Source organism: Anolis sagrei, chromosome 2, assembly GCF_037176765.1.
Source record: "Anolis sagrei isolate rAnoSag1 chromosome 2, rAnoSag1.mat, whole genome shotgun sequence".
Classification (NCBI taxonomy): domain Eukaryota; kingdom Metazoa; phylum Chordata; class Lepidosauria; order Squamata; family Dactyloidae; genus Anolis; species Anolis sagrei.
The window spans coordinates 205821856-205946014 of NC_090022.1; the positions used below are offsets into that span (position 1 = coordinate 205821856).

Genomic DNA, 124159 nt, shown 5'->3' on the forward strand with positions numbered 1-124159 from the left:
AAAGAAACAAAAGACTACAATCCAGGAGAACTGTCCAAAGTTTCAATTCAGAAAGATTACAAATTTTCCTTGTCATGTAATATGGCACTTGTGTTTCTGTCTAGAAGAATTTTGCCCAAGGGCCTAGTTAAAATTAAAGACCATTAGTCAATTTAATTGCAATGGGAGTTATAAGTAGATACAAAGATGACTCCAAGTCATTCCATAGTTCTGTAGATTTCTAAGCTGGGGTTAAGCACACTTGGCATTTCCCTCAACAGACTGTCACATGTCTGGACATTAAGAACTTCCCCTGGTGTTCTTTTCTTGGAGACATGCTGTATCATCCTGCTAATTATCCACAGGATACTAAAGACTTCCAAGTCCTCTTCACTGTAATCCAACTCTGCCTGCCATGTTCCCTGGCATCTCGTATCGTGAACTAAATCCAACTCCAATTTAAAGCTGATAAATTTAGCCGTCAGTGATATCATTGCCAAGGAGGCTGAATGACGCTCTTTTCATTCACAGAACTTCACTGGTTTCACATGATAGAGTCCTGCTCATTCACCACGTTGTTTATTTACAAAAAAAAAAAGATTGCTCACTCACATCCAAGTTCATGAAAATTCAACATGAGCTGAGACCAACACACAGAAATATCCACACAAGTCCATTTGTATCCAATTTGTACAAGCAGCAGGTTCTTCATTGCCCATTAAATAAATTTTAGGAGGTTTTAAAGGGAACAAATGAATTTGCAATATTTCAACTATTTTGATTTTATTTAATCCAAAATATAAAGAAACTGTCTGTTGTAGTAGAGTCTGTTAGCAACACTGCAACTGGTAGTAAGGGTGTCAGCAGAGGGAAAAGGAGTTCCCAAGAGTTAGATGAGGAACAACAGAGGAAGAGGATCCGGGAGATACTTATGTCACCCACTGATGAAGATTCCTTCGAAGGGTTTTCTGAGAGTGAAATGAGTGAGGAGGAGGAAAGAGATACAGTTGATTTTTTTTTTAAAAAAATCAAGTTTGTTATGGCAAATCTAAGAAAAAAAATGAATTTTAGAAGAAGGATGCAACTCTTGTAATAGTTTTCTCTGAAATGATGCATATATCTATCCATTCATTACCTGACTCACAACTTCATATACGCATCATTTCAGACAAAACTATTGCAAGAGTTGCATCCTTCTTCTGAAATCCTTCTTCCAAAACCCCCTAATGTCAAAGGAAAGGCACTAACTGTGGGTTAGGTGAAAAATTCAGTCCAATTTTTTTCTTAGATTTGCCATAACAAAATTGATTAAAAAAAAAAAACATGACTACTGTATTAGGGAAGTGAAATACAGTCATTCAGAAATACACCTCTTCTGGGATCTTAAAAGTCTGATCACAATCCTTGTATATTCACAAGAGAGAGAGAATACAATTTAGTACACCAACCTAGAATACATGCTAGATGGTGACAACATTTAAGCAGCATTACAAATCTTAAACAGTTCATATAGTAGCACAATTTGCCACAGCATTGTGTAAAACAAGGCTTTGTCTTCCCCTTGTAATAACACCTTAATTATTCAAATTTGTTTTGGAATTGGGTGCTATCCAAAACAATGTAATTTCACTCTGCTTTGATCCTGGTGGTGCAGTTGGTTAAACCACTGAGCTACTGAACTTGCTAACCAAAAGGTCACAGGTTTGAATTTGGGCAGTGGCATGAGCTCCTGGGGTTAGCCCCAGCTACTGCCAACCTAGCAGTTCAAAAACATGCGAATATGAGTAGATCCGCTCAGGCACCGCTCAGCGTTCCATGCAGTCATGCCTGCCACATGACCTTGGAGGTGTCTACGGACAATGCTGGCTCTTTGTCTTAGAAATGGAGATGAGCACCAACGTCCATAGTCGGACACGACTGGACTTAATGTCAGGGGAAAACCTTTCCACTAATAAAACAAAGGCTAGAATGCTGGATTTTTAAAAAGCCCTGCTTTCCTCTCAGTTGTACTAAAACTTCCACATTAGAATTAATAACAGAGAAAATAATGTACTTTACATTTAAAAGACTTTAACAAGAAAAGTGCATTTTTAAACTTTGTGGTACATGAGGTTTATTGACTGCTTTACTCATTTTATGGAAATCTTGAGTGGGATCCAATTTTTAAGATACCTGTAGCTGAGGCCCTTTCTGCACTGCCATATAAAATCCAGATTATTTGCTTTGAACTGGATTATATGACAGTGTAGACTCATATAATCCAGTTCAAAGTGGATAATGTGAATTTTTTGCTTTAATAATCTGAATTATATGGTTTTTTGTTCTGGGATCAATGTTCATGGATACTTTGAATGTAGACATTTCCCATTCATCATGATCACCCGCCATTCTATTTTAGTAATTAAAAGAGTTGCAGGAAAACACTCGGCCCAGAGGCAGTGGAGAGCTACTTCCAGCTAGAGAAGACTGCATAGGAATAGATGCACCACTGTTCTGACTCACGTGGGAATAAGGCAATGACATAGAAACACAAGTTCCAAATCAACAGTTATAACAATCCTGTTCAACACTGGCAGTTCAATAAACATCCCAGACCTTTGAAGCACCTACTTTTTGTTGTTTGCTGTTTCAATTAATGTTCCATTTGATATTCTGCCATTTTGCTAGTTTATCCTAATCTACTTTCAGTACTTTTTTGGTTGTCCACTTTGAATGATTTATCAAAATAGAAAACTGGAAAGATTGTAAGTTAAAGTGTGATATTTTGAAAATTCAATATGGGAATGGGGTGGAGTGGTCGTTGATCACATTTTTAAATGCAGCAGTGACCTTATCTAGTCTTGTAGTCTTCAGGCAAACGAAAGGGCTCACTTGGTTCAATTTCGCTATTGGAAATCTTGTATGAGTTACACTTCCAAAGAGGGGTGATTTCTCAGGTCCACGATGTCTCTTCCATCCCAATGGAGTTACTACCTTGACTCATCATGGTCAGCAGTCACTACTCTCTCGTACATGCGCTCCAGAATAAGATGGATACTTGCAAAACCTGGTCTGTCAGAAGGCAGCTTACTCCAACAAAGGCGCATGAGGTTGTAGAGCTCCAAAGGGCAGTTGTCTGGGCAGGACAGGATGTTTCCATCCCTCACATAATAGATGACTTCCTCATGAGCCATCCCATAATATGGCTGCAAGCCAAAGGCAAAGATTTCCCACAGGACCACGCCGTAGGCCCAAACATCAGATTCAGTTGTGTAGCGATTGTAGAAGATAGACTCAGGAGGCATCCATCGTATAGGAATGGCATCGTTCTCATTTGCTTTGTAATAGTCTGCTGAATACATGTTTCTAGAGAGACCAAAATCCGCAATTTTCACCACCATGTCTTCTCCCACCAAACAGTTCCTGGTGGCCAAGTCCCGATGAACAAACTTGCGCTCGGAAAGGTAGGCCATTCCAGCCGCCACCTGTTTGGCAATGTAGAGCTGGTTGGTACAAGACAGGGCAAGCAAGTTAGGGCTGGAAGGTCTGACCCCTAGTTCAAAGTTATTGTCACTTAAGCTACAGAGATTACGTGGTGATCGGTTGCGCAAGTATTCATTAAGGTCTCCGAAGGCCATGTATTCAAACAGCAGGCACATGGGCTTTCCAACAGCACACACTCCTGAAATCAAAAATAGCCATGATGAACAAGCAGGAAGATAGATTTTTATACGATGGAAAAGTTATCCAACATGCGACATTAAATCGGAATTAAATATATACAGTGCTTCTTTTAATATGCAATGTCCCATGATTAACCATTTATGTAAGGGGGGGGGGGGTTCTGACACTAAAACTATGAATTTTGCCCTGCGTTTTTAACAAGGATCTCCTTAAGAGATCTCTGTGTGAAGCCATCTCTAGGACTTATTTGTAGGACAAGTTTACCTGCTACATTCCCAGATGTTGGGAGGGGACACATCTCAGCAGTCTGTTCCTCAATGTACTGATATATATACTCCCCCTAATTTAGGGGGAGGAGCCATCAAGAAGGCTGGAAAGGAAATTCCTAGTCAATATTTGTGCTATCAGATAAAAGACACAGTGAATCCTTGGTGTCTGGTGAGGTTTCGTCCTAGGACCTCTTCTCCAACTCTGTGGATATCAAAATTAATGGATGCTCGTCCCATTGTATCCGATGGCATCCCTTAAGGAAAATGGCAAAATCAATGTTTGTGTTTTTGTAAAAAGAACTGGGGGTGGTAATTTTAAACTGCAGATGGTTGAATTAATGGGTACATATTCTGTGGATATAGAGGGCTGACTGTATTTGGCCCGGTGCCATGACAAACATGTTTACAGTAACTAATAAAAAGTTGCATGCGACTGATAACTAGATCCACAGATTAAACAGCATATTTTATTGGATAGAAGAGGCCAGTCAGTAAGAGGTAGATTAGCCATGTGGGCTTCCTGGATATGTAGCAGAAGGCCATTGCTGCTGCAAAGCTAATTTCACCTGCACCCAAGAGTGTTAGCACAAATGAGAAACCTCGGTAAGTCAGGACTGGGGCATACCACAATTTTGTATTGTTTCGTATGTATTACTGAATCACACAACATTGTTGTTTATTCGTTCAGTTGCTTCTGAATCTTTGTGACCTCATGGACCAGAGCACCCCAGAGCTCCCTGTGGGCCATCGCCACACAAGTAATATCAGAAAAATATACACAAAAATATACCACACAAATAAACCAGGAAAATGGGAGAACACCATTTAACAAATAGTGTTTCCATATTTACACCTTTGCCATTCTTATGAACATTTTTGATAACATTTGGCAGCTTAGGCTGAAGTTTTACGGATGGTCCCTACTGTTGTCTCCTGAATTAAAAGCAGACAACAGTTCACTTTGTGAAAACATCTGTGTTTGGCCAAAAGAGAAACATGTTCACAGAAAAGGCCCATAGGTCAAGTGATGCTCGACAATCCCACACCCCCGCAAGACGAAACTGATGAATCTGTTTGACCTTTCCTAATTTATCCAACATGGTGATAATAAACAAAGAGATCACTCCAACTGAGTGTCCACTTCCCGTTTCCTGCTTGTGCTGCTGTATTATCTGCAGACATTTCAGCCTCAGCAAGTTACTTCAGTCTAGAGGTCTCCTGGAAATACCTCTTTAATTATATTTTCACTGAAATGAACAATGCCTCTGACTAATTGGTTACCATTTGTATTCACATAGGGAGATTTACATCTGCACAGGCGAGCACCTATGAGATGAAGTGAGGGAAAGGAAAGGAATAGCAAATGATATATTGTCTGAGGCTACACCCATGGGATGGAAAAACATGGAGAGATGACAGTTCTGTCTCTTTTGTAAATGCTCCTAAGACCTCCAGACAAATCTGGGTAGGCAGGTAGGTATTTCTGAAGCAACAACAGAACCAAATTTAGTGCTCTGCCTCTGACACTGCAGCAGCACCTGAGTATGCCACTCTAGATTGCTGAAAAAATATTTAAATGAATAATGAAGGTGGTAGAAAATGTTGGGTTTGGTACCTAAAAGCTTGACAATGTTTGGATTATCAAATTCTGCCATGAGAGCTGCTTCTCTCTGGAAGTCGGCCTGCATGTCTGCTGAGGCCTCTTCTTTGAGCATCTTCACTGCCACCATTGTGAATGATTCATAAGGAAGAAGTCCAGGTGCTCTAAGAGAAGAACAGACAGTCAAATCTTCAAAACCCATTTCAGGAAAGGCTCAAGACATGTTACTGTGAAGTGGAGAGTAGCAAATGCCACATTTATTTGAAGCTAATGCTCACTTTTTTGGCTAAATTACATAGGCAAACGTGAGGTGCACATTAGATTTGATGGTGCATTGAATCGCAGAAGTAAACCCACCTACACATCTCTGTCAGGCCAAGACTGGCGAACTCACCAGCCTCAGCCTGATGAATCCCCAACTGACCTCATTCATGTAGGGGCATGGCTTTCCTTGCTTGTTGACCGTTCTGAGGCAGTCAACAGAAGGATCAGCAGTCTAGGAGATATATATGATTCACACACAGAGAGATAAAGTATTATAGATTTGAAAGGGACTCCTAAAGATGGACAATGATATGTTGCATGTTCCAGAGTAGGCAAACCAGACCATCTCCACATCAACACTGTCAAAGAAACATCAAGAAATACTGTTTACCCACAAGCATAAAGACATTACATATATTAGAAACCAGCACTTTCTAATTACTTTATTTTCCAGATCACCAGACTGGCCACAGCAACGCGTGGCAGGGGACCGCTAGTTAGACTATAAATCTTTTTTTTTTGCAAGGCATAACTTCAAAATTGAGGTGCGCATTACAATTAATAGTGCATTGTAATTGAGTAAATATGGTTATAGCTTTCACATCCACGTAAGGTTGACTATACCCAAAGCCACTCATGTTATTTTGGTCCATAAGTCAGGAGAACATACAAAGAGCTCCATGATGCTTATTCTGAGCAGAATAAATCATAATCATAATAAACCATGGGAAAAAATAGATAGGGCCAATTCAGATCAGTTCAAGCTTACCATATATATTTATCTATAAGTCTGTGCCGTGTATATATTGCAATATAACCCATGGGTAAATTGAGGGTTATTCTGCAGAGAGGGGGGTGCACCAATGTTGGCTCAGGAAGGCAACTGCCCTTTGCCCACCATTAACATTTCCAACTTTGTCATTCCAAAGGGCAAGAAGTAGGGTTAGTGCTTCTTTTTATTTCTCCTAGGACAAACTAAGCTCTTGCCTTTCATCATTCTACTCAGAGGAGGAAATGGTTCCTTTTCTTAAAGAGTTAAGATATGGTACTCACACCGACCCATGCTTAAGTTGACTCAGGTTTTTTTTATTGATTTTTTGCCTAAGATTTCTAGTCTTATACATGAGAATGAAGGGTAGCTGAATAAATTATAGTATACTGAGCTACAAACCATAACTTATAGTTAGAATGAGCTATAATACTTCTAGTTTTAATAAATTAATGAACTATAGGTTATTTAACCAAATAGGTTACTTCTATGGTTTGCCTGCTTATATACTGTCTGACCTCCACTGTCTCTCAGTGTGATAGTATACAGAAGGGAATTCTTGCCTTGGGAATGGAGTGACCACACACACTCCTCGCAATCTCTCAGCTGTTTCTTAAATGTCAGGTTGCTTTACTATGCAGTAGCTGGAGGAAGTTCTCGTCTCCAAAGCAAACTTCCAGGTCTCGCAGTGTCTGCTCCAGACATATGGCAGTGTGACAGGTGCACTTGGCTGCAGTGAATGTCACATCATTGTCAAATGCCAGAGAATGGCAAACTGCCCATCTGAAAACAAATCTTCCAGGACAGCTACACAGCTGCAATGCAGGCCCATGTAACTTTGCAACCAAGGGAAACACAATTCCCCATAAATGTTTCAGCTAAAGTTAAATGCCTTTTTGACCTCTGGCTTTTGAGAAACTGTGCACACTTGTGATGGACAGGAGGAAGCTCTTTTAATATGCTCGCTGACCATTTTGTCTTTTGCAAAAGGTACGGTGAGACGGTCAAGATGGGCTTGCCACCGGTAAAGGGTGCTTGCACATAGCAATAAGAGCACAACAAGATCAGAATTAGACCTTTCACTTAATATAGTTTGCTGAGCCAAGAGAAAAGAATTAAATTCTGAAAAACACTCTTAATTCTGCAGTTACAAAATTAACATTCTGCAACTGCAAGTCAAATTTAAATTTAGAGATATGAGACTGAATCTACAACTCAGATTTAAACTAATCCCATTTGCACATGTTCTGCAATAATTTACAAAGCATAATCTGCTATCTCTCTTAATATTTATACATTAAATCATGCCTCATTTTTTCCACTTTTGTTATACCAATGATTCCTACCAAATATAAAATTATATTACCATAAACAGTTATGGTGCCAAGCATGAAAATGCCAACCCATTATCAGTTATTAGACATAACCCACTGAGCTAAAGAAGTGTACATCACAGTGAAGATACCAGCATCTTATTTCTCTTTCTTTCTATCCAAGATAATATATAATTCTTTTCTCTGTTTTTTTAAAGAATCCAGTTTTTTACCATTCAAGACAGTATAAGTAATTTTTAAAATCGTGAATTCATCATATTGATGAAACAAGGTAGTCAATATTTAAATTATTATTGTTCAGTGTAACTTTCCCCACTCCAGGGGTGTATACATTCTAGTCATGTGCATTTGGGACTTACCTTGATCCGTTTCATGTCCCGGCTTTCGGTGGGGCCCCCAAACTGTTTTCATCTGGGCCTCTCGAAATCGGGAGTTTACATATTTGTTTTTTTTTTTTTGTTTTTGGAGCCGAAAGATCAATTTTCTCTCATCCCATTATTCTGAGGGGGACTTCACTTGTAGACCCAAAGTGACCAGGCCTATGGGTGCAGGCTTTGGACCTATGTACCTGGGTCTTGCAAGGCCTACAGCCGAGCACTGAGTAAGGAGTGTTACTTACTATGTGCTCGGCTGTAGGCCAAGCCAGGCCCCAGGCAATCGAGCTGAAAAGCAGACTTGGAGCCGATACCCATTCTTGCCTGCCTTTTGTATTGATTGCATTTCAATTTCATGCCATCTGAATGGACGGAACAAAATGAATCAAACAAATGGGATGAATTTCGGGCCCATGACAAATACGTTCTTGATTTCATACAGTTCTCTTACAATTTGCAGTAGTAGTTAATGACTCCCATGTCAGGGAGGGGGTACATTCACTTCAAGTTTTAGTTCAAATTTCAATATTTATGACTTCCTGAAGACTACACAATGTTTGTAGACAGAGCAAATAGCTACATATTTACCTTTAAAATTATACCATGAACACAAACAAATACGTTAAGGTGTTATTTCTCCCTGGACTCTCTGCCACTTAATTCATTTCATTATGTCCACTTTATTAATATTTATTTTTCTAACACTGATGCTTCATTTAAGCATAAAATACCAGGAGACTGCTATGCTTCATGGCTTAACGATCCATTCACCTTGCTTGGAAAACTCGTCCAAAAGCCCCTTCTCCAATATCTCTCACATATTCAATGTTGTTTCGTGGGTACTCCAGACTGAATAATTTTGGATTCAAAAGTAAAGGCATGCGCTGATACATGGGATTTGGATGCAACCTGTCCAATAAGAGCTCAGATGGTAGTGTGGTCAGGGCTGGTGGGACTGATTCCCTGAAAAGAAAGAAAGGTATACAGCAGCATGTCATAACAGCAGGTAATTTTGAAATAGTAACCTAATAGGATCCTATGTTAAAAAAAACAAATATAGTAATAATAGGGCATGATGACTGTGTTATAAAGAGTAGCCACATGAGTTCTATATTAAGTTATTTATATTCCAGAAGTTTAGAAAAGCAACTATGCATGTTGGGAGACAAAGATTAACTCCCTTTTTATGATTATTGAAAAGTAATTGTATCCTCAAATCTCCACGTGGAGTGGCCGCATTTCTAAATTTTTAAACTCGCCTGTATATAACCAAAGTATGGCTATATACAAAGGCACCTCCCATTTGCTTCAAAAAAGATCAGCTATGTGACTTGCTTGAGTAACATTCCTATAAATAGTTATTATGAGGTATAAAGGAGTAACCACAACAAACAGCCCTTAAAATACACAGCTCTACTGCAGTTGAACCTTGGCTGTTTCTCATAGCAGGCCATTAAAGCTTGCTCAGAGTATTCAGTAAATGCAGTATATAAATATTCCCTCCTCCCCATTGGAGTCTTTGTTGTTACCACAGCTTTCCAAACTGTACATCAGGACATTAGTGTCGGCTGTAAGTATGTTGTACACATGTAGCAAGAAGTTTTTTAAAAAAATTCAGAAATGCAGGCTAGTATCTTACAAATCAAGTAGGAGGCCCTGCTCCTATCTGAGCATCATGCTAAAACTAGTTTGCTGTATCATGAACTTGCCCAACTTTCCCTCTACCTCCTTCTCTTCTTTTAGAGTTGACACACTTCAAACAAACCATAAGTGTAATCTCAGCCTGGACAAATATAATAAGTTGTGGTCAACTCAAAATAGAAGTAAAGTTTCTGAACAGTTCCTCGTGGAACCAGCAGAAGAATGTTAGGAGAGTATGCAGGGCAAGTTTCTTTTATATCAAGCAAAACTTGATTTAGCATTTTGCTCTCCTTATCTTTGAACACATATTTCAATCAATGGTTAAGGTTAAGGTTAACTCTGGTGGTTGGATCACACCATCTTTGGAGGAGGGGAAGGGAGTGGGTAATTGTCTAGCTTGTCTAGGCTAAATGCAGCTAGACACAAAGGTTTTGAAATCTTAGAGATATTAGATGTTTCTCATAATTTACATACTGTGATAGCAATCCCATATTTTTGGCTTGATTGTGATTCATTCATTATTTATGCTAACCACTTTTTTCAGGGTGTAAATTGTTGTACACATTTATAGTATGGCCCTGCACATTTCTACATGGAAAGTAAGCCCCACAGACCTTAACCAAAGCTTTAGTATAGAAATAAATAAATGTCCCTTAGAAGTCTTTAAGAGTCATCCAAATAATGTATAGAATGCAACCTTACTAACTAATGAAACTAAGGAATTCATCCTAAGCTATGCAGCTAAGCAGACTGCTTGGGCTAATTCTTGACTCAATAAATCCTATTTTTACACCTTTAAGAGACTTCCTTCAGGGTTAGGCTTGGGAAGTAGTTATTGGAGAGTGTCAAAATATAAAGGCAAGATACCTTCATGTTTCAGTAATGCTTGTGAAATTGTTGACACTCAAAACAGTGAGAAAGGAAGTTGGACCATTATCTGGTCCCAAGAAGGAGCCCATAAGGCTCAATGTAGAAAATCAGCACCTAGGAGATTTCCAAGAATGCAACCGTCTCCAGAAAGATCAAGGATCACAAAAGACCCCCATTCAGATTATTCCAGTATTGAGAATCTTAAAAGGCGAAGGCCTGCACCTAGGACTACTTGTTATCTCATAGAATTTGTATGTTGGTAAACCAAGCTCTGTGACTGTAGGGCTCATGAATGTTCTAGCTCATTACTGGAACTAGGTTTGAAGAGCTTTTAGTTTGAGTTTCTCCAGCATCTTGAGCATGCCTGGTGCTTCCACCATTAGTAGTTATGATCCCTCAGTCTCTGAGTCCAATTAATAGACAAGACACTGTCTATGGTACTACCACATATTAAAATATTAAATATTTTATTTAATATTTGATATTAAAACTTGGAGTATGTCAAGGTATGACATGGTTTTAACATCAGACTGGCTCCCTCCCTGATGGTATTCCGCAGGAAATTAAAGATCTGACTGTTCGAGAAGGTGTTCGAACAAGAAGTGCAATAATTGGTAATGACGACAGGAATGGAACAACGGAAAATGATCCTGGATTGTGGTTTGGACGATGAGACGACGAGGAATAGTTTTTTGTAGAAATGGTGTTACTGTTTGTTGTATAATGTTGTGAATTGTTTTTATTGTGCTTTGAATACTGTTGCTTTCATGTTGTACACCGCTGTGAGTCGCCCTCGGGCTGAGAACAGCGGTCTATAAATTAAGTAAATAAATAAATAAATAAATAAATAGCTATGATATTCAATAATATTTGTGAACCAGTATTAACTCATCATGGAGCAAAGTCACACTAAGGAATTTATAGCGCTAAGTAGAAATTTAGTGGTAGTGGTAATCTTTTATGATTTTTTGAGGTCACCATCATGACTGAGATAACAAGTGTGCTGTATCCCTTTTCCATCCTTCAATATAAACTGAAAATCTAGACTGCAATAGAGCAGCATATGCTACAGTCTAACTATTAGTGGCTTCTATGAGATTTATTTCTGAGTAAATATGCTGGATCTCACCTTGTTTTGTTCTTCCATTGCTTGCGCCTACGGCAACAAATCAAAACAGTAATAGCAAGTATAATCAGCATTGCAAAGCTACAAATGATGGAGATGATGACAGTCATTGAGTAGGTTGGGGAGAAAGAGGAAGGGTAATACGGCACAAGTAAACTTGGTGTTGTTGCTTCTAACAAAGGTTCTGAAAAAGAAACAAGAGTGCCTTAGATTTTAGAGGGAAATTAACGTGATGTTGCCATGCAAAGATGTGGTGTGGGTGTAGAAATAATACATCAGACTTGGATGTATTAAGATCCTTTCAATGTTGATTATATTATAAAGAAAGACAGGATAGCATTCTCAAACCCATGAATCTTAAGACAGATGATGGAAAAACTTATCTACTGAGGGAAGATTGTGGGTCAGCCCTCCCTCACAAGGATTCCCCAAGGACATTGGTAAATGTCTGCAGTTCCCATAGACACACCAGTTTCTGAAAGTAGAAATCTGTTTGAAGGAAATTGTCAGAGGGATTATTAACAAACAAAAGAAAATCTAAGCATTCTGATCTCCTGTCAGCTATCAATTCTTGTTATAATGCAGCTTGATCCCTGCATACATTTTGACACATAGATTTGGTTCTTTTTTCAAGGTGGTGTGAATTTCCTCCTTGAGTATGAAGTTTATTGGAGATTTTTCATTAAAATTTATTCTGACGACAAGAGAAATTCGACAGTGGAACATTCTGTCTTGGAGCATGGTGGAGGTTTTTAAGTGAGGGCTGGATAGACATCTGTCAGGAGTGCTTTGATTTTGTATTGCTGCATAGCAGAATGGGTTTATCCTCCCTTGCAAACCTGCCACTCTCCAAATACATCATCTCTCTCTTTCCCATGGAGCAGAGCATGGCGGGTAGTACAGACTCTTTAGGTCTGCCACACTTTGAGCATTATTAGACTGAGTATTTTATAGGAATATTCTGCTGATGTGGTCCCAAAGTTGTAAATTAATGATAGACTTCTTCCATCCTGGCTCCATCTCAGTTTCCTGGCCGGATGTTGACTCTTCTTGATTGGTGTTGACAAATACAAGGCTTGTGTTGAGTTCCTTCTTAACATAAGGAATGTTGCAAACATTTCTGTCATCACTGTTCCAGTTCTCATCAGAGTTTACTTTTCATTTCTCATTAGCAACTTCTAATTAGTACGTAGTTAGTCATTGCAGGCCTGGGTCTTTTACTGGTGCTTCCAAAATGATTAGCTCCATACATCCTTCCATTCTTCCATTTATTCCCACGCATCATATTAAATCCACATCTGCACATTAAATTTTTGTGACATTATCAGTGTGATAAGGCTACAAGTCAATTTGTTTTTCATGTAACTCATTGAAACAAAAGTATTGCTAGTTAACAATTTTTGAATTCTAATATTTAGCAGACTGGAACAAAGTTATGGTCACTGTATGCTACTTGCGCCTATGACATGCTTTCAACATTTTTTTACTTATTTAACTTATTTCCAAGGTACCAGTACTCTAAAAATAGCAATATTATTGTGGCCATGCAGTAATAAAGGTTCTCAAGTTTCCAGCCTATTGGACTAGATCCACTGTGTAATAAAGACCATGCCAAAACAGCACCTATAAATGATATATTACACTATCTTACCATCTCCACAATGAGGCACATTGCAGTATTCCCATTTTACAGATGCATCTTTTGTATAACACCATGGTTGTTCATTTACACCTCCTGGATTACGGCAATAGTTTGCTGCATTTGAGAGCTCTGGGAAAGCCTGAGGGGTTTTTCTGTGTGAATGAGGCACCTGGCAACAGGAAATAATAGTACAATTAGTTTCCTACTACAGTGTTTCTAAAAGTAATAGAGAATGAAATGAGAACTTTTTAATATCCTGCTCTCATAATGTGAGAAACCCAGTTTCAACTTTCCTGCTCATTTGACATCAGGAAGCATCAAAGATAAAGATTGTAATTTTGAGATCCCTCCTCCCCCCTCCCCCCCAATCTGCATACAAACTTGAAAGCAACAAAAACATAGCTTGATCTTCCCAATGTTCCCCTTTCTACTTGTCTGGAAGCTATTCTTGACCACTTGCTTCCAGAAGTGCATGGATTTTAAATCCTGCTTTATATAGGTTCCTTCCTCCCCTTTGAAATGTGCTTCCTCACCTGCTCGCTCCACTTCTGACAAGGAATGCCGGAGGCTGTGACATTGACAGAACCTTCGTAGGTTAACCCATTGCCTTTGTAACATGTTGCTGAAAAGGAAAGGTAAGACACGACAGTAAAATTCACGCAATCCATTCCATATGGCTGTACAGATCACATTTCCTCCAACAATATTGAAAGGCTGAAGAGCTTTCCTTCAGTTGGGGTGACCATACAATGGCAGGGGATTCAAATGGGGAGACTCAGTTCATGATGAGGGTGATAGGATGACTTTTGGCAGGTTAAATTAACCACATAATCTCATTCATGAGGTTGTTTGTGAACTACTTCAACATTTAACATTTTAAAAACACATCTCCGGGGCTTTGCTCCCTTCTCAGGGTCTGCCTATTTGACCATAAAAGGTAAAGGTAAAGGTTTTCCACTTGTATCTGACTCTAGGGGGATTGGTGCTCATCTCCATTTCTAAGCCCAAGAGCCAGCATTGTCCGTAGGCACCTCCAAGGTCATGTGGCCGGCATGAGTCCCTTCGGGAAGATGCTATAGTCAGCCCCTCCATATCCATGGATTTTGTTTCCACGAATTCTGCCATCCACAGCTTGAAGATATATATTGTTTTAAAAATTACCTCAAGCCTTTGATTTTGACATGTTATATAAGGGAGGCAAGTTTAGTACATCTGTGTATATATTATGGAACTTGTGCATTCATGGGGGTCCTGAAACCAACCCCTAGTGGATTTTAAAGCCCCACTGTCTGATGTCTGCATGGTATTTTCTACAAGGAGATTGAGACTCTGCATTCACAAATAATGTTAAAACGTATTTTAGTGTGAAATGCATGAACCCTATGAGCCTGAATTTGCCTCTCCTACTATTGCTATTGATGCAAAAAAAAGCATTTCCTTCATATTTCAACTGAATAAGTTTATAATTATGCCTAGACAAATATTAGTGTTCTAACCATGGTTTGTCAAAACAAGACCATTTCGAATCCATAGTTAATTATCTGGTATGGTGTTGATAAATTATAGTTTTATCACCAAATGCATTCTTGTTTTGTACATAACAGTGGCAATTAAAATCAGAAGCAAATGTTTTTAATTTCCTTCCCATAAATGTGCTGGAGAAGGAGAGGGAAGACAGGAGTTCACAATGCTAAGCTTTCTGCTTATTACAATTATACAGAAGCACAAGTCCTATTATACACAACGGCAAAGGAAAATGGTGTCCCTTGTCTAAAGTGACAATTGGAAGATTTGTTTTTGGGATTTTTATTTGAATTTTTCAAACCTTGGAGGCTTGAATTTGTGGGTATACAATCCATTGACATGGCAGGATGACTGTACCAGTCTTATGTTCTAGTGAAGTCCAGATCCTGAAAATAACTACTTACTTGTTACATCTTCCTTTTTAAGATCTGAAAAAGACAGAAGCAAAATGTAATCAGTGGAGATTGCGATGATTAGGACGAGGGTGGTGGTGGTGGTGGTGATGATGTGAAAGATGATTTTATTCATTTATACCCCACTTTTTCCCCTACAATGGGGCTGAAGATGGATTATTGCAATCCATACAGATCAAAAGCAGATAAAAACATTGGCCATCCAAGCCCCTCTAATAATAATAATAATAATAATAATAATTGTTATTATTATTATTATTATTATTATTATTATTATTTACTTATACCCCATCACCATCTCCCACAAAACATAAAAGCAAAAACAATCCATAAAACAATACACATTAAAGTGGGAGCATCATAAAAAACAACAACCAAGATAAAACACACTAAACATAACAGAACAAAACAGATTGCATTGGCGATAGTGTGAAAATTGCAAAATCAGGGAACAATAACCAAGGTGTGAATATAGAATCACTCAGTTTTTAGCCAAGTGAAGCAAAAACATGTGAAAACCAAGCAAAAACTAAGAAAATCAACAGAGGAAACTAGCAACACAAGATGCTTAATTGTTAGGTACCTTATTAGTTTAAAGTGGTTTTTTTTATTATTTAAACATTCATCACTTCAGCACCTTGAGGCACGTCTCCTGTTTCTTCTGCTAACTTTTCAGCTTGCTAGGACAGCAGTCCCTTCCATTCCAGAAATAATTTGCAGGGGATTCCAGTTTAGCCCCATACTATACAAAATGTCACCTGCTAATTTCTGTCTTCTTTAGTTATGAAAGGACCTAGAGCACTGAACAGATTAAGGTTTCTGCTCCTTATGGTTTTGATCCAAACACACTCATGTGCATGATTAAATTTTGAAATTTCACAGGAATTAATAGTGTGCCGACTTCTCATTCAGAGCAGATGCCTATAAATATGTCATGAACTCAAGTGCAACTGCTGTGCATTTTCTTGCCCCTGCCTAATCTAAGGGGAACTTAAAGTTCTGCTGTACAAGCCTTTTAATCGTCCACTTACCTAGATGTGGAATCCATGTGCAGGCCTTAGGATTCTGATGTAAGCTGGGGAGTCTGTTGCACTCTGGCAGGGTAAGCAACATTAGCCCCGGTTTGTAGATGCCTCTGCGGGCGTTTTCTTCCATCGAAAGCCATTCCTTAAAGCAGTACAGATCCTTTACAGCAAGGCAATGCTCTCTACATTGTTTTACAAACAACAGTGGAATGCACAAGTCAGTGGTGTGATAACAAGATTGTGGTAACAATGGTAAATGAAAATGACTCTTCCTTAACTGTGTTTTCGAAGGCTTTCATGGCCAGAATCACTGGGTTGCTGTGAGTTTTCTGAGCTGTACAGCCATGTTCCAGAAGTATTATCTCCTGAAGTTTCATCCACATCTATGGCAGGCATCCTCAGCGGTTGAGGGGTCTGTAGACCTCTAAGGATGCCTGCCAAAGATGTAGGTGAAATGTCAGGAGAGAATGCTTCTGGAACATCTTCCCTAACTGTTTTGAGGCTTGAATTTAAAATTAATTTATACAGGATATGTGCTGCTATCATTGAAAATAATTGTGTTCTGTGCTATATACACACACACACACACACACACATGCTGGAACAATGATTCTCCCAATCTAAACAAAACAGCCAATATGTCATTGTGATTTGAATGTTGGACAAGGACTTGTGGAGACCAGGTTTCATCTCCCCACTCAGCCATGGAAATTGAACAAATCACATTTTGACTTTAAAGAAGGCAAAAGTAAACTTTTGAGGAATAAATTGTGCCAAGAAACTGCTAGGTGAGGATCGCCACATGTGGTAATCAAACCACCAGATGCAAATCTCATGGCAGTGATGATTTGGGAGGTTAATAAAAGAGAATTGCTTCTACGTCTTTTCTACATGGCCACTATTGGCTAGAGAACAGCTAGCTACATGTTGATGAGGAAGAATTACAAAAGGATATCTGCTGTGTTCCATTAATCACAAATATAAGCACATTGCTTTCTTATCAAAACATGCAAACACTCTTAATCTTCTTTATTCCGGGAGCTCAGAGTCAGATGGAAAGAATGAACTGCACGGTCCTATCTATCTTATCTTCCCCTCCCCTTTCACAACCATGAAAGACAAGATAAATGCTTTTATAAACAGTACAGAAATCCACACTTCTTACTTGTACTAACAGGTGGTAGTTGCATTGGCTGTTTGACCCCAAACAAGCTTTCGTCAGAGTAGGAAACCTATCTTGGAATGGATTTGGTGAGGCTTAACTTTTTGAGAATGACCTATGAGTCAATTAACCAAATGCGCAATAGGTTCCATATAACTGAAGAAAAACTGTTACCAAAAGCATGCTGACCAAAGCTTGTGACATCTTATGAGGTTTGGGGAGTTCTGCAACACCTAAGAAAATAGTTGTATGTCCATATATTTTAAAAATAAGTCTCTAATCCCATGCAAGCCTTTGGATATTGTTATAAACAAAACACAAAGCCACACTTCGTACTTGTATTAATAAATGGTGGCAGCAATGACTGGTTGGGCCCATATAATTTTAGCTAGGGTGGAATAAATTTGGCAAATTTGCAGTTTTGAAAATTACGTATACATCAGTTTGGCGGTATAGGATGAAAAGAGCAAATAGTTACTGGCCCAGATCCAAACAACTGAAAAATTGTTTCCTTGTTTCCAAAAGCCAGAAGAAGAACGCCCAGCACATCAATAATATGGCGTTAGGATTGGGTGGGAGGAATCTTCTGCATCCAGGGAAACATTTTTTTAAGTCTTTGGGTTCCTTAGGGAGCAACTATTATTACTAACGCTATGTATTTTGATTTTGTTTTTCGTGTGAGGACTGACTTGAGAAACAGCAAATCTCTTCTGGTGTGAGAGAATAGGCTGCCTGCAAGGATGTTGCCCAGGGGATGCCCAGATGTTTTTGATGTTTTACCATCCTTGTGGGAGGCTTCTCTCATGTCCCCACATGGGGAGCTGGAGCTGACAGAGGGAGCTCATCCACACTCTCCCCAGATTCGAACCTCCAACCTGTCAGTCTTCAGTCCTGCCAGCACAAGGATTTAACGCATTGCGTCACTGGGGGCTCCATGTATTTTGATGCCCACATTTTGTAACATAGGATCATATGATGGGAGGACCATTATACTGAAAAAGACACAATTCGACATTATTCTTGTTGTCTCCCCATGATGATCACAGATTTGGGGGAAATTCCTCCTATGCCATATTTAGTCTACCCTTTTTCCAGTATGGAGGGAAATTATCAAAAGCAGATCAAAGATCAGATGTATTTGCTTTGCTCACATGTGTTACCTGCAAACAGGTTTGGGAGCAGGTCCACTCCTGGAGGGGTTGCATTCCTGGAAGATGTAGTGACAGAGCAGTGATTCAGCAGCAGGGCGGCATAAAGGACTCACGGTTTTGAGCTCAGTCAGTGCTGTGCGGACAAGCAGTTCCTGTGTTTCCTCCGGGTCTCCATAGGAAGCGTTGAAGAAAACAAATGCATCATTTGCTAACAGAGCTCTACACACCTCTCCACGGTATGTGCTGCAGTAGCCTGCATCACCTTTGTAAAGTCTGCTGGTGGGAGAGACAACAGAATTTCTGTGGATGGATGAAATGTGCCAACAAAAGCAAACAAGTGGTTATTTAAACATTTTATTTGCAATCTGGAAGTCACTTCAGAATAGAAAGAACACATGGAGGGAGTAAACAAAAGCTGTGCTCACTGCCTTGCCCCAATATCACCACATTCAGTAGATCCACCCTGAGACCTTTCCATATTTGACAGACAGCTTGAAGAGGGGGGTCAGTGTGGCTGGAGGACCAGTGTTTTAAGATCCATTTTCCACTGGACTCACTGGCCACAACGTTGGAAATCTCACAGGAGATCTGAATGATCTTTGTCAATAATGTGAAGGTTTCCTGCACTGGATAAGACCTTTTCAAACCTTGTTTATCAGATGCAAGCTGGATCATTATAAAATATGTCTACAGAATGGCAGAAACTTCAAATACAAATGGGTTTGGTGACTACAAACATTTACTTATTTCTTGCATGCCATAGAACTCATTTTCCAGTAAGTCCATAAAATGTACTGCCCTTCAATACAAATACAAAATGCTGGTTCTTACCTTTAAAGTCCTAAATGGCTTGGGTCCAGACTATTTGACAAACTACATTTCCCACTACAGACCAACTCAGACACTGCAGTCATTGGAGGAGGGGCCCCTCTTGGTCCCACCAAGCATGGCTGGAAGGAACGAGAGAAAGGGCCTTTTCCGTGGCTGCCCCCCACCTCTGGAACTCCCTTCCTAAGGAGTTAAAGATGACCCCCCTCCCTCCCCACTTTCAAGAAACAGCTTGAAAGCACACTGGCTTATGAGAAGGTAGATGGTAATACTACCACTATACCTTTGATTAATAGCTACCATCCATATCCGTGCCCTGTTTGCCCCGCCAGCTCAATAGATACCTTGAGCAATGATCAATCTATTTGCCCCCAAGGGACAGGGAAATTGATGCCTCCGTTTGATGTTTTGTCTTATGTCTCATATAACAAGTTGTGTTTTTTATTTAATTTTAGTTGTTAAGTCATAATTTGTTTGTATATGTCGGGTTACTAAATTTCATTACTATGGATGTATTGTTGTTGTATTCGGGCATTTAATGTTTGCCTTTTATGTTTGGAATCCGCCCTGAGTCCCCCCGGGGAGATAGGGCAGAATATAAATAAAGTATTATTATTATTATTATTATTATTATTATTATTCAAGCATTTTTACTAGCCCGCTTACCCATACATAGTGATGAAAATTATTCCTGGAACTTGGTCTAATAATTCAAAAGTTCACAAAAAAAATTCAGCTTCATTTTATGAAATTACTCACACAAAAAAGCAATTCACACCTCTATTTCCAAGCCTAATTTGGATTCTGCTGCCAGTGAAAGCCCTGGTAAGCATCAACTGCACACTTCTAGTGGCCTCTGCCTTGCTGTATTATTTTAGCTCTATATAAAAATGCGGGCAGACAAGACAAGGCCATCTTTGCTGTTCATTCTTTGACAGTTTACACAAAGGTCACGGAGTTCAGTTTACATCAGCCCTAAATATTTGGAAATGCCAGCTGAGCTATCTTCACATTTGTGAAAATGTCTTTCCCTTTAAGATTCATCATTAATCCATTTGCCTGAAGGAAAATGCACAGCCTGCTATTGACAAAATGTCTCAAAAGCTTTTCCCAGAACTCAACATGTACAAATGCATTCCAGCTGTGGAGCTGTAGGAACGCTTCTTGCTTGCTTGCCTTTTTGTGCATCCCAGCGTTGGATTAAGATTTACATCTATATTTCTGCTTCTTTTGGTATACAAACAGAGCGGGATGTTTTTCACTTATATCCTAAAGAAAAGGAAGCCATTCTTCATGACGGCAACATGATAGCGGTGCAGTGCCCCCGGGGGAAATAGTAGATGAGCCAAAAGTGAGATTGCTTTTTCTGAAGGCTTCTGCAATCCTGCTTCATGAATGATATATACACTGCCTGTGGCTTTCTCAACTATTATGTGTCATTCTGCCAAGGGCTGGTTTCCTAATCAATGCTGCAGGTGGGAACTACAACAAAATATAAAAGTATCCTCCAAGATTTCAGGAGCTCTTACTCCTGAAGTTTTGAATTGGAGGACTTGAGGACTTTGCTTGCAGTCAGGCATGTAGCCAGGGGGGGGGGGGGCTTGAGGGGCTTCACCCCCCCCCCCCCGAAATTCTCATGGTGGTTCGCGAAAAGGCCTTACTGGTGCATTATTTATGTTATGTTTATTCATATCATGATCTGATCACCATACTCAATATATCCCATATGCATGGGGGTATTGGGGTAATGATACAAAAGGTTTGCTAGGCTAGACCCTCTTTCACTCAGACTCAGCCCCCCCCCGAAACTCAGGCCCCCCCAACCCCCCGCCTGAAAAACATTCAGCCCCCTCCCCCCCCCCCCCAAATCGAAATTCTGGCTATGGGCCTGCTTGCAGTATTGTTTTATTTACTGCATGCATATCCGGTCTTCCTCCCATCATTGGATTCACAACTTTAGGTGGTTCTCGGGTGATTTCCTTTCCAGGCACTGACCAAACAGATGTGTTCAGCAAAGTTATTGTATCATATGTATTCACATCCTGACCCAGGACCAGTTGCAAACTGTTGTACAACTTGGGCTGTAAATCGTTGCTTGCTGTGCTCTTGCATGCAAGGACAAGAAACTGCAAAAATAGAACCACTATGTTGCTGTGAGTTTTCCAGGCTGTATGGTCATGTTCCAGAAGCGTTCTCTCCTGACGTTTTGTCCACATCTATGGCAGGCATCCTCAGAGGTTGAGGGGTCGGTTGGAAAGTAGGCAAGTGAGGTTTATATATCTGTGGGTGGGAGAAAAAAAAATCTTGTCTGCTTGAGGCAAGTGTGAATGTTGCAAATGGCCACCAATCACTATATTGGCAAAAGAGCAAAATGTTCTGATATGTCACGTGGACCTTTAAGAATGAGAAAAATTGGATGGTTTATTTGCATTTTTTTTCTTCTACCAACCCATCTCTCTGTGTCTGCTCTGTATATATGCATGTTTTTTACTTCACAAAGGCCAAAGAGATTAGCTTTACATAGAGATATATGAAACATTATATTATGAAACATTTTGGGGGGGGGGGGGAATGTTTATTGTCTTGGTTTTGCTCTAGAGGTGAGAAGTCTCACAGCACTCTATAAATTCTTCACATGACATCTTACTACGAATGAATAATTTCACCAGTTTCTTCACATTCCTGTTGTTATTGCTATTGGGGCCATGGTAGCATAGTGGGTTAAACCACTAGCTGTGGAAAAACTGCTGACTGGAAGGTTGGCAGCTCAAAGCCTTGGGTTGGGGTGAGCTCCTGCTGTTAACTCTAGTTTCTGCCTATCTAACAGTTTGAAAACATGTCATGTGCGTAGATCAATAGGTACCGCCTCAGTGCGAAGGTGAAAGGTGCTCATAAATCCATGCTGGCAACAGAACTCTTGGTTGCTTTTTGGATATTTGCAGAATATTTTCAAGCTGTTGATGGTTGAATCCATGGATGCAGAATCCATTGATATGTAGAATAAGATTGTATTTAGCAGTGGCTACTCGTCACTCATATGATCTGCTTTCAGCCATTCAACATACAGAACCAGCTTACAAACATATGTATCTATTCTAAAACACAAACTCCATGATATCCATCTAAATATTCTTACCTCCATTCTAAATGTAGTCACAAGGTCCATCCGAACAAAGCAATAGGCATGGGAAGTGAAGAAAAAAAGAGAAGCAAAAATGGTTAGTTCTGTTTGTGTTATATTTTTAGAAAATTTTAAAATTCAACTAAAGCTTATAGGATTTATGTAGGTGTTTTCCTTTGGTGTTTCTAGAGCAAGGGTTAATGAATAGCACACCATGCTTCCAGTCAAAATAGTGCACCCGGGATACTTCCAGGAACACTATTAGCCAGAAACAAGGTGCACACACCCAGTGGCCACTGGTGGTTCCCACATCAATTAATCTTCTCCAGCATTGAGTCTTGGCAAGCCGTTTTTCAGATAAGGCTATGCACCTTGGATTGCTCATTTAAATCCAATGTGGTGAATCTGGCAGGTAGCATGGGAATTTTAAGTGGCAATAGGCCTTGTGGCATGCCAAAAAAACTAGGGGAATATGACCTCCAGAAAATCAACAATTGTGATACACATAAAGTCCTCCATATTTGCTGGGGTGGGGATGCAAGGCATAAATAATAGAAACACTTCTTAAATCTGAGAGAACACTTTTCAAGGAATCTCTAGTTCCCCCAATGTGATTCTGTAATCACATTTCGTCTGACATTGACCATACAGTCACCCTGGCTGACCTACAAATACCTAAAGAAATGTTCTCTTTAGGGATATCTAGGGACCTCATAACATTGAGGTCCAATTTGTGGGTGATAGTGGGAAGATTTGCCATGCAGTGTGGTGAATCTGGCAGGTAGCAGAGGAACCCGTCACCCTGTGCCCCGTGCTCCGCACTGCCCACATGCCCACACCATCCCCTTACTCATCCCATGGTGGGGGGAGCTTAACCGTCCAGTTGCCATGATCTCTGGGAAGCGTGCTATCACACTGCCAGGATGCTGGAAGGATGGAGGCCCACCAGAAGTAGCTGTGCTTTGTCTCATGGCATCCGGCAAGCTCTGTCCTCCCTGAATCCTCCAAGCATCCTAGACTAGAACACTAAAAATCACCAATGCAAAGAGGTCCTTTGTCTATGGTCAAATTCCAGATAAGTCATGCTGGAATACCTAGAGATTCCTAAAGAAAACTTATCAGTCACAACTAAAAATAATCAAATCTGCCAAAGTGAAACCCTCTAATATGCAGGTTCAACAATATTGTGCATTCTTTAGACTAGTGGCTAAAGAGGAATACAGAAGTTAGTCTTTTCTGTTTTGAACGTCACATGGTATCATTACACTTCATTATGTTGTGGCCCTGTAGAGTAAAGGTGGAAACCTTTCCTTATTTTGGGGTTGGGCATTTTTCAATCACTTCCACGTTTTGGGACTTTTTTGTTGAAAATATCACTATTCCTTTTCTTTAAGTGCAAAATACAACATTTTTGTGCAAAAAAGAAAAACAAAACCAACACAAAAGAATGCAGAGAGTTGGGTTGAAATAACTAGCAATTTCTCTGACAAACCAGAACAAAAAAAAAATCATACAACAGCTGATCATTTTTTCAATAAGTTCTTCTCAAGGACAAGACAGCTTACAAAAAAATGTATATCCTCACTGGAGAGTACAGAATTTCTGGATGCATTCTCTATGTGTTCCTTTGAGATCAACCCCCCAATACCCACCCTTGCTTGTAAGTAATACTCAAGATGTTGATAGCTCACTGAAGTATTTCCGCAGAATTTCTTGATGATATTAATATAGTGCTCCGTCAGGGTTACTTCCTGCTTCTGGATGAGTTTACAGCATGCTCTTGGCACAGTGTAATCAAGGCAGCAGCAAATATGTCAAAATTATAGCTGTGCCAACCTCTGAAGTGTAATAATGTAGAAGAAAATAGCCAGGAACAAGGTGCACTCCTAGGTCAAATTTATCCCCCTGTAAATTTCAAGGCAGCCAACCCTTTTGAAGATACCTCTATGTGTGAGAGGGAAAGCTTGGGCTGGACTTAAATGTCATTTAATCCTCCACAACCAGCCTTGTTTTCTAACACATACCTGACACATTGATTGTAGCCGCAGCTTTTGCAGTGCCATAAGTCTCGCTGTGCTTATTGGTAGCTATACAAGTGAACAGACCGGGCCGGGTGACATAGACCTGAAGTCTAGAATCAATCACTCTGTCTTTTACTGTTTCTACAATAGATCCTGCTGAGACCTGAAAACAAAGAGACATTAGGAATGAACATGGCTTAGAAATATCATTGTATATACTTATTGCATGTATAAATCTAGATATTTTAGTCAATAAAAATTGACTCCCAAAGCTTGGGTTGACTTATTCACAGATCAGTGTACCTTAAGTCATATTTTTAAAGGAACCATCAGTAAGTAAGGTAAAGGTAAAGGTTTTCCTCTGACATTAAGTCCCATCATGCCCGACTCTAGGGGTTGGTGCTCATCTCCATTTCTAAGCCGAAGAGCCAGCGTTGTCCATAGACACCTCCAAGGTCATGTGGCTGGTATGACTGCATGGAGTGTCGTTACCTTCCCGCCAGAGTGGTACCTATTGATCTACTCACATTTGCATGTTTTTGAACTGCTAGGTTGGCAGAAGCTGGGGCTAACAACAGGAGCTCACACATTCCCTGGATTCGAACCTGCGACCTTTCATGCAACAAGCTTAACCCACTGTGCCACTGGGGGTGAAAAGAATGGTGGCAGAGGAGAGCTTAGGCTATTCTGGAAGTACCTCTACTCTTTTCTGTTTCTGCGTTTTATCAATGCCTGGGTGGGGAAATGGCAGTGGTCAGGAATAGCTGGCAGCTGATGTGGCATTGTTGCATTCCCATTTCTGCAAATATACACTTATTTATCTACAAATCACGTAAAAATGCATAAGGTTGGCCTCAAAACCTGTTCTTGACATATACATGAGTATATACGGTACATGTAGAAAGTAACTGGGCTGCAGTTTTACTGCCAAAGTAAATGCACTAAGTTGGCATTAGCGTAACAGACTTAAAGACAAGTTGCTATTTTCCCATTTCTTAGATGCAGCTATTTTCTTTATATAAATGCTACACCACAGAAGAATTAAGGTTATTCTTATTAAGTGATCATTGTGATGTGCATACACTAATTCGATGTAACTAGTTCTAATATATTGCTGAGTTATTAGCTGAGTTATTAACTGCTTCCAGGCTCTGCAGGTTTAAAGAACTGAGGGCACTTCCAGACAGTACCTATAATTCAGATGAGAACAGATCAAAAGGGGGGGGGGATGATGTTTGTGCTAAATGCACACTCAATCACAGCAATGGAGGGAAAACCCAATTCAAAAAGGTTCTCTTTTATCCCAGTTCCAGGTGAAAAAAGTTGATTTTCCCATGACTATGTGACCTGCAGTCATGTAAAGTTTGGGATTTCACTCTTTACCCCCTGTGGAGACTGTTTCCTGGTCTATGCTGGTTTTTAAAAGCCCAAAACAGCCAATCAGCTGTTTGGGCTCCCATAGAGACATAGCTGATTTCCGGCTGGTTTCAAGAGAGGAGAAGAACCATTAGAGGTATCTGAAAGTGTTTCTTTTAAACTTTGTAAAAATCCTGCCATTACACACTGATGTTTTTATGTGCACATAGGAATCTCTCCATATTTGTATTAGGATATTCGTATTTGTGAATTGAGTGGTTTTTTAAAATTACTTTTAAAACTTCCAGCGGATATCCCTCATCTGCTCTCCATTTTATCCCGAGACACAGAAAGATTGTGAGGATAGCAGGGGATGATAGCCTGGGACCCGCAGGTCTGTGTGAGGACCTGCTTTGAGGTCCTGGGTTTGTTTATCCCGCATATTAATCCCGCCTTTTGGCACTATCTGGAAGCGTCCTGAGCAAACGGAGAAGCTCAGAACTGAATCCAGCTCTACCATTGGCAAAGCGATGCAGCTGCTTCAACATTTTTTGTTAGCATGACATGAAGTCGCTCCTGACACACACACACACACAAAAGCATGAAAGGGAAGAAAATGGTAATTTAATTTATTTATGCTATATTTTTACCATGAGGGACGAGGACAAACATATGGAGGTTTTTTCTGTCTCATGGGCCAAATAGTTTGACTAGCTTTAGGTACTATATGTTGAAGCTTTTAATTCTTTCTCAGGTGGTAAAATGTCCTAAGATGAGGTCGTGAGATCTTTTATTATCCAGAAAATCATGTGAAGGCAGGGCTTCCTCCACCAAAGCTTTTAAAATTTTGAGGCCTTAAGGAAACCATTATCAATTCCACTTCCCCACACATAAAATGAGAACATCCTCAGGGGTTGTTTTGCGAGAACTTTTAATTACAAAGTTCTCTCAAAAGAACTTTCTATATTAAAATAGTTATAGCAGCAGTTCTAATGTACTACAGACACAAATTTTGTTTTCTATTTAGTTTATTAAATTTGTATCCTCCTTCTTTCCCAGAAGTTTAAGCTATACTCACTTTAGGGGAGTTTATAATCAACTAAATACTTGCAAGGTAGTTAACTTTATATCAGATTAACTGTGGTACACTGGTTCTGGTATTAGAGTAGTACTCTGGAAAACTAGACTTCAAATCCCTGCTTTGCCATGGGAACCCACTAGATGACCTTGAACAAATCATAATCTCTTAGACAAAAGCAATCTGAAAAAAAGTATCAAGAAAACCTGTGACCAGTTCAAGCCAGAAACAATATGAAGAAACACAACACAGGGATTGGAAAAATATTCAAAAAGACTTGAAATTTGTTTTTAAAACTCATGGGAAGAATCCTGAAATCACATTGTTCTTTTGTACAGAAAACAGCATATTTTTTTTGTCCAAAACATTTTGGTGTTTGTGAAAAATATCTATGTGCAAATTTTACCCAGGATAAATCCCAAACTGAATTGAGGCCTTGGAAAAATGCAGTTATTGAAGTCTATCTCACAGGAGGAAGAAAATTGTTAAAATTCTTTGAAGTGAAGTGAAAATTTAGAAAGAGTGATATTCTTGCACAAATACCAACACCAGATTACCTATTACTGGTTATTCTCCCAGTCATAGCATCCTCTGAACTACAGAGTATTGAGTGTTTGCTGATGTGCATTTTCCTACACCTTTGTACAAAACACACAATTAAGACAGTAAGAGACTGGCCATCTAGCAAGTTTAAGCTTTTAGAGCCCCCAGTGTCACAATGGGTTAACCCTTGTGCTGGCAGGACTGCTGACTGACAGGTCAGTGGTTCAAATCCAGGGAGAGCAGGTTGAGCGCCCTCTCAGCTCCAGTTCTTTCATGTGGAGACATGAAAGAAGCCTCCCACAAGGATGGCAAACATCAAACATCCGGGTGTCCCCTGGGCAACATCATTGCAGACAGCCAATTCTCACACCAGAAGTGACTTGCAGTTTCTCAAGTCGCTCCCGACACGAAAAAAACAACCAGTGTTTTTATTCACAAATATCATGTCAGTTATAAAATTTCATCACTTTTTAAATCTGGAAGATAATGCACAATAATTTAAAGTGCACTCTACTCAGAATGTATGTTTCACTAGTACAATAATATTGCACTCATTCCATCCCTCCATAACATTTGATCCCCAAAATATTTCAATGCAAATATATACGCCATCACTAACACCACAGTCTGATTGATAACCAGTGCTAGGCGTCCTTTAATTAGAAAGGCACAATCCCTACATTAATAAACATACCCATGCCAATGCTTAAAAAAAAAAACAGAGGCTGGTCTCATGAAAAAGTGCTTGTGTCAATCCACAAAATGACCAAACTGGGTTTCCCATTACTGTTTAAACAGTTCTGTTTGTTCTGAGTACAGCATTTAATCAATTGGTTTCTTTCTTCAGAAATCACTTCCTTGGATTAAATGTGCAGAAATTATTCTTTCTGGTGTGCAGAAGCAATTTCCTCAGGGCATGAACTCAAATTTCCTTGAGTTCATTCAGGTGCTGCCATGTCTGAGCTAATGCAAGAAATTAATCAAATCCCATACTTAAACTCCTTTGTCATATTTTCAATTGGATGTCTGTAGATTTCTCTGCTGTCACAGATATATTCATTCAACAGAGAAAGTGAGTATTTTTGCATGAAAAAATTCCAAATTGTGAATGCACCAATTACACTTACTGTACACAAATATGGAATATCAAAGCATTTGGTCCAAGTTTTCCAAATCATTCCAACTGACCAGGGATTACAAATACCATGATTATGAATATACAATGCACTTAATAGCATATAAAGTTAACTAAAATAAAACAAAAGTCAGATTTGTGATCCCAAAGATTTGGGGGATGGACAGAAAGTCTCTACAGTGGTAATGAAGGGATGGTTATATAATTGTTAATGATTCCTTAGGACAGGGGTTCTCAAACTTGTTCATCCACGGAACGCTTTTTGAAGCAAAAGTTTCTCGTAGAGTCTCAAAAAAGTTTATATATTATATTACCTATTATATATAATGTAGATATAATAGGCATAGGCAAACTTTTTGACCAACAACAGTATTTCAGTAAAAGACCCCAGGGGCCATCTGGTTCAACACCCTTCTGCTATGCAGGAAAAGCACTATCAAAGCACCTCCAACAGACGATCATCCAGTCTTTGTAATAGCAATAGAAGCAGCAGAAGCAGAAACTCCAGGGGTCATCCAGTTCAAACCCCTCCTGCCATGCAAGAAAAGCACAAGCAAAGCACCCCTTGAGTGGTTGGGGGGGGGGGCAGGGTTTTAGAAGCAAAGGAGGTGAGGCGAAGCGGATCTGGGCGGTGAAGAAGGTGAAAAAAAACAGCTTTTTGGCAGGAAGGGGGAGAAGCAGGGAAGAGAAAGCTTAGAGGAGGAGGAGGGGAAATGAGGAGCGAGAGGGAACCATGGAGCCCCTCAAGATGCTTTGCGGAGGGCTCCCCAGAGTGCACTTTGAGAACCACAGCCTTAGCGTATGTGTTTCGGAGTTGTACCATCTACACTTTGGGAGAAAATAACCTCAAGAGTAAATCTGATACTGTAAAATCTCTTGTTATTCAGAAACAGCTAAAGAATTGATACTTAATTATGAGAAAGATAATTTTTCTTCCAATGGATACAAGATGGAACAAGTGATCTGTTAACGCCGATATGTTATCTATATAACAGATGCGGGTCCATGGACCACAATAAAGTTTGCTGTTGTTCATTGTTAAAGATAGAACAAGACTTCCAACATTTGAAATGTATAGACAAAATTTACAAATGGACTTATATTTGGACATTTGGTCAACTTTTAACACAAACTGACAAATGATGTAGTCATTTCACCGTTTTGTGTTTTTATTTTCCTACTTTTCTTATACTGGAACATTACTGAATGCAACTTAGAGCCTTTTTGAATGTAAATAGTTTAAAATGAAATTGGGAAAAATGTATAAGGAAACAGACTAATAGTGAACAATACTTTGTCACTGGAATATACAAATTCCTGTCCTGCAGTTTTGCTAAATTTGGCTAAGTTTTGCTGACATATTTTACCAAAATGCATAAGAACTAAAGCCTTGCTTTAATGTTTCTTTTTAAGGTCAAACAGAGATTTTTCAGATCCTTCATATGCCACCTAACTGGGGAAGGAAATATGATGTTAATAGTGCAGTCATTCAGATGTTTTGATTCCTCCGGCCTCCAGCAAAGTTGCTGGTTTCCCTTCCCCTTGCCGAACCTAAATCTGAAAAGAACTATCATCTGGTGGTTTTTGTGTGCCGTGTTCTGCTCTGGCTGAAAATACTGGAAAGGAAATTGAGAACTTGAAGAGTGAGTCAGACTCATACACTCCCAGGCTGGGACCACACAGTAAAGAATACTTTCCTTGCCACGTTCATAGATTGAACTCTCAGAGACAGGAAAAACAACTAAGGAAGGATTGAAAATAGCGTCAGTATATGGCCAATCATTTGCCAAGACTTCTTAAACTAAAACAACCCCATGTTGCAGCTACCTTAAAAGCTGGTTCGAAAACCAGTTCATCATTGCAACCTAATGGAAACTAATAGAAACTAATAGAAAATTGCTAGTAAAACGTTACTAGCATTATAAATAATTATGTCCTCTCAACCTCTGAGGATGCCTGCCATAGATGCAGGTGAAACATCAGGAGATCATGTTACTGGAACATGGCCATGCAACCCAGAAGACTCACAGCAAGCCAATAATTACATTGTTTAGCCCCCGGTGGTGCAGTGGGTTAAACCGCTGAACTGTTGAGTTTGTAGACTAAAAGGTCGCAGGTTCAAATCCGGGGAGCAGCATGAGCTTCCACTATTAGCCCCAGCTTCTGCCAACCTAGCAGTTTGAAAACATGCAAATGTGAGTAAATCAATAGGTACCGCTCTGGCAGGAAAGTAATGGCGCTCCATGCAGTCATGTCGGCCACATGACCTTGGAGGTGTCTTTGGACAACACTGGGTCTTCAGCTTAGAAATAGAGATAAGCAACACACCCCAGAGTCGGACATGACTGGACTTAATGTCAGGGGAAAACCTTTACCTTTACCTTAGCCCTTCTATGCTGACACTTAGCCTGTCTACTTGAAATGTGAGCCATTGCTAAGTTATTATTTAAGTTATTATTCCCTCTACACATAAAGTTGGTACACGTTTGTATCCTTGGACACTTTTGAATCCTTAAACATCCATTTTTAAAATTTTACCAAGAAAAGCCCAAACTTTGACTCGGCTGCAAGTCACTGTCAGTTTTATACCACTTTTTACTGTTATAGCAACCCCCCCCCCCCCACTGCTATGAGAAATATAAATACTGAGGACAGATTAAAGACTTTATTTATAATATGCTGATAAGTTGACCTCATGTATTAGTCGAGGGCAGGTTTGGGGACCAAAATTATGGATTTTGATAGATCTATAGATAAGTCAAGCGTCATTCTGCCATCTTAGTCATTCAAACTCAGAAAGGAGATGTTTCCATTTTTTTATCAAAATTAAGGAGCAATATTAACCCTTATCCAAAAAGGAACTTTTCCCTTCTTTTTTTAGTGGTGAAGATGAGAATTTATTCTATCCTAGTAGAACCTTAAAGAAGGACCTACTCCATCTACTCTTGGCACTTGTTGGAGAGAAAGCATCAAAGAGCATCTGCCACCACCTCCATTTCCCCACCCAGACATTAAAAAAAAGCCAGGAGTGGAGAGAATAGAGGTGGTCAGTGCTTTTAGGTTCTTCTAGGGTGGACTAAATTCTTGCCTTTCACACTTCTGCTAAGAGAAGGAGGGTGTTTCCCCCTTTTTAATAAAAGTTAAAGCATGATACTTTGACCTAGCATCAATCTTTTGACTAAAATTACTAGGCTACACAGTATTTCTTAAATCATCTATAGCCTCATCTTTTAAGATGTTGTTTAGCATGGTATTCTACAATACATATTATGATATGGTTTAACATAGTCTTCCACAATATGTACCTGATTGATGACTTTATCACATTACCTAAATTCCCCATCCTATGATTTCCTTGATGCAGCCATCACAGAGCCTACTAGATCTCACCCCACAATGTACATCTAATTCCAGCAGTGCTCTGTGCTGGCTGCGTTCAGAAAGCATAGTAGGAGGGGGAAACCTGAACACAGAAGACTATCCATGTTCATGTTAGTAATTCTGGGGACAATGTAGGATCATGCTAGAAAGGTACACTTTCCGGTGTGTGATGGGAAAGCAGGTGGTGATGGCGATGCAGAGCGCTCAGTGACAGATTTGCCCCGCTGCCCACAATTTGCCCCAATGCCCTAAGGGTCTTCCCGCTGTTCCCTGCATCAAGGAACTCGATGTGATAAGATCCTGATTTACAAATCCCACCTGCACCAGTTGACATGAGCAATGCCAGCCTTGATGGAAGGGGTACTCAAAGACTGGTTAGTCTAATCCTTTAGAAAGCCATCAGATCAGCCAATTCAGTCTTCAAATGTCAACCCTTGCTTCCTTTTGTTAAATGAGGAAGGCAAACACTCAGAAAAGATAGTTCTGTATGTCAGATTGTAAATGATTTTATCTTGGAGAGGCAGCAGCTGATTCTTGCCTTGCAGACACGAATGCCAAAGAGCTGACAGTCCAACCCAAACATGGCTAAGGTAAAAGGAATGAATTGTCGGTTTAAAGTCTCTGCAAATAGAAACAGGCCAAATGTAACACACTCCCCTAAGGTCTAAGCCAGCCTTGATTTCAAAAAGCAAATGCTGTTGACTTTTCATGCTTAGTTGCGAAGTTTTGCCTTTTCAATATTAGTCACCTAAAGCAAAGGAAGATTGGAGTCCCATCTACCCTGCCATATAATGTAGTTTGGAACTGTATTATACTGTCAGTGTAGATTCATATAATGCAGTTCAATGCAGTTACCCAGACTGAATCGGCCACAGTGAGCAGATTTCAAGGCCTAACTGACACCATCCCTCAGTTAAGGAATGTTGGTTGTGGATTGTTGTAGGTTTTTCAGGCTGTGTGGCCATGTTCCAGAAGCATTCTCTTCTGACGTTTCACCTGCATCTATGGCAGGCATCCTCAGAGATTGTGAGGTCTGTTGGAAACTAGGAAACTTGGGTTTATATATCTGTGAAAAGTCCAGGGTGGGAGAAAGGACTCGTGTCTGTTGGAGCTAGGTGTGAATATTTCAATTGTCCACCTTGATTAGCATTTGATGGCCTGACAGTTTTTAGGTGTGACTTGTTACTGCCTGGGGGAAATCTTTTGTAGGGAGGTGATTAGCTGTTCCTGATTTTTTCTTGTCTGGAGTTCCCCTGCATTTGAATTTTTTTTCTTTATTTACTGTTATAATAAAGTACTGGTAGCCAGATTTTGTTCATTTTCATGGTTTCTTCCTTTCTGTTGAAATTGTCCACATGCTTGTGGATTTCAATGGCTTCTCTGTGTAGCCTGACATGGTGGTTGTTAGAGTGGTCCAGCATTTCTGTGTTCTCAAATAATATGCTGTGTACAGGTTGGTTAATCAGGTGCCCTGCTATGGCCGAATTTTCTGGTTGAAGTAGTCTGCGGTGCCTTTCATCTTCCTTGATTCATGTCTGGGCAATGCTGCTGCGTTTGGTGGTCCCTATGTAGACTTGTCCACAGCTGCATGGTATACAATAGACTCCTGCAGAGGCGAGAGGATCCCTCTTGTCCTTTGCGGAATGTAGCATTTGTTGGATTTTCTTAGTGTGTCTGTAGATAGTTTGTATGTTGTGTTTCCTCATCAGCTTCCCTATGCGGTCAGTGGTTCCCTTGATGTACGGCAAGAACACTTTTCCTCTGGGTGGATCTTTGTCTTTACTCTGATAGCTTGTTCTCGGTTTTGCACCAGGAGAGAATGCTTCTAGAACATGACCACACAGCCTGAAAGACCTACAACAACCCAGTGATTCTGACCATGAAAGCCTTCGACAATATAATGTTGGATGTGTTCTTAACACCAAATCATAGAGACGGCAGGGACACTTACAGCTTTTCCATTTTCAAGCCATGTCACTGTGGGAGTTGGAGTGCCTGTTGCTGCACACTGCAGTGTCACCACTGAGCCAAAGCTAATGTTGTAGGATTCAGGAGCTTTCAGGATTCGAGCAAAAACTGTATGGAGGAAAAGACAAAGATTTGTAAAGGAATTAATAGCAAATATTGGCCATTAGTCAAAATAATGTAATGACTGTTTTTCAAAATTGAAAAAGCAACTGAAAATCGAGCCAATCCAAATACTTAGTACTAAATTATTGCTGAATTAAAATAACACCTCAAGTACAGATTGTGGCTGTTGTGTTTGTCAGGGTACTAGCAAAAATACATCATTTTTTTATTAGTTATTTATCCTTATACATACTGCTATGTGTACCCTATGGTAGAAATATCAAAATTCTGCATCTGCACTATTCTTCCCCTCTATAAATGCTATTCTCAAAAATCTATGGCATGAATAACTTATACAAATGATGCATATTTGCATAGTATTGATTACTTTGAATGCTACCTGGTATTTCTGTTAAAATAGACAATGAACTGTGTATGTCTCTAAAGCCTCAGTCCAACCATGATGGGGCATCCATGGACACATATTAGATCAATGGCAAGTAAAATTACAATTATTATTATTATTATTATTATTATTATTATTATTATTCCTCTGTTTTTTCCTATGCATTAAGACCAATGTGGCTCACATTTGAAAAGCAATGCAATTAAAAATATACAAAAGGTAAATATTACAGTGGAATTAAATGTGTATTAAAACAAATATACTAAAATACAATTTAAATGCAATAGGCCAAGCATCCTCAAACTGTGGCCCTCCAGCTGTTTGGGCCTCCAGCTCCCAGAAACCCTAATGAGCTTGTTCAGTTATCAGGAATTCTGGGAGTTGAAGGCCCAAACAGCTGGAGGGCCACAGTTTGAGGATGCCTGCAATAGGCTGTATAAATGAGAGAGAGTTACTGACATGCAAAAAGACCAAGACATCTTCACAACAGCAAATTGTCCAGGTGATATTTCGTGCATTCAAGTCAAGGAGACATAATTGGCTCTGTATCCCCATGCGGACCAGAAATGTATGAAAAGAAGATGGATTCTGCCTGCTATGCACATCTCACCCCCAACATCAACATTTTTACTTCGTGTAAAAAAATGTTCCACGCGTATATATTATTACACAATCATTCCCCTGTATCCATGAAATTGACCATTCATCTTTTTTTAAAAAATCCAGAAAGCAAACTGTGATTCTGTCATTTGACATTAGAGACAGCGTTTTACTATGCAATCATATATAATGAGACTGGAGCATCCACAGATTTTGGTATACATGGACAATCCTGGAATAAAACCCCAGTGGATACCAAGGGCCCACTATATTCATTTATGTTCTGTCTTTCTGTACAAATATGGTCAAGAATGAAATGAAAGAAAAATCACAAAATGTTAAACAAAACAGAGAAACAAAAAAAACCTAAAAGCACATCAAAATGATTAACAAATAAATTCTATTTCTACAAAGAAGTTAACATAAAAGCCAAGAACTTGTACGACTGCTGATATCTTTGTCTACCAGCAGAAGAAGTTTCACTCCAGTGCCACTGTGCCCTCACAGTAGGGAGTTCCAAAGTCTAGGAGGGGACCACTATGAAGTCTCATACAATACTATGTACACACTGCCTGAGCTCTGTGAGTGCAGCATTCTTCTGAATGAAGCAGAGAATATTTGAGGAACAGGACATTCATAGGGAGACCAAGGTCCTTTTTTATAAAGCCATTGTCCTGCCAACCCTGCTACATGCCTGCAAAACGTGGACTGTCTACAGACGTCACACGCAACTCCTGGAACAATTCCATCAGCGTTGCCTCCAAAAAATCCTGCAAATCTCTTGCTTGGGAAGACAGGCGGACAAATGTCAGTGTGCTGGAAGAAGCAAAGACCACCAGCATTGAAGCGATGCTCCTCCACCATCAACTTCACTGGACTGGTCACGTTGCCCAAATGCTCAATCACCGTCTCCCAAAGCAGTTACTCTACTCCAAACTCAAGAACAGAAAACAGGATGTTGGTGGACAGGAAAAGAGATTTAAAGATGAACTTAAAGCCAACTTCAAAAACTGTAGCATAGACACCGAAAACTGAGAAGCTCTGGCCCTTGAACGCTCTAACTGGAGGTCAGCAGTGACCAGCAGTGCTGCAGAATTTGAAGATGCACAAATGGAGGGCAAAATGGAGAAACGTGCCAAGAGGAAGGCACGTCAAGCCAACCCTGAACAGAACTGCCTTCCGTCTGGAAACCAATGTCCTTACGGAGTCTACACTGCCATATAATCCTGCTCAAAGCAGATCATCTGGATTTTATATGTCAGTGTAGAAGGGCCTTTATCACCAATCTTTGATTCCACAACATGCCAATTTTTTCAAAATCTAATTCTCAAAAGGGCAGAAATTGAGGTGAAATCTTCTGAACAGGGGCATAGACAGAATAACACACACCGCAAGGTGTTAAGCCTTCCCTACGTGATCCAAAGCTTATGGTTGGAGTTACACTTTAAAAATGTACCTGTTCCGATTTACATACAAATTCAACTTAAGAACAAACCAACAAAACTTGTTTGTAACTTGGGGACTGCTGCAATATGATAAATGTCGTTGCAAGATATTAATTGGGTCTGGTTTCATTTAGTAAAGACATTTATAGAATTATACAGAGAGAATGTGTGTGTAAAACCCATTGTGCAGACATAGACGGCAATAGTTGTAGCTGCTGAGGATTAAAAAAAATTAAACACAATGTGAACTATTTCTATCCGGTGTATCTATATAAAACTGCTGTAATACATTGACTCACTTCTATATACACAGCAAGTCCCAAAGGAGAAGTGCATGCAAGGATAAGATGTGTTCAAATTACCTTCCTTAGGAAATGAGGAAGGAAGTTCTTTTCATACCAGTGCTAGACCATGTCCTGTGCACATAAGGAGTCCTTGCTCATATGGATTAAAGATTAAAGGTAAACCATGTCTGTTGGCTCAACTGCTAAGTGCACAGAATGAACCTGATGCAGCTCAGGAGATAGGCTTTAGTCTTACATTCTTTTGCAGGTTAGTTTTTAGCACATTATAGGACTCTTTCAGTGTATCTACACTGTGAAATGAATATAGTTTGATGTTACATCCAGCCACTCCCCAGCCCCACATAGACACCTCCAAGGTCATGTGGCCAGCATGACTGCATGGAGTACCTTTACCTTCCCGCCGGAGCGGTACCTATTGATCTACTCACATTTGCATGTTTTCAAACTGCTAGGTTGGCAGAAGCTGGGGTTAATAGTGGAAGTTCACGCTGCTCCTCGGATTTGAACCTGTGACCTTTCGGTCAACAAGTTTAGCAGCTCAGCGGTTTAACCCACTGCACCACTGGGGGCTTCTATAATAATATATTCTATCCTAAAAAATGAATAATAAAATAATTATTTTAATAAAATAATAACAAGTGCAGTTGCAGTCCTATCTCTACTTATCTAGGAGGCTCAGTGAGACTAACATCTAGATAGATATGTGTAAGACTGCACCCTAAAAGTACAAGAATCTCAAAACTTTGTGGTGGGAAAGAGGCGACGTCTCCGGTGTATTGGGCTGCCAGATTGCAGATTTTCAAGTTTACTATCAACTTAGAATACTGTTAAAGAAGCAATGTAATAGTTGTGTGATAAAAGGACTCAACAGGTGCAAGCTGAATGTTCAGTTGCATCTGTCATAGCCAAAGGCACTGGGTGAGATGTGAACCAAGTTAGATATCACTTCGGTGTAAACTGAAAATGTATTTGTTGTTAGTGTTCCCATGTAACAGTAAAGAAATACCCTGCAAGAAAAAAAATATTATCTTACAAACACATTTTTCCTCTCCAAGTCAAAGGCAGGAGTACAGAACGCCTGAGCAGGAGGAATCTGACAGAATTCCAAGATGTTTAATCCTCCTATCACTCATTCTTCCCTGAAAAAATGCCCACATTGTATTGATTGTTTTTTCTCTAATTGGCTCCAATCCATGAAGTAAATATTCTCCAGCATTTCACACATGAAAACTAGAACATATTTGGCTAAGTTATGTCATTAGGAAGAACTTCCTAATGGGCTGCCAGATTGCCAGATTGCAGATTGCAGAAGAACTTCCTGACCGTACGAGCTGTTCAACAGTGGAACTCTTTGCCTCAGTGTAGTGGAAGCTCCTTCCTTGGAAGGTTTTAAGCAGAGGCTAGATGGCCATCTGTTGGGGGTAGTTCAATTGTGTTTTTCCTGCAAGGCTGGGGGTTGAACTAGATGGCCTGCGTGATATCTTCCAACTCTATTATTCTATTATTCTAAGATGGCAAAAAAAAAAAAAAAGAATTAACGAAGCAAAACAGACCACCTAAGTGAGGCTGCGGCATTTGCCATTATCTAAACTTCTTGGGAAAGGGCAAGGTTTCCCCTTTCCATTAACACAGGTGTTTTGACAAGCATTACTACTAGCAACCAGGAGTAATTTTGCACTCCATGATTACTGTTATGACAGGCCAGCGACAGTAAGGCTATCCAGTGGCAGTGAACCAGGTTCAGTGCTGGTGGATGTTGTGGACTGCCTCCCATAACTGAGGCAGTATTGTGCATGACTGTGAGGGCACCTTTCCCTCACAGTCACCTTTACAAAGTTCTGGAGAGACTTATTTTGCATAGAATTATGGAAAAAATAGACCCATGTCTGATTCCCCAGCAAGCTGGCTTCAGGAAAGGCAAAAGCTGCACATCGCAAGTGCTGAACCTGACTCAGCACATAGAAGATGGCTTTGGAAGGCAGCAGATCACAGGAGCTGTCTTCATAGACCTGTCAGCAGCCTATGATACTGTGAACCACCGCCTCCTCCTGAGAAAAATGTATAATATCACAAAGGACTACCATCTCACCCGCTTCATAGGAAACCTGCTACAAAACAGGAGCTTTTTTGTTGAGTTCCAGGGCCAGAGAAGCAGATGGCGAAAACAGAAGAACGGCCTGCCTCAGGGGAGCGTGCTTGCTCCATCAATGTTCAACATTTACACAAATGACCAGCCACTGCCAGAAGGGACAGAGAGTTTCATCTATGCTGATGATCGTGCCATTACTGCCCAAGCAGGGAGTTTTGAGACGGTAGAACAGAAGCTCTCCGAAGCTCTAGGTGCTCTTACTGCCTACTACAGGGAAAACCAGCTGATCCCTAACCCATCTAAGACACAGACATGTGCCTTTCATCTCAAGAACAGAGAAGCATCCCGAGCTCTGAAGATCACCTGGGAAGGAATCCCACTGGAGCATTGCAGCGCACCCAAATACCTGGGAGTCACTCTGGACTGTGCTCTTACCTACAAGAAGCACTGCCTGAACATCAAGCAAAAGGTGGGTGCCAGAAACAATATCATACGAAAGCTGACTGGCACAACCTGGGGATCACAACCAGGTACAGTGAAGACATCTGCCCTTGCGCTGTGCTACTCTGCTGCTGAGTATGCATGCCCAGTGTGGAACACATCTCACCACACTAAAACAGTAGATGTGGCTCTTAATGAGACATGCCGCATTATCACGGGGTGTCTGCGCCCTACACCACTGGAGAAATTACATTGCTTAGCAGGTGTTGCACCACCTGACATCCGCCGGGAAGTAGCAGCCAATAGTGAAAGGACCAAGGCAGAGACATCTCCAGCTCATCCCCTGTTTGGGTATCAGCCAGCACGTCAACGACTTAAATCTAGACATAGTTTTCCAAGATCTACAGAGACACTCGCTGGAACACCTCAGCAAGCGAGAGTCCAAAAGTGGCAGGCTCAAACCCAGCACCTCAACCAATGGCTGATACCAAATGAGAGACTCCCTCCTGGGCACACAGAAGACTGGGTGACTTGGAAGGCACAGAACAGATTCCGCTCTGGCACCACGAGATGCAGAGCCAACCTTCAGAAATGGGGCTACAAAGTGGAATCCTCGACATGCGAGTGTGGAGAAGAACAAACCACTGACCACCTGCTACAATGCAACCTGAGCCCTGCTACATGCACAATGGAGGACCTTCTTGCAGCAACACCGGAAGCACTCCAAGTGGCCAGATACTGGTCAAAGGACATTTAACCAACTACCAAACTCACAAGTTTTGTATTTTTCTGTTTGTTTGCTTTGTTCTGTTAGAAATGTAATATAATGGACTGGTTGCTCTGACACGACAAATAAATAGTGGCTCAGAGACTGCTTGTGCAAAGGCTGATCCAGAACACTCTACTCTGAGTCAGACCTGGGGTATGTGGCCTGTGTAGGTGCACCCTAGGAGTGCCTTTCAGACTTCCCTTAGCACTTAGATGTGGCTTCAGCTCTGCAAAGTTCATTTGTGCTGAGCTCAGGCCACTGTTAAAACATTCATCTTCCCTAAATGAATCCGAACTTGCAAGAAAGGCTCGTGCCATTTGGAAACTGTTTATACACATTGCAATTTAAAGGGAGGGCTGCTCTAGTCCTTTCTTAGGCCAAAATCATTAGGTAAATTCGATCATCTAAGGACCTCATCACACTGAGGTCCAAAAAGCGAGTAATTGCAGGGGGATTGGCCTGGTAGCATTGGAAATCAGGCAAGCAGCAGGTGGACAGCAGGGTAAACCATCATCTCACATCCCACATTGCCCACATCACACTCTTACCCATCCCATGGGGGAAAGTGTCATCACCCGGCTTCCACCCACACTGGCCCCATTCTTGCCAATGAGAACATGGGAAGCCTCCTGTGTTCTTTGGGCAGGGTTCTAGGACACTACCAGGATGCTGGAAGCAAGAAGCCCTGCCAAAAGTAGCCCTACATTGTCTGATGGGCACCAGCAGGTTCTGTCCTCCCAGCATCCTGAAATTACTCCAGAATCATTAGTCAGAAATGCACACAATGATCAAGCACACACACTCAAAATATTATTTCCAGAATATGAAATGTGAAATTATGTATCTTTCAACCCAGTTATTTAATGTAGTCATCCAGAGTCAGTGCAATAGAGGGGCATCCAAGCACATTGTAATCGTGAGATGGATGAGACAGGAAAACTTATAGGCAACCTTGCATTCACTTAATAGGGTCTTATATTTTTTCCTCTTTGCTTGATAATTAATTTCACTTGCATTTTCAATCTGTAATATGTAATGTATTATTTTGCCATTCTTTTCACAGTTTAGTATGTATATGTGTTTTGTGTGTAGGTATATATGTGTGTGTATATATTTGTGTATATGTGTATATATGTGGTTTTGCGCATGCGTTGTAATGCATTTTTTATTTTTTGGCTTTTTAAGTCTCTTCCACTGTGTTTTTCTGTGTTTTTATGAGTGATGGTCACTTGCTGGCCTGATAGTGTATTGTGTCCGAATTTGGCGTCAATTATGTTAATCCCACAAACAAACATTACATTTTTATTTATATAGATGAGACAGAAGCATATCATAGACTTGCACTGGAAAACCTAGAGAGACCCATAAACACTTTTTAGAGGGGAGATTTTTTTTTTTGAGTTTGTTTAAGTGACACCATGGATACTGAATCTGTAAATGAGGGGTTCATACAGTAGCGAATTGCTTCCTAATTCAGTTGTTGGTGGTTGTCATTATCCCAATACACTAGATTCTGTCTAAATGGCTATGAAGCTGGGCTAATGCTTAATGTTCTCTGAGCTTCACATGTATGTTTTTCTCAGGACTAATCAGCAAGATTAATGCAAATGCAGGGGAGAGTTTTAGCTTTCAAAATAAGCTGGTCATTCAGGTATCAGTGTTGTGCCCATATATAGTCTATCAACACATGCCTTTTGTTCTATCCTGGACTGAGTCCAACAAAGGCCAAATTACAGGTGACATTTGTCGTGTCAGTTGGCATTGTGTTGGCTGATTTTTTTATTTAAAAATAGACAAGGGAGGGGTGAGTTGTGCCTCAGGACAGTGGTGTGAAGGGAGGGGAACTTCACCCCATTAAAGTTTCAGTTACCCTTCTGCTATGTACAAATAGCAACCCCTCCCATCGTAAAGAACTATTGCATGATCTGGGTTGTTGTAGGTTTTTTTCAGGCTATATGGCCATGTTCTAGAAGCATTCTGATGTTTCACCTCCATCTATGGCAGGCATCCTCAGAGGTTGTGACTTCACAACCTCTGAGGATGTCTGCTATAGATGCAGGCGGAATGTCAGGAGAGAATGCTTCTAGAACATGGCCATATAGCCCCCCCCCCCCCCAAAAAAAAAAAACCCACAACAACCCAGTGATTCCAGCCATGGAAGCCTTGACAATATATTGCATAGTCTTATTAGAGTGAAAACTGGAAGGAGCTTTGTTATTACTTTCTAGTGATTTCCAACTTATGGCAACCCTAAGGCAAACCTATTATGGATTGTTGGGGGGTTCAAAGGGTGACTCACCTAGGGCCCTTCTATGCAGCCCTATATCCCAGAATATCAAGGCAGAAAATCCCACATTATTTGAATGTGGACTCAGATAACACACTTCAAAGCAGGTATTTCCATGGCTGAGTGGAGAATCAAACCATGGCCTCCAGAATTATAATCCAATATTCCAGTGATTCTCAACCTGGCCTCCCCAGATGTTTTTGGCCTACAATTCCGAGAAATCCCAGCCAGTTTACCAGCTGGGAGTTGAAGGCCAAAAACATCTGGGGACCCCAGGTTGAGAACCACTGCAATATTCAAACCACTTCAGTACTTCTGTGCCTTTAATCATTGCTACTGGGTGCTCATCTACACCAGTGTAAATGTGCCCTGGAATAGTCCAGGATCTGGCTTGTGCCAAATCTGGGCTTGCACAGTCTGGAAGTATAACTCCTCTGAGGCCTCTTCTACACAGCTATATAACTCAGAATATCAAGGCAGAATATCCCACAATATCTGGTTTGAACTGGTTTATCTGAGTCCACACTGCCATATATTCCAGTTCAAAGCAGAACATGTGAGATTTTATTCAGCTGTGTGGAAGGGGCCTGTATCACCACTGCCATCATTCTTAGCTGTGCCCATACAAGCTCCTGCCATCACAGGAGGTTCTACTGACATCAGAATGGGGTGTCCACATGACCAGCATGAAGGAGGATGGATTCTCTCCTCCTTCTGTGCTCCCCCTTCTGGCATCAGCAGAGGTCCCCATGTGACCAGGAAGAAGTAAGAGAGATTGCACAGACCTGATTGCATGAGCACCTGTGATGATTTCAGAATCCAAGTGACCAACAAGGAGGAGGAAACAATCCCCTCTCCTTCCTAGCCACATGGGCATCCTGTTCTGACATCAGCAGAGCTACCTGCTTGGTTGGATGAAGGAGGGGAGATCGCCTTGTCTCACAGGATCACTGCCTCCCTTCATGGTGGTTGTGCAGACACCCTGTTCTGATATCAGCAAGAGTGTCTGCAATGGCCAGGAGCTCACACAGAGCTCCATGGTTGGCTAGGAACACCAGAGGTATATCCTAGCCATGATTGCTAATGATCTCAGGGAAAGGGTGATGGTGTCCCATCTGAAAAGCGAATCCGGCAGTACACACTGTCCTGAAGCTTCTGCATGCTCTAGAGCAGTGTTTCTCAAGCTCTGCTCCTCCAGGTGTTTTTGTACTTAACAGCTGGTAAGCTGGCAGGGATTTCTGGGAGCTGAAGTCCAAAACACCTGAAGGAGCAGAGTTTGAGAAATACTGCTCTAGAGTTTCCAGCAAACTCTAATCTCTCAGGTCTGCCCAAAGTGGGTCAGGTAAAAGGTAACGGTTTTCCCCTGACATTAAGTCCAGTCGTGTCCGATTCTGGGGGTTGGTGCTCATCTCCATTTCTAAGCCAAAGAGCTGGCCTTGTCCGTAGATTCCTCCAAGTTCACGTGGCCGGCATTACTACATGGAGCACTGTTACCTTCCTTCTGGAGCAGTACCTATTGATCTGCTCACATTTGCATGTTTTCGAACTGCTAGGTTGGCAGAAGCTGGGGCTAACAATGGGAGCTCACGTTGCTTCCCGGATTTGAACCTGTGAACTTTTGATCAGCAAGTTCAGCAGCTCAGCGCTTTAACCCACTGCGACACCGTGACTCCATGTGGGGCAAGGAATTGTTTAAATCAAACATTTTCAAGGTATTAATCAGAAGTAGTTGTGCATCATGAAGACAGACACCCTTCCATCTGAAGTGAGTCTGAAGGTTTTGCTTAGTGTGGATACGCCCTGGTTGCATGACAAGCACCCCTTGCTGAAAATCTATCTTCAACACAGGTACAAGTGTCCTCTCTAGTTTCCACTCTGACAGCTCTATGGGAGAGGACAATTCTGACTGGGGCCACTACAGACAAAAGGAATTAAAGATTACTTTTTTGCATTTGTAATGTGGCATTGAATCTTGCCATACCTGTAAGCCTCTCTGAGTCCCCTTTGGGTTGAGAAGAGCGGTGTAAAAATATAGTAAATAAATAAATTGCATACCATGACCCTGATCAAGCACATCACCCTATCAAATCACCCTTTTTAAATCAAAAACTTGGCATCATATTACATGATTAAATCTAGGTCAGTTCTGAGTTAACTGTCATTTCTTCAGATGCTGAAACAGAGTAAGACATTGATATTCTATGCTCCATTTGGCCACTCAAGTAGCAGCAATCCCCTCTCCAAGGGAGTTCTAACATACCTCAAGACTAATCATATTACAGTGTTTACTGAAATAAAAGAAAGTTGTCACACAAACATTTTGTATGTTTGTGTGATTCTTCTGGCATTTACACTGCTCTCCTTTTCAAGAAGTTATGTGATAATATTTTAGTAATGTCTGTGGGGATTTGTAAAAAAAAACAAACCACCATGATGTAATGGGTTGACTGGAAAGGTATGTGTCGGCAGCTGATTGGCTGAGCATGCCAGGAGCCAGAGTTTATTGGCTACTGTTTCTGGCTTGCTGCTGAGACAAAGGGTTTTAACTGCCACTTTCACCTCAGAGTGAAGAGAGCACTGACTGGGAACAGCCAGGAAGGAAATGGCTGCCAACTCTCTGAAGCCTGATCATTTCTAAGGCATGAAGCATATTTTAAAGATTGTTTCAAAGGACTGTTTATTTCCTCTATTCTCTTTAAGAATTCAGAGAGACTGCTATTTGACCTTTTGAACAGAAGTAAAGTTACTATAACTCATTACACAAATCCGAGTGACACATTATTATACTGTAGGGTATATTTTGGTTCAGAAACTGTGGTAAAGCTTCTATTTATTTACATTTACAACCTCCAACAATGTCTACTCATGGAAAGGATTCACTGCACAACATCATAACAACGGTAAATATATATATTTTTCATACTGGATTCCAGCCTTCTGAATCTGAATTATAAAGATACACTTCTGTTGCTGGCGTTCCCTATTATCAATTGTAACTATTTTACATGTTCAAATTTACTTAGATCACAAAAAATAACATGTAAATGTGGATTTTGTGGGATTTCCTTCTAAGGTTATTTTCATATTCTGGCCAGGTTGATATACTGATCCTAATTAATGTCACCCTTGAGAAAAGTCAATTGATTTCACTTAACCAATATCTGGAATGCATTTAAGTTTGAGGAGCATCCCAAGTTGCATTGCCGTCAATGGTACTTCAGACAACTTGAGTGGAAACATCACGTTCATATTCAGCTTTTAAGGGGAAAATGTTATTTTGGTGCTATAGCAGATCTCAATAAGATTGTGAGGTTATAAGTGCTTGAAATATTTCACCTATATGCATTTTAATAAAGAAGGGTGGTAAATGCCTTTGTTTAGGACATGCACTTTGTTAAACCATGCAAAATGCATGCATAAAGAGGCAATTCCTAATGGCCAAAGAGATTGTATTTTCCAATAAAGAAAATGCCCATTTATCCTGGAGGACTTCCAATCCAAAACCTTCAGAAAATTCAAAGTTTGGATAAATGGGAATGGAATTCCATTTCCACTCTGCAGTGCACACACAGGTTAAACCATTGTATGCACTGAATACAATGGTTGACAATGACTATATGGTTCCATAATGTATGTAATACCCAAGGTCACTCTGCTCACATGCTCTCTCTGTCTCTATCAGTTCCCATAAACTTTGTTAGTATCATCAACTAAACAAAGTTTATCATTTGGAATATTATCACTGCAAAGATTATTAATACTATAGTACTAAAACACAGCAAACCACCCCAAGATACCTCCATATGTTGCATTTGTCTCTTTGAAAACTGCACAACAAAAAATGGAGAAAACAAATGAATATTTTCACTTCGAAGAAAAAGATAATATGCGTTGAAAAGGGATTACTTATGCTCATCATGATCAAATTTCAGCACAATGCCTAACTTTGTTAAGAATTAGATTTAAAACAGGTGCTTAATATTTTCAGGTATGGGTGGTGCACATGTTTGGTAGCCTGAGGCCCTTTCTAACAGCCATATAATCCAGAGTATCAAAGCAGATAATCCAGATTATCTGCTTTGAACTGGATTATATGAGTCTACACTGCCATATAATCCAATTCAAAGCAGATAATCTGGATTTTATTTGGCAGTGTAGAAGGGACCTTAGTTCTTCCCATCCACTGTGAACATTAATCCAAAAAGCATAGCAGAGTGATTTTTTTCCCTGTCAGGACCAATTTAAGAAACTGCAAGTCACTTCTGGTATGAGAGAATTGGCCATCTGCAAGAATGTTGCCCAGGGGACACCGGGATGTTTTATCATCCTTGTGGGAGGCTTCTCTCATGTCCCCACATGGAGATCTGGAGCTGACTGAGGGAGCTCATCCACACTCTCCCCGGATTCAACCCTCCAATCTGTCAGTCTTCTGTCCTGCTGGCACAAGGGTTTAACCTACTGCACCGCCAGGGGCTCTTGAACATATACAAAGTTATTCTGCTTTTATATCGAGGAAAATCCTAGAGATTCACAGTCGGGGGGCTAAATAATGGTTCTGAGTCATCAGACACTGACAAACAAATATGTTGCATTACAACAGATTCTACAGAAAATCAAGTGTCTTTATTTTCATGATCTCAAAATGGTAACTGCATACAACATGTTTTAAGAGTCATGAAACAGTAAAAAAAATTGTTGCTTTGTTTATTACACAGCCCAACAAAAAGAAAATTTTGGTGTCTTGGATTTTAGGCCTGTTCCCGGGGTTATTCGGGGTGCTGATTCAGAAAACTGCATTGAATAGACCGCATCAGTTCTAATTTCTTTCATATGGTTATCATGATTTAATATAGATGAGCCAATGGCACAGATTATATATCTCAAAAATTAGATCTAATAGGGGGAAACTGTTGCCATTTTTGGAATTGGCAAGTGAAATATACCCAGAAAAAGGGCTAACATTTGAGGCACCAAAATATGTATTGGCCAGTGTTATCTAACAGTGAAGAAGACCAAGTCTCCCTACATACTGGTAAGAGACCTGTGGATCTCCAGGTCTTTCAGCCTGAGCCAACATGATCACAGAAGACAAGAGTTGTAGCCCAAGAGGCTGGCAAAACGGCACCGGTGTGTGGGTGTGTGTGATGAGGTTGTAAGTCTCTCATTTAAAAAAAACATCTTTCTAAGAGACAATAATCAATTATTTGGCTCGATCTTATTCTAGTTACTGTTACTGCTTTGCTATTGGCAGTATTTTCTGTCTTGCTGACTAAATTACCTTAGTATGATTCTGCACCACATTTCCCTTTAAAATGGTGACTGTGAAATGCACCCTTCCTTCCACCTCATTTTTCACAACACAGACATGTCCTTTTCATCATAAGAACAGTCAAGCATCCCGTGCTCTGAGGATTACCTGGGAAGTAATCCCACAGGAGCATAGCAGCACACCCAAATACCTCGGAGTTGGGTGTGCTCTGACCTACAAGAAGAACTACCTAAATATCAAGAAAAAAGTGGGCGCTAGAAACAATATCATATGAAAGCTGACTGGCACAACCTGGGGATCACAACCAGATACAGTGAAGACATCTGCCCTTGAGCTATGCTACTCTGCTGCTGAGTATGCATGCCCAGTGTGGAACACATCACACTAAAAGAGTGGATGTGGCTCTTAATGGAACATGCCACATTATCACTGGGTGTCTATGCCCTACACCACTGGAGAAATTACACTGTTTAATCATTATTGCACCACCTGACAACCGCCGGGGAGTAGCAACCAATAGTGATAGTACTAAGGCAGTGGCATCTCCGGCCCACCCCCTGTTTGGGTATCAGCCAGCACACCAACGACTTAAATCATGAAATAGTTTTATAAGATCTACAGACACTTGCTGGAAGACCTCAGCAAGCAAGAGTCCAAAAGTGGCAGGCACAAACCCAGATCCTCAATCAGTGGCTGGTACCAAATGAGAGACTCCCTCCTGGGCACACAGAAAACTGGGCGACTTGGAAAGCACTGAACAGACTGCGCTCTGGCACCACGAGATGCAGAGCCAACCTTCAGAAATGGGGCTACAAAGTGGAATCCACGACATGCGAGAGACTGCTATGAAGTAGTAGTAGTAGTAAACAACTTTATTTATATTCTGCCCAATCTCCCCAAAGGGACTCAGGGCAGATTCCAATCATAAAAAGCAAACATTCAATGCCTGAACACAACAAAAATACACGCATAATAATGAAAATTAACAACCCAACACATAAAAGCAATTGTAACTTCACAACTAAAGTTGGGTTGTTAATTTTCAACCTATTATATCAGACATGAAACAAAACATCAAGCAGAATCGTCAATTTCAAAGCCAACAAAAATTCCTTGGGGGCAGATAAGATTGATCATTGTTCAAAATGTCTAATGAGCTTTAGTGGGGCACGGATACAGATGCTTCATGTTCTTCATATACGCACATCCATTTCAGCCACATCTAATGCTCCCAATGATACCGCAAACTATGATTCACTAACTAAATGGGCAGTTGCAAACTGTGGCAGCCCTGGCCTTGTATAATATGGTTTGTGATGTTAGTATTTTACTTCATGCCAATGGCAGCTAGTGTGTTCTAAGTCATTAATTTATAAATTCACTCTGGATTTCAATCTGAACTTTAAAGGAGCTATTCAAGATAATTAATTTACATTCAGCCCCTTGCATACCTTTTTTAAAGTAAGGCCCATCTCTCAACTAATGTGGAAGCTACCACTGCTTCACCACATCAGATGCCTCAAGATTCATTGCCTCAAAATACTTAATATAGTGCAAGAAGAATCTGACATTGCTGAGGGGATACCATCATTAACAGAAATTGTTCAATATCTAACTTCTGCAAAAACTGACAGTAGCAACCTTGTGTATAAGATGGACTCATAAAATCTGCATACACTAAGGGCATGAAGGCCAGCCCCACCTTTGTCATATATTCCCCCTAACAAATGGCACCCGTCTAATCTGATCTCTTTACTACAATAGTAAAGAGATCCATAGGACACAACCTCAAATGAGGTCCCAGGGAGTGAAAATGGGGAGCTAAAGTCCAAAACACCTGGAAGGCCAAAGATTGCCCATTAACTCTTATTTATAAAAGCCAACCTTTCTATGAATAGAGTAGTGGAATATGAAGGTTTAGTCCACCCCAGGAGAACCTCAATAAAACCAATCCCCTCTACTTTTTCTGGCATGTTTTTTTTTAAATGCCTGGGTAGGAAAATGGTGATGGCTGATGCTTAGGTAGCACTGGCACGTTTCCTTCTCTATTGAATGATGCCAAATTCATCCATGGACCATATCTAAAGTCATAATTTTGGTCTCAAAACCTGCCCTCAACTTATACACAAGGTCAACTTTTAGATGGGTATTTACAGTAGTCCCGTTTCTATTTTTCTAATATATCTCTTTTGACTTTTCACCTTTGGGTTGTAAGTACTTAATCACAAGCTCTCTCTATATATGAATATGTTTATGTCTGTGCATTACTCACCTTCCACTTCCAGAATTACAGGTTTCGAGTAGGCTGTGCCAAGGCTGTTCTTTGCAACACATCTGTAGTGACCACCATCTTCTCTTTGAACATTATGAATCCTTAAGCTGCCGGATTCAAGAATAGCAATCCGTGTGTTTTCCTGCCAAAACAAATAGGTAGGAAAGAGAATATATTTTATGTCTTTCCAAAAAGGAGCCCATATCCCCATCCCATGACTACATCACATCCCTGGATTTATAGTAATATCCACTCACCTTTACAACATGTTCTCCTTTGATCCATGAGACTGAAGGCTTGGGATTCCCCATTGTAGTGCATGGGAAAACAGCTTTTAATCCTTCTATTATTTTCACATTTGAAGGTGGACGGGTTATTTTGGGTTCTAAAATGTAGGTCAGAATGAAAGAAACATTACAACCATGGAGGGTATTTACCAGAGCTCGTTTTGAACAGCTGGATACAATGGACAAGCACGGAAGGTTTAATCAAGTCCCATACAACGAACGATTTTGTATTTGTGGAGCACCACAGGTGGAGGATATCACACATGTATTGTTCAACTGTGAGCTGTATAAGAAAGAGAGAGACCATTGCCTTGGACCATACATTATTCAAAAAACACACTGGGACCCATATATTAAAACCTCATTTTTGTTGGCCGGCCAGAACCCTAAAATAACACACAAAACAGCCCTTTTTCTATTCAAAGCAACACAGCTGAGAATTGCACATTTGGAATCGATTGGGGTAAGCTGTGGAGGTGACGCAGACATTTGACCTGAACGAGATCTTGTTGACAGGTTGTTTATTTTAACTTCTTTTATACTGAGGGTTGTATGTTGTATGTATGACTATGTATGACTATGTGTTAATTGTGTTATGTGTTAAATGTTTTGATACGGCCAATAGGCCAATCAATAAAACATATCTATCTATCTAACCATTACAACCACATATTAAAAACTGACTGATTTCTAATAGGGCAATGTCCATTTTTTTCTTTTAAACTTTTGTAGTCCGATTTTCTGATGTTAGTATATTTTGTTGTTTCCATAATTCTGCATACTCAATTCTAGCTACTGCCATCATCTATTTCCTATTATTTTAATACTTATTTGTCTAATAATTCCATTTTTTAAAAATCTAGTTTTAATGGGATTTTAATTTTTAAAATAATTTCAATATCTCTATGTATATTTGTCCAGAATTTCTTTGCTCTTGGGCAAGTCCACCACAGATGGTAGAAAGTTCCAGTCTTTTGGTTACACTTCCAACATAGGTTGGACTTTTTGTAAAACTTTGATAGCTTTTCTGGCGTTATATACCATTTATATGTCATTTTATAGAAATTTACTTTGATGGCATATTTTTGTAACTTTTTCCAGAGCTCTTTCCATTCTTCTAGTTATTGTTTGGCCCACATTTTTTGTTCATTGGACCATAGAGTCTTTTACTTGTTCATCAACTGTAAAGTCTTTTATCTGTAATATAAAGTCCAATGACTTTCAGATATCTTTATATACAAATTAACTTTGCATATCCTTTGACATTAATTAATGTCAAAGTATTGATCATTATACAAGAAACTGAATTGATGGCATGGACTATGATTTTGGTTATTGCATTGATTACAGTGCACTTCATTGCTTTTCTCTTTGACTATAGCCCATTTAGTTATCTGCTGCAAAATCTTGGTGATGGGAAGCAATGAGTACACAAAAAATGGAGGGTACACTTTGCCCATATATGCCCACAGAGGTAAGGAAATGAAATGGAAACATGACTTCAAGGCAAAGAAAATGCTTCATTCTTTCTTTTTTTCACTTGAACTGAGTTTCAATTCACACACTTACTCATTTTCACCTGTAAAGCACCACAATTCTCTGCAGTGATTCCTACGCCATTGTTTGCAGTGCAGCAGTAGACCCCATCATCGCTGTCCTCCACACTCAGGATTTTTAAGAGCTGCCCATTTTCCCGTATGCTGTATCGGGTGTCAAAAAGCCTGAAATACATGGAAAAAGCTGTATAGTGACAGGCTGTGTTGATACTTCCTTTGTATTAAGTAGTCATGAATTTGAGAACTTGCTCTGAAGACACTGCTTGTACAGAAAAGTTTTGAGACCAGTTGTTTTTGAATCTACATGGGCACGATAGAGTTTGGCAGGCAAGAATCAACCCCATTTCATCCAGATAATGAATAATAATAAAACTTTATTTATATCCTGCCCCCTCTGCCCGAAGGGACTCGGGGCGGCTCACAATAGAAAAGAATACAGTATACATAATAATACTCACCCAACCAAGACAAACAACATTCATCAATCAACAAATCAGCAAATCACGATAATAAACATATTAATTAAACAACAAAACATCAGAATAAATATTAATTGGATAATGATTAAAACATGTTATTCAGATGTCATACAGCTCCTTCTCACCCCTGATGCAGGAGAAGACCACTTTGCCCTATGTTAGCCAAAGTTGGGAAATGCTCTGGTGCTTCCCCAAAGCTTCGGAGCAGCCCCACACTACAGGGGCATATAAACAGTTGGGCTCGGTCTGAACGGAAACTGACCTCTCTTTTTACATGGCCACCCTGCTTTCCCTAGCTCCTGCAGCATGGTGGCAGGGTTATGGCACCTACCTTGGTGATTTTGATGTCATTGTTGCAGTGACCATGGAGCTTGAGAGAGCTCCTGGGTGTCCTGGGGTGGCATTGCTGGCATTTGCAAAGGCACCTGTGGAACTCAGGAGCAAATGTCAACAATGGGACCCCAGGACAACAAGGAGCTCTTTTGAGCTCCGTGGCCACTGCAACAATGGTGAAAGAGCCACTGTGGCCATCTAGCAGGGTCAAAGTAAGCATGCAATATGCTGGAGCTTTAATGAGTGCAACATTGTGATGCACCTGGTGGGACACAACTTCATACTGAATAAGTTGGCTTTTGTAAAGATCACAGTACAATTGATTATTGTTACACTTTAAAGATCTAGTCTTACACTTTCAACAGTAGAGGTAGGGCTTGTGTGGTCCTCCAGATGTTGTACTGCAGTTCCCAGAAGATTGAGCCTGCATATACATATGTGAGGAATACAGGAACCTACAGTTTAACATCTGAGAGCTACACAATTCCGAACTCTGTTCTATTTCTATACTTTTAGCATATTGCTTGATGTGCCAGGGTCTATACCTCTTTAGATAACACAATTTTTACCTGATAGGAATGTTGTTACGTGTCCAAGTAATCTCTGCTTGGGGAAAAGACTCTACTACACACTCAAAGGTGGCTTCCTCTTCAACGAGAGCATCCACAGTTTCAAGGGGAGTGGTGATCATGGGAGCTGGAAAGAAAGAATAAACAAAACTGTCTTGAAGAAAATTAATAAACTTCAGGACGGAGCCTTGAGTTTCACTAACTGAATTCAATAGCTGCCTATCATTCAACCAAAAAACAGACTTTTGGGCATGTCAACTCTTTAGAAGCCCCAAAATGTTATCACCAACTGGAATAGCTTAAATAAAGGCTCATCCCAATGGATGAACATCATACTGTAACCAGTCATCATAACTTTCCTAAAGATTTGCAAAATGAATGTCACGAAGGCCTCACCATAGTCATATAAGGTCCTTTTTAATGTCTAAGAATAATATCTGGTGTTAATTTTTGCACAATGAAAAAACTTCTGGTAACTCTATGAAATAGCATTCTTCTGCAGTAATATCAATGGATGTGCACATGTCATTCCTTTTTTCTTAAAGGCATAGAAAGAGTTATGTTTCATGCAATGACTCAACATGGTCTTGAGGAACTGTAAATATTTTATATTGTGTCATGCAATTCTGAGTAATGGAGATCAAGAGGGCACCTCCTATTAATTCCTTTCTTTCAGCATGCTTCTCTTGGCACACAAAGCCATCCTGTAAACAGTTTTTTTCAGAATATGGATGCCAGGGGCATCCAGGGTATCCAGTACTTAGAGGAAACAACACATTGTTCACAGCCATGTCAGACACTTTGTCTACAGAAAATCACAGAGAATGCTACAAAAAAAATCCTCAGTGGATTCTCCTGAACTTAAGGAAATGCTAAACTATTTCCCTGCTCACTGAAAAATAACAAAACATATGAGTTTCTGTCAAGGTTTATGAAAGGAAATGAAATAATAGAGAAGATCTAAATAAGGGTGGGCAACCAGAAGCTTAAGAACTGGATCTAGTTGCTGATTCAATGTTAGCTGAATACATAGTTTCACAGCTGCAAAATGCTATAAGACTTCTACTCTCCATATAGGTTTAGATCTCTGTCGCTTCTTGCTGGAACTGGCAAGATCCCATTAATGCTGCACTGTTGAAAGGCTGGGGACTGGGTGTTACAAAGTGTTGCAGGTTATCGCCTATAAAACCCTACATGATTCGGGTTCAGCCTATCTGTGCAATCACATCTCCCCCTATGAAACCCTTTGGACCTTGAGATCTGCTGGGGAGACCCTTCTCATGGTTCCATCTCCATCATAAGCACAGTTGGTGGGGACTAGGAAAAGGGCCTTCTTGGTTGTGGCCCCACAGCTCTGGAACGCTCTCCCCTGGGAGGCCAGACTGCCTGCCACACTGGCAATTTTCAAGACATGGCTCTGGAAACAGGCTTTCAACAATGGCCAATGTGTAATATACTTGATTGAGGTCTTAAGGGATCAAACTCTAACTAAATCCTATTGTTTTACAAACTAAAGTAAGTACTGAGATGTTTTAAACTGTTTGAAATTAGTTGCCATTTTTTTAGTTATATGTACTATGGTTTGTGTTTGCTTTGCTTATTTTATTACTGTTGAGTTATTTTTGACAATGTATGCATTTATTATAATTTGTTTCTATTTGTTGTAAGCAGCTTCGAGTCCCTTTGGGGAGGAAACAGGATATAAATAAAGCATTCTTCTTCTTATTGTTATTTTTATTCTTATTCTTATTCTTAGGAACAGTCCAAAGCTTACTCCAAAGCTTAAAAGGAGAAAAAATTAATGTGATTGCAGTGGTAAAATAGGCAGGTAAACACATCGGGGCTTTGCTGTAGGTTTTTCTTTTCTCGACTAATACTATTGGCAAACTTCACAAATGCTGATGATCCAGTTCAGAGTGTAAACATAGCTTATTCAGAATGCACACCAGTGTTCCAAACTGTGCCATTCCATTGCAACCCAAGCTAGAAAACCTTTCCATGTATCACTGCATCTATTTTTCCCATCACTTGCTCATGTGATGGAAGGGCAAAATTCATGTATATCTTCTGGATCCCTCTCTGCATTGGCCGCTACTAAAAAAGAGTGAGGAGGATAAGAGAGACTTCCTTCTCTGATACTATTGCCATCAAAATATTGGTACCTGTTATGAATCTTATAACAGCAGCAGCCAGGAAAGTTTTTATGAGATTCTTAGATATTTCAGAATAAGAGGTTTTGACCCTGCTATATTCCTGTAGATATCATCATAAATGAGATGGTCTTCAAGGTGGTTTTGAAATGTACTACTCAGAATTAATGGAGCTATTTTCCAAAGTATTCCTTTCAGGGAAGATCATCTTGATTTACACTTCTGCATTAGGGAAGATATATGAGTGTCACCCATCGCTAGTCAAATTTGTTTCCATTTTAAATATTTCATGTAGGTGGTAGGAAGTGGGACATTTGGAAACAAGTGTCCTCTTACTCAAGTTCTGAATCTCATAACTATTGCTAAGCCAAATATATTTAAAAGAAGTATACAACACTGTCTTTTTTTCAATTAGTTGTGTCTAAACAACCTTGTGTAACACCCAGCAATTAATATGTACCTGATAATCTTTTATTTGTACAGTGAACAAATCCAGTTTGAGGATAAATATTTCTTTGCAGGATAACAAATCCTCTATGCAAAGTTGCCAAAAAAATAAGATGAATGCTATTCATTTCATTTTCATCATTACGTTGTGCATATATACAACAAAGAACGTTACGGATCAGCTTTTTATGGACCTGGAAACTAACTGAAGGCTAAAATTTTGCTTCCAGCTCATTTATCAAGCTGTTGACAGCACTGTTGGTTTGAACTGTTTACATAATCTTGATGCCAATATGTTAATGAACTTCATGCAAACACTCAGTTGGAACATTTTTCCAAATCTTCATTCCACCACATTTTTTCACATGAAAAGTCATTTATAAATATTAATCTCAACTGATAAAATGCTGTTGGGAGAACCAATGGCCCTAGCGGCGAAATTCACAAGAAATGGAGTTGCATATCTCATGGTGTAGGGAAGACTTTTAAAATGAAAAACAAACAGGAGAGTGCCTTTAGTTAAACAGGAAAAAAACCTGGGGGAGGGACTGCTTAGGATTTCCATTTCTGGGATACAGTACAACGCCTATATCCACTAGGAATATGTTCCCAGACATGGATATATGAAATAGCAGGTATTATCAAATCTTATTGAAATAAACAATTCCTGGCCCAAGAATACACTCATGTTGCAGTGGAGGACCTAGAAAATGCCTCAAGAAAACATATTTGGTTGCATAAATATACAGTAGAGTCTCGCTTATCCAGCATAAACGGGCCAGCAGAAAGTTGGATAAGTGAAAATGTTGGATAATAAGGAGAGATTAAGGAAAAGCCTATTAAACGTCAAATTATATTATGATTTTACAAATTAAGCACCAAAACATGTTTTACAACAAATCGACAGAAAAGCAGTTCAATACACAGTAAGGTTATGTAGTAATTACCGTATTTACAAATTTAACATCAAAATATCACAATGTACTGAAACACCTGTGGATCCAGGCGGGAGGCAGACTGCGTTGGATAATACAGAATGTTGGATGAGCGAAGGTTGGATAAGTGAGACTCTACGGTAAAGGAATCCTCAGTTTCGAAGATATGGGGATCATACTGTATATTGACTCAGAATTGTGCTTCTCTGTCTCCTTTCCAAGTTATGCTAGACCTCCATATTTCTTTTCTGTGAACAATGCGCCCAGTAGCTAGGTGGATAAATGGTTCTGTTTCCACCTGCTTGTTCTCTACCTCCAATTTCAGCCTCTCAAGGGTGCCCTTGTATTTTTGAAAAGCAATGTCGGAGGAAAATTCAAAGAGCTCCCCAAAATGTATAACTTTGCCTCTAGAATTAATAATCATCTAAAAATGCTTGGCTCAAGTTGGATATTATCCTATACAGATATATTTAGATATGCTTAAATTGAAGATTCATTACTGTATCTAAGAAAAATAAATATCATTATAATATTATGTATGCATAGATTTATAATATTAGTACAGATCTCATTGGAGTTAACAGGACTATGTCTTTAATTTTTCACAAAACTGTAATAAACAATTGTATCTGTATAATCATATATAGATACATGGAAATAACTATATAAGGATAAATGAAACTGCATTTCCTCTTGTGTGTATTTGCTTATTGATAACCTCTGATCCATTTCAGTATTATTATCTAACTTTTCCACATGAACATTCCCAAGTAAAATACATACTGATGTATTTTGTCTCAAAATAAACACTTGTACTTTCTCTCAAATGTATTTCGAACTGTTTTCAGAGTTGAAATGGCATCAAAGCATTTTGAAATCACTGAGGATGCTGTACTAATTTACCTGGAAGAAAATCTCAGTGAAATCAATGGAATTTACTTTTGAGACTACATATAGATTTATATTGGAAAGCAGTGCCCCTATGCACATGTATCCGAGAATAAGCTGTATTGACATAGTGGGATCTGCTTCTGAATAAATCTCCATAACATTTCACCAAAAGTTCTCATTTTCCCATTAATTCCCCCCCCCCCCCTATATATATAGCTTGCACAGGAACTAAAAAATATCAAAGTTTGCCTGCATCCTTCTATCTATCTAGAATAACTTTAAACACTTATTTCATGCAGCTTTCTCAAAACTATATTTACTTGGAGGTCCTATGATGTCCAGTGAGATTTATTCCCAGTTAACCATCCATGCTAAAATACATTCAACTATGAATTCATGAAAACAGTTTCAGTCTTATCACTTGTGCTTGACTTGGTACTTAAGATAAACAGTCTTACCACACAAACACAGCAGAGCACTGCTTTCCAATGGAGATTTGTAAATCTGAAAAGGGGATGGTTCTTCCATACTTTCCTTTCAAAGGCAGTCACAGATGCAACTGCATGGGGGAAATGAGCTCATTCATACAGATCTACGTGGCTTATATATTTATCCCACTTGCCTGGCTTGCCCCAGGTTATAGAGAAAATATGTTATGAGTGGCAAAGCTAAGAAGATGTTCATTATTCACACCAACCTTTTGGGAGTCTTTCAGCCAAGCTGAAGGCCGCCAGAGTAAAGATATGTACAAGTGGAATGTTGAGCGAGTCTTTCATGGTTAATCCAAGGAAGGGGGAAAATGGGATCCGTCTTCTTTAGTCAAAGACAGGCATATTCCTTCGCGGCTGCTCAATTTGAAAGCATGGTTCATTGCAACGTTCCTCTCCGCCACTGACTCTGTGGGTTCTAAGTATAATCAGGAATTCTCAGACTTGGTAGCTGTGATGGACACAGCCAGCTGGTGTGCTTCCACTTCGGGCAGTATCAACATGTGAGGGCTCATGAAACAAGAGAACGCAAATCCCTTCAGAATTCCTTTTAAGCAAACAGTTGAGCAGCACAATGCCTCAATGCCTTTCTAAAATAATAGCATGGCACAGGCCAACAGAAGCTGTTAGGCTGCCATCTCAGCCAAGGGTGAAAAATGCTCAGAGTTTTTCTTTAGTGCTGCATGTTTTACGAAACTCCTCATGCGCTAGATTAGACCAAAGGTCTATTTAATTAGGCAAAGAAATTGTGTGGCCTTCCAAATGGTGCTGAAGTTTAGTTTCCATCATTCCCCACTACTTGCTTTGTTAACTAGGGTTGATGGTAGCTGTAACCCTGCAATGTTTAGAGGAGTACAGTTTCCACTCCTAATTTAATCTAGCATCATGGGAAGTACCCAAGAAGGCAAAAGCCTTCCTATGTAGATATGAAGCAGCACACAGCTTATTCATCAGTCCCAGTATTGCTAATTCTGATTGATTCCCAATGCTTTTCTTTCAGTAGTTGGCCATGGCCATGGGCAAAGGTATTTTTGAGATGTCCTAATAGAGATGCAGGTTCGAATTCGGGGAGCGTTGTGAGCTACCACTGTTAGCCCCAGCTTCTGCCAACCTAGCAGTTCGAAAACATGCAAATATGAGTATATCAATAGATATCACTCCAGCAGGAGGGTAACGACGCTCCATGCAGTCATGCCGGCCACATGACCTTGGAGCGGTCTACGGACAACCCCGGCTCTTTGGCTTAGAAATTGATATGAGCATCACCCTCCAGAGTCGGGCATGACTGGACTTAATGCCAGGGGAAAACCTTTACCATTTCCTTTTAATAGAGATGCTTTCATCTCCCAATCCTAGTTTCAAGGAATTAGCATAGCACATCCACCAGCATTGGCACTAAACCAACAATTCACTACTATTGTTTATCTCCAGGATTTAGAAATAGGAGATGATTTTCCACATATTGATTTTCCACATGCACCACCACTGATACTAAACCCACAGCTCTCCATTATTATTTATCCCTAGAATCTAGAGATGGGGAAGGTATGAACTTCAAGAAGTTGTTTGGCCACATTTTCCACCAACTCCAGCCATGATAGCCATTGGTGAACGATCTTCAGTCTTCCCACTCAGCAACATCTAAAGTATCGCCTGATCCCTTATCAAGAACACAAAGATTTCATCTAGTTATCATTGATAACTTTTTTCTTTCTTACGACCTTATCACAAAAGTCCAGGTGAAGTGTCCCGCTTCACCTGCCTTTACAGAGGCATGAGAGGATGAACAGGGTGAATATGTGTGAAGTTTCACCCTTCTGTAATAGGTTTCCTGTCCTTCAAGTGCTGTTTTCTCTGCAAATTGACCACATATGAATTTTGTGTAGATAAGAAAGTAAGTTTTGTGTAATGGCCTGAGAGTTGGACTATGATTCTGGGGACCAGGATTCAATTCTTTGCTTGACCATGGAAACCCACTGGATGGCCTTAGGTGAGTTATACACTCTCAGATCTATGACAGAGTTACCTTAAGGGTCCATATCAGTGAAGATGCTTATCATTTCAGGATACTTCTCATCAGGGTTTCCTGACACCGAAAAGGTACATTTTGACCATTTTAAAATATTTTAATATTTTTGATGCACCCAATGGTTGGAATTGTGGTAGGGATATATTTATTATTTATTATTTATTTCGAGGTTTTATATACCGACCCTCTCACCTTCAAAGAGGGATTCGGACCGGTTCACAACATGTGTTAACATACAAAGAATATACAATAACAACACAATGCCACTTCATTACACGATTAAAATATCAGCACCATACACATTAAAACATTATCATCACAGTTAAAAGAGCCAAATCGTCCAACACCATCACAATCCCATTCATCATCCTCCTTTCATGTGGGCAAAGAATTAAATCAGTTGTCAAATGCCGCGTTCCACAACCAGGTCTTTGTTAGTTTCCTGAACGTCATGAGGGAGGGGGCAGTTCTGATCTCTAATGGCAGGGAGTTCCAAAGTCGAGGGGCCACCATCGAGAAGGCCCTGTCCCTCGTATAGGTATGCTACTCACATAGAGCCAACATGTCACCATTGTGCAATGGATTTGTTTTGCTCATAGCAGTGGATGCATAATTGTGCCAACATGTTCATCTCTGCCGCATCCTTGCAGTTGCATACCTTCTGTTGTTGTGCATGCTATATTTTGCATGAAGATTTTGCATGGCAATTGCTTAATTTATATTTTGCAATGCAGTTGTGCAAAATGTATCGTGCTTTTCACAATGACACCTTGCCAACATGTGCTGCACAATGTTACTATTCTGTATGTGCATTGTGTGGTGCTTATATTTATTTTATGCTAAGGGAATGTTGGATTGAGGCGGATATTTGTTCAGAAAACTCACATTGTCTTTCACACTCAATTTCATAACCTTTACACAAGAGGCCACTAAGGTGGCATCACACATATATACCCCTTTTGACTTGACAAGGAAGCATCCCAATCTTTTTCTTTGGCCCTAAAATCTCTGCAAATTGGGATGATACTGTCCTGAAAACTGCTTAGATGTGTGGTCATGCTCCTTTTTTGAAGGGAACTCTTTGTAGCCCACTAAGAAACTAATTCGCTTTTCGGATAATGTCTCAAATGCAGCTGTTAGTCCCAACTAAAACAAATTCATTAAATCAATGGACTTTATGTAAGCATTAACTTAACAAATTCCTGGTTATTTAATGACCCTATTCTATCAGTGAGTAATAGCTGGATTTAGGCCATTGTCTAACTGTATAGTCATTTTCTGCCCTTAAAATTGAAATAGTGGGCAGAAGAAAATTATATTTTAATGATTTTCTAGTACGTGTTAATGCAGGTTTTAACAGTATAAAAATCTGTAAGAAAGGAAAATTATTTACAAAATATAAAGTTATTATGGGTTTAACCCCCAAGCCATTGAGACATACTGTATATGGAAATCAGATAAACAAATAGCATATAGAAATGTCATAGAATAAATTAATACTTACAGATATTTAGGGATTTTGTTCTCTGAAATGCTTTCTAGGAAACCTCATGTAAGATTATTTCAAGCAGTTCTAGAATTTCAACAGAGAGAAGGAAGGAATTTGGTTCCCCCTGGTGACAAACGCTGAGGACAAAGTTGAGGGCTTGAGTGCTTTTATACAAAGCAAAATTTTGGTGAATCCATAATACCTAAAAAAATGAAACAGGCTCTAACTTCTACCTGTTATTTGTGCTTCTGTATTAAGGGCAGAAAGAAGGTGAAAAGCGCAAAAGCCGGATTGCAGCTAAACGTCAAAAAAACCAAGATTATGGCAACAAGAATGATTGACAACTGGAAAATAGAGGGAGAAACCGTGGAGGCCGTGACAGACTTTGTATTTCTAGGTGCAAAGATTACTGCAGATGCAGACTGTGGCCAGGAAATCAGAAGACGCTTACTTCTTGGGAGGAAAGCAATGTCCAATCTCAATAAAATAATAAAGAGTAGAGACATCAGACTGGCAACAAAGATCCGCCTAGTCAAAGCCATGGTATTCCCTGTAGTAACCTACGGATGTGAGAGCTGGACCTTAGGGAAGATTGAGCGAAGGAGGATCGATGCTTTTGAGCTGTGGTGTTGGAGGAAAGTTCTGAGAGTGCCTTGGACTGCGAGAAGATCCAACCAGTCCGTCCTCCAGGAAATAAAGCCCGACTGCTCACTGGAGGGAAAGATACTAGAGACAAAGTTGAAGTACTTTGGTCACATCATGAGACAGGAAAGCCTAGAGAAGACAATTATGCTGGGGAAAGTGGAAGGCAAAAGGAAAAGGGGCCGACCAAGGGCAAGATGGATGGATGGCATCCTTGAAGTGACTGGACTGACCTTGAGGGAGCTGGGGGTGGTAACGGCCGACAGGGAGCTCTGGCGTGGGCTGGTCCATGAGGTCACGAAGAGTCGGAGACGACTGAACGAATGAACAACAACATTAAGGGCAGAAGTAGGCTTGATTTCCTTCCCAACCAGGATCAAAATTCATTCATTCCAAAATTTTATAATTTTATTTACCTTATATCCCCATTTATACGTTTAGAAATTTTAGTCAAAAATTAATCTCAAAAAACTTAGGCATCGGTCAACATGAAGACTGTTCAAAAATAGTAAACTGTCTCCTTCTCTGGGTAGAGTGGATTGGCTAGCTTAGTCAATTCCAGGAAAACCTAAAAGAATCATCAATCTCCTCTATTCCTTCTCCCACAGTGCCAATTCTAGCTCTTTGGAAAGCCTAGGACAGAAAATCGTGATGGTGGCACTAACACTTTCTCTCTGTGTGTGAAATAGCTTTCTACTTATCCGCATATCATATCAAAATCCATAAATCTCGATATACATGAGGTCAGTTATACATGAGTATAAATCAACCTATCCTCAGCTGCTGCAAGAAGATCACACAGTCAGACTACAAGCAGAGGCATAACACCGTTGCTCAGATGATTCATTGGAACCTGTGCCACAAATACCATCGGCCTGCGACAAAGAACTGGTGGTATCACAAGCCTGAAAAATGAACACGTCAAAGTACTCTGGGACTTCTGAATTCAGACTGACAGAGTTCTGGAGAACAATACTCCTGACCTCACGATCATGTTAAAAAAACCAAGTATGGATTATCAATGTTGCAATCCCAGACAACAGCAGGATTGAAGAGAGACAACTGGAAAAGCCGACACGAGACAAGATTTAAAAATCGAACTGCAAAGACTCTGGCACAAGCCAGTCAAGGTGGTCCCAGTAGTGATCGGCACACTTGGTGCAGTGCCTAAAGACTTTGCCCTGCACTTAAATGCAATCAGCACTAACAAAATTAAATTACCATCTGTCAGCTGCAAAGGACCAGCCTACTGGGATCTGCAAGCATTATTCGTCGATACATCACATAGTCCTAGACACTTGGGAAGTGTCTGACATGTGATCCAATACAGCAACTAGCATAGTGATCTTGTCTACTGCATACTAATCTTGCTGTGTTTCAAACAACAACTCCATCTCCCCAAAGGGACTCGGGGCAGCTTACATATGGCACAAAGTACCTAAAACAGACCATTAAAAATTGTTGAATTGTTGGTTTAGACCAGGGCTTCTTAAACTTTTCCACTCATGACCCCTTTTGGCTTGAGAATTTTTTACATGACCCTGGGTTTATAGGAATATAATATAGGTATGCAAATCAAACATTTACTGACAAAAAAAATATTAAGACTACACAAAAAATTCATGTGCAGTGTTGATGCTTAATGAGCATAAACTGGCTCTTGGTAGAAATGATAATTTCTAGTAAAATGTGTTTGTTTGTTTTTTACTTCAACACAACCAACCCACATTTTCGACATCTCCTTGCAGACAGTAGAGAATATAATTATCATGATGTGGCTCTGCATTTCCAAATTTACCACTACATCCCAATTCATAAAACAAGTATCAGGAATGTTTGAAATGGTGTAATGTGTTTGAGTAAATCACGTGCCATTTGAAAAAGTCATGAAATGTTTTATTGAACCAGGAATATTTTCAGCGTGTGAATTGAAAGCAGATGTTACTAGGAGACAAATATCAACTATCACTTTAAGACCTGGAGCAAAGAGCAAAAACAGAGCCATGTATTGAAAATAGATTTTAAATGGTACATGTTTTTGGGAAGAAGGAAACTAATAGCTATAACTGGAGTTCAGAAATGGCTGCCTATTGAGATACTGTGTGTTTTATTATCATGCCAGCCACAGTCTTGTAAATTGAAATAACTAGTGTCTGATATAGTCATTGTGCAGAATAATTATAAAAACAGTAACATATTTTATGTTTGTGAGTTCAGAAATGGCTTGCTTCATATAGAGTGCCTTCATCAATTTTCTTTGCTTAATTGAAAAATCAGTATTTTTGTTTTAAAATGCAAATTAAACTACTGACTAGATCTACACTTCTCTATATCCCAGGATCTGATCACAGGCCCTTTCTACATTGTCATGTAAAATGCAGATTATCTGATTTGAACTTGATTATATGGCAATGTGGAGTCATATAATCCAGTTCAAAGCAAATAATGTGGATTATCTGCTTTGATAATCGGGATAATATGGCACTGTAGAAGGGGCTCAGATTATCTGCTTTGAACTGAATTATATTAATCTACACTGCCAGATAATCCGAGGCAAGAAAATAATCTGGGATCAGATCTTGGGATATACATCAGTGTAGATGCAGCCCTTATTTAACTTCAAAGCAACACTCATTGTTTCACTAGTCCAGACTCATTGTCCCATCTAGGCTGGCAGGAAAACAATCATTAGCACCCATCGACCTGAATCCTATCCGCATTCCATTCCTCCATGTAACCACCAAAGGCAGTCCATAGCCACAATCTTTATACTGAGCAATGAAAGTTTGTTAAAGTTCTCACCAGATTCAGGGTCCAATCAGCTGCAGCAGCAGATGGCACATTTCAACCAATCAGTGCACGGATCCCAGACTGCTCCTGCATGCACCAATCAGGGCTCGGGGGAGCAAAAGTCCATTGTTTCAATAGCTGTCAAACCTCTATAAATGTCTTTGTATGTTCCCTTTGCCTTAATGTCTGATTTGAGAGCCCAGACTTACCTGACATCCACCTTAGCCAAGTGAATAAAGCCTCTGTTCTTTGCCTTCAACCCATTCATGTCTTATTCTATCCTCCGGAGCCTGGGCATGCTGGGCTCCAAATCACATATCAAATTTGTGGGGCTTGGTAAATGTAAATAAACAGAAGCATTACCACAATTTTAAAACCAAGATATACCCTGAAGTATAATAAAGTGTCACTCGGGCTTGTGTAACATGTAACAGTACCTTTACTTCAGTTCAAAAGTCCAAACAGGGCAACAATATATATAGCAGTCTCTTTGAATCCACACAGAGAATAGAGGGAATAAAACAGTCCTTTTAAATAGTCTCTAAAATATGACTCATGCCTTAAAAATGATCAGGCTTCAGACCTGGCTGTTTTCAGTCAGCACTCTCTTCACTGTCCAAAGTGAAAGTGGCAGTTAGAACCAGTGGTCTCAGTAGCAGCCAATCAGAACTCTGGCCCCTGGCATGCTCAGCCAATCAGCTGCCAACACATGACTTTCCATTCAAACCTGTTACATCATGGCGTCTCTTTTCAAGTCCTCACAAAATTGATCAGGAAAGGTGCCATCACTAACAAGTCTCTGCAAGGGGGCTGCTTGTGGTTGGTCACACATCTACATCAATACACCCTGTATCTGAACACTGAAATGGATTTAAGGAATGTTTCTATGATGCATTGGAGTGGCTCTGGGGCATTTTACTACAAATTAATTGGATATGGGTAAATTCAGCCTTCTGAAATTCTCTCCACTTTTTAAAGATTTAACTTGAGGGAAGGGACCGATGAAAATGCCAACTAGAGTGTGTGTTTATCTCTGAATAAAAAAATAACTGCATACGCTTAGAATACTATGTAATTTAGCTTTTATCAACAGCAAAACAAAAAACCTAACCTCATTGCCATGCTAAACATGTTGTTTGCATTACCAGTTCCACCTCATAAATAGACACAGCCTCTATTATGAGTATACTATAGCTGTAACTAACCAAATATAGTTGTAATCTCTACACATCTTTTTTAAAGAAAAAAGTGTACCTAGATTTCAGAGCATCAGCTTTCATTTTCATGTTTCTCTAATGACTAATTTTCAACTTTTCATTAATCTGAAATCAGAGGTGGCTACTGACTTCCATGTCAGTGAAATAGTGAATCCCCGTCTTACGCAGTTAGCAAGTGTTCAGCCACAGCAATCACTGAGCATTCATTTTTTTCAAGTACATCCCTTCTTTGACATGACTTCCAAAATGCACTAAAATATCTATTGCCAAAGGTTAAAGCAAAACTGCTTTACAATTAAGTCAAACAATTGGTCTATTTCAGGGGTCCTCAAACTTTGTAAACAGAGGTCACACTCCCTCAAACTGTTGGAGGGCCGGATTATAATTTGGAAAAAAAAACATGAACAGATTCCTATGCACACTGCACATATCTTATTTGTAGTGCAAAAATCTGGAACATGTTTTTGATGACGAGACGACAGTGTATGGGTATTGTAGTAACTGTTTATTAATTGTGTAATGTGTTAGGTTGTTAACTGTTTCTATACTGTAGCACTGAATTTTTGCTGTTCGTATTTGTTGTGAACCGCTGTGAGTCGCCTTCGGGCTGAGAACAGCGGTATATAAGTAAGGCAAATAAATAAATAAATAAATAATTAAAAACCACTTTAAAACAATACAATAATTAAAATGAAGCACAATTTCAACAAATATAAACTTAATTGGTCTTCAGTGGGAAGTGTGGGCCTGCTTTTGGCTGATGAGATAGAATTGTTGTTATTGTTGTTGTTTTGTGCTTTCAAGTCATTTCAGACTTAGGTTGATTCTGAGCAAGCGCCGGGTAAATGACCTTGGAGGGCCGTATCCGGCCCCCGGGCCTTAGTTTGAGGACCCCTGGTCTATCTAGCTCAGAACTGCTTGTTCCAACTGATTACAAGATCTCTCCAGGGTTTTAGACTGGATTTTTTCCTGGGCCTCCTTGGCAATCCTTGGAATGCTTGGTAGTCTCCCATCCAAGTATTAATCAGCCCCCAAGCTGCTTAGCTTCCATAATCCACTGAGAGGGAGTGTCTTCAGAGTAACATATTGGCTGTTGTTGATGACGATATTGTTCCTGTTGTTGTTTCTTCTCTTCAGTGTTATAGAAGTCCAGTAAAGCAAATTGTAAAACCATGTGCCGTTTGCCCTTAATGACTTAAACACAAGAATCACTGATATGCAATTACATCTAAGGTGGAATGTGACAGCTGTTTTAGTGTAAGCAAAAGCAAATCCCTGCCCATAAAAGGTCCTGTTCGGTTTTCCATGCTGCAGAAAAGATTTTAAACAACTGAGATTTGTTCTCCCAAGGAATTCATTGTCATTCTCCTTTCTTCTTTTCCCGAGCCACTTGAAAATACTAGAATGCCCCTCATATTTTTCTGAATAAAGGCCAAACAGAAAACATATTAAGGAAAGAGTCCATGGTTTCATGGTGGAATACATACTTTGAATGCCAAAGATTTCAGTTTCAGCTCCCATCTTCTGAATGTGGGGCTTTATAAAGGAGCCCCAGAGAGTCACTGCCAGTCAATGCTTCCAGTACCCTGTCAGGAGAACCAGTTCTCTCTCTCTTTATAAGAAAGCTTTAAAAAAACACCTTTATTAATTATTTGACTGTTTGAACATATAAACATGTCCATTTCATGGTTAGCTTGTGAGAAAAAGTTCTACTACCCAGGAAATGGCTTCATTTCAGATATTTCAGAAGAAGCCCAAGGTCAAATCCATCTTGAAGTGGTAAACCAGAGTAGGAAAGTATATTTGAAGGGAAGAGTGTTCATGAACTTGCGTAATTCCTCTTTTGTGGAGATGGTGTGCATCCACACTCTAGAGTAAATGAAATTATGACACCACCTTAAGTGCCATGACTCAATGCTATGGCACCATGGCAGTTGTAAATTGGTGAGGCATGGGCACTCATTGGCAGAGAAGGCTAAAGACCTTGCAAAACTACAACTCCCATGATTCTGCGGGAATTGATTAATATTAAGAATTATATTATTCTTAAAAATATTAAAAAGAATCCATTACCTGAAGAAGGTGTTCTCATCACCAATACTGAAACAAGGAACAACACCTGGGATACCTTGTCGTAACCTGGTCACTGTGTAGAACTCTTCTCTGGCACAACCTTGTATGCCACAAATAGTCCTTTGAAACATTTACAAGTGACTCTTTAAATCATCAGACAGATTAGACTATTATGTTTCTCTACATGAATATAGACATCCATGATAGAGATAAGTTGTTCCTCTATATTGTGTATATAAGTAATAAACCTGTCGTACAATAACATATTTGAAGTTTCAACAACAATGAAATAATACTTTGTGTATCTGCAGCAATTTAGCCATGAGACTTAAAGTCAGTCAGTAGCCTTTATTTCAAACAAACCATCAGCTAAGTCAAGTAAGAGACTTAAAGTGGTATCAAACTACAATAATTCTACAGTGCTGGTGAATATCTATCCCTCCAACCACTTGATTTTGGAATTGCCATTTAATAAGATTAATTACTGCCATTAGAGCACCTTTAAGGCACTTCTGTACAGCCACTTAAAGTGATGGATTGATTTTACAATCGAGCATGCATTTAGAGATAGCTTTTTTTCTGTAGTCACCATGTTTAGTTGCTGAAAGCTAACACTCTAACATTCCAAACATTTTATTTCCAATCATAAAGTTGCATGCTGGGATATCAGAGAGAGATGGTCGACGTGAACTACATTAGGCAAAAGTATAATAGCTGGGACTCAACGCTGCATAATGCGGCTCTGAATTGAGGAAGAGAAGAAGTGTGCGAGACAGTGGAGTGAGTGAGAGACCCAGCTGTGTCAGAGTCCTGAGAACATTGTTCACCAGAAAAGAGGGAGAGGAAACATTTCTACCCCATTTACCATCTTCGTAAGCCGTTGTTTATCATTTAACAGTAAATAACTGTAAGATTACTTCACTCGCCTTAAGCAGTACGCTTGGAGGTTTGTTGTGCCCCCCTTTCTGTTCCCCCCTTTCTGACCCATGTTGCACACATCTTCCCTTCATTAATTCTGGCTCGTTTTGTGCAACCAGCGTAGGCTCCCAGTTACTAGCATAGGATCCCAGCTATCATCCTTTTGCCCTACATTATATAGTTTTAATGGTTTTATATGGATTTTATTATGTGATTAAAATGTTTTTAATTGATATGCATGTATATTGTGGCATTTAATTGTTGCCAATCTGTACGCTGCCCTGAGTCACCTTCGGGCTGAAAAGAGCAGGATAAAAAGGCTGTAAATAAATACATGGTATCTCTCATGTAGACCCCTGCTCTTTGAAGTAGGAGAGGTATAAAAAGGACCCCTAATCTTTTGCCTTTCTCTCTCTCTTCGTTCTCTCTTGCTTTCTTCCTTTACACATTACTGATGTAACCTTCCCTGCATGCTACAGCGGCCTATTTGTACATCAAGCCAAATGTAGTTCCCTGGATATATTTTGGATTACTTGAAACCCAAGATTTCACCTGTATGATCTCCTCATACAAAATTTTGTGAGTAAACTGTTTTATTGCATTATCCTGGTGTTCTCGAGTTGTTTTTACATGCATGTGTTTAGAATTGGGGGGGGGGGGGGGCTGTATTGTTTTTTAAATCAGCAGACTGACCTAATAGTTTTAAAGACCTTTTGCCTGCGTGCACCCTATTTTTTTCTTATTGCTCTCAGAGACCCCGTCTGCTTTCCAAGCACTGCTTTAATGTTGTGTCTTCATATATTCAGGCATTAACATTATAAAAAAACCTAACATAAACTGAGTTAGGAAGTAAATTAAAAGGAACCTCTTCCACTGCAGAGTGCCTAGACAATCACCCTAGGAACTGGTTCCATGCTGGGATCAGAGTCGGCCCTAGGTAATTTTCAACAGTAAGCAAACAGTATTTTGCCCCCCCCCCCCAAACAATCACTGATATATATTTTCTGTTCGTCGTGGGAGCTCTGTGTGCCATATTTGGTTCATTTCCATCATTGGTGGAGTTCAGAATGCTCTTTGATTGTAGGTGAACTATACATCCCAGTAACTACAACTCGCATATGTCAAGGTCTATTTTCCCCCAAGAGCACCTCAAGAGCGCCCCTGGGCAAAATCAACTATACTGCAAGTGCTTACTTTGCGTAATGGGTTGAGCCGCCCCTGGCTGGGATGGTGGTGACTACACAGTATCCACTGATTGCGGATCCAAACCAGACCAGGTATCACAGTATCTGTGGGTAGACAGGTTTTTTTCCTAAACCAGTCTGCTAAGATGTGCTGTTGTGCTGAAGATGATCAAAGTATATCCTCGTTTTGGGAAGATAAGCGGAGAAATGTCATCATGCTGGAAGAAGCAAAGACCAGCAGCATTGAAGCAATGGTCCTCCACCATCAACTCCACTGGACCGGCCACGTTGTCTGGATGCCCGACCAACATCTCCCAAAGCAGTTGCTCTACTCCGAACTCAAGAATGGAAAATGGAATGTTGGAGGACAGGAAAAGAGATTTAAAGATGGGCTCAAAGTGAACCTTAACAACTCTGGCATAGACACTGAGAACTGGGAAGCCCTGGCCCTTGAGCGCTCCAGTTGGAGGTCAGCTGTGACCAGCAGTGCTGTAGAATTTAAGAGGCACGAATGGAGGGTGAAAGAGAGAAATGTTCCAAGAGGAAGGCGCGTCAAGTCAACCTCAACCGGGACCGCCTTACACCTGGAAACCAATGCCCTCACTGCGGGAGAAGATGCAAGTCAAGAATAGGGCTCCACAGTCATCTACAGACCCAACGCCAGTACACCGACCTTGGCGGGCAATCTTACTCGGACAATGAGGGATTGACTAAGTAAGTAAGTAAGCCCTTAACAAGGGCCACCATTAGGCAAAATAAATCAACTGCATCTGGCAGCAAATGCCAAGGGACAGTGACTATTGTCTCTTAACTATTCCATTTGAACTGTGTTTTTTTCCTTCTGTTGAAAGCAAAATTGTTTGTGTCTCACAGTCTGCTCTGTACTCTTAAAACTATCTAGCTGCTTTCCATGAACTGAAGGACATTATCTCTTTACCGTGGTTGAAATAAGACTCAATCTAACTCTTTTTTGTACATAAGACGGGTGGGTGGGTGCCATCGTGTCTATCGCCTCAGGCAGCAAAACACCATGAGGTAATCATGAACAAACCAGTTCAGATGCCTTAATGAAGAACAAAATACTCTGAAACGCATTATGCGAAGCTGGCTAGAAACAAAAGTAGTGTGGGTGGATCATGTTTCCCTGTGGCTCAAAAATCCAAAGCCTACAACTGCAACTTGCAGAAGGGCAAATCAAACCCAATGGTGCCAGATTTGACACTTTATAGACTGCGAAATAACTCCAAGAAATCTGATGTGGAGAGGGGAGTCCAATAATCCCACCACCAGATTGATGGGTGTGTTGTGCTGGGCTGAATTCCCAGTCTTTGATGGGCCTTTCTGCTCTTTCTCGGTATCAATAAATCATCATTGCTTGGGATGATTACCACTGCTGCATCTCATAAAATATGTAGAAAGAACCAACTGTGAGAACTCTGAGAAAACAAATTGTGCTACGCTGTCACGTTCTGTTGAAATCCATTCCACAGGGTGGCCCTTATTTCCTCACCTGATATAACCTTGTCTATACAACGTGTTGGAAAGTTACTTATGGAGATTAAAATGCCCATATTCTCTCTGTGCAACTCCCATGATTCCACAACTTGCTGGGGGATATGGAGCGTAACAGTCCTCCAATGCAATGCCTAACATCCCGTATTTCAGATGGAGTCATAAATCCATAGCTGCTCCTTATTCACAATAATGGAACTATTGGTGTGATCGCAAATGTTTCTCAACTTAACCTTAACAGCAACCAGCCACATTGAGAAATGGAGGTCAGTTTGGCTGCCAACCTACTCTCCAGCAAGTGAAGCCCCATCTAAAAAAGGTAAAGGTTTCCCCTTGACATTAAGTCTAGTCGGGTTCGACTCTGGGAGGTGATGCTCATCTCAATTTTTAAGCTGAAGAGCTGGCATTCTCCATAGACATCATGTGGAAATTCAGTCATGACTGCATTGAGTGCCGTTACCTTCCCACAGAAGCGGTCCCTATTTATCTACTCACATTTGCGTGTTTTTGAACTGCTAGGTTGGCCGATGCTGGGGCTGACAATGGAAGCTCATCCATTCCCACATATTCAAACCACCAACCTTCCAGTCAGCAAGATCCGCAGCTTAGGAGTTTAACCCGCTGTGCCCACTACAGCCCCTGAGCACCCATCTACACTGCCATATAAAATCTAGGTCATCTGCTTTGAACTGGATTATATGGCAGTATAGGCTAATATAATCCAGTTAAAAGCAGATGACCTGGATTTTATATGGCAGTGTAGATGGGGCCTGAAAGTGTCAATCAGAAACGGGGCCCCAATGCAATTCCTCATTGTAATCTCACTCACTGGGAGGGGGCTGGAAATTTCATCCTCCTGTACCAGTATCAGCAGCTGAATGGACCTCTATCAACTGATGTGCCTGCTAACTCTTATGATAGGTTTTGGGCTATCAGTCCAGGAGCCATTACTTAGTCACTGGTTTATTATTTAGTAGGTGAGATAAGATATCTGCCAATGTTTCTAGGATTTACCTGAGACCAGCAAATGCCATCTCACATGAGGACAGTCATTCCCAAAAGGGCTCCAACTAGAGGAAATTTTTAAGACTTTCAGGATCCCCATGATAGCGTTATGGCAGGAATAGACAACTGCAATGAGGAAGAGCTGCATGTCTGAAATCAAACTGAATTAAAAAATAAATCTGAATAAAAGTGAGGTTGATTAGGGGTTGATTTTTCACTCTCTCCCCACCTTTCCCCCCTTTTTGTGGGGAGAAATACAAAAATCACATTTTTTTGAATCCTGGCAATGTTTGAGGTACAATATCTTGACAGATTAGAGAGATGGGCCAAAACTAACAAAATGAAGTTCAACAGTGACAAATGCAAGATACTCCACTTTGGCAGAAAAAATGAAATGCAAAGATACAGAATGGGGGACACCTGGCTCGAGAGCAGTACGTGTGAAAAAGATCTTGGAGTCCTCGTGGACAACAAGTTAAACATGAGCCAACAATGTGATGTGGCAGCAAAAAAAGCCAATGGGATTTTGGCCTGCATCAATAGGAGCATAGTGTCTAGATCTAAGGAAGTAATGCTACCCCTCTATTCTGCTTTGGTTAGACCACATCTGGAATACTGTGTCCAATTCTGGGCACCACAATTCAAGAGAGATATTGACAAGCTGGAATGTGTCCAGAGGAGGGCGACTAAAATGATCAAGGGTCTGGAGAACAAGCCCTATGAGGAGCGGCTTAGGGAACTGGGCATGTTTAGCCTGAAGAAGAGAAGGCTGAGAGGAGATATGATAGCCATGTATAAATATGTGAGAGGAAGCCACAGGGAGGAGGAAGCAAGCTTGTTTTCTGCTTCCTTGGAGACTAGGACGCGGAACAATGGCTTCAAACTACAAGAGAGGAGATTCCATCTGAACATTAGGAAGAACTTCCTGACTGTGAGAGCCGTTCAGCAGTGGAACTCTCTGCCCCGGAGTGTGGTGGAGGCTCCTTCTTTGGAAGCTTTTAAGCAGAGGCTGGATGGCCATTTGTCAGGGGTGATTTGAATGCAATATTCCTGCTTCTTGGCAGGGGGTTGGACTGGATGGCCCATGAGGTCTCTTCCAACTCTTTGATTCTATGATTCTATGATTCTATGAATATCTGGTGTTCCCTCATTGGAGGGAAGGATAGTGGACGCAAAGATGAAGTACTTTAGCCACATAATGAGAAGACAGGAAAGCTTGGAGAAGGCAGTGACGCTGGGGAAACTGGAAGGAAAAAGGAAGAGGGGCCGACCAAGAGGAAGATAGATGGGTGGCATCCTTGAAGTGACTGGATTGACCTTGAAGGAGCTGGGGGTGGTGACGGCCAACAGGGAGGTCTGGCATGGGATGGTCCATGAGGTCACAAAGATTCGGAAATGACTGAACGAATGAACAACAAATCTGGTGTTTATATAGGGGCTCATATGTAGTTGGGAAACTACCAATCAGAAGCACCCTTGTTTATAGCCATCTCTGCATTGACTTCATAGAGTCTGGTATATTTCCCCTTCGTATTGTCGAAGGCTTTCATGGCTGAAATCACTGGGTTGTTGTAGGTTTTTCGGGCTATATGACCATGTTCCAGAAGCATTCTCTCCTGATGTTTCACCTGCATCTGTGGCAGGCATCCTCAGAGGTTATGAGGTCCCAATGTCTGAAGTGGACAACAGTAATAAATTAAGCAGATGCCAATTAAAAAATCATATAAACAATACATATTTAAAAAGACCTCACAACCTCTGAGGATGCTTGCCATAGATGCAGGCGAAACGTCAGGAGAGAATGCTTCTAGAACATGGCCATATAGCCTGAAAAACCTACAACAACCCAGTATTTCCCCTTTTCTCTAAATATTTATTTTATGCTTTAAACTAAAGCTATTCTATAATAGTTGTTTTTTAACTGTCTTCAAGGCAGTCATGCTGTTATCTGTTTTTGCTGGTGTTATTCACTATATTTTGTATTTGCAATGTCTTGCAAAGACACTCATGTCTGCCTAAATATCCTAAAGGTACAACATTCAGAGAACAGTTTTACAAACCAGCTCCAACTACTGCTTGCCAAAGTAAACCCCGCTTAATTCATTGGTTACCATAAGTCAGCAGTAGACTTGAGGCCCACACACAAATTTGTACAAGTACACAAAATTGATAATGAGCTACTTGCCAGCCTCGAGTCCTCCTCACCTTAAAAACAGTTCCAGGAAAGTTTGAGATCTGCAAAACAGGAGGTTAAGACAGCATACAGCCTGCAGTCCAGACATCCTTAATATACAGCCTGGGGATTTCATGTTGTCAAGAATGTTACCAGCAGTGGGGTAATTTAATCAGAACTGCAGCGTCAAAACTTTTCAATCAGCGGGGACAATGTTGTCACTTTTCTCACTTGTTTATTTGTTTTCTTCATTTGTTTTACTTGCTATGGTGGCTCATTTTACTCCCTTACTACATTTATTCGCTCAGCTTGTTTGCTTGTTTTAATCATATGCACTCTTTGCTTGCCCCATGGTTTGCCAAGTCACACATTTTGCTCACTATGTATTTCACCCCTGAATGCAAGTCATTGCCTCAATTAATCTCTTCGCCTCATAAACTTGATTGAATCAACAATGAAACGACAGCTAAATGACATAATTTATGAAGCAGCTCAGCCATCTTTATTTGAAATCAAGGGTGACATTTGAGCTCTTGAAATAACACGATTTTCAAATTGCTTTCCTAAGTGTAATGAATATTCCACATATAAATGTCTCAATAACTGGGTAAACTCTCTGAGTTTAGTAGGGCAGCAAAAAAAATCTTGTATGGTGGGCCTATCCAGACAACTTTAAAATGCCAAATTTAAAGCATAAATTGGTTGTTTTAATATGTATTGTGTTTATATGATATTTTAATTGGTATGTGCTTAATTTATTATTGTTGTCAACTTCAGACACTGGGAAAGGTAGGTATTTATTATTATTATTATTATTATTATTATTATTTTATCAGCAGCAGCAGCAGCAGCAACAACAACAACAACAACAACAACATCCCTCCCACTGATTAAATTAGACCATTTTTCATTTCTTTTATACATGATGGTTGAGAGACAAAAAAAGGCCTGTCATCCATTCATGGGAACTAGGCCCTCCAGAACCAAAGTCTGCATCAAATCAGACTTTTAATACATCTGCGAAAAGTATCCTCCCCTCCTTAGTCCACATTTCTTGGTGTTGACATTGCTTACAATGTCAACTTTTGGCAACATTGCTTTGCCTCCTGAAAAAAACTATCTGCAAAAAAAATACAAAGAATTCACTCAGTTTGTCTGCAATCTTCTTATCCTTTGTTATTATGCATTTGTATCTTTTATCATTCAAAAACTGAATTGACTTCATAGTTGTTTATCAATGTTTACATTGATAATCTTGTGTTTTCCTTGATTTCCTCCTCAGATTCATTTTGGATGGCCCTTCATTTCTATTTGTTCTTTTTATTATTACTATCTTCCTCCACAAGTGAGGAAAGTTTCTTCATTTGGGTTAGACTTCCATTTCCAAAGGAAGGTCTTGCCTTTCTTGACTCTACACATTAACTGTTACTTGGACTTGATGTTACCTTTCTTTATCTACACACACTGGTTCTCAACCTAAGAGTTGAGAACCTGCAGGTCCCCAGATGTTTTGGTCTTCAACTCCCAGAAATCCTGGTAAACTGGCTGGGATTTCTGGAAGTATTAGGCCAAAACACCAGGGGACCCACAGGTTGAGAACCACTGATCTACAGGATACTTCTCACAGCATAGGAGATAAATTAGTGGTCATTTTGACTGAGGGATTCTGTGAGTCCTAAAATAACTTTTTCCAAATACTGGTGTATTCCACGGGTTTTTTTTTTTACTATTGTTTTAAAATGTTCTGGACAGATTTGTTATTCTTTCCTTTTTTTTTTTTTTTTTTTTTTTTTGACTTCCTTTAAAATCCCTATATAAGCCCTCTTATCTGGGGAAATCCTTGACAATAATGTATTTGATTGTTGACATGACCCAACCAGCATCAGCCTAAGGCAGTCTTCTCAGAACTGGTGACCTTCAAATACTTTGGATTACAACTCCCACCATTCCAGAATTCCTGATGATATTGAAATCAAAACTATCTGCGGGGTACCAAGTTAAGCAAGGTTATTTGGTAGTGTTTGAAAGATTCTAGGAAGGGTTGTTCAAAAAGTAACCAGGTTTTTCAGGGACTGCCAACATTTGAAGCATGAAATTAGAAAGGTGTTGTATCTGAACACCACAGTAATAATTAGAATTAATTTAGCCATGTATTTCTCTGTAAAATGAACATATTGTCCACATTCATAAATTGCATCATGTACATCTGTCTGCACGAAGGAGCCATGCTCCCCAATACAGAATTTTTTAGGATCTTATCCAGTCTCTATAAAAAGGAAAAGCATTCTAACCTCAAATAGGGACAACTCCCAGTCTAATAAGGGACAGACTTTCCACAACTCAAATAAGAGACATCCCGTATAATAAGGAATACATAACATCCGAGGCTCCTTCTACACTACAATATAATCCAGATTATCAAAGTACACAATCCAGATTATCAGTTTTGAATTTGATTATATGAGTCTACAGTGCCATATAATCCAGTTCAAAGAAGATAATCTGGATTTTATATGACAGTGTAGAAGGAGCCTGATACTACATCCTCCATCACCTGTTGCAACACCTGTTTTAGGGTCTTCTGAAGATGGTTTTCCTGCAAGTGGAAACTGGCCCCTTTTAGTGGGAATGCCAAAGACTCAACGTGACATGTTTTCCATGTAAGCTATACCTATCATTGAGCTGCACTTCTGTCCCAGCAGCTCCCTCCAGCATGTAGTATTCAGATCTATACACTGCCTGCCTGTTAGCAACATCTCACTAAGGTCTTTACAATCCTTGAAACTTGAGATCTTTTCAACTAGAGAGCTACAAACTGAGCCTGGAATCCTTCCCTTTTCCAGAATTTAACCTTAGGTGTAATAAAAAGAAATCCTATTGATATTTCTCCCTTGCCTCTCCCTATATGTCGCACTATGCGCTGAATGCATTTTTATTTAAACATGCCTACTTTCATTTCAAGGGCCTTTCCATTCTTGGCATTGTATCTTTCAATAAGGCTAAACAAATACCTTTTGGAATGTTGTCCTCTCTTGTTGACAGAATCTCGGCCATGTTTCCTGTGCCAACCCTGCCATCTACTGGCTGATTTTGTGATCTTCAAATATTTTCACCTTGTTCTTTAGAGAGTGCCTTGTTAATAAATAAAAAAGATGGCCTTCATCAAAATGACCATTATACATATGTGCCCTTTGTGCAAAGTTGCTGGAACAAACTTTAATCTCATTGGTTATTATGACTTTTTAGGCAGGTCCTTAGATTTCACCAAGATACATTTTGAAAAATAAATTGGGATTTTTCAGGAATGACCAACCAAGTAAAAGTCTTAGGTTATGTTGTGTTTGCACATCTGTTTTTAATCAAGAGCAAGTGTTGATTGATATTACCATTGAGGTCAATTACTTTTCTCTAATATCAGCTTCCATTTGCTCCATGGTGGTCTACCATAAGACCATGTCCTATCTGGATGCACTGCCAGTCAACTCACTTGGGGAGAGACACCCAATCACCCTGGAGCTTCTCGAGACCTGTTTTCTATGATCTGGTTCAAAATCAAGTATGGGGATTAGCTAGCCCAGAGCTTTCCAAATGGTGTGTCATGACACGTTAGTGTGTCGGCTGCAGTATATAAGTGTGTCAGAGAATGTAACAAGAAACCTCTCAGTCCATGTGAAATAAGCAATAAATTATGTATTTTTAAAAATATAAATGACAGGCTTCCATAAGATATGTTGCATCCCCATACATTTTGTCATTACAATGTATGTATGTGTTTGTATGTTTTATAAGTAGGTGATTTAATCTGCGCTTTTTAGTAAAGCTGAATAAATAATAATAATAATAATAATAATAATAATACTTTATTTATACCCTGCCATCATCTACCCAAGGGGGACTCGGAGCAGCTTACATAAGGCCAAGGCCGACAGTTACAACAATGCAAATATACAACATAAAAATACAACAATAAAATACAATGAAAATAATAATACAAAGAACAATACAAAGTAAACACACAATGCAATATAAAATCACAATAATTGAACACAATGGGCAGGGCCCATTGAATGACTGTGTTGTGAAATTATGCATATCTAAAAATGGTGTCACCAGCATGAAATATTTGGAAAGCTCTCAGCTAGCCACTATCCATTGCCCCTCCTACACAGCTGTATAAAATCCACATTATCTGCTTTGAACTGGATTATATAGAAGTGTAGACTCAAATAATCCAGTTCAAAGCAGATAATGTGGATTTTCCCTGTAACCCCTTCCCCCAAACCCCTTTTAAAAATAAAGGAACTTACCTGGTCTACATTAGCATGGTGCCAGAGCTTTCCTGGTGCATAGGAATGACACACCAGCAGAAGGGGGAGGAGGAAAATCACTCCTCCCCCCCCCCCTTTCTCCTGGCACATCATTCCTACATGCCAGAAGAGCTCCGGCACCACGCTAATGGAGGCTAATGTGTGGATGACCCTTTCAGAAGTCTCAGGAATTCTGAAAAGGCAGACCACACTCCGCCCACAGCGGGAAAGATGTGGGTCTTTCAAGAAGATCTGCTTCCTTCCTGATAACAAATAATCTCACAAAAAAATTAGAGTTTTCCTGCTTTGTGGCGAAAGCATTTGGGATTTCATGGGGCGACCCTCCACAAATATCCGGGAGCTGACGCGCTTTCCATCCTGTGTGGATGCACCCTGGGTCTGTACCCAAAAGAGTCCTCACCTCTTGGAAAAGTCCAAATGAATGGAAGAATGAGGTTGCAAGGTTGTTGCAGGTTTTTTGGGCTATATGGCCATGTTCTAGAAGCATTCTCTCCTCACATTTTGCCGGCATATATGGCAGACATCCTCAGAGGTTATGAGGTCACCTCACAACCTCTGAGGGTGCTTGCCATAGATGTAGGTGAAACGTCAGGAGAGAATGCTTCTAGAACATAGCCATATAGCCCAAAAAACCTGCAACAACCCAGTGATTCCAGCCATGGAAGCCTTCGACAATACAATGAGGTTGCAATTTTCTACGTGTGATATAATTTCTAAACCTGTGTACAAGGCACAATGGAGTATCTGCTGATTTCCAATCACATTCACTTGTTTTCCTCAAAAAATGATGTTCTCAAACATTGAGAATTACTAAGCCCTGATAACCATGGACCATTTTATGATATATGGAACATATCATGAGAAAGAATACTGGGGAGCCCAACAGGTTGATAGAAATCAAGCAGATTGATAGAAATCTAAGATTCTTTTCACACCGCTGAATAAAATCCCATATTTTCTGCTTTGAACTTGAATATATGGCAGTGAAGGCTCAGATAAACCAGTTCAAAACAGTTATTGTGAGATTATCAGCCTTGATATTTTGAGTTATATGGCTGTGTGGAAGGGCCCTAAGAAAAATCTCAAAAATAGAAATTTTCTAATTAATCTGTGTCTGCAGGATTTATATATCCTAAAATGTACATGGTGAATTTCTACATTTGGACAGCAAAACAAAAAAAAAGTAGTGTTTTGAATTCTTTCTTCACTATTTTCATAGTTTAAGCAGTTGCGCATATCCTCCACTGGAGAGCAGCAAGAAACCAATATTTGAAAAACTTTGCTAGCTGCTAATGTGTTCGTGTGGAGTCTTTGAATGTTTGTCAGGTCTTTAATTATTTGTTCAGTAAATACTTCTAGATTAGACCAACATTTCAAGAATGTGTATTTCACAATACTTAGGCATGCAGATAGTAATTTTAGCTCTGGTAAAAATAGTATCACTGTGCATGATGTATCTCATTCCTTAGTAAGTATGTACAGCTTTTTTATTCCAATGGATTACCTTGAAAAAACAACTAGTGATACCATGGTAAAAGACCCTGTTATTTGCCAAGTATAACAAATAAAACAGTATTTTTTCATACTACTTATGCCACGTTTGTAACAATGATCGAAATATGCAATGCACCATCAGATCAATTGATTTAATAGTTATTTATAAAAAGCTGGCATGTCTCAGAGTGAAATCCTCCTTCGCCTTGGGGAAACTCAGGTTAGATCTACCCTGCCCTATATCCCAGGATCTGATACCAGATTATCTGCTTTGAACTGGATTAGAGTCTACACTGACAGATAATCTGGGATAAACAGATGATATAGGATCAGATCCTGGGACCCCTTCCCCACAGCTATATAAAAATCTACATTATCTGCTTTGAACTGGATTATATGTCAGTGTGGACTCAGGTAACCCAGTTCAAAACTGATACAATGGATTATCTGCCTTGCTATTCTGAGTTATATGACTATAAGCCTTTCCACACAGCTAAATAAAATCCCACATTATCTGCTTTGAACGGGAATATATGGTGGTGTGGACTAAGACAACCCAGTTCAAAACAGATATTGTGGGATTTTCTGCCTTGATATTCTTGGTTATATGGCTGTGTGGAAGGGCCCTTTGTGGAAGGGCCCTGGGATATAGGGCAGTGTAAGCCCAGCCTAGGCAAACGTGGGTTTTTCATTTCTATTTTCTGAATTAAAAGAACTCTCAATGCAAGATAAAAGGAAACCCCTTAGCTCATGAAGTAGTGTTTCATTCCAAAAAAAAAATTATTGCTTTTGTGGTGTTTTATACTGTTTAATATCTTAATTTTATATTATGTTTTATGTGTACTGATTTGTTGGAAACCGCTTTGAGTCACCAATTGGCTGAGAAAGGTGGTATACAAATAAAGTAAATAAATAAATAAAACTGGAGGATTTTTGGATTTTTGAATTCCAGATAAGGAACACTCAACCTATCATTAAGTTCATTTCAAACTTGTGACTATTGCAGAATGAAATTATTTCTATTTTCCCCCAATAAATCTACTTTTAATCTCCTATGGCATTTAAACTCTATATTTGTTATGTGCTTCCATACATCTATTTACAGTGACACTGCGAGCTTAAAGATACATTTTTCCTGTTACAAAAAAATGTCCTACTCCATGAGATACTGCATATAGTTAAAAGCTTTGTCCATTGTTTAGCTTTTAATCTCTTGCGGTCAACTAACTTGCTACTGCTTTATCAATAACAAACAAGACGAAATAAAACCGAGACAGATCCCACTTTAATCTGAGATGAAATACTTTTGGAAACTCTTCAGAGACATTAATTCTCTCTCTGTTATGGGACAGAGCAGGACAATGTAAGTTTGCAGACTCAGTGGCTATCTAGGATTTGTGTTTCCTGTCAATCCTACAGGATATTAACCCTATGCCCCATTTTTTTCAAGTGCAGTTGTTTGAATTAATTTGCATACATTGTAATAAAGACATATGAACTACAGACCATAGCCCAAGGTAATGCTGATGAGTGATTTCAGCTAACCGCGAAAAGCAGGTCCAACCTTGTCTACTTTCAGTAGGCTAGATTCAAGACCCGAACTGGGCTTGAAGGCAACAAATAGATGTTTATTCCATCTGGCCAGATATCAGTACAGAGTCTGCCCTCAAAAGGAACCGAAAACACATGTGGGGAAATACAGAGCATTATATCCACTTTGGTAGCCATTCAAAATGTCTGCACCCTCCCCTGATTGGTGAAAAAGCCAACCTAGAATCATAGAGTTGGAAGAGACCTCATGGGCCATCCAGTCCAACCCCCTGCCAAGAAGCAGGAATATTCAATCCAGGCTCCTGTTGGCTGGGAATCTCTGTGGATGCCACTGGCTGAAGGGGACTCCCCGCAAGGCAGGAAATAGGAACAACTGTGCTTGATAGATTTAAAGTCCAAGTCCATTTAAAGATCCACCCTAGTAAGGAGCATATGTCCAGGAACATGTTAATGCAAAATGCAAATAGTTCGTTGATTGACTTAATGTCCAGTGAAGATAAATACAAAGGAACAGTCCAAAAACACAAAAAGGGTGATTGGAATTACTAGATTAAACAAAGACTGGGTTTTCCCGTAGCAGGTTTGCCCCAATCCCATTAATGGGAGCCAGGAAATTTCCCAACACACATAAGCAGATTTTTGAATGGGGAGAGGTTTGACAATGGAATGGAGATGCGATTTACAAACACACAACAGAAATCCCATCAATAAGGCTTAGGTTCCAGGTTTGCATACATTTGCCATTTTAGTCCATTTCCTGCCCCTGGCATGAGATTAAGCAAAACAAATTTATTTGCAGGTCCAGCTATGCTTTAAGGGTTTGATTTCATTTTATTCTATTTCATACTATTTATATAATTTCATAAAAGTAGATATCATACACAGAAGGATATAGCTGGCCAGATTTTTCCACAATTGAGACAGAGCAGCATTTTGAAATTGCAAAATTGATAATAATAATAAAAAAATATAAATTCGTTTTTAACCCGTCTCTGTTTGTGGGTATTTATTTAAAGAGGGGGGTCCATTTTTGATAACAATACATTCATATGTATTGTCAAAGGCTTTCATGGTTGGAATCACTAGGTTCTTGTGGGTTTTTTCGGGCTATAGGGCCATGTTCTAGAGGCATTTCTCCTGACGTTTCACCTGCATCTATGGCAAGCATCCTCAGAGGTACATTCATAATAGCAGATTTCATATTTGCCCACATCATGAGAAGAAAGAAAAGCTTAGAGAAGACAATTATGCTGGGGAAAATGGAAGGAAAAAGGAAGAGGGGCCAACCAAGGGCAAGATGGATGGATGGCATCCTTGAAGTGACTGGATTTACCTTGAAGGAGCCGGGGGTGGTGACGGCTGGCAGGGAGCTCTGGAGTGGGCTGGTCCATGAGGTCATGAAACGTTGGAAATGACTGAATGAATGAACAACAACAGCCTGCAGCTGATGGGTTCACTGATGATTTAGAGGGGATTGTGAGATTTGCTGTGGGTCTTTCTGGGGCACAAAGTGATGAAGATTCAAGTCAGAGAAATGATGGTTCTCTCTGGGAAAAACATGACTCAGAAAGTGCAAGGCTTCAAGGTCAGTCAGAGGAGCCAGAAACTGCAACATTAGATAAGGAATTGGGCAAAGAGCTAAGTGATACAGAAGGCTCCCAGGAAAAAAAAAAAGCTTTGAGCTACGGAGATCAACAAATGAATTCGTTTACAGATTAGAGCAGAAAATAGCACCGGTCCTAGCACCTACATGGGAAAGTTGGGGAGAAAATTTGTGAGAAAATAAATGACTTAATGGGTGCCTATTAATTAGCAAATTGTTAACCTAAGGGTTAGTTCAGGCAACGTAGCATTTGAGCGAGAAACTAGGCCTGAGTTTTCTGGTTCTTGTTTCAAGTCAAGCCTCAGTTTTGGATTTAAGTATCCTGGAAGTTTTCTATGTTCTTGTTTTGGTATTCCTGCTCAAATTTTACTAGGTATGCCTTTTATTTGTGGACTTATGCTGTACTTATGATTTCTTGACTATTCCTGGACTGTGTTACCTTTGGATCTACATGAGACATTTGGATTATTATTTTATTATCACCTATTGCAACCCCCTTTTTTGATTATATATCTTTGTTCTTTATTCCTGATTTTTCATACCTTTTAAATTTATTTTTACAATAAACTGTTTGCTTATACTCTGGACTCGTGTGGTGCTGTGGCCATAGGTATTTCCAGGCCTGGGGTGCAAAACATATCTTTTCTGTAGATATGGTTGCAAAATGAAAATGAGGGGAGAGACAGAGTACAGAAAGCTATTTTTAAGAAAAAAATCAAACATGTTGAACTTATCTTTGGTTCAGTTGTGGAGAGCTTCAGCATATCATTATATTCACTATATGTAAAAGTAACTTTGTGAGCTATGGGGGGGGGGGGAATGTTGTAAAGAGTTATATTGTATTTCTTCCCATTTCAGAGGTGAACAGTAGAAGACAACTGTGGAAATAGTCATCCTCACTTAAAAGAACAAAATAGTCAGATCTCTACATCCAAACTGTATAACACTCCCTAACTGCTATACATTTATTTGTGCTGATGTCATTGTGCTTGATTATTTAATTTTCCCATAAAAGTGTACAAATCAAAATGTCATAGCAGAATAGGACTTACTGATTTCTTTGAAGAAAAAATATTCAGTGTGTTGCTCAACTTCTCCTTTATTGTTTCACATCTTCCCAAAGAAACACTACCTTTCATAATTGATTCTTTTGGGGAATAGAAGCTGTAGCCTATAAATACTGATAGGCCTATAGAAGGGGGGCAAAAATCAACAGTAGGTGGAGCCAACTACCATATATACTCATCGAGGGCAGGTTTTGTGACCAACATTATAGATTTTGATATGACTTGTGAATAAATCAGGGGTTAAACTGATTTATTAAGCTCAGTATGAGGCTTCTTGGATCCATTCTGTGGAGAGAAGGCCACCAGCCATTTGGCCATGATCCAGGCATTCAAACTGGACAGAGGCCAGAGCAGGCCATTGCTTCCTTATGGCTCCTAGACTCTTGGAGCTTTTCTGTTCTGAGACAACCTGAAAGAAGCATCTCCTGCTCTCTCTGTGTGTCATGATGGGGAAACCCCGAACAAGTCACTGCCAGCAGCATTTTTTGAGCAAATATTAGGCCTGTCTGTTTTGTATCGTTATTTCGTTTTTCGTTTTTTATTCGTTTATTTTTTAATATCCGACGCGATATCAAAACAATATTTTCAAACCCGGAAGGGTTTGAAAATATCGAAGCAGAAGCCTCCATTTTTTTACGAGCTGAAGCTCGTCTCGTTAATGGGGGAGGCGTGCTGCAGCTGCTGTGTGCTGCTTCAGTGTTGTGCTGGCTGGGTGGCTGGGAGCCAATCCGGCGCTCCCAGCACCAATGCTGGCATCGTGGCTGGTTTTGATTGGCCAGGGAGGGCTTTAAAAGGAGCTCCGCGCGGCCGCGGAACTCATTTGGCGCGAGGCGTTTGAGGAGAGAGGTGTGTGCTCGCTCTAGTCTGCTCTGCACAGTGCTGCTTGCTTGCCGGACCGGTGCTTGTTGCTTGGGGTTGGGGGTTCTAGTTTAAAAGAACTCCTTTAATTTTACCTTTTGTGTGTATTTTTTTTGGTCCCTGTTGGTCCCTGTTTGTGGTCTGTGTGGTCCACAGCAGGGCGATTTCCTCCTTTTTTTGCATTTCTGACTAATTGTGTGGCTGCTGAGTACTCCTGTTGGACCCTGTGGCTCTGTGCACCACAGCAGGGCGATAATTTACTCCTTTTTTGCATTTCTGACTATTTCTACAAATACCTTTAGTATATTCTTTCCCAAAAATACCAAAAAAACTTCAGAAATATTCCAAAGCTCTTGTGTGGCTGCTGAGTACTCCTGTTGGACCCTGTGGCTCTGTGCACCACAGCAGGGAGATAATTTACTCCTTTTTTTGCATTTCTGACTATTTCTACAAATACCTTTAGTATATTCTTTCCCAAAAATACCAAAAAAACTTCAGAAATATTCCAAAGCTCTTGTGTGGCTGCTGAGTACTCCTGTTGGACCCTGTGGCTCTGTGCACCACAGCAGGGAGATAATTTACTCCTTTTTTTGCATTTCTGACTATTTCTACAAATACCTTTAGTATATTCTTTCCCAAAAATACCAAAAAAAATTCAGAAATATTCCAAAGCTCTTGTGTGGCTGCTGAGTACTCCTGTTGGACCCTGTGGCTCTGTGCACCACAGCAGGGCGATAATTTACTCCTTTTTTGCATTTCTGACTATTTCTACAAATACCTTTAGTATATTCTTTCCCAAAAATACCAAAAAAACTTCAGAAATATTCCAAAGCTCTTGTGTGGCTGCTGAGTACTCCTGTTGGACCCTGTGGCTCTGTGCACCACAGCAGGGCGATAATTTACTCCTTTTTTGCATTTCTGACTATTTCTACAAATACCTTTAGTATATTCTTTCCCAAAAATACCAAAAAAACTTCAGAAATATTCCAAAGCTCTTGTGTGGCTGCTGAGTACTCCTGTTGGACCCTGTGGCTCTGTGCACCACAGCAGGGAGATAATTTACTCCTTTTTTTGCATTTCTGACTATTTCTACAAATACCTTTAGTATATTCTTTCCCAAAAATACCAAAAAAACTTCAGAAATATTCCAAAGCTCTTGTGTGGCTGCTGAGTACTCCTGTTGGACCCTGTGGCTCTGTGCACCACAGCAGGGAGATAATTTACTCCTTTTTTTGCATTTCTGACTATTTCTACAAATACCTTTAGTATATTCTTTCCCAAAAATACCAAAAAAACTTCAGAAATATTCCAAAGCTCTTGTGTGGCTGCTGAGTACTCCTGTTGGACCCTGTGGCTCTGTGCACCACAGCAGGGCGATAATTTACTCCTTTTTTGCATTTCTGACTATTTCTACAAATACCTTTAGTATATTCTTTCCCAAAAATACCAAAAAAACTTCAGAAATATTCCAAAGCTCTTGTGTGGCTGCTGAGTACTCCTGTTGGACCCTGTGGCTCTGTGCACCACAGCAGGGAGATAATTTACTCCTTTTTTGCATTTCTGACTATTTCTACAAATACCTTTAGTATATTCTTTCCCAAAAATACCAAAAAAACTTCAGAAATATTCCAAAGCTCTTGTGTGGCTGCTGAGTACTCCTGTTGGACCCTGTGGCTCTGTGCACCACAGCAGGGCGATAATTTACTCCTTTTTTTGCATTTCTGACTATTTCTACAAATACCTTTAGTATATTCTTTCCCAAAAATACCAAAAAAACTTCAGAAATATTCCAAAGCTCTTGTGTGGCTGCTGAGTACTCCTGTTGGACCCTGTGGCTCTGTGCACCACAGCAGGGAGATAATTTACTCCTTTTTTTGCATTTCTGACTATTTCTACAAATACCTTTAGTATATTCTTTCCCAAAAATACCAAAAAAAATTCAGAAATATTCCAAAGCTCTTGTGTGGCTGCTGAGTACTCCTGTTGGACCCTGTGGCTCTGTGCACCACAGCAGGGCGATAATTTACTCCTTTTTTGCATTTCTGACTATTTCTACAAATACCTTTAGTATATTCTTTCCCAAAAATACCAAAAAAACTTCAGAAATATTCCAAAGCTCTTGTGTGGCTGCTGAGTACTCCTGTTGGACCCTGTGGCTCTGTGCACCACAGCAGGGAGATAATTTACTCCTTTTTTTGCATTTCTGACTATTTCTACAAATACCTTTAGTATATTCTTTCCCAAAAATACCAAAAAAACTTCAGAAATATTCCAAAGCTCTTGTGTGGCTGCTGAGTACTCCTGTTGGACCCTGTGGCTCTGTGCACCACAGCAGGGAGATAATTTACTCCTTTTTTTGCATTTCTGACTATTTCTACAAATACCTTTAGTATATTCTTTCCCAAAAATACCAAAAAAACTTCAGAAATATTCCAAAGCTCTTGTGTGGCTGCTGAGTACTCCTGTTGGACCCTGTGGCTCTGTGCACCACAGCAGGGCGATAATTTACTCCTTTTTTGCATTTCTGACTATTTCTACAAATACCTTTAGTATATTCTTTCCCAAAAATACCAAAAAAACTTCAGAAATATTCCAAAGCTCTTGTGTGGCTGCTGAGTACTCCTGTTGGACCCTGTGGCTCTGTGCACCACAGCAGGGAGATAATTTACTCCTTTTTTGCATTTCTGACTATTTCTACAAATACCTTTAGTATATTCTTTCCCAAAAATACCAAAAAAACTTCAGAAATATTCCAAAGCTCTTGTGTGGCTGCTGAGTACTCCTGTTGGACCCTGTGGCTCTGTGCACCACAGCAGGGCGATAATTTACTCCTTTTTTTGCATTTCTGACTATTTCTACAAATACCTTTAGTATATTCTTTCCCAAAAATACCAAAAAAACTTCAGAAATATTCCAAAGCTCTTGTGTGGCTGCTGAGTACTCCTGTTGGACCCTGTGGCTCTGTGCACCACAGCAGGGAGATAATTTACTCCTTTTTTTGCATTTCTGACTATTTCTACAAATACCTTTAGTATATTCTTTCCCAAAAATACCAAAAAAAATTCAGAAATATTCCAAAGCTCTTGTGTGGCTGCTGAGTACTCCTGTTGGACCCTGTGGCTCTGTGCACCACAGCAGGGCGATAATTTACTCCTTTTTTGCATTTCTGACTATTTCTACAAATACCTTTAGTATATTCTTTCCCAAAAATACCAAAAAAACTTCAGAAATATTCCAAAGCTCTTGTGTGGCTGCTGAGTACTCCTGTTGGACCCTGTGGCTCTGTGCACCACAGCAGGGAGATAATTTACTCCTTTTTTTGCATTTCTGACTATTTCTACAAATACCTTTAGTATATTCTTTCCCAAAAATACCAAAAAAACTTCAGAAATATTCCAAAGCTCTTGTGTGGCTGCTGAGTACTCCTGTTGGACCCTGTGGCTCTGTGCACCACAGCAGGGTGATAATTTACTCCTTTTTTGCATTTCTGACTATTTCTACAAATACCTTTAGTATATTCTTTCCCAAAAATACCAAAAAAACTTCAGAAATATTCCAAAGCTCTTGTGTGGCTGCTGAGTACTCCTGTTGGACCCTGTGGCTCTGTGCACCACAGCAGGGCAATAATTTACTCCTTTTTTGCATTTCTGACTATTTCTACAAATACCTTTAGTATATTCTTTCCCAAAAATACCAAAAAAACTTCAGAAATATTCCAAAGCTCTTGTGTGGCTGCTGAGTACTCCTGTTGGACCCTGTGGCTCTGTGCACCACAGCAGGGAGATAATTTACTCCTTTTTTGCATTTCTGACTATTTCTACAAATACCTTTAGTATATTCTTTCCCAAAAATACCAAAAAAACTTCAGAAATATTCCAAAGCTCTTGTGTGGCTGCTGAGTACTCCTGTTGGACCCTGTGGCTCTGTGCACCACAGCAGGGCGATAATTTACTCCTTTTTTTGCATTTCTGACTATTTCTACAAATACCTTTAGTATATTCTTTCCCAAAAATACCAAAAAAAACTTCAGAAATATTCCAAAGCTCTTGTGTGGCTGCTGAGTACTCCTGTTGGACCCTGTGGCTCTGTGCACCACAGCAGGGAGATAATTTACTCCTTTTTTTGCATTTCTGACTATTTCTACAAATACCTTTAGTATATTCTTTCCCAAAAATACCAAAAAAAATTCAGAAATATTCCAAAGCTCTTGTGTGGCTGCTGAGTACTCCTGTTGGACCCTGTGGCTCTGTGCACCACAGCAGGGCGATAATTTACTCCTTTTTTGCATTTCTGACTATTTCTACAAATACCTTTAGTATATTCTTTCCCAAAAATACCAAAAAAACTTCAGAAATATTCCAAAGCTCTTGTGTGGCTGCTGAGTACTCCTGTTGGACCCTGTGGCTCTGTGCACCACAGCAGGGAGATAATTTACTCCTTTTTTTGCATTTCTGACTATTTCTACAAATACCTTTAGTATATTCTTTCCCAAAAATACCAAAAAAACTTCAGAAATATTCCAAAGCTCTTGTGTGGCTGCTGAGTACTCCTGTTGGACCCTGTGGCTCTGTGCACCACAGCAGGGAGATAATTTACTCCTTTTTTGCATTTCTGACTATTTCTACAAATACCTTTAGTATATTCTGAAACTCTCCTGTGTGTCCGTGTCTCCAGTTGGTCCCTGTTTGTGGCTGTTCCTCGCCCACGGCAGCGCCATTCTCTGCTTCATTTTGCATTGCTGACTATTTTTAAAAAATACCTTTAGTGTATTTCATTTTTCCAAAAAATACTCAAAAAATTCCAAAAAAAAACTGAAACTCCCCTTTGTGTCCGTGTCTCCAGTTGGTCCCTGTTTGTGGCTGTTCCTCGCCCACGGCAAAAATACTGAAACTCTCCTGTGTGTCTGTCTGTGTCTCTAGTTGCCAACTCAAAGTCATACAATACAGTGCTTGATCGCTCATTTGTGTGCTTCCAACCTGTGTGATGAAACGCTTCCTTCCTGGCTTTTCTAGTCGCAAGGGCCAAGTGCTATCGCGAATACCAAAGAAAGGCAGGGGACTGCAGATGGACACATTGACAAGAAGGGAACATTCAACCGACGAGATGGTTATTGAAACACCCACAGATGCTTCAACCAGCAGTGAGATGGGAGGACCTCCTCCTTATTCCTCAGTTCGAAAGACTCTACATTCAGATCCTGATGTCCTTCCAAGTACCTCTCATACTAGTAGTTGTTATGAAGAGGAGGGCGAGGAGGCGGACGTGTCTGAGGAATGGGAGGAAGGAGACAATAATATGGAATCTGCTTCCACCACAGGAATTAGTGATGAAGAGGACTGCTTGGTGCTGCAGGGCGAGCCACAGAAACAACCAACAACAACCCCTTTTACAAACACCGACAGTCCAAACACGAGCATGAGTAGTACATCTCAAGTGCGTGGTAGGGGTAGGCCGAGATCGCTCCTATGGGATCATTACGACGTCCATAAGGACAAGGCCACTTTGGCCGTTTGCAGGCATTGCGGTGCGAACGTCAGCAGAGGAAAAGATATGAGGCATCTTGCCACCACAGGGCTAAGTACGCACATGAGGAGACACCACCCAACTGTGAAGTTGGACGTAGTTGAAGTCGCCAGCACATGCAGCAGCACTCCGAACACACCAACAGGCCCCGTGCAGAAAACCTTCGATGCTTGGGGCCTGCAAGTTACAAGGATGAGATCTGGAGTTAAGCCGCCATCAGTGAAGGAAATAACACGTCGCCTGGGAGAGATGATGGCTCTGGACCACCAGCCCTTCCGTATGGTGGAACGGGAAGGTTTCCGCCGATTTGTTCACCTCCTGGCACCATGGTACAAGATCCCAAGTCGCATAACTTTCTCTCAAACAGTCATTCCCGCTTTGTTCGAGGGATGCAAGCAACGTCTCAGGAACCTTTTGAGCAAGTCACAACCCGTCCATGTACATTTCACCTCTGATATCTGGACGAGCACGGGAGGAGGGCATTCCTATTTGTCGCTGACCGCTCACTGGTGGGAGATGGAGGGTTGCCAAGACTCGGGTCATCGTTGGGCACTCCTGTCCCTTGAGGTGATCGATACGGATCACAGGGCCGACACCATTTCTGAGTACTTGCGAGAGATGATGAGAGACTGGATGCGGCATACTCATTCTGGTGGTACTAACTCGGGATTCATGGTCACAGACGCAGGAAGGAACATGATCCGGGCGGTCGAAACTGCCGGCTTCAGTAACGTAACATGCATGGCGCACTTGCTGCATAACTGCGTAAAAGATGGGTTCAAGGGGACCGATGAGAACAGCGCCACCGCCGTCTCTCAACTCATTGAGCGTTGCCGCAGAATCTCGGGCTTCTTCCACCGTAGCTCTAAGTCTGCAAAACTGCTGCGTGACAGGCAAATCCTGGAGCGCCTCCCACAACACCGGTTACTGCAGGATGTCCCCACCCACTGGAACTCCACCTACATCATGTTGGAGCGCATGGTGGAGCAACAGAGGGCAGTCCATGCTGTCTCGCTGTCAATTGCGGCTCCGATAAACAAGCTGGTCCCCAACAACCAGGAGTGGATGACCATCTCTCAGCTGGTTGAGATCCTAGAACCGTTCAAACTGGCCACCGAAAAACTTTCAGGAGACAAAGCAATACTCAGCCATGTGCTCCCAGTCGTCTCGCGTTTGAAGAGCCATTTGGAGTCGCTGGGTGGACAAAGTACATTGCAGTGTACGGCTGGGACCTTGACTCCACAGGCCCAGGAGGTGGTCAGAAAGTTGAATTTGTCCCTCCGTAAACGTCTTCTACCATTGACAGAGAGTAAGACTCATGTTTTGGCAGCACTCTGCGACCCTTCCATCAAGGACACTGTCTGCTCCAAAGAACTGCCAAAGTGGAAGGCCGAACTTATCTCGCTTGTGAGAGAAGAATACTCTCGGAGGGTGGGGGAACGCTCAGAGCAAATTCCTTCTGCCGTTACTCCCCCAAACACCAGCGGTTATGGCAGCACCGATAACGTCACACCCACCTTGCCACCTATCAGGGATGAAGCAAGAGCACTGCAGCTGAAAAAGAGGAGAGCGGAGCGTTTCATTCCCGACAGTATAGCTTTGATGGCAGGGCAAGGAACATCTTCGTCGTCCCGGGCAGCAAATATGGACTCGGCAGAGTTCTCTGTCAATCGGTACTTTGACGAGCCTCAGGAGGATGTAGACACCGATCCATTGGCGTACTGGTCCTCAAAAAGGAGTACATGGCCTGACCTCTCAACCGTAGCCCGCAAGTTTCTCAGCTGCCCACCAACTAGCGTGCAGAGTGAGAGGGTTTTCAGCCTGGCAGGAGATGTCGTCACCCTCCAACGTACCTCACTCAACCCCCTTTCGGTGGAAAAGCTGGTGTTCTTAAAGGCCAACTTGCCACTTTTGGGTTACCCGGAGATAGATTTCGACACCAACCCTGGCTCCGTGCGGTAGATCACCTTAGTTGCTTTGTGCTTTGTGCCTGCTCAACGCGGGAAGATTGCCCTGCTGTGTACCTTAGTGCTTCGTGTTGCCTTCCGTTACCACTGCCTGCTCAACGCGGGAAGATTGCCCTGCTGTGTACCTTAGTGCTTCGTGTTGCCTTCCGTTACCACTGCCTGCTCAACGCGGGAAGATTGCCCTGCTGTGTACCTTAGTGCTTCGTGTTGCCTTCCGTTACCACTGCCTGCTCAACGCGGGAAGATTGCCCTGCTGTGTACCTTAGTGCTTCGTGTTGCCTTCCGTTACCACTGCCTGCTCAACGCGGGAAGATTGCCCTGCTGTGTACCTTAGTGCTTCGTGTTGCCTTCCGTTACCACTGCCTGCTCAACGCGGGAAGATTGCCCTGCTGTGTACCTTAGTGCTTCGTGTTGCCTTCCGTTACCACTGCCTGCTCAACGCGGGAAGATTGCCCTGCTGTGTACCTTAGTGCTTCGTGTTGCCTTCCGTTACCACTGCCTGCTCAACGCGGGAAGATTGCCCTGCTGTGTACCTTAGTGCTTCGTGTTGCCTTCCGTTACCACTGCCTGCTCAACGCGGGAAGATTGCCCTGCTGTGTACCTTAGTGCTTCGTGTTGCCTTCCGTTACCACTGCCTGCTCAACGCGGGAAGATTGCCCTGCTGTGTACCTTAGTGCTTCGTGTTGCCTTCCGTTACCACTGCCTGCTCAACGCGGGAAGATTGCCCTGCTGTGTACCTTAGTGCTTCGTGTTGCCTTCCGTTACCACTGCCTGCTCAACGCGGGAAGATTGCCCTGCTGTGTACCTTTGTGCTTCGTGTTGCCTTCCGTTACCACTGCCTGCTCAACGCGGGAAGATTGCCCTGCTGTGTACCTTAGTGCTTCGTGTTGCCTTCCGTTACCACTGCCTGCTCAACGCGGGAAGATTGCCCTGCTGTGTACCTTTGTGCTTCGTGTTGCCTTCCGTTACCACTGCCTGCTCAACGCGGGAAGATTGCCCTGCTGTGTACCTTAGTGCTTCGTGTTGCCTTCCGTTACCACTGCCTGCTCAACGCGGGAAGATTGCCCTGCTGTGTACCTTAGTGCTTCGTGTTGCCTTCCGTTACCACTGCCTGCTCAACGCGGGAAGATTGCCCTGCTGTGTACCTTAGTGCTTCGTGTTGCCTTCCGTTACCACTGCCTGCTCAACGCGGGAAGATTGCCCTGCTGTGTACCTTAGTGCTTCGTGTTGCCTTCCGTTACCACTGCCTGCTCAACGCGGGAAGATTGCCCTGCTGTGTACCTTAGTGCTTCGTGTTGCCTTCCGTTACCACTGCCTGCTCAACGCGGGAAGATTGCCCTGCTGTGTACCTTAGTGCTTCGTGTTGCCTTCCGTTACCACTGCCTGCTCAACGCGGGAAGATTGCCCTGCTGTGTACCTTAGTGCTTCGTGTTGCCTTCCGTTACCACTGCCTGCTCAACGCGGGAAGATTGCCCTGCTGTGTACCTTTGTGCTTCGTGTTGCCTTCCGTTACCACTGCCTGCTCAACGCGGGAAGATTGCCCTGCTGTGTACCTTAGTGCTTCGTGTTGCCTTCCGTTACCACTGCCTGCTCAACGCGGGAAGATTGCCCTGCTGTGTACCTTTGTGCTTCGTGTTGCCTTCCGTTACCACTGCCTGCTCAACGCGGGAAGATTGCCCTGCTGTGTACCTTAGTGCTTCGTGTTGCCTTGCGTTACCACTGCCTGCTCAACGCGGGAAGATTGCCCTGCTGTGTACCTTAGTGCTTCGTGTTGCCTTCCGTTACCACTGCCTGCTCAACGCGGGAAGATTGCCCTGCTGTGTACCTTAGTGCTTCGTGTTGCCTTCCGTTACCACTGCCTGCTCAACGCGGGAAGATTGCCCTGCTGTGTACCTTAGTGCTTCGTGTTGCCTTCCGTTACCACTGCCTGCTCAACGCGGGAAGATTGCCCTGCTGTGTACCTTAGTGCTTCGTGTTGCCTTCCGTTACCACTGCCTGCTCAACGCGGGAAGATTGCCCTGCTGTGTACCTTAGTGCTTCGTGTTGCCTTCCGTTACCACTGCCTGCTCAACGCGGGAAGATTGCCCTGCTGTGTACCTTTGTGCTTCGTGTTGCCTTCCGTTACCACTGCCTGCTCAACGCGGGAAGATTGCCCTGCTGTGTACCTTAGTGCTTCGTGTTGCCTTGCGTTACCACTGCCTGCTCAACGCGGGAAGATTGCCCTGCTGTGTACCTTAGTGCTTCGTGTTGCCTTCCGTTACCACTGCCTGCTCAACGCGGGAAGATTGCCCTGCTGTGTACCTTAGTGCTTCGTGTTGCCTTCCGTTACCACTGCCTGCTCAACGCGGGAAGATTGCCCTGCTGTGTACCTTAGTGCTTCGTGTTGCCTTGCGTTACCACTGCCTGCTCAACGCGGGAAGATTGCCCTGCTGTGTACTTTAGTGCTTCGTGTTCCCCCCCCCCAAACTCCTTTTCATACACCCTTTCCCCTGTCATCCCCTACCGGTCCCCTTTCAGCCTGTTGGGCATCGCCTCTGGGGTGCCAGGAGAAGAGGCTGTCCTGTACTCCTGTGTACGCTTCCCCCCTCCCCCAACTCCCTTACCCATAAACAACTACCTACCTCATAAAAAAAAAAAAAACACCAAAAAAATGAAAAAAAAGAAAAAAAAGAAAAAAAAATTATATTTTAATAGTAGATCAGCTGCTACAATTATTCGTTGATTTAATTATTTAAAAAAGGAAAACAAAGATACTCACCAAAAAATGCTGCTATTATGTCTTTATTTATACATTTCTTTAAGAGGCACTCCTGTAGTCCTGTGTACGCTTCACAACAGGGCTTTTGTCCTCTAGTTTGTTTGTTTTAGTTTTGTTTTAGTTTGTTTGTTATATTCTTTAAAAAAATATATTCGCTTTCACGAATCGATTCGTTATTAATCTCAATATCGAATCGAATCGTATGTATGTAATAACGACGTTTCGGAAGTCGCTTTTGCGCATGCGCGATCGCGTCCGACGTACTAACGAATACATTCGTTATATCCTTAACGAATCGACCCCGCGCCAATAACGCCCTCCCCCACCAACTCCCTGTCATTCAGCCTTGATTATTGTAATGAGCCACTATCAGTTTCACTGTAACGCCCTTGTGTACTTTACATCCCAAGCTTCCTCTCCCATCCTTTGCAGCCTTTGGCACTCCTGTCACTTTTTATTGATGATTTTAAAGGGTGCCCTGATGCGTACAAAACGCGGGAACATTGCCCTGATGCGATCAGACCCAGGTTATCTAGAGTAACCAAAGCGGCCGGGCCATCATCTCTCCCACGCACTGGGTGATCTGCTTGGCTGTGGGTGACTTTTCCCCCGTCTGAATCAACCCTGGCGATCAATGGCAACTTTTTTTTATGGCGACTTTATGGCAAGTTCGCCCCAACTCACCGTCATGCAGCCTTTCCTCCTTTATTTTCCTTTTTTTACTATTTTTAAAAAATACCTTTAGTGTATTTCATTTGTTCTTCAATAAAATACAAAAAAAATTCAAAAATATTCTAAAGCTCTTGTGTGGCTGTGTCCTCTACTTGGTCCCTGTTTGTGGCTGTGTTTGGTCCACAGCAGGGAGATTTCCTCCTTTATTTTCCATTTCTGACAATTTTTAAAAAATACCTTGTCATGCAGCCTTTGGAAAAATGGGAAAGTACTGGAGACCAAGGTACACTCCTTCTTTACCTTGGACGTCGTCATGCAGCCTTTGGCACTCCTGTGCCCCCCCCCCAACTCCCCGTCATGCAGCCTTTCCCCAGTAGTTGCCTGCCGGTCATTCCCTTTCATACACCATTTCCCCACTTTTTTTTATGTCGACTTTTAGGCAAGTTTTTTTTGTATATTATATTTTGGGAGGGTGCCCTGATGCGTATTATTGATGGTTTTAATCACAGGGGTCAGCACACACGGAGTGCAATGGATGAGCCTAACCCCGGAGGACCACCTTCATGTTCACGGTGTCTCCCCGGTCATTCCCTGCCAGTTTCCCGCATTTGGGGAAATCACAGGGGTCAGCGGGACTCAAATGGAAATTTCAGTTTGAATGGCTGTCTTGCAAGGCACTTCTGTGAGTCTTCTCTTGCCGTGCCGTTTCATTTCATTTGTTCATTTAAAAAAATGCAACGCACTTGCCATGACGCCACCTCCGACTTTCATTTCATTGGTTCATTTTAACACCTCCGACTTTCATTTCATTGGTTCATGTTAAAAAATACAAAAAAAAAATTGTAAAAAAACAAACACCGACACTCTGACAGTCCAAACAGGAGAATGAGTACACCTGAAGTGCGTACTAGGGGTAGGCCGAGATCACTCCAATGGGATCATTACGATGTTATCCCAGTCGAGGAGAGGCAGTTTAAGGAGAATATCCCGGCTCCCAAACTTCTTTGAAATGTCTTCCTTTTTGCTAGGACAGTCTAACTTATAAGGAAAAGGCCTCCAGCGCTGCCTGTGTGCTTATCTCCTCCTCCTCCTTCCTCTGCAACGCACCTGCCATGACGCCACGTTCCACTCCAGCAACACCTCCAAATTTGGCACTCCCGTGCCCTCCCCCCCCCACTCCCTGTCATACAGCCTTGATTATTTTAATGAGCCATTTTCAGTTTCACTCCGACAGTCCAAACGGGAGAAAGAGTCTCTGGGGTGCCCGGAAAAGAGGCACTCCTGTGTGTACGCTTCCTCCCCCCCCACTCCCTGTCATACAGCCTTGATTATTTTAATGAGCCATTTTCAGTTTCACTACGACAGTCCAAACAGGAGAAAGAGTACTCCTGAAGTGCGTACTAGGGGTAGGCCGAGATCGCTCCAATGGGATCATTACGATAAATTCCTCCTTTTTTTGCATTCCTGACTATTTCTACAAATACCTTTACTGTATTCCATTTTTCCAAAAAATACTCAAAAAAATTCCCAAAAATACTGAAACTCTCCTGTGTGTCTGCGTCTCCATTTGGTCCCTGTTTGTGGACACTGTAACTTATAAGGAAAAGGCCTCCAGCGCTGCCTGTGTGCTTACCTCCTCCTCCTCCTTCCTCTGCAACGCACCTGCCATGACGCCACGTTCCACTCCAGCAACACCTCCGACTTTCATTTCATTGGTTCATTTTAAAAAAAACAAAAAAAAAATCTAAAAAAACAAACACCGACACTCTGACAGTCCAAACAGGAGAATGAGTACACCTGAAGTGCGTAGGGGTAGGCCGAGATCGCTCCAATGGGATCATTCATTACGTCTCCTGACATTTCGCCCACATCTATGGCAGGCATCCTCAGAAGTTGCGAGGTCTGTTGGAAACTAGTCAAGTGGGGTTTATATATCTGTAGAATAATGTCCAGGGTGGGAGAAATAAGTCTTGTTTGCTTGAGGCAAGTGTGAATGTTGCTATTGGTCACTTTGATTAGCATTGAATAGCCTTGCAGCTTCAAAGCCTGGCTGTTTCCTGCCAGGGGGAATCCTTTGTTAGTAGGTGTTAGCTGGCCCTGATTGTTTACTATCTGTTTTCTGAGTATTGTTCTTTATTTACAGACCTGATTATAGAAGGTTTATTTAAAATTATGTGCTTTTAACTGGATTATATGGCAGTGTAGACACTTATAATCCTGTTTAAAGATGATGATGGGGATCATCAGCTTTGACATTCAGGATTATATGGCAGTATAGATCCAGCCTTAGAGTTAGTTAAAGATTTCCCTTTATGAATGCATAGCCTGCAAAATTATTTTGCAATATATATATAAATTCAAATCAATTTTGCTTTGCTTTGCTTTGCTTTGCTTTGCTTTGCTTTAGTTTTACATTGCCACTGCCTGCTAAACGCAGGTACATTGTCCTGATATTGAATACAAAACAGATCATAGAATCAAACAGTTGGAAGAGACCTCATGGGCCACCCATTACAAACCCCTGCCAAGAAGCAGGAAAACCGCCGGGCGAGCTTTTTGGTTAATTTCCCAACTTTTTGGTTAATCTCCCCCACAACTCCCCGTCATGCAGCCTTCGGCACTCCTGTGCCCTCCCCCCCCAACTCCCCGTCATGCAGCCTTTCCCCAGTAGTTGCCTGCCGGTCATTCCCTTTCATACACCATTTCCCCACTTTTTTTTATGGCGACTGTTAGGCAAGTTTTTTTTTTATATTATATTTTGGGAGGGTGCACTGATGCGTATTATTGATGGTTTTAATCACAGGGGTCAGCACACACGGAGTGCAATGGATGAGCTTAACCCCGGAGGACCACCTTCATGATCACGGTGTCTCCCCGGTCATTCCCTGCCAGTTTCCCGCATTTGGGGAAATCGCAGGGGTCAGCGGGACTCAAATGGAAATTTCAGTTTGAATGGCTGTCTTGCAAGGCACTTCTGTGAGTCTTCTCTTGCCGTGCCGTTTCATTTCATTTGTTCATTTAAAAAAATTCAACGCACTTGCCATGACGCCACCTCCGACTTTCATATCATTGGTTCATTTAAAAAAAAACAAAAAAAAATTCTAAAAAAACAAACACCGACACTCTGACAGTCCAAACAGGAGAATGAGTTCACCTGAAGTGTACTTTCAGCCTGTTGGGCATCGTCTCTGGGGTGCCCGGAAAAGAGGCACTCCTGTGTGTACGCCCCCCCCCCAACTCCCTGCAGCCTTTGGAGAAACGAATGCGACTTTATTTTGGTATAAAAAATAGGGAAAGTTCAGAAAAGCAAAGGGGAAGCAAACTACAAGCTAGCTATCATTACCTAAGTATTTCTTTTATTCTTGATTAATGATTAATGATTAATGATTGATTTTAATGGCGACTTTTAGTCAAGTTTATATACGGTCACCCTCTTATTTTCCCCGTCACCCCATCACGAATGGGGTTGAACGGGTTACCGGCACCTGTTTGGCACTCCTGTGCCCTCCCCCCCCCCAAACTCCCTGTAATCCAGCCTTGATTATTTTAATGAGCCATTTTCAGTTTCACTGTAACGCCCTTGTGTACTTTACATCCCAAGCTTCCTCTCCCATCCTTCCCTCTCAGCCTTTGGCACTCCGACAGTCCAAACAGGAGAATGAGTACTTTCAGCCTGTTGGGCATCGTCTCTGGGGTGCCCGGAGAAGAGGCACTACACGCTCCCCCCCCCCAACTCCCTGTCATTTGGCCTTTGGCACATTGCCCTGATGCGATCGGACCCAGGTTATCTAGAGTAACCAAAGCGGCCGTTTGACCGGTGTTCCTGAGCAGTGAATACAGAAGACATAGCTGCCCGGCTCCAGCCTTGATTATTTTAATGAGCCATTTTCAGTTTCACTGTAACGCCCTTGTGTACTTTACATCCCAAGCTTCCTCTCCCATCCTTCCCTCTCAGCCTTTGGCACTCCGACAGTCCAAACAGGAGAATGAGTACTTTCAGCCTGTTGGGCATCGTCTCTGGGGTGCCCGGAGAAGAGGCACTACACGCTCCCCCCCCCCAACTCCCTGTCATTTGGCCTTTGGCACATTGCCCTGATGCGATCGGACCCAGGTTATCTAGAGTAACCAAAGCGGCCGTTTGACCGGTGTTCCTGAGCAGTGAATACAGAAGACATAGCTGCCCGGCTCCAGCCTTGATTATTTTAATGAGCCATTTTCAGTTTCACTGTAACGCCCTTGTGTACTTTACATCCCAAGCTTCCTCTCCCATCCTTCCCTCTCAGCCTTTGGCACTCCGACAGTCCAAACAGGAGAATGAGTACTTTCAGCCTGTTGGGCATCGTCTCTGGGGTGCCCGGAGAAGAGGCACTACACGCTCCCCCCCCCCCCAACTCCCTGTCATTTGGCCTTTGGCACATTGCCCTGATGCGATCGGACCCAGGTTATCTAGAGTAACCAAAGCGGCCGTTTGACCGGTGTTCCTGAGCAGTGAATACAGAAGACATAGCTGCCCGGCTCCAGCCTTGATTATTTTAATGAGCCATTTTCAGTTTCACTGTAACGCCCTTGTGTACTTTACATCCCAAGCTTCCTCTCCCATCCTTCCCTCTCAGCCTTTGGCACTCCGACAGTCCAAACAGGAGAATGAGTACTTTCAGCCTGTTGGGCATCGTCTCTGGGGTGCCCGGAAAAGAGGCAGTCCTGTGTGTACGCTTCCCCCCCCCCAACTCCCTGTCATGCAGCCTTTGGCACCCGCATACCCATCCAGATCATCCGAATCAACCCTGGCGATCAATGGCTACTTATTTTAATCGCGACTTTATGGCAAGTTTCCCCTGATCTGCTTGGCTGTGGGTGACTTTCCCCCCCCCCATAACTCCCTGTCATGCAGCCTTGATTATTGTAATGAGCCATTATCAGTTTCACTGTAACTCTCTGCCTTTGCATGCGTGTCATTTGTTCATTTGTGTAGTAACTTCCAACCGGTGCAGCCCATAAGCCTACACGAAGCCCCAACTCATCACAACAGCTTCGGGAGAGAAGCACATGGAGCGGTGAGGGAGGAAGGGGACACCCACATAGCCAGCCAGATCATATTCTTATAAAAATTTAAAACTCTTCTGTGGCAGTGTGCTGTAGTTGCCAACTCTAGTTTACCCCCAACTCCCCGTCATGCAGCCTTTGGCAATCCTGTGCCCTCCCCCCCACACCCTGTCAAGCACCCAAGAAAGGGGACATCACGAATAGGGTTCAACGGGTTACCGGCACCTGTTTGGCACTCCTGTGCCCTCCCCCCCCCCCAAACTCATCACAACAGCTTCAGGATGGTCATCAAAATACTGTATATTTCTGGTTTGTGATTGATGATTACCAGTCTTGGAATTACTCTAAAGATTTTCTATCTTCAAACCTCCGACTTTCGTTCTTGATTGATGCAAGCGGCCAGCTTTGACCGCACTAATTTTTTCAAAGTAAATGCTTCGGTCCTCCACATTTTCATAGAAGCACTTCGTTTTATTGATGATTTTAATTGCGACTTTATGGGAAGTTTCTTGGCACTCATGTGTGTACGCTTCCCCCCCAACTCCCTGTCATGCAGCCTTTGGCACTCCTGTGCCCTCCCCCCCCCCCAACTCCCTGTCATGCAGCCTTTGGAAAAACAAGCTAGCTAATCATTAGCTAAGTATTTCTTTTATTCTTGATTTATGATTAATGATTAATGATTGATTTTAATGGCGAATTTTAGTCAAGTTTATGATTTTTATGGCGACTGTATGGCAAGATTCCCCCAACTCCCTGTCATGCAGCCGTTGGCACTCCTGTGCCCTCCCCCCCCCCCACTCCCTGTCATGCAGCCTTTGGCACTCTAAGGGCATCACAGGAACCCCAGGACACTTTTTATTGATTATTTTAAAGGCGACTTTAGTAATGGAGACCTCGGTACACTCCTTCTTTACCTTTGACTTCGTCCTCTGCAACCGAGCGCCATCAAGCGGCGGAAGCCTTCCCGCTCTACCATATGGAAGGGTTTGGCAGTTGGCAAAGTGGGAGTATTCTTCCTGCGGCTCCAGGTGCTGCCAGTTTCTCTTTCTCTCACCTTGATCATTGGGTGATGCCTCTTCATATGCATCTCAAACCCTTCCTGACAGATGGCTAGCCTGTCTCTACTGAATCATAGAATCCTGAATCACAAAATCCTACATTAGGAAGAGACCCAAAAGGCCACCTAGATGGCTTCCCCCCCCCCCCCCAACTCCCTTTCACACACATCCCGGAGGCAAAGAACTCGGTGAAATCGTTTTTGTTTCACCATGGGAAAACCACCTTCGTTAGGACTTCTTCATCATGGAGGACTGCGCTCGTCGGTTTCTTACATTGTCACTGCCTGCTGAACGCGGGAACATTATTATTATTATTATTATTGATTATTTTAATGAGCCATTATCAGTTTCATCGTCTGTTGGGCATCGTCTCTGGGGTGCCCGGAGAAGAGGCACTACACGCTCCCCCCCCCCAACTCCCTGTCATTTGGCCTTTGGCACATTGCCCTGATGCGATCGGACCCAGGTTATCTAGAGTAACCAAAGCGGCCGTTTGACCGGTGTTCCTGAGCAGTGAATACAGAAGACATAGCTGCCCGGCTCCAGCCTTGATTATTTTAATGAGCCATTTTCAGTTTCACTGTAACGCCCTTGTGTACTTTACATCCCAAGCTTCCTCTCCCATCCTTCCCTCTCAGCCTTTGGCACTCCGACAGTCCAAACAGGAGAATGAGTACTTTCAGCCTGTTGGGCATCGTCTCTGGGGTGCCCGGAGAAGAGGCACTAAACGCTCCCCCACCACTCCCTGACATGCAGCCTTTGGCACTCCAGTGCCCTCCCCCCCCCCCCCAACTCATCACAACAGCTTCGGGAGGGAAGCACATGGAGCGGTGAGGGAGGAAGGGGACACCCGCATAACCAGCCAAATCATTTCTGTAGTTCCAACCAGTGTGATGAAACGCTTCCTTCCCGGCGAATACCAAAGAAAGGCAGGGGACTGCAGATGGACACATTGAAACACCCGCATAGCCAGCCAGATCATCCGAATCAACCCTGGCGATCAATGGCACTTCTGTACTCGTGCACTTGTTCCTGATTGATGGGACCGGCCTGCTTTGAACACACTAAAAAGGAAACACTTTGGACCACAGGGACACTCGTTTAAGAGCATGGGGAGAGCGCCGAGAGAAGTTAAAATTTGACTTTGCATGGCTTCCCAACCCCCCAACTCCATAAAAAAATGAATGCATAGCCTGGAAAATTATTTTGCGGTATAAATTCATAGTCAAGAAAATTATTTTACATACATATTATTTCCCCCCCCCCCCCCCCCCCCACTAACTGTCTTCCTGGCTGCTGAGAGTAGGCCAGTACTTAATCCCAGACATTTTCGTGGAAGCACTTCTTTTTATTTATAATTATAATTGCGAATTTTGGTTGGTCCCCATCCCTGACCTATACTTGGGAAACCTCCCCCCAACTCCCTTGTCTTCCTGGCTGCTGAGAGTAGGCCAGTACTTAATCCCAGGGGTCAGCACACACGGAGTGCAATGGATGAGCCTAACCCGGGAAGACCGCGGGACTCAAATGAAAATTTGACTTTGAATGGCTGTGAGACCAAAGTTCGTCTTCACCTCCCTTAACTCTCTTTCATACACACTTTCCCCTCCTCTTTACCTCCCTTAACTCCCTTAACTCCCAGAAGGGCCACACTGGTTGGAACTACACTAATAATGAGCACTGTAAGCATTTTGTGTTGGCTTATGGGCCGCACTAGTTGGAACTACACAAATGAAATGCTTGCCCTGATGTGCAGCGAAAATACCACAGGGCACACAAAAACTGCAGACAAATGCGCTGCAGTGTTTTCATTTTATTTCAAATATTTTATATATTTTTTTTAAGAATAAAAGAAATATGTAGCAGTGAAACTTTTAAAAAAGAAAAATTTCAAAATGCTTGCCCTGTAGTGATGCAAAAACAGCTGCAGGACAGCCACAACAACTGGGTAAAACAGCTTTTGTTTCACCAAAGACAAATGTGAAGACGTCTACGGATGGGGAAAGTCAACTTTCTGGCCACCTCCTAAGCCTGTGGAGTGAACAGGGGCCCAGCCATGATAGCAATGTACTTTGTCCACCCAGCGACTTACCACAGTAAAGGCTGTAGTGATCTACGCGTCCATGCTATCCAGATCAATCTGGGGATAGCCCAAAAATGGCAAGTTGGCCTTCAATAAGACCAGCTTTTCCACAGCAAGGGGGTCGAGCAAGTTACGTTGGAGGGTGTGACGATTGCAATGTACTTTGTCCACGCAGTGACTCCAAATGCCTCTTCAAACGCAGGACGACAGGGACCACATGGCTGTAGTGCTTTCTGTGCTGAAAGATGTTCGGTGGCTAATTTGAATGGTTCTAGTATCTCGACCAGCTGAGTGATGATCATCCACTCCTGGTTGTTGGGGGTCAGCTTGGGCTGACAAAGATGTTCCATGCGCTCCCACATGATGCAGGTGGAGTTCCAGCGGGTGGGGACATCCTGCAGTAACCGGTGTTGTGGGAGGCACTCCACTTTTGCGGACTTAAAGCTACGGTGGTGTAAGAAGGCCGCGATGTTAATCTGTCTCAGTGGCATGGGAGGGAGAAGGCCGGGAAGGGTATCGGCCTTCTCTCAGCAGACAAAAAGGCGGTCAATCCCGGGGGGGCCAGGGTCAAGAGCCCACCCCGGGAGGAGTTAATCTGTCTCAGTGGCATGGGAGGGAGAAGGCCGGGAAGGGTATCGGCCTTCTCTCAGCAGACAAAAAGGCGGTCAATCCCGGGGGGGCCAGGGTCAAGAGCCCACCCCGGGAGGACTCAGTCTGTCTCACTAGGGGACGGCCAATATGCTGTGTAAGAAATGTGCACACCATGACAGTCCCGGGGGGGGGGGGGGGCGGGCCGAGCAATGTCCCCCTGGTAGGGAGAAGGCCGGGAAGGGGACGGCCAATATACTATGAAAGATATATTGTTTTGAAGGAGTTAAGTTATTGGGAGTTTTTGGCCAAAAAAGCTTAACAAAAAACTGTTATTTTAAGAAAAATTGCCCAAGAACTGGAGTTAAAAAGATGCATGGTCAAGGAACCCTTATTTAAAAATTCGATTTAGAACTTCGATTTAGAAGAAACACTTCCGGGTTTGAAAGAAATACCGATATAGTACTGTTATAAAAAAAAACAATTTACAAAATTGTCGAACAAAACCACCCAGCCAGATAATTTCCCTTAATTTAATATTCATAGTTGTTTCAAAGTGGAATTTATGATATTTTCTTCTTTTGATTTAATTTACTTTCTGCATTTTTAACAATTAATTTGTAATAATATTATAAATAAATAATTTATATTTCGTATTGTTATGTTAAAAAAATATAATACATTTCTTATGTATTACATTTTATTACAGTCTTAAGTAATTTAATTTCAATTTCTTACCTTGCTTCTTGTTTAGCAACTGACTGTATTTTAATTTTTGGTTTAACTTTTTATTGATTTATATTCTATTTGATAATTTTATTATTCTTATTTGTTATTTTATTGTAGCAGACAGTTATATTATTTTATTATTTTATTTCTTATGTTACATTACTTTATTAATATATGTTTTTTTAATTATTTCTTTTAATTACCAATATATTAAATTACCAATATTAAAATATATAATATATATATTTAAAATATAAAAAATATAAAAAATATAAATATAAAATAAAAAAAATAAAAAAAATTAAAAATATAAAAATATAAAAAATATAAAAAATATAAAAAATATAAATATAAAAAATATATTTAAAAAATAAAAAAAAAATAAAAATATATGGGGGAAGGGGTGAAGATAAGGGAGGAAAGAAATCATAAATAAATGCCAAAAAAAAAATGACTCCCTTCTATTCTGCTCGTGCAATATCTTTCATTTTCTATGAAAAAAACACAAAATTAGTTCCATCTAATGATCTAAATGTATGATGAAGCTGTAAGGTTATGTTTTTGTTTATTTTGTTTATTTTCAATTTATTATTATTAATTATTATTTATTTTTATTTATTTATTTATTTATTTTTATTATTTATTATTATTTATTTATTTATTATCAACGAATGCTTGATTAACGAATTTCGTTAATGCCTCCGCGCATGCGCAAAAGCGCAAAAGCGCCATCTTAACGAATCGATTCGTTATTAACGAATAACGAAAATTCGTTAATGTAAAATTCGTTAATCGATTCGTAATTTCGGAATAACGAATTTCGTTAATATTTGCGCATGCGCTTTAAACCGCTGGCGCCATCTTAACGAATCGATTCGTTATTGCCCCGCAATAACGAAATTCGTTAATATTAACGAAATTTCGTAAATAACGAAAAAAATTTTGGAAAAGTTTTGTAAATATTTTTAATATCGAAACAAAAAAAAACCCCAATTAAGAATCGAATTTAGAAACAATTTTTTCCTTGATCAAACAGGCCTAGCAAATATTACCAAGAGCCAGAAGTGGCACCACAGTAAACACCTCACAGTAGTGCATAGACCTGTGTATAATTTGAACCCAGTTTTTTTAGGATCTTTTTTATTTATATATGCATATATGCGGCAACTTTGGTACCTATTCATATCTTGCATCTGCACAGTGAAACTGCATTGCAATTCCTTAACTTTCAACTGAACTGAAGAACAGTTCCTTGTGTTCAGTAGACCTTTATGCTGCCATACTTTATACCTATCTGGGGAAATTTGTGGTTTCTGCAATGCTTTCTAGCCATGCCTTTTTTTTTCAGTTAAGCCACCTCAATAGGATGAGAAATTGCAGACTTGGGGATGTTGTCAGATGCAACTGTTAAGAGCAGCATGCCCTCTGATTCACAGAGAAATAGGCGATAATCCTTTTTTTTTTAACCTTGACATGTTGATGTTCTGCTGTCTTTTCCTCTTAGGAATGGAGATAAAAATGGTAATAACAGGGCTACCACTAGTGGATTGTTGAGCAAATATGGGTATCCGAAAACCTCAAAACACCTTAACCACATCTAGATGGCTTACACAAAATAGGGACGCTACCACCTATCTATGACCAACATGTCAATAGAAGAAAGCTGCTTATCAAGAACCACAAAAAAAATGTCAGCGATGACAGTGTAAAGCCAACCAACTCTAGTAAAATCTTTCAGTTGGCTTGCTGATCATCAAAGAAGTAAATATTTAACCACAGATGTTTCTGAAAACTGCTAATTGTATTTCCTTTACAAGAGTTTTTTTTTCATTGCCTCCTCTCTTTGGTTTCGAATAAGATACAATTACAATCCAGGGGGCTGACCCCAAAGAATAGCATTTGCCAGAATCTGAAAAGCAACACTCTCATTTTGCACAGAGTACTCACAGATTACAGATGCAGCAGAGATTTTTCAGAACTTCTCTTTACGGGGATTATAACTTGGACTCATTCTGCATTTGCTACTTGCCATCCCACAATGTTTACCACTTCCAGTTAGTATTGCGGGTTAAACTGGATTAATCTGGTTTAGTCTCACATTTAGTCCCACATGGGAGATTCTCCAGAGTTGGGTTGAAACTCCAAAGTAACCCCATGGCTTCAGAGCAGTATGGACAACAGGTTCAGGTCTAATTCGGACTAGTCCACTATTATATTGAATTTTACTGTTGGTTCATCCAACTGAATATTGTAACATTGACTGGCAACAACTCCCCATAAAGGTAAATTAAAAGGTTTCCCCTGACACTAAATCTAGTTGTGTCTGACTCCGGGGGGGGGGGGGGCTGTTCATCTCCATTTCTAAGCCAGAGAGCCAGCGCTGTCCATAAACGCCTCCTAGGTCATGTGGCCAGCATGACTGTATGGAGTGCAGTTACCTTTTCACAAAAGTGGTACCTATTGATCTATGCACATTTGCATGTTTTCGAACTGCTAGGTGTGCAGAAACTGGGGCTAACAGTGGGAGCTCACCCCACTCCCTGGATTCAAACCGCTAACCTTTCGATTGGCAATTTCTGCAGCTCAGCACTTTAACCCACTGCAGCACCAGGGGCCCCAAGGTTTTCCAGGTATGCAGGTAAAAGCATGTGCTCTACCTTTGAGAAACAATGCTTTACCTGGTATTGTCCAGGCCTTGGAATGACATTTGCAATACATGCATTGGCATCCTGATGTAGTCTTCTAATATATTCAAGAGGGTATAAAAGAAAAAGCATAAATCTCCATAAACCAGTTTGATCATACTCTCAACTGTAAAATAAGCCAGAATGCTATAGATAGCAAAGTGGAATAATCTTATTTTATCTTCAGACATAATGTAGAGAAAGCTATATATACCCACTTTTCATATTTAGCTTTTATTTAATGGTTTTCATAAGAAAATAATAATAATAATAATAATAATAATAATAATAATAATAATAATTTATTTATAACCACCCTATCTCCCAAGGGGACGCAGGTTGTTTTCCAGCAAAATAAACACAATGGCAAACATTCAATGCTGAAACAACAAATAACAAATCAAACCAGTGGGTAAAAACAGACTCAGTAAAATTATAAAATCACAACTTAAATAAACACACATGTTATATCACAAACATTTACAACATGACAAGCTCTTTTAAACTCTTTTAAAATTACACTAAAATATTAAAACCAAGATGGTATACAATTCCCAACAAGCAAAGATAGGTGTTCAAGAAGCAGACAAGAATATGTATAGCTAAAGATAAAGGTTTTCCCCTGACATCAAGTCTAGTCGTGTCCGACGCTGGGGGTTGGTGCTCATCTCCATTTCTAAGCCAAAGAGCCTACGTCGTCCGTAGACACCTCCAAGGTCATGTGGTTGGCATGACTGCATGGAGTGCCATTACCTTCCCACCGGAGTGGTACCTATTGATCTACTCACATTTGCATGTTTTCAAACTGTTAGGTTGGCAGAAGCTGGAGCTAACAGTGGAAGCTCATGCTGCTCCCCAGATTCAAACCTGCAACCTTTAGGTCAGCAAGTTCAGCACCCCAGCACTTTAACCCCTAGGTTTAACATGAAGCATATGGGCATAAAATGAAAGATGTGCAGTGGGAACAAAATGTAAGGATGAAGAGATTTCCTCCAGCTTTAAAAAACATTAGACTAATAATGGAAAACTCTGTACTCAAATTTCTACAGTTAAGTTTGATTGTTCTCATAATTTGATCTTGTCAGATGGCTGGTGGAATCGCTCTGCTTCATCAGAGGGTGTGGGGAACCCAATGCACCACATCCTGCATTGCCTGGCTCCTCTTCCAGCTGACCCCATGGGAGGAAGCATGGAGCAACCTTAAGCAAGTCACTTTCTCGCAGCCACAGGGAGGATAAACACAACCTCCCTCTGAACAACTTGAAGGCACACAGCAGCAGCAGAAGCAACAACAATAGGGCACGTTCATTAAGAATGGTGGAAATTGCCATGGAGCAGAAGAGCCCTGCCTGACTTAACTGTGGGTGTCCAAACCATAAGTTCCCAGCCACCTGGAAGAGTCCTACCTTGGCCGCTTGAAGGGGTGGCACTTGGAATGTATCCCTCTGCGCATCCAATCTTCTCATCAGTGCCCAAGGCAACTTCCCTTCTTTTCCTGCAGACTGATGAGAAGTGTCAAATATTTTAGATCTCTGCAAAACATGTATAATATATAAGATACTTAATGGATTAAAAACCATTTAAGGGAAAGGCTCAGCTAATTATAATAGGATGCCAGTTGTTGAGCATGGTTGCTAAGTAACAGTGACATTATCTTGACTGGGATACATTTGGCTTTCAAGAGGTCTTTGGTGAGACTAGGTTTTAGAAAATGTGGAAATCTCTCATTCTTGATTCCATTGCATTTCTCTGTATTTTCTTCCCATCCATTACCTATCGGGTTGTGAAGCTTTGTTCTTTCTTCTCACATTGACATTCCTCCAGATTTTATTTTATTTCCTCTAATCTGTACTTTCTGCTCTGTCTTCCTTCCACCCTATTCTAACCCCTGATAACCTAACATCTGTGTGTGGGGATATGACCTTAGTGTTGCTTTGATGTTCTTGTGATTAGTAGAATGAGGTGAGATGGAACAATGCTATCTTTTGGACCTCAAGAATCTGTAGAAGTTAGCCATCCTGGAAAAGTTAGACATATTGGTTTACTGAAATTCAAAGAATATCCCCTGTTCTGATGGCATCCAAAGTAACAACCATTAGGAAGGGTGTTGAATAGCTATTTGAAGGAAATAAACTGTTGAAAACCTTGCACGATGTATGGACAGGGAACTGGTCAGGATTCACTTAGTACTGTGTACTGTAGCAGTGGACTCTTTCCTGACTAGAGTAAACAATGATTGGGAGAATACATAGATTAACATGGGGCTCATTTACATAGAGTCTTTATCCCAAATAGGTTGGGGGGAATCAGCTCCATGGTAGCTGCATGATGTTCCCAAGAATAGAAGACAGCACTCACCTTGCCCTGTCATTCTGTGCTTTGCAGTGCCCTTACTTACTTAATTACTTACTTAGGTGATCCCTCGTTGGACAAGTAAGATGGTCTTCCATGATGGGTTTCCTTGTGGATTCGTAGGTGGCTGTAGAGCCCTATTCTTGACCCGCATCTTCTCCCACAGTGAAGTCATTGGTTTCCAGGTGGAAGGCGGTCCCGGTCAGGGTTGGCTTGACATGCCTTCCTCCTGGCACGTTTCTCTCTTTCACCCTCCACTCGTGCCTCCTCAAATTCTGCAGCACTGTTGGCCACAGCTGACCTCCAGCTGGAGCGCTCAAGGGCCAGGGCTTCCCTGTTCTCAGTGTCTATGCCAGAGATTTTAAGGTTGGCTTTGAGGCCATTTTTAAATCTCTTTTCGTGTCCACCAATGTTCCGCTTTCCATTCTGGAGTTCAGAGTAGAACAACTGCTTTGGGAGACGGTGGTCAGGCATCAGGACAACGTGGCCGGCCCAGCGCAGTTGATGGCAGAGGACCATCGCTTCAATGCTGGTGGTCTTTGCTTCTTCCAGCATGCTGACGTTTTTCCACTTGTCTTCCCAAGAGATTTGCAGGATTTTCCGGAGGCAGTGCTGATGGAATCGTTCCAGGAGTTGCATGTGACGTCTGTAGACCACGTTTCGCAGGCATATAGCAGGGTTGGGAGGACAATAGCTTTATAGACAAGCACCTTGGTATCCCTACAGATATCCCGGTCGTCAAACACTCTCTGCTTCATTCGGGAAAATGCTGCACTCGCAGAGCTCAGGCGGTGTTGTATTTCGGTGTCGATGTTGACTTTTTGGAGAGGTGGCTGCCAAGGTAGCAGAAATAGTCAACATTTTCTAATGTTACACCATTAAGCTGTATCTCTGGCATTGGGGAGGGGATGGCTGGTGACTGCTGGAACAGCACTTTGGTTTTCTCGATGTTCAGTGACAGGCCAAGCTTCGTGTATGCTTCTGCGAAGGTGTTTAGAGTGGCTTGTAGATCTTCTTCTGAATGCGCACAGACGACATTGTCATCAGCATACTGGAGTTCTATACTTCACAGAGTGAGGTTCCACTGGTGGTGTAGTTTAACACAATGACTGTGGCTTCTCAATCTGTTGCAGCCTTCTTCCACCTTCACAGCCATTGTAACAAGTACCATGTTATCCTCCGCCTGCTCCGCCATTGAGGTCTTGGGGTCTTCAGACTGTGCTTGGTCTGGAACCTCCCCCGCGGCCACTCCTGGGAGTGCACAACTCCAGTTGTTGTGCCTACAGGTTCATCAGAACATGCAAGCCCCCACACCACGACAAGGTGACAGTCCATCAAGGGGATTTGCAGTGCCCACCAAGCATGAAAATGGTGGTGTTCATTGCTCAGTGCCCAGAGCAGAGGTTCTCAACCTATGGGTCCCCAGATATTTTGACCTTCAACTCCCAGAAATCCTAACAGCTGGTAAACTGGCTGGGGTTTCTGGGAGTTGTAGGTCAAAACACCTGGGAACCCACAGGTTGAGAACCACTGGCCTAAAGTGACACTAGCCAGAGTGACAAAGTGATTGAAAAAAAGAAGAGCAAACAGAGAATTCAAATCCTCCTTTCTCCTGTCCCATCTCTTGGATCCTTCTGGGCAGCTAAACCAGGAAATCCCAAATGGATGCCCCCGATCCCCACAAGGGTCTGCCTCCAGGGCAAACCAAGAATCCTTGTGTGACTGTGGAGCAGAACAAATAACTCTGCATCTGTATGCTTGTCCACAATGTCCTGCTTCATGCACAGAGGAAGAATTGTTTAAAGCCACAGATAATGCAGTCACTGTTACCTGTTTTTGGTCAAAAATTATTTAGCCGCTTGTGTTCCTTCTATTTTTATCAGTTTTATACTTATTTATGCAATGCTTTTGACATCTCTTGCATCGCTTTGCTTCTCTGGCTATCATCATTACCGATGGGCACCACAAAGCCCAGAACAATGGGGGCAAGGTATGGGTCATGGTCCAGCAGGACCAAAATAATTCTGGTGCCACCAGGACATGAAGATGCAATGTGACCACCATCCAACTACTGAACTGGCTCAGTGGCTGGCTGCGTGGTCCATGGTGATGCTGATGCAGAGTCCCCTTTTGTGGCCTGTGCAGATGTTCCCATGTATTCCATATAAACAGCAGAGGTTTAGTATGGAGATATGGAACATCCTTTAGAAATAATAAATGCCTTCATAGGTGTTAGCAAATTTCTGGAATCATCGGCTCCCATGAGATGTGCACAGTTCCATTACTAGAGAGGCTTGTTTTCTGTTTAGTTATTTTGAACCCAAGAAAGGTTTCTTCACCCAAGGGCCTTGTCCAGATGTTCTGCTACTGCCTTTAGAATACTGTTTGCTTTTAACTTTGGGATATTTATTTTATTCAGACACCTTTGGCTTTTAACTCCTTGCAGCAGAAAGATTTCTCGGTGGATTATACTGTGTTTTGTCTTTTTAAATTTTCAATGTGTTCTAAAGTGTTTTAACTGTGTTTTGATTAGAATTGCTTATTTAATAGCTGTTGGTTTTTTAAAAAAATGTAGGAGTACACTTTCAGATGTGCTTTGTGTTTAATTTGTCATAAGCTTTCTTTGGTCTCTTGCTAGGAGAAGGGGCTGTTTCAATTTTAATATAAAAGTAGTATCATATTATCTGAGGATTTCTCTTGGAAAGATATCTGGTCAATAACTTGAATATGGGATGGAAGAGATTTAAAGTAATTTTGTCTAGAATCCATGCTGTGGGTGAAGTCTTGTATATCTCAAGCAACAGTTGATTTCCAATATTTTTAAATAATTTCACACTTGTGAAGTTTTGAACATAATTACAGTAGAGTCTCACTTATCCACTTTTCACTCATCCAACGTTCTGTACTATCCAACACAGTTTGCCTCCTGCCTGGATCCACAGCTGTTTCAATATATTGTGATGTTTTGGTTCTAAATTCGTAAATACAGTAATTACTACATAATGTTACTGTGTATTGAATAGCTTTTTCTGTTGATTTGTTGTAAAACATGATGTTTTGGTGCTTAATTTTAAAAAGCATAATGTAATCTGACATTTAATAGGCTTTTCCTTAATCCCTCCTTATTATCCAACATTTTCACTTATCCAATGTTCTGCCAGTCCATTTATGTTGGATAAGTGGGACTCTACTGTAGTGAATTGTCTGTGGAGAAATCATCAGATGTATCCATACTTCACAACTATAGCAGTTTAAAACCCCTTTAACTGATATAGCTTTCAAAGTCTAGGATTTGTACTTTTGCCACAGTTAAATTTCTCTTTTCATAGGGCTCCAAAGAGTGTGAACTGGAGAATTTCAAATATCAGATTTCAAATCCCAGAATCTCATAGGACAACATGGCAGTTGAAGTGGTATAATTGAAGATATACCCCTTCAATTGCCCTAGCTCCGTCCTCCCGAATCCTGGGATTTGTAGTTTGGATACACTCTTAGGACTCATCTACATTGGGCCAAAGCCCCTGGGATACTCATTTGAAGACAAATAGCTTTCCTTTCACAAAGAGCTCAGGATTTTGGACTCATGTAGACAAGCTTTTAGTCAACTGAATGAAGCCTTTGAACTTTCATACTAATAGGTAATTGTCACTTTTTCAGAAAGCTGAGGAGGTCTTATAATTCCCCCTTCAAAGAATCAGATGGGATCAGTAAAGGACTTGGGAGGGAGGCTTTTCTTCCTCTTATTTCATGTTGCATGGAATGATCACCTCCATACAGCCAAATGTGAAACTGTGAGGCTCAGTGGAAAACACATGTTTACCTCCTGAGAGAAATGGACCCATCTGCGTGAATTTTGGTTTTGGCAACATTTGAACTGTGGGATTCTATGCAGGTGAGATGTTAGAACAAAGTTCTGGGAGGTATGCTACAAAATTGTAGATGAAAATGTGTAATAACGGCAGTCTTCATTGAACGCCATTCCCGAAATATCATTACTGTGACTCACAATGCAAACCACTCAAGCCGCAGTTGTAATGAAAATTTTGGCCTGGCAACATGCAGCAGAAACCAGACACCAAACAGACAACATAGCAACAACAAAAGGAAGCCAGAGCAGCTGCACACAAAGCAGGAGGGAAATGTTATTCCACAAAGTATTTTTCTTTCTTTCTTTTTTAAAAAAAATAAATGTAAAAATAAATCTGCAGAGAAAAGAGACAAGAAACTTGCCATTTTGTAAACATAAAGCAGCCTCATTCAGGCTGCCTTATTGTAACCAACCAAAAGTTATTCGGTTGTTTCTTTTTGTTTATTCATATGGTGTTGTGTTCACACAGAGAGGAAGCATGAACTGTGAGGCCTCCCAGGTCCAAAAGAGTCCACCACTGCTGCTCTCTTTTCTGTTGTTTTTTATGATTAAACATCCCCAATGTTTCAGTTTTAAAATAATTGAAAAACATTCCAGTTTTGTGAAGAGAAATGTCAGGCAGAGCAACAATAGATCACCGTAATTGTTTATCACCATCATCACCCCAATACATCTCTCTGGATCTCACCATACCATACCAGGAGCCCCTGGTGGTACAATGGGTTAAACCCTTGTGCCAGCAGGACTGAAGACTCACAGGTCAGCGGTTCAAATCCAAGGAGAGCGGGTTGAGCTCCTTCTGTCAACTCCAACTACCCATGTGGGGTCATGAGAGAAGCATCCCACAAGGATGGTAAAACACCCTGGGCAACATCCATGCAGATCACCAACTCTCTCACACCAGAAGCGACTTGCAGTTTCTCAAGTCACTCCTGACATGGAAAAAAACCATATCAGATAAGTAGAGGTCAGTTTTCAACATCCCATTTTTGGGGCAGGATGCTCTAGTGAGTGGTGGCCAGCAGCCACAGAGGATCCTGAATAAGATGGCCACTTTAAATACATTTCAATTTAGTTTCAGGGCTTGGCCACTTTATGGATAATCTTCATCAGGAAGTGGACAGTCATTGTGTATCCTGCTGGTTCTGTTGGATCTCTCAGCAGCTTCTAGTACCATCAGCCATGGTTTCCCTCTGGAGTAGGATGGTGAGCTCAGAAGCTGGTACTAGGGTACAACCCACAAGCCATTGGTCTATGGCAGATGTCCTCTCTTTATATGGCATTCATTGACCTTGCAAAGGCATTTGACACAGTGAATCACAGTCCTCTCTGAACCATCCTCCAGAAAATTGGATACCATGACAAATTCATCAATATCCTGCAGCTCCTCCATGATGGCAACAGTCTTGGACAGCAGTGGCTCCCAAAATGGCCCAATTAAGAAAGAATCGGGTGTCAAACAGGGATGTGTTGTTGCTTCAACCTTATTTTCCATCTTCACCTCTATGATATAGCACCTTGTTTATGGGAAGCTTCCCACCAGCATGGTAACAACAATCTTTCAGACAGATGGTAAGCTATAAGTGTTCTATCAGCAGGCACCAGCCAATCCCTCTGCAATGCCAGAAATACAGCTTAATGGTGTAACATTAGAAAATGTTGACCATTTCTGCTACTTTGGATGGTGTGATTAAAATATTGAATGTGATTTTTAAATTTTAATATGTATTAATTGTAATTCAATGGATTTTAAGCTTAATGTTGTATGTGTTTAAGGCATTGAATAATTGTCATATGTAAGCCGCCTTGAGTCCACCTTGGGGTAGAGGAAGGTAGGGTATAAATAGAGTAAATAAATAAATACCTTGGCAGCCACCTCTCAACAAAAGTCAACATTGACACTGAATTACAACACCTGAGCTCTGCAAGTGCAGCATTTTTTCAAATGAAGCAGAGAGTGTTTGGGGATTGAGACAGTCATAGTGATACCAAGGTGCTTGTTTATAAAGCTATTGTCCTTCCAACCCTGTTATATGCCTACAAAACATGGACTGTATACACACATCACACTCAACTTCTGGAACGATTCCATCAGTGTTGCCTCTTAAATATCCTGCAAATCTCTTGGGAAGACAGCTGGATAAATGTTGATGTACTGGAGGAAGCAAAGACCACCAGCACTGAAGTGATAATTCTCTGCCATTATTTCTGCTGGACTGGCCACATTGCCCAAATGTCCAATCACCAATGCTCAAAGCATTAACTCTTCTCTCAACTTAAGAATAGAAAACAGAAGGTTGGTGGACAGGAAAAGAGATTTAAAGATGGACTTAAAGACAGCCTTAAAAACTGTGGCATAGACAAAGTAAACTGGGAAGCCCTGGTCCCTGAGCATTGTAACTGGAGGACAGCTGTTACCGACAGTGCTGTGGAATTCGAAGAGGCATGAATGGAAAGCAAAAGGTGAAATGTGCCAAGAGGAAGGTGCATAAAGCCATCCCTGTCAGGACGGCCTTCCATCTGGAAATCAATGTCCTCACTGCAAAAGGTCATATAGATCAAGAATAGGTCTCTACAGCCACCTTTGAACCCACAACCAAGACCCTACACTTAGAAGGAAATCTTAGGCTCCGAGTGATAGCCTAAGATGATGATGCAATGCCGTGTCATATCCAGCAACATTTCACAGATGAAAACCAGGATATATGTAGCCCATCAACATCAAAGTGCAGCCAAGACAGCAAAACACATATCAATGAATAAGAAAATACAAGCTAGGGGAGGCTACAGCAATTTGCTTTTGCCTGAGCCTATTGCAGAGGATAAAATTACCCCCTCTGTTTTTTTTTATACTCCTGTGGAGTAATTAAATATGAATTACTTTGGGACTTTGAATCCAGTTTGCAGCAAGTGAAGTCACCCAAGGATAAATGGGGAAAGTGGAAGGAGCGGATAGAAACTGAGATATTTTAAAGGCAGCTGAAAAAGTGAAAGGACAGAGGATTAATCAGGGCTGTTCTTGGCAAAATGAGACAGAGGATATGATAAATGTATTTTAAAATTTATATTGTTGGAAGGCTGTGCTCTACTCCAGCAAAATTTCAAAAACTAAACTAAAAGTGACTAAAATCAATTAATAAATATAATGAAACAACCACCTTTTTGAACAGTATAATTAAACTAAGAAAGCTGAAAATATGAATGTACATTAGCGTAAATCCAGTTTTTGATCCCAACTAAAGTACACATTTTAAATTAATGGCATTTACACAAATGTTGATTTAACATTTAACATTGCACAAGTGTTGATTTAACAGTTGATGCAATTGTCTGCTTTAGTTAAGACTATCTATTAGATTTAGATCTGTGTGAATAAAAATACTACATAACTCAAGCTACCATTCCTGCAGTAATTAGTTCCAACAAACTGTTAGTTTGCAAAAAGTGTTATGCGGGTGAATGAAGACATCTTTATTTAATTGTGAAAAGTTACCAGGAAACCGACTTTACAGGATTCTGTGGAAATATTTGGGAGCATAGGTACAAACTTACAGGCCCTGATGTGTAGCTCCCAATAACACAGACATGCTCAGCTTTGGAGAGCCAGGGTGCATCTACACCAGGTATGGGTAAACCTAGGCCCAGGGGTCGAGTGTGACCCCTTGGGCTCTTTTCTCTGGCCCTCCTCTCTCTCACCATCCTATTCTCTCTTCCATCTCTCTTTCCTTCATCCTCCCCCCCCCTTCCTTACCTACCTCTCTCCTTTTCCTTCCTTCCTTCCTTCCTTCTTTCCTTCCTCCCTTCCCTTCCACCCTTTAGTCCTTCCTTCCCTCTTTCCTCCCTCCTTCCCACCTCTCTCTTTCTCCTTCCTTCTTTCCTTCCTTCCCTCCCTTTTGTCTTTTCTCCCTCCCTCCCTTCTGTTTCCTTCCTCCTTTACTCTTGGAGGATGTTTTTCTGGGAGAAGTGAAGGTAGAGAAGGAATACGAGAACCATTTTTCAAGATTTAAAGGGGTGTCCCATTAAGGAGGAGAGAAAAAACTGATTTTCTGCTGCTCTAGAGACCAGGGCACAAAGGAGCAATGGGTTCAAATGACAGGGAAAGAGATTTGACTGAAAAGATTAGGAAGAACTTTCTGGAGAGTGGCATTGACTGCCTTAGAATGTGGTGTTGTTTCCTTTTCTGGAGGATTTTCTGCAGGGACTGTCTATTGGGAGTGCTTTGATTGTGACCGTGCATGGCAGGGGGCTGGACTGGATGGCCCTTGGAGGTCTCTTCCAGCTCTAGGATTCTATATCAGGAGTAGGCAATATGGGGTCTAATAGATACACTTTTTCTCTCCCGTCCACCATCTAATCCTAACCAAGACATACCCTTGTAGGAACCAAATGTTTCCCATCTTTCCTTCACTTTCTGCTTCCAAAAGAGAAGAGGAAGGAGAGGAAAGGGCAGGGAGGGAACTTGGTGAGAACTCCCTCTCTCCCTCATGGCCAGCATACCTCAATCCAGCTCACCATGCTGCCCCCCAAGTTAGAATGTTTGCTTCCTGATCTAAGGTAGTTTGATACCACGTTAATTTCCATGACTCAATGCTATGGACTTCTGGGAGTTGTTGTTTAACATGGTTTTTCTGCTGGTGTCTCAACAAATCAGAACACCCAGGATACCATAGCATTGAGGCATGGCCATTGAAGTGGTGTCCAGCTGCATTAATTCTACAGTGTAGATTTACCCCTCTCCAGATTATGAAAGAATATATGCAGTCCCCAAATTACGAACAAGGTAGATTCTGTAGGTTTGCTATATGTAAGCTTTGGACAATACTGGATGTAAAATCATTTCCATTTTTGTTCTGCTTGGAAATGTTACTATTCATTATTTTGAAAGGAATAATAAGGAAAGGCAGCTGTTTTCTTACAAGGCAATAACTTGCATATGCATGCCAAAACATTCCTCACCCTTGATTCAAAAAGGGCAGATCCTACCTCACATGGCATTTCAGGCATATACGAGGGACCCCCACATCGCATACTAAAGTCACAACATTTGAGCCAAAGTTTATGGAATTCTAAACAAGAACTTCACTTCTTTTTCTTTTCATATGAGAAGGATTGCATCTGGACATGAGCTAGAAGCCAAAGTTCAAATCTACCCTGAATGAGGATCTCACTATAAACAATATATTTCTCTCTCTCTATGGGCGGTTCCAGACAGCACTTTATCCCAGGAGCATCCGCGTTTAAAAAATGCACATGTTCCTGGGGACCTATCTACACCCACCCCAGAAAGTGTGCACTTTCTGGGGTGGGTGTCCAGATGTTCTGCCAGGCCAGTCCTGGCAGAACACCTGAGGACCCTCACCCCCTTCCCCCACAGCTCCCAACCCCCTTTTAAAAGTAAAAAAACTTACCTGGCCTCCATTTTAGTCTTGTCGGAGCACTCCTAGTGCATAGAAATGACACAGGAAGAGAGCGGGAGGGAGAAAAATCACTCCCTCTGCTCTCCTGGCGCATCATTTCTACACACCGGGAAAGCTCTGGCAACACTGTAATGGAGGCCAGGTAAGTTTATTATACTTTTAAAAGGGGTTTCGGGGCTGGGGGGCAGGGAGATGGGATTCCCACAGTTTTCTGGACTAATTTAGTCTGGAATTAGTCCAGAAAACTGTGGCTTTTTTTTAGTAGTGGCTTTATCTCGCACCTTCCAAGAAGATGTGGAATAAATCCACTATCAAATTAATTCACCACAAACCAGGGCTTTCCTGGTTTGTGGCAAATTCAGGATTATCCAGAACGTTGTCTGAACTGCCCCCTTTCTATTGTGTTAGTTTCCACAATAAAGGTACTGCCTGGATGAGCCCTCTGGGGCTGATTTGCCCTCCAGAAGCCTGACCAATGAATGCAATGTCCAAATTTGGAGGCAGTATACTTAACGGACATGACATTGACAGGCAGTTGGTTATTAATTTTATGTTCCTGAAGGTACCTGTATGGAGAGGGCAAATTGCTTCTCCCATCAATTGTCACTGCCACATACTTAAATATGAACAGTCGTATGGTCACAACGTGTACTTGGATGTGTTTCCTATGAGTTCTGTGGGGCTTACTCTGAAGTAAGTGCAGATAGGACTGTACCATAAAAAGTCATATCACTGTGTGCACCCCATTCCTTACTCCATCTGTATTCTTCATGTTAAGGAGCAATTTTTTCCCTTCTAAAAATGTCTGGATTCAGACTGGTACACTATTTTTAAACTCTTCTCATTGTCTTTTGCAATAAAAACAGGATCAGGATGCAACTTCTCACTGACAGCCCACCTCCAACAATGAAGCCATACTGCAAACATGTTAATGATTTAATGAGAATTGTAATACTTGTTCACTAAGTAAGAAAATGTGAAAACCAACCCTTAACAATTCTGGAAGTGAGTCATAAACTCATTTGCATTTTAGGAATTTTGCTGCAAAATTTATCTTGGGTATTTTGAGTGTGTGTGTGTGTGTGTGTGTGTTTCTTTGAACACAAAACACATATTCTTCAATGTGCTTTAAATAAGCAGTAACTCAAATTGCAATTAAAAATAGTTAACCCCGTCTCACAAATAAATGCAAGCTTGCACTTTCGCGATTTTTCAGTTGCTTTCACAGGGAATAGGAATTTTCTGCTTAATTTGTTCTGTAGTTAATTTTTTTACAAATAGGCACACTTTAAGAATCAGAGTAACAACAAATAGATACACCTGAAGGAACAACAAAATCACTCAGAGGAAATGAGGTCCATATGGGCCATACTGGTCACTGCTCATGTAAATATTTTAAAATTTGGGCAAGTTTCTTTATGTTTGTTTTTTTTCCATGAAGACACAATTTAGAAAACATAAATGTGTGGGGGGTGGAAATGAAGAAGCAAGAATCCACAGAACCAGAAGGCATTGTTTTTAGATGCAACTCCCTGAATCTCATATCCAGCTTGATTCTGCAGCTGTAATACAGATAAGTAACTTTTCATGCTCCATCTCTTTATCTGGCATTTTCCCAAATGTCTCCTGAAAATTGTCCTTATCCTTTAATAAGGTTGGGTTCCAGCTCTGTGTTCATCCAGTTTTCAATCCTGCTGTTGCAGTGTTCACCATATGTATAGTCAACCATGGAAGTATGTGAGCATAATCCTGTCCTCAAATACTCCAATCCTTAAACGTATTTTTAATGGAAGATGTTCTCACTAATTGTCATACAATTTGCTTCCAAAGAAATGATTTTTGAGAAATCTTTAAGGTCATCTCACAACAGAGGTTTTTCTGATGTCATCATAATGACTGATTACACCCGGCCGATGTAAGGAAATTTGGAATGTAATAGGCATTCTGGAACAGTGTGATTTGTGAGTTTTCTTCTCAGAAAAGTAAATATTAAAAATCTTTTATTTACATATATTGTCCAGTAAGTTGCAGCCATTTATTATATTGCAACATTATTTTCTCCTCTCTGACATTTAGTTTGCCTCTTTTCCAGAAGGTAAAAAGCCAAATAATACATCATAAGGATATATTGTGTTAAACAGTTAAACACTAAATACACTGTACTTAAGAAGGACATGAAGTAAATCAGTTGGCAAATTGGACATCATGCTTGAAACTGGAATTATATGTGATGGTTTATTTATTTCGTGTCAAAAACATTGCATAAATAAACAAGTATAAACCTGATAAAATAGAGGAAGCACAAGTGGCTAAATAATTTAGACCAAAAACAGGCAACAGTGACCACATTGTCTGTAGCTTTAAACAGTTCTTGCTCTATGAATGAGGCAGAGCATTGTGGACAAGCATACATATGCAGAGTTGTTTGTTCTGCTCCACAGTCGGACAAGGTGGGGGATTCTTCTAGGTAGTGCTATTTTGCCAGGTTGCCTTTTGATCCGCCCACTCTACTTCTGAGTCTGCTCTGGGACTTCCAAGTTGCCCATTCTTGGTTTGCCCCTGGAGGCAGATCACCCGGGGGGGGGGGGGGGGATCCAGTTGTGATTTCCTAGTTTAGCTGCCCAGAAGGATACTCTTGCTGTTGCTGGGGGAATATTAAGAGGAGTAGTGGTTCTCATGAAACTTTTCCTTGATTTGAGTCTACTGGGAGGAGGCTGATAGCCATGCAGTGATGGCTTTCACAGTGTTCAACCTTATTTTACCTGCTAGTGCAGTCACACCCTACTCTACCTCTTGGATCCCCTGTCCAGACACATTGCTGTTTCACCAGTGTTTTAAATTTTTAATTTATTCAAATTGGCTCGCCCAATGTGATTAATTTCTGTGGTTTTAAATGTTGTGATTTTATATTGTTGATGTGTTTAAAATGGGTTTGTATTTTATTTCATTTTATTTTTACTTTGTTCTGTTGTTTATTGCTTTATTGTAGTACTGGGCTTGATCTCATGTAAACTGCCCCGAGTCCCCTTGGGGAGATAGTGGCGGGGTATAAATAAAGTTTTATTATTATTATTATTATTATTATTATTATTTCTCTCACAGCAGCAATTTCCCATCTCACATTCGG

At 41.1% G+C, this 124159-nt stretch overlaps 1 protein-coding gene across 1 annotated transcript; it reads right to left on the reverse strand.

Annotated features, from left to right (window-relative positions):
- Positions 1 to 531: 531 nt before the first annotated feature.
- On the reverse strand, positions 532 to 58862 carry MUSK (muscle associated receptor tyrosine kinase). The gene is made up of 17 exons (XM_060762512.2): positions 58567 to 58862; positions 53447 to 53573; positions 52079 to 52230; positions 50480 to 50607; positions 50223 to 50364; positions 34221 to 34345; positions 24780 to 24939; positions 22771 to 22777; positions 18816 to 19082; positions 16500 to 16675; positions 15460 to 15483; positions 14065 to 14153; positions 13541 to 13700; positions 11893 to 12073; positions 9024 to 9215; positions 5527 to 5675; positions 532 to 3640 (listed from the first exon to the last, which is right to left on the reverse strand). The coding sequence occupies exons 1-17, from the start codon at positions 58643 to 58645 to the stop codon at positions 2949 to 2951; spliced, it is 2850 nt and encodes a 949-aa protein (XP_060618495.2). The 5' UTR covers positions 58646 to 58862; the 3' UTR covers positions 532 to 2948.
- Between the last annotated feature and the right edge of the window lie 65297 nt (positions 58863 to 124159).

Bases quoted from the DNA above. Each gene is read 5' to 3' on its own strand.
- MUSK (XM_060762512.2), bottom strand. From the start codon at position 58,645: ATGAAAGACTCGCTCAACATTCCACTTGTACATATCTTTACTCTGGCG. The intron at 13,701-14,064 runs GTGAGGAAGCAC...TCCTGTTGCCAG, and splicing joins GTCAGAAGTGGAGCGAGCAG to GTGCCTCATTCACACAGAAA. The intron at 3,641-5,526 runs GTACCAAACCCA...TTTTGATTTCAG, and splicing joins AAACATTGTCAAGCTTTTAG to GAGTGTGTGCTGTTGGAAAG.